The sequence below is a fragment of the Doryrhamphus excisus genome, linkage group LG1 (assembly GCF_037039965.1).
Source record: "Doryrhamphus excisus strain RoL-2023G ecotype Guam linkage group LG1, RoL_Dexc_Guam_v1.1, whole genome shotgun sequence".
NCBI lineage: Eukaryota > Metazoa > Chordata > Actinopteri > Syngnathiformes > Syngnathidae > Doryrhamphus > Doryrhamphus excisus.
Window position 1 is genome coordinate 27,838,529 of NC_136357.1, and position 142,889 is coordinate 27,981,417.

At 35.4% G+C, this 142,889-nt stretch overlaps 14 protein-coding genes and 1 long non-coding RNA gene across 18 annotated transcripts in view; 9 read left to right on the forward strand and 6 right to left on the reverse strand.

Annotated features, from left to right (window-relative positions):
- Nucleotides 1–343: 343 nt before the first annotated feature.
- lin7c (lin-7 homolog C (C. elegans)) lies at nt 344–8,443 on the forward strand. Its single transcript, XM_058077055.2, has 5 exons — nt 344–634; nt 1,675–1,793; nt 1,925–1,996; nt 2,869–3,078; nt 4,359–8,443. Exons 1-5 carry the CDS (start codon nt 598–600, stop codon nt 4,524–4,526), a joined length of 606 nt encoding a protein of 201 aa, XP_057933038.1. The 5' UTR covers nt 344–597; the 3' UTR covers nt 4,527–8,443.
- Nucleotides 8,444–8,926: 483 nt separating this feature from the next.
- rplp2b (ribosomal protein, large P2b) lies at nt 8,927–11,223 on the forward strand. The gene is made up of 5 exons (XM_058077058.2): nt 8,927–9,046; nt 10,525–10,648; nt 10,734–10,782; nt 10,932–11,036; nt 11,116–11,223. Exons 2-5 carry the CDS (start codon nt 10,526–10,528, stop codon nt 11,190–11,192), a joined length of 354 nt encoding a protein of 117 aa, XP_057933041.2. The 5' UTR covers nt 8,927–9,046; nt 10,525; the 3' UTR covers nt 11,193–11,223.
- Nucleotides 11,224–12,118: 895 nt separating this feature from the next.
- Nucleotides 12,119–17,005, forward strand: LOC131131966 (ferritin, heavy subunit). The gene is made up of 5 exons (XM_058077056.2): nt 12,119–12,413; nt 12,722–12,827; nt 14,201–14,347; nt 15,478–15,603; nt 16,598–17,005. The coding sequence occupies exons 2-5, from the start codon at nt 12,726–12,728 to the stop codon at nt 16,754–16,756; spliced, it is 534 nt and encodes a 177-aa protein (XP_057933039.1). The 5' UTR covers nt 12,119–12,413; nt 12,722–12,725; the 3' UTR covers nt 16,757–17,005.
- Nucleotides 17,006–17,637: 632 nt separating this feature from the next.
- mcee (methylmalonyl CoA epimerase) lies at nt 17,638–23,380 on the reverse strand. Its single transcript, XM_058077057.2, has 3 exons — nt 23,329–23,380; nt 22,743–23,083; nt 17,638–18,434 (listed from the first exon to the last, which is right to left on the reverse strand). Exons 1-3 carry the CDS (start codon nt 23,354–23,356, stop codon nt 18,282–18,284), a joined length of 522 nt encoding a protein of 173 aa, XP_057933040.2. The 5' UTR covers nt 23,357–23,380; the 3' UTR covers nt 17,638–18,281.
- Nucleotides 23,381–23,384: 4 nt separating this feature from the next.
- mphosph10 (M-phase phosphoprotein 10 (U3 small nucleolar ribonucleoprotein)) lies at nt 23,385–31,795 on the forward strand. The gene is made up of 11 exons (XM_058077042.2): nt 23,385–23,538; nt 23,862–24,543; nt 24,607–24,752; nt 24,841–25,006; nt 26,158–26,299; nt 27,117–27,184; nt 27,736–27,873; nt 28,102–28,212; nt 30,246–30,353; nt 30,424–30,654; nt 31,535–31,795. Exons 1-11 carry the CDS (start codon nt 23,453–23,455, stop codon nt 31,679–31,681), a joined length of 2,025 nt encoding a protein of 674 aa, XP_057933025.2. The 5' UTR covers nt 23,385–23,452; the 3' UTR covers nt 31,682–31,795.
- A 138-nt stretch (nt 31,796–31,933) lies between these two features.
- On the forward strand, nt 31,934–38,308 carry LOC131131962 (IST1 homolog). 2 transcript variants are annotated; one of them, XM_058077047.2, is made up of 10 exons: nt 31,934–32,044; nt 32,784–32,882; nt 32,993–33,173; nt 33,285–33,372; nt 34,248–34,331; nt 34,454–34,564; nt 34,651–34,800; nt 35,685–35,780; nt 36,090–36,135; nt 37,364–38,308. In XM_058077047.2, the coding sequence occupies exons 2-10, from the start codon at nt 32,795–32,797 to the stop codon at nt 37,519–37,521; spliced, it is 1,002 nt and encodes a 333-aa protein (XP_057933030.2). In that variant the 5' UTR covers nt 31,934–32,044; nt 32,784–32,794; the 3' UTR covers nt 37,522–38,308. The 2 variants fall into 2 exon arrangements, with proteins under 2 accessions (XP_057933030.2, XP_078649216.1); XM_078793090.1 differs by lacking the exon at nt 36,090–36,135.
- Nucleotides 38,309–39,340: 1,032 nt separating this feature from the next.
- Nucleotides 39,341–46,049, forward strand: LOC131132413 (IST1 homolog). 2 transcript variants are annotated; one of them, XM_058078016.2, is made up of 10 exons: nt 39,341–39,426; nt 40,042–40,142; nt 40,215–40,395; nt 40,464–40,551; nt 40,619–40,702; nt 41,708–41,818; nt 41,903–42,088; nt 43,547–43,648; nt 43,918–43,963; nt 45,678–46,049. In XM_058078016.2, exons 2-10 carry the CDS (start codon nt 40,058–40,060, stop codon nt 45,833–45,835), a joined length of 1,041 nt encoding a protein of 346 aa, XP_057933999.2. In that variant the 5' UTR covers nt 39,341–39,426; nt 40,042–40,057; the 3' UTR covers nt 45,836–46,049. The 2 variants fall into 2 exon arrangements, with proteins under 2 accessions (XP_057933999.2, XP_057934000.2); XM_058078017.2 differs by having other exon boundaries at nt 41,903–42,052.
- A 6-nt stretch (nt 46,050–46,055) lies between these two features.
- Nucleotides 46,056–94,930, forward strand: LOC131132320 (uncharacterized). Its single transcript, XR_013628078.1, has 12 exons — nt 46,056–47,296; nt 52,281–52,365; nt 52,592–52,678; nt 52,879–52,925; nt 68,294–68,369; nt 68,447–68,598; nt 68,853–68,907; nt 83,023–83,112; nt 83,214–83,314; nt 85,756–85,893; nt 94,331–94,455; nt 94,661–94,930. It is a non-coding gene; the product is annotated as an uncharacterized LOC131132320 (long non-coding RNA).
- Nucleotides 49,502–57,682, reverse strand: LOC131132412 (polycystin-1-like protein 2). The gene is made up of 9 exons (XM_078793783.1): nt 57,508–57,682; nt 55,866–56,044; nt 55,608–55,754; nt 55,333–55,535; nt 53,927–54,114; nt 52,767–52,899; nt 52,196–52,695; nt 51,008–51,092; nt 49,502–49,806 (listed from the first exon to the last, which is right to left on the reverse strand). Exons 1-9 carry the CDS (start codon nt 57,601–57,603, stop codon nt 49,760–49,762), a joined length of 1,578 nt encoding a protein of 525 aa, XP_078649909.1. The 5' UTR covers nt 57,604–57,682; the 3' UTR covers nt 49,502–49,759.
- Nucleotides 57,811–60,661, reverse strand: LOC144899784 (polycystin-1-like protein 2). Its single transcript, XM_078793127.1, has 3 exons — nt 60,539–60,661; nt 60,219–60,438; nt 57,811–58,192 (listed from the first exon to the last, which is right to left on the reverse strand). Exons 1-3 carry the CDS (start codon nt 60,659–60,661, stop codon nt 57,861–57,863), a joined length of 675 nt encoding a protein of 224 aa, XP_078649253.1. The 3' UTR covers nt 57,811–57,860.
- Nucleotides 70,868–86,006, reverse strand: c1qtnf4 (C1q and TNF related 4). Of its 2 annotated transcripts, none has more exons than XM_058078600.2 (3): nt 85,879–86,006; nt 75,335–75,698; nt 70,868–73,968 (listed from the first exon to the last, which is right to left on the reverse strand). In XM_058078600.2, exons 2-3 carry the CDS (start codon nt 75,689–75,691, stop codon nt 73,192–73,194), a joined length of 1,134 nt encoding a protein of 377 aa, XP_057934583.2. In that variant the 5' UTR covers nt 75,692–75,698; nt 85,879–86,006; the 3' UTR covers nt 70,868–73,191. The 2 variants fall into 2 exon arrangements, with proteins under 2 accessions (XP_057934583.2, XP_057934584.2); XM_058078601.2 differs by having other exon boundaries at nt 85,828–85,985.
- A 12,950-nt stretch (nt 94,931–107,880) lies between the features above and the next one.
- On the reverse strand, nt 107,881–112,840 carry LOC131132676 (hatching enzyme 1.2-like). Its single transcript, XM_058078523.2, has 9 exons — nt 112,732–112,840; nt 112,270–112,306; nt 112,137–112,187; nt 111,648–111,812; nt 109,404–109,524; nt 109,153–109,331; nt 108,395–108,476; nt 108,167–108,291; nt 107,881–108,084 (listed from the first exon to the last, which is right to left on the reverse strand). Coding segments are annotated over exons 1-9 (816 nt in total). The 5' UTR covers nt 112,786–112,840; the 3' UTR covers nt 107,881–108,082.
- A 6,491-nt stretch (nt 112,841–119,331) lies between these two features.
- LOC131132335 (low choriolytic enzyme-like) lies at nt 119,332–126,586 on the reverse strand. The gene is made up of 9 exons (XM_078793784.1): nt 126,530–126,586; nt 126,076–126,103; nt 124,788–124,835; nt 124,572–124,703; nt 122,665–122,785; nt 122,396–122,574; nt 121,161–121,242; nt 119,418–119,542; nt 119,332–119,339 (listed from the first exon to the last, which is right to left on the reverse strand). The coding sequence occupies exons 1-9, from the start codon at nt 126,584–126,586 to the stop codon at nt 119,332–119,334; spliced, it is 780 nt and encodes a 259-aa protein (XP_078649910.1).
- Nucleotides 126,587–131,479: 4,893 nt separating this feature from the next.
- Nucleotides 131,480–137,416, forward strand: atp6v0d1 (ATPase H+ transporting V0 subunit d1). The gene is made up of 8 exons (XM_058078578.2): nt 131,480–131,669; nt 132,051–132,222; nt 133,645–133,823; nt 133,903–133,982; nt 134,056–134,133; nt 135,017–135,193; nt 135,286–135,363; nt 136,808–137,416. The coding sequence occupies exons 1-8, from the start codon at nt 131,543–131,545 to the stop codon at nt 136,967–136,969; spliced, it is 1,053 nt and encodes a 350-aa protein (XP_057934561.1). The 5' UTR covers nt 131,480–131,542; the 3' UTR covers nt 136,970–137,416.
- A 1,448-nt stretch (nt 137,417–138,864) lies between these two features.
- Nucleotides 138,865–142,889, forward strand: part of foxr1 (forkhead box R1) — a 6,061-nt gene continuing 2,036 nt past the window's right edge. The window contains exons 1-3 of the mRNA XM_078793785.1: nt 138,865–139,058; nt 140,804–140,896; nt 141,175–141,365. Of these exons, the coding sequence (XP_078649911.1) occupies nt 138,938–139,058; nt 140,804–140,896; nt 141,175–141,365 (405 nt within the window). The 5' untranslated portion in view covers nt 138,865–138,937. The remainder of the gene's footprint in view (nt 139,059–140,803; nt 140,897–141,174; nt 141,366–142,889) is intronic.

Here is a 142,889-nt window from a genome sequence, read left to right on the forward strand (position 1 = left end):
CGTTCGCTTACTCACCCCTGCTACTGTTACCCATTTTAGTGTGTTAGCATGATACACAAAGTACCCGCTTCACAACTTCATGAGTTGCGCTCTGTGGCGGGGTGACACTTGTGAATCGAATACCCGAATCACTTCAGTGATTCACTCGTAATATATTCTCACCTTTCCGGAATCTTCCAGTTTCTTTTGTGTACCGCCATTCTGGTACTTTTCTGTAACCATACACAACACAAGATATGGATTTATTAGTCCCACAAGGGGACATTTTTTCGGTTCGTCAAACACAAAATTATCCAAACACTGTATTTCATAAATCAACGCCTTTAAATTAAAAATACTAATATTATGGCACAGTTGTATACTTTTTGTTAGGCGAATGAATGATACAGTGAGTGAAGTGGCTATTTTTCGGTCTTACTCTGTGTCAGTGAACGCACCATGTCACTAGCCGATAGCCTAGCCTGCTAATTTGGCTAATCTGATTTATCGTCTCGGCTGAGAGCACGTACCGTCGGCGAGGATTAACACTTTTATTCCCCCCATAGTTATAGATTCAGGCCGCTTTCGCCTGACTCCAAACAGCGTCTCGTTGAGAGAATGGCGTCGCTTGGGGAGCCTGTACGTTTGGAGAGAGGTAAAGTTAATTGGCTAGCTATAGTGCTAGCTTGGTGATGTTTGTGTAGCTTGTGTTTAGCTGAAACTAGCATTAGCCGAGTACGGATGCTAGCACTCAATATAGCTTTTTTTCAAGTTAGCTTTAACGTTAACTGTGCTTTGCGGTCGGCGCATGCTAGCGGTTGTTTCCGTGAACGCTAACGTAAGTATTACGGTAATTACTGTTTACATTGAATCGTAGCTAATTAGCTCACGTCACGTCAAATGTCTTATTCGCTTAAGAGCTGACGCCCGACAATTGTGCGGATATAATGAACTGTACACTACTGCGTTAGTAACATTGAAGAGAGTTCGATTTCAATCCGATTCGAGAACATCTGCTGTATCTTGCTAGGTATGAAAACGCCGACGTTAGCTAACGTTAGGCCTCGTTAATGTTGCACGACAAATATAACATGGCATAATCACGTTAAAACCCTTCGTATAAGATGCTGTGTTCCACAAACCATAATAATAATAATAATAATAATAATAATAACAAGTGTTAATACTGTGGTATTTTAGACCCTCAGTTGTACAGCATGCTAAATACTGACTGAAAAATTGCAAGCATTTATATTCTACCCTGTTGGAGCTTAAGGCTGGTCTAAGTAGAGCTTCAAAATGCAAACAGAAAGAAATAGGAGTGAGATAAGTAAGCAACTTATTACAAATAAGCGCTAAAGTGAAATTAGGGTCTTCGTCAGCTCATCAAAAGTTTAAGACCAAAGTCTTTCAAAGCCAACATCTTAGCAAAAAATGTGTGTGAATGTCATTTTCTGTATTCAGGCTGCCATTTTGGAACAAAAATAGTCAAGCGGTGTACCTAAAACAATGCCACCCGCCCTGAGTGGATGCTTCAGGTTGTGCAGGGGCGTCAGGGGCGTTATGTGGAGAGATGACCGAAGACCCTCATCCCTGTCATAATGTCTGCGTTACATCGAACATTGAATTGTTTGAATTCTGTCATTAAGTTGTCATTTTTATTTTTCACTGTGGGGTTTTTGTGGTTTCCAACAGATATTAATAGGGCCATCGAACTGCTTGACAAGCTCCAGAGGACGGGGGAAGTTCCTCCCCAGAAGCTTCAAGCCCTGCAGAGGGTCTTACAGAGTGAATTCTGTAACGCCGTCAGAGAAGTAAGACAATAAAAGTGTATATATGTTGTGTTTTTTGTGTTATTTAGTCACTTTTTTGTCTTGTTCTTACACTAACATGTAAATCACGATGACAGCATCACATCATGGCATTGTTAAACTTGTTTGTGTAGGTGTACGAGCACGTGTACGAGACCGTGGACATTAACAGCAGTCCTGAAGTCAGAGCCAACGCCACAGCAAAGGTACTAAGACTGGGGTCTCAAACTCAATTTACCTGGGGGCCCACTGGAGCTCGGGTCTGGGTGAGGCTGGGCCGCATCAGGTTTTCCAAAAAAAAAACAAAAACCGCATTTATTAAAAACAAAAAAAAATTTTAAAACTTCGCTTTGGTTCCAATTTTCTACAATAAAAGCTCTGATAAAACATTCCACTGTTCTCAGATATCTTAATTTTTATTTTTCTACACAAAATAAGATGAAAAATAAATAAACAAATCAACAATAAAGAAAATCAATCAGTAATAAATAAATATAATAATAATAATAATAAAACGGCAAATAATAAAAACTTAAGAAACCACATATAGTTGTTGGGTAGACAAATTATTTTTTTTCAGGTTAAAATGAACAAAGCATTATTAGAGCCCTGTAGACATGACAAAACACGACTATAGTCACATTTATACTTTATTTTATTTACAACATATTGCGCAACTGCAGGGTCTTGAGACACATGCTAACTCGCAAACTAGAGAGCTAGCGACCTAAACGGTAGCCTTCAAGTTATTTCCTTTTAAACTTAATAGCCAAAAACTTACCACTTCCACACGGATAGGGAGGATAACTATTAACAGTTATTTAACCTTTAACATGAACATGAATGAAACGTAATAATTTTTTCTGGGTACATGATACCATACAGCATCCATATTAAACTTGCGCGGGCCGCACTGACATTAAACTTTCATATCAAGGTGGGGGCCTCAAACTGGTGTCCTGCGGGCCACATTTGGCCCGCGGGCCGCGTGTTTGAGACCCCTGTACCAAGACGAACCATTAGCATGCAATGCTACGCATATAAATATGTTTTTTAAGATTGACTTCATACATCCCAGGCCACCGTAGCAGCGTTTGCAGCCAGCGAAGGACATTCCCACCCGCGTGTGGTGGAACTACCCAAAACAGAAGAAGGCCTGGGGTTCAACATCATGGGCGGAAAGGAGCAAAACTCTCCCATTTACATCTCACGGATCATCCCGGCTGGCATTGCCGACCGACACGGCGGTCTGAAGAGAGGCGATCAGCTCCTCTCCGTCAACGGCGTGGTGAGTTTCTCTCTTTGGTCACGAAAGAAGCATCCACCTGTTTGTTTAGCTATTCACAGGGGGTGCTGGAGCCTATCCCAGCTGTCTTCGGGCGAGCCAGCCAATCACAGGGCACATATAGACAAACAACCATTCACACTCGCATTCATACCTATGGACAATTTGGAGTCGCCAATTTTTTTGGAATGTGGGAGGAAACCGCAGTACCCGGAGAAAACCCACGAAAAGTCCACACAGAGATGACAGAGGGTGGAATTGAACTCGGGGCTCCAAGCTGTGAGGCCTGCGCAGTAACCACTCGACCACCGTGCCGCCATATTTTTATCATTACAGTATAAAAAACCCGTTTACGACCTTGTATCAGAGCCCTCTAGCCATAAAATAACACCCCTATAGTCACCGTTACTCTCCTACCAGCCAATATAGTAGACATTAGCCAGCCAATCACAGGGCACATATAGACAAACAACCATTCACACTCACATTTTATACCTATGGACAATTTGGAGTCGCTAATTAACCTAGCATGTTTTTGGAATGTGGGAGGAAACCGGAAAACCCATGCATGCACAGGGAGAACATGCAAGAAATGGCCGAGGGTGGGCTTGAACTCGGGTCTCCTAGCTGTGAGGCCTGCGCGCTAACCACTAGACCGCCGTGCCGCCCTATACTGAAAAATGACACATCAAACTGCCTTTTTTTTTTTGGCCCCATTTTTTTCTGTTCCCAACCTACTTACAACCTTGTTTTGTGAGTGGTTAGCGCGTAGGCCTCACAGCTACGAGACCCGAGTTCGATTCCACCCGGTGGAGCTGGAGGAGCTGACCGGGAAGTCTGGGCTTCACTACTGAGACTGCTGCCCCCGCGACCCGGACCCGGATAATCGGAGGAAAATGGACAAATTTATTTGCATTTACTCCCATCACAAAGTTTGGGTCACACTGATGATATTTCTCATTTACAGTATGCATTTATCTCGAACCATTTTCAAGCTATTACCGTTTGAAATATCAAAAATGAATACTTTCTTAAGGCCAAAATTCAACTTGTGAATGTACTACCCTCCATTGGTCACTAGGTGTCAGTAATTGTTCAGTGATATACGTATATACAGTAATAACAGCATTATTGTACGATAACCACAACAGTGGACATAAACTGGGGCAAAAAATTGACTGAAATGAATTCTAATTCCTATGTCTTAAGTTCGTGCCGTGTTCAAAGAACATCAGACATCAGGCCATCTTTCTTACTCTCCTTACGTCTCGTTTTTTTCCCAGAGCGTGGAAGGCGAGCACCACGAGAAAGCCGTGGAACTCCTCAAAGCAGCTCAGGGCACGGTGAAGCTGGTCGTGAGGTACACCCCCAAAGTCCTCGAGGAAATGGAGTCACGTTTCGAGAAAATGAGGTCGGCGAAACGTCGGCAGCAGAACAACTATCCCCAGTAGGGTTGTTTTTTTTTTTTTTTTCATGTCGACGCCAGCGCTCTCTCTTATGACTCTCCTCCTCCTGCAGCCTTCAGGCCATCTGTTCTGGTCTCTTTTTTTCTATATTCTCACTCGGAAAAAACAAAAAAATATTTTAACCTACACGCACACATAGTTTTAGTACAGCCACACATACTGTATGTTGTACTTTTACCGTGTTCTGCAGATTTTTAAAAATATTCACCCATAGTTAAGTCGATCGAAGCACATAACGCCGCCATTCCGCCATTGTCCACCATCTGAGCTGTCTGCTTTTTATAACCGTGATGCGTTCACTTGCTTGTTCGTGGTGCGTTTTTCTACGCTCGTAACAAGGAAAAGGTGTTTGCAAGCTCCTTCCATGATGCTGGGGTTCTTGGTCTCCAACGGCTGGTTGGCACTACTTTTGAAATAGTACAAAAAAAAAAAAAACACATTCACACGCATACGGTGGACTCCTTCAAATTAGGGAAACTTTATTTTTTTGTATTTGTCGGGAAAAGAAGCCATTTTGTTATTCTAATCGCCATAATTAGGCCTCATTTTACCCGGGAATTGGTCAAGCTTAAACCTCCACGCAAAGTAGTCCGATGCAAACAACTGTTCTTTATCTATTAGTAGATATTTACACCCTCGCTCACATGTCACAAACCGACAGGAACTTATCAACCTAAATGCCTACCTCACTCACGGTGCAACAAAAAAAAAGAACCCGCTATAGGTCAATATATGCTAAGCCGTTGTTTCAAACAAAGCTCCAGAAGCTCATCACAACAAATGCCTCACTCACTCACTCACGGTGCAACAAAAAATAACTCGCTATAGGTCAATATAAAAAAACAAACAAACAAACAAGTAACACATGTAGAACACGCGATGTAACTGTCGAAGGAGGCTTGTACACTAATACCCATGCAAAGCAATACTCACGGTGCAACAAAAAAAAACATGTAATTCGTGTAGAACACACAATACAACTTCATTACACGGACAATGCAGACTAATATACTCGCGGTGCGACAAAAATGAAAAAAAAAAAACACATGTAGTGTGCGGGTTTGTACACTCATATCCCTGAAAAGCAATACTAGTGTATAGTCACGGTGCAACAAAAAATAAAATAAAAACATGTAATGCGTGTAGAACACACAATACAACTTCATTACACGGACAATGCAGACTAATATACTCGCGGTGCAACAAAAATGAAAAAAAAAAACACATGTAGTGTGCGGGTTTGTACACTCATATCCCTGAAAAGCAATACTAGTTTATACTCACGGTGCAACAAAAATAAAATAAAAACAAGTAATGCGTGTAGAACACACAATATAACTGCGCGACATGGACTATGCAGGCTTTGAAAGGCTTGCACACTAATATACATGCAAAACAGTGCTATTTTATACTCACGGTGCAACAAAATAAAAAAAAATCCAAGTGACACATGTAGAACACGCAATGTAACTGTACCACACAGATTGTCTGTGTTTTTAAAGAGGCTTGTACACTAATATATACATGCAAAACAGTACTACTTTAAACTCACGGTGCAACAAACTAAAAAAAAATCCAAGTAACACATGTAGAACACACATTGTAACTGTACCACACACATTGTCCGTACTTTTAAAGAGGCCTGTACACTAATATACATGCAAAACAGTACTACTTTATACTCACGGTGCAACAAACCAAAAAAAAAAATCCAAGTAACACATGTAGAACACACAATATAACTGTACCACACGGACTGTCTGGATTTTCAAAGAGGCTTATACACTAATATAGACGCAAAACGGTACTATTTTAAACTCACGGTGCAACAAACCAAAAAAAAAATCCAAGTAACACATGTAGAACACACAATGTAACTGTACCACACGGACTGACGGACTGTCCAGATTTTCAAAGAGGCTTATACACGAATATAGATGCAAAACGGTACTTTTTTATACTCACGGTGCAACAAACCAAAAAAAAAAAAAAATCCAAGTAACACATGTAGAACACACAATGTAACTGTACCTGACGGACTGACGGACTGTCCAGATTTTCAAAGAGGCTTATACATGAATATAGATGCAAAACGGTACTTTTTTATACTCACGGTGCAACAAACCAAAAAAAAAATCCAATTAACACATGTAGAACACACAATGTAACTGTACCACACTGGCTGTCCGGGTTTTCAAAGAGGCTTATACACTAATATAGATGCAAAACGGGACTACTTTATACTCACGGTGCAACAAACAACAAAAAATGTAACTGTACCACACACTGCGCAGGTTTTGAAAAATAGCTTGCATACTAATATTCGTGTCAAACAATACTATTTTATGGACTATATTATAACCCGCAAGGCGCACTTCCTCAACTGGAAGTTGACCCAGCATGCCTTGAGGGATTCATAGACCGTATTAGCATAAAATAGTACGACGTTTGCCCCTTTCTGATACGACACTGATATTGCAGCTTTGTGTATCTGCTGATATCGATAGGTATCCGATATCAATATGGTAAAATAGTACTGTTTTGCTTGCACACGTGTTATGTTGGCATTTATTTTGATACCCGCTCTTATCGTTTTTGGTTGCACCGTGACTGAGGGCGGCTTCCTGTTAGCTCGAGTGTCCGTTTTAGACAAACGGCAGGGATCTTACCGTACCAGTTGCAACGATACGCCCTCCGCCGAGCACAAAAAACATCCAAGAATTCACTTTGTCCTTAACGTCCGCGTAGCAGTAGCATTGTTTGTTTACACTTCCTACGCGGGGGGAAAAAAAAACAAAAGCGTTTCATCATTTCGGTGATTTTAACAGGCGTGCAGCATTTCACGGTGACGCCGTTCACAAAAAGTATGTATCAAAAGCAATAGCTCTACGCTCGGGATCACGGGACGCTTCATTTATGGTTTGGAGGGGTGTCCAATGTTACGGGAATAACGTCATAATATTACAATATGAAATATATCTAACTTAGCATATAGTTACTGAAACATTTGGACACCCCTGATCTAGCTAATATACGCTTCTGTGTACAATAATGCTTAGACCCCTCCCCTAAGTCCCCCCCCTCCCTCTACATGACATGGAATGTCTCATTATAATTATCAAAGACAAAAATGCGACATACTGCAGAGCTTATTGTCACCAGCCGGATAAATGTATACTCGGCGTAAACACGAAATATTAACAACACAAAGAAACTATGCAAAATATTTCAAAACAACCGGCGGAGGGGTTGCGACCCCCCCCCCCCCGCCCCCTTTGCTGCAAAACCGATTGTTTTAACGAAGAATGTCAATTTAGAATGCGCGGAGTTGATTGTACACGCACACACGACAATTAAACTTTCTAACCTAAATAAATGAGCTGCATTCTCGGCAACAACACGGCGTATCGTACTTATTTGTCTTATTTGTACATACATACACTTTTGGAATATACTAATATATTTTTAGTTTAGCAACATGTTAGATTTCTCCCCCCCCCCCCGCTCACATGCTTTGTAACACACGCTGAATGTCATCCGACCAGGTTGCAAAAGTCTTCATGTTGGGATGGTTAATAGAGTATTTTTTATAATAGTTTTTTTTTTTTTTTGAATTTTTCTCAATTTTTGTAAGTGTTTTTTGCTAAGAAAAATAAAAGTCCTTGTGGTTTGGGTGTTAGGACTCGGCGGACAAGCTGGCCGACGTCTCCGCCCCTCCTCCGAGACCAAACCAAGCAGCGTCTTTGAAGCTTTTGATAATATTTTAAAAACTATTTTAGTCCGTGCTCGTTATGTTGCTTTTTTGTGTAGATTGTGCTGTGTTTGTTTTTGTGTTCTTATTTACTGTGTTGTGTTCCTGTGGAATGTAGTAAGTAATAAAAGTGGAAAGTAAATAAACTTCATTTGGAGTCTCGCACTTTTATTCTGCATTGTAATCATTTTTCATTAAATGCTTAGATCACCTCCAATATATGTTTTTTTGAGTGTGTATATAAAATAATGTCATTAAATCCTTTATATTAAGATGCATTTTCCAATTTTGAGGCTTAAAAAACACACGGAAATGACTTAATTCTGAAACCTATATAATTATATAACTATATAAATATATATAATTCACATAAATCAATAATGCCGAATGAAGTCAGATGTGCAGTTACATGTTCTACCACTAGATGGCAGAACGTGCATGATTAAACTATCCACCAGTTGCTAAATATACAACCGAACAAGTCGTGACACTTTTGGGGGTGTGCCGTGACATTTTTCTAATGTATCATGTAAAATATATATTCCATGGCTTTATAAAATATATATAATGAATGTGTCGTGTCTGTGTATTTTTATTTTCTGTCACACCAGTGCAGCAGGTAGCGCTTGCTTTTCTCTCTGTACCTTTAAGGAAACGAAGAAGAAACGAGCGCGCTTCCGGTTTGTTTTTCCGACGTCACTTCCTTTCTGTCCGTGGTAACCATCGAGTGAACACGCGCTCCCATTTTGCTCAAGTGAGTGGCCTTTTAAACTCCCTTAAAGCTATTTATAAGTGGCAAAATGGTGCCCCATATCGATATAAAGCTACAGTTAACGGAAGTGTGGTTGACTACGACTTAAAAGATACGCTTTTTTACCGGTATAGACGCTTTAAAGTGGCGAGCTGGCGGCTAGTAGGTAAAATGCTACCGCTGGAAGCAGCCACATGTTAGCATCACTATCATGCTAGCGCATTATTAATAAAATGACTTGGAAATGTCTGACTACTTTCTTTTGGGTAGCGGGTTTCAAGATTAAGTAAATTATTCACTATCGAAACGTTTTACTTAAAAAGCATTGGCTGCAGATGTGGGCGATACTGCAAATGTTGGTATTGATCCGATATCAAGTCGATACAGCATTATTGCCGATATCGGCAAATGATTTGAATGCTTTTTTTTAATAATTTGTCACTCATAAAGTCGCCGCCGCCGCAACAGGTTAGGTTCACAGATTACACTTAGATTATTAGCATGCTCTTTGTAATATGTGAATAAAGTGATGTCACAAAAAGAACATTTTTAAAAAATGTTAATATTTGAAAATTAAAAAACTGCAAACATTTTAAAATCAGCAATTTTACAAGAATAAAGTTACATGGGAATAAAATTATTACAAAAACAATATGTACAAAAATTTAAAATTTGAATGGCAAAAAAAAGCTATTTTATGAGATAAAATCCAAATATTGGTGAAAAAGTTGTAATCCAATTTTATGACAATGTCAGATTAGTATATGGATCAAATGTCATTTTAGTGGCACAGAGTTGATATAAATATTAAAAGAAAAAGTGCCTTTTTTTAGGTCATAAGAAAAATGTTTGGAAATTTACGTTTCATTAAAATGAGAATAAAGTCCTTAACTTTTAGTATTTTTTATTACAACTTTTACAAAGATTTTTTTAATATTAATTTTTTTTTACATGCTTTAATCCAAGAAAAAGTACATTTATGACGAAAATAATAGTTTAGTTCAGGGGTCTCAAACACGCGGCCCGCGGGCCAAGTGTGGCCCGCAGGACACTAGTTTGAGGCCCCCGCCTTGATATGAAAGTTTAATGTTAGTGCGGCCCGCGCAAGTTTGATATGGATGCTGTATGGTATCATGTGCCCAGAAAAAATTATTACGTTTGATTCATGTTCATGTTAAATAACTGTTAAAAAATATAATAGTTAACCTCCCTATCCGTGTGGAAGTGGTAAGTTTTTGGCTATTTAAGTTTAAAGGAAATAACTTAAAGGCTACCGTTTAGGTTGCTAGCTCACTAGTTTGCGAGTTAGCATGTGTCTCAAGACCCTGCAGTTGCGCAATATGTTGTAAATAAAAAGAGTATAAATGTCTACAATGTATTTTTGAACACTTACAATATAGAAATTAAATATACGATTGTACAGCACACTGATAATTCTGACTTTTTTTTTTTCCTTGTGTATATTTATGTACTTTCTACAGAATGCGTTACGTTGCTGCTTACCTGCTTGCCGCCCTTGCGGGCAACGAGAGTCCAGACGCCAAACACATCAAGAAGATCCTGGACAGCGTTGGCATTGAGTCCGATGACACCCGTCTGGAGAAGGTTCTTGTTCTTGATCTGATGATAGCGCCGTGACTCCATTTTACTTTCACCTTACTTCACTTGTGTTGTTTCTTCCGCCGACTAGGTGCTCTCCGAGCTCAAAGGCAAGAAAGTGAACGACGTAATCGCAGCAGGTGAGTGTGTGACTGTCCGATAGGGTTAAATAGAGGCGTTATTTACGGTGAAGTTTGCAGTATTTGTAGACCATAAACAGATATTTAGTTATAACTTCAATAAGTATCATTATAAGTGCCTCTTTTCTGACCTCAACGTATCTCCTCAGGTTTCAGCAAACTGGCCAGCATGCCAGCAGGTGGCGCTGTCGCCGTCGCCAGCTCTGCAGGTGCGAGCTCAGGAGGAGCCGCAGCCCCCGCCGCCGCCGCAGCAGGTTAGGTTCACAGATTACACTTAAATTATTAGCATGCTCTTTGTATGGCTAAATTCTATCATTTTCTCTTTTTTTCCAGCTGAAGTAAAGAAAGAAGAGAAGAAGGAAGAGTCCGAGGAATCTGATGATGATATGGGATTCGGTCTATTTGACTAAGATCTTCCATGGAATAAAATTTGTGTACAAAGTTGCCTCAGATTACTTACATATTCAATCCAGCAGATACCATTTTGGTGTGCAGTATTTGAGTAAGGCATGTATTATGTCACAAAAGCTCTTGAAAAGTATATTTTGGAAGCTTTTTTATGAACTATAAGCTGGTAAATATAGCAGAATATAAAAATTAACCACATGTTCAACCCAGCAGATGTCATTTTAGCTTAGAATATTTGAGTAAGGCTTGTATGAAGTCATAAAAGCTCTTTAAAAGTATATTTTGGAAGCTTTTTTATGAACTATAAGCTGGTAAATATAGCAGAATATAAAAATTAGCCACATGTTCAACCCAGCAGATGTCATTTTAGCTTAGAATATTTGAGTAAGACTTGTATGAAGTCACAAAAGCTCTTTAAAAGTATGTTTCCGAAGCTTTTTGTGAACTATAAACTGGTAAATATAGCAGAATATAAAATTTAGAATTTTCTCCAATCCTGGGATGGCAAAGATGATCAGTAAGCAGTTTTAATTACAATTATACATATATGTGTGTTATAAAATTTTGCATTAATTAAATAAGTAAATGTACCATTAAATAATTACTTAGATAGCTAATTAAATATGTAAATGTAAATTAAATATGTAAGTAGTTATATATAATAAATTACACAATGAATGACTTCGCAATTTAACTAATGTATAATTAAAATATATACAATATATTTATAATATTTTATAATACACTTATAATAATTGAGTTACAAAAATTAATTGAACTTAATTACAATAACACATAAAATAACTACAACATCCGGGTACTTTTGCCTTGTTTTACCAGCCGTGTGGAGAAGCTTATGTAAAGCGTGTGACGTCACTGCGCTTCAGTTCCCGCCCTAAACAAGTCAGTGACGTCAGGTATTGCACGTCTTATTGACGAGGCTCGCGCAGGGAAAAGAGCTCAGTCACGTCTCGGTAGAGGACGGTGAAGGTTACCTGCTTCAACAGTGCTTGAACGGCAACCTTTCAACTGTCTTTTCATCCTCCGCTCGAACCGAAAGAGAACAATTTGAAGCGACGAAAACCGCCACCCGTGTTGGTTCATTTTGTAAACAGTTCTCAATTGCTTCTCGTTCGCAAGCTAACCGCTTGTTTTGCTAACTGCGCACGTCATTCCAACGACGCTTCGACCGTGTCGCACTCGAGGCCTGCTTCTGAATTCCGGTAAGAATTGTCATGTCCACTTGATTATATTTATTTTTTATTATTTTATTATATTCATATTGGTTTTGTTGAATCTACAAGGAGGCTGTTTATGTCTTTTTTTGTGGCCTTGGCGGGGTGAGCTTCTGCGCACGCGCAGTCGCTTCACTTTGCTGTTTAACACTAGAGCCGACATTTTTTTTACACATAACATCAAATAAATAATGTTTCATATTATTATAACTAGCTTATTTCTGTTTTTGTCATTGATATATTCATGTATATGCTGTCTAATTCCACGTGTTCATAATGGATGACTTGTGTCGTAGAACCATGAGTTCCCAGGTCCGACAGAACTTCCACCAGGACTGCGAGGCCGCCATCAACAGGCAGATCAACCTGGAGCTGTACGCCTCCTACGTCTACCTGTCCATGGTGAGCCAGCCTCTAACACACACTAGTAACAGGTCCGAAAAAAACTACAGGTTCCAGTTCAATGCCACGAGTAATTAAGACGGCACATAAATGGTATACTCTGCTTGTGTAACCAATGCGTTGGCAGCTTCATTCCACAAGCACGCTATCTGCAAGAGCAGCGTTCGAGTGAGGGGAGTCGTTCATCGATTGGATCAATGACGACTTTAAACCGGGAAACTGACAAATGTTTAGTCGCCCCGGTAAAAGTCTGAAGTTCATTTGAGATATAATTACAGGTGGAGGAAGTTTGCAGTTTAAGCACTTTTTAGTTAAATCAGGCGTGTGCAGACCTTTTTTCAACAAATGTCATGAATTTATTACCGTACCTTTTTCCACCATCTAATTTTCCAAAAATGTAATTAATGAAAATATATTTTTATGTAATATTTGAACAGCAACTAAACTATTATTTTCCTCATAAATGTACTTTTTTTTGGATTAAATCATGTAAACTAATTTCAATAAAAAAATATCTTGATAAAAGTTGTAATAAAAAAAATACTAAAAGTTTGTATTTTCCTCATAAATGTACTTTTTCTTGGATTAAATCATGTAAAAAAAAATCTAATTTCAATTAAAAAATATCTTGATAAAAGTTGTAATAAAAAAAATACTAAAAGTTTGTATTTTCCTCATAAATGTACTTTTTCTTGAATTAAATCATTAAAAAAATCAAATTTCTATTAAAAAATATCTTGGTAAAAGTTGTAATAAAAAAAAATACTAAAAGTTTGTAATATGACTTTATTCTCATTTTACTGAAACCTAAATTTCCAAACATTACATTTGTCTTATGAAATAAAAAAAATACTTTTTCTTTAATATTTCAACTTTGTGCCACTTTATCCCATAAAATAGCTTTTTAAAGAATTTTTGCCATTCAAATTTTCTTTAATTTTTTTTTACATTCTGTTTTTGTAATAATTTTATTCCCACATAACTTTATTCTTGTAAAATTGCCGATTTTAAAATGTTTGCGGTTTTTAATTTTTCAAATATTAAATTTTTTTATTCAATAATTTTTCTATGTTTCAATGTTCTTTTTGTGATATCACTTTATTCACATATTATAACATTTTGTACATGTAACATGTACTTTCTCATTAGATTACAGCTTATTCTTTCAATATTTGGACTCTTGTATATTTTTTGCATATTTTGCTTTTTAAAAAAATGTTAATTTTGATTTTGTAATATGACTATTTCCCATATTCTATTCTATACTTTTTACTTGAAACCCGGCAGCTTCATCATGTTTGTGTCAGCAAATATCCCTCTCAGTTAATAAACAACCCAGACCTCAACGACCCCCATCCCGCCCCTTTTTACAGGCGTACTACTTTGACCGGGACGACCAGGCTTTGCGCAACTTTGCCAAGTTCTTCCGCGACCAGTCGCACGAGGAGCGCGAGCACGCCGAGAAGCTGATGAAACTTCAGAACCAGCGTGGAGGCAGGATCTTCCTTCAAGACGTCAGGGTACGCGCTCGCTATTTGGTCGTTGGTGTGTTTTGTGTGCAGCGGTTATCATATCACAAAACCCAAGTTGGGAGGGCAGCATCGGGCAAGTACTGATACCGAGGGTGTGGATGTTTTTTTTTTTTCCGTTTAGTGAAGCTTATCTTTTGTACACTCGCAAAACACAATCTTCACGGGCGAAGACGGTAACCTCCACTGAGACAACAAGCTTCTATTGCAGGTTTGAACGATCTCTCAACAGGCCATAATCGCTCATAAAAACGCGAGCTACCGTTGCAGCCGTAACCTACGCCAAGCTAAAAAAAAAAAACTCACCACTGAAACCCCGGCGTCACTTCCTGTCCACTCCCCGCACAGCTTCTCTAGCATCGAAACGCATTTACAGCAACACATGTCTTAAATGGCCTTTTTTCCTCTATTGTTTATTTTGGGTCAAATTAGTTTAAAGCTGAATATAGGGGTGTTATTTCATGTTGAGAGGGCTCTAATAATAAACTGTTTAAGTCGACTTTGTCGAAATTGCCCGAAGTATTAACCTCAATAAGTATAGAATATGTAGCATGTCATTACATTCATTCATTCTTATCCTCACGAGGGTCGTGGGGGGGTGCAGGAGCCTATCCCAGCTGTCTGGGACTAACCCTAATCGGAGTACCCGGAGTACTGCAATGATATCAGCCTCCCTCCCTCTGGGCTCCTCCCTCTGGTGGATAGAGGCAGCATTCGGCAGTCGCCAAATTCATTGACGTTAATGAATTTCATTCATTCACACCCTGGACTGGTTGCCAGCCAATCACAGATCACATATAGACAAACAACCATTCACACTCGCATTCATACCTATGGACAATTTGGAGTCGCTAATTAACCTAGCATGTTTTTGGAATGTGGGAGGAAAACCGGAGAAAACCCACGCATGCACGGGGAGAACATGCAAACTCCACACAGAGATGGCCGAGGGTGGAATTGAACCCTGGTCTCCTAGCTGTGGGGTCTGTGCACTAACCGCTCGGTCGCCGTGCAGCCATGTCATTACAACGCCTCCCATTTCTGCAAATACATGACAGTATCCTAACTTATTAATGGCGTCATGTACATACATTCAAGTGGGTTTTTTTTTTGTGTTGCAGAAGCCTGAGCGGGATGAGTGGGGCAGCGGCGTCGAGGCTCTGGAATGCGCCCTGCAGCTTGAAAAAAGCGTCAACCAGTCGCTCCTGGACTTGCACAAACTCTGCTCCGATCACAACGACCCACACGTGAGTATTCATCCGACGTCCAGACTCTTGTGTGTTTACCATGTCTGCTGTTGCTCAACACGTACATAAGGCGCAATGCTTCAACATACAGCTGCAGCGCCGAAGAACAGCAGTCTGTCCCTCAGTGGGGAAATTTGCATTGCACAGCAGCAAGATTAGAGTCAGTTAAGCAGTACAAAATACACAATATAGAAAAATAAACAATATAAACAACACAAGTATTAACAAAATCAACAGTTTTTCCCAGAAGTTTTTACGGAAGCCAAACAGTGAGATTAGTTGAACTTTATTCTACTATTTATCAAGACACACACCATTTTTTTTTTTTTTTAGTTAATACATCAAAATGCCCATCTTCTGTGTCTGAATTGAACAGCCGGGCAATTTCTTTACAGATTTTGGAAGTCGGTGTATATACTTTTCAGTGCGACTTATAGTGTGGAAAATACATAATAATGACAAATGTATTAATTGTTTGGTTTCTTATGCCACTAAAATGACATTTTTACACGTTTATTCTAGTAAAATAGTGACTTTTTTTTCCCCCTTCAATCTTTAGTTTTTTTTAAATCTTGTACATTTTACTTTTTTCATATTTTTTATATCTGTATATATATATTTTTTTAAATTTATATATTTTTTCAGAATATTTCAACTTGTAAATATTATGACTTATTTCCATATTTGTCTTTCTTCCTGTCATCTCGAACCCTTCCCCAAATTGCTACTTTATTCTCAGATTTTTGTCATACTACACCTTAAAACCTCTAATATGACAATTATTCCTCAGTGTTGTGAAATTATATTTTGACTTTATTCTTGTAAAATTACTGATTTTTTCATTTAAAAAAAAAAAAAAGTTTTGATTGGATTTTTAGAATGTGCCGTGTACCACAAACGGCCACCTGCGCCCCACTTTGGACACCCCTGATCTAAGGAGGGGGAAAATGAATTGCATAAAATATCAACCAATGTTGATTCAATCTCTTTTCAGTTGTGCGACTTCATTGAGACGCACTTCCTGGACGAGCAAGTCAAGTCCATCAAAGAGCTGGCAGACTGGGTGACCAACCTGCGGCGCATGGGCGCCCCGCAGAACGGCATGGCGGAGTACCTGTTCGACAAACATACCCTGGGCAAGGAAAGCAGCTAAATCCGTCCCGATTTTCTCTTTTTGTTTTGCATTTTGCTTTTCCGTGTACCAAAATAAGGAAGCCACCTGCATGCTAAGGCCAGTGTGTTTTATTATTCATGTAGTAACTTCTTCCGCTTTTGTCAACTCCGTGCTTTCAGAGCTGTGAGCCGTTGGCGTCCTGCATCTCGTCCCTATAACGTGTTTTACACCAGATGTCAGGCAGACAAAATAAACTGATGCTTCAAATGGATCAGGAAGCAAACCTCACCAGGTGTGTTTCACTTCCTTTTATCAGGAAATAAACTCAGGTTTTTTGTTTTTATTTTTTTTTTTATTTTTAGAAAAAACACCTTTAGACCAAGGTACAGTAATGTACAAGAGTTTCAGCCGTATGTCTCCCTCTAGTGGTTAGCAGTGGTTAACGCAGCTAAAATGGATGGCTTTCAGGGAGGCAGTGAGGAACCCCTTCCCTGGAATACATCCAATGTGTATTATGTACTTGGTACTTGTATTTGGGGCACCAATTACTTGTATTTGGGGCACCAATTACTTGTATTTGGTGATCCAAACCAATTTTTTAAAAAATGAAACAAATCTTTGAACAGCAAAAAAAGTGTGCAATACTTACGATACTTATAGGTTATCACATGGTATGTCTGGTATCAGGCCAGGTATCATGCCCCCAAGTGTCGGTCTCGGGCTGATACTGGGCCTGATACCAGACAAACCATGTGATGATCTTATTATCACGTACTATTTAATCAAAAGACCGTTTTGTTTCCAGAAAATGTTCATTTTATTACATGTATTATATCTAAGCAGTGTAAACGCAACAATTGCAAATATATTTCAACAATAATATTTTATCAACAGTCTTATCTTATCAATGTCTCAATGTTGATAAAACGTTCCATTTCTAATATTCTGTTTGCTATTTTCCCTATTTGTCTTTCGCCGGGAGTGTCAACCGCTGACATGTTGACAGAGCACAGACGGCAGCAAAACAAACGCTGTGTGTTCACGCTCGTGAGCTGTTCTCTGATTGGTTGTTTCACGGGCACGATACCAGAGTGGACAGCTACGGGGGGGCTGATACTGGACATGGTTAAACTCTATATTTTATCAGTATCACCGCCCTGGGCTTTGACACAGTATCATTCATGGGCGCTTTCTAGGGTACAGGGCCAATTAATACTGTAGTATCTGATATTAAAAATTAAAAGTAATTTTGTAAATTTTACAAGACTGTACTTGTGAAAATATAGCTAAATTGAAAAGTTTTTAATAAAATGTAATTTAGGGAATAATATCTCATTACAAAATATTATTCCAGAAGAAAGTAGAAATATTGCGAAAGTACCACTACAAAAAGGTATCAAAGTAGCTCGAATTGAGTGGCTTAAATTTGATTGTGTTCATTGCATTCAGGATGTACTCGGCACACAAAAACGACGTCAACACGTAACTTTATGGAAAAAAATCAAACAGGAAATGAAGTGACAACCGCAGAACACGTCAAGAAATAGAAGTGCTCCCGTCTGCTTCATGCCTCTTCCAGCTCTACCAGCACACCATCGCAGTCTTTGGGATGAAGAAACATCACCGGTTTGCCGTGAGCTCCTATACGCGGCTCTGCTGACAGAGTTCTGATGTTCTTTGCTTTCAGGTCTCTGATTGCAGCATGGATGTCATCGACCTGCAAAAGATGCATGAAACGTTCATTGTTCATGAGCCCTTTTCCGTAACGTACAAGGAGGGGTTTTCACAAAGCGACAAACATCGGTAGATGCCTCTGAGGCACAGCGTTCGACTTCGAAAACCCCTGAGCTACTGAACATTATAGCTGTTTGGTGCTGTACTTGTGTCTTAAACCCACTAGATGCGACCAAAAATGGTGGATGCCGCCACCAACCGGCGTTAGACTTCGAAAACCCCTGAGCTACTTGTTGCTATACTTGTGCCTTAAACCCACTAGATGCGACCAGAAATGGTGGATGCCGCCACAAACCGGCGTTAGACTTCGAAAAACCCTGAGCTACTTGTTGCTATACTTGTGCCTTAAACCCACTAGATGCGACCAAAAATGGTGGATGCCGCCACGAACCGGCGTTAGACTTCGAAAACCCCTGAGCTACTGAACATTATAGCTGTTTTGGTGCTGTACTTGTGTCTTAAACCCACAAGATGCGACCAAAAATGGTGGATGCCGCCACGAACCGGCGTTAGACTTCGAAAACCCCTGAGCTACTGAACATTATAGCTGTTTTGGTGCTGTACTTGTGTCTTAAACCCACTAGATGCGACCAAAAATGGTGGATGCCGCCACGAACCGGCGTTAGACTTCGAAAACCCCTGAGCTACTTGTTGCTATACTTGTGCCTTAAACCCACTAGATGCGACCAAAAATGGTGGATGCCGCCACCAACCGGCGTTAGACTTCGAAAACCCCTGAGCTACTGAACATTATAGCTGTTTGGTGCTGTACTTGTGTCTTAAACCCACTAGATGCGACCAAAAATGGTGGATGCCGCCACGAATCGGCGTTAGACTTCGAAAACCCCTGAGCTACTGAACATTATAGCTGTTTGTTGCTGTACTTGTGCCTTAAACCCACGAGATGCGACCAAAAATGGTGGATGCCGCCACAAACCGGCGTCGAAAACCCCTGAGCTACTGAACATTATAGCTGTTTGTTGCTGTACTTGTGCCTTAAACCCACTAGATGCGACCAAAAATGGTGGATGCCGCCCCCAACCGATGTTAGACTTCGAAAACCCCTGAGCTACTGAACATTATAGCTGTTTGTTGCTGTACTTGTGCCTTAAACCCACTAGATGCGACCAAAAATGGTGGATGTTAGACTTCGAAAACCCCTGAGCTACTGAACATTATAGCTGTTTGTTGCTGTACTTGTGCCTTAAACCCACTAGATGAGACCAAAAATGGTGGATGCCGCCACGAACCGACGTTAGACTTCAAAAAAACCCTGAGCTACTGAACATTATAGCTGTTTTGGTGCTGTACTTGTGTCTTAAACCCACTAGATGCGACCAAAAATGGTGGATGCCGCCACGAACCGGCGTTAGACTTCGAAAACCCCTGAGCTACTGAACATTATAGCTGTTTGTTGCTGTACTTGTGCCTTAAACCCACTAGATGCGACCAAAAATGGTGGATGCCGCCCCCAACCGATGTTAGACTTCGAAAACCCCTGAGCTACTGAACATTATAGCTGTTTGGTGCTGCACTTGTGCCTTAAACCCACTAGATGCGACCAAAAATGGTGGATGCCGCCCCCAACCGATGTTAGACTTCGAAAACCCCTGAACTACTGAACATTATAGCTGTTTGTTGCTGTACTTGTGCCTTAAACCCACTAGATGCGACCAAAAATGGTGGATGCCGCCACGAACTGGCGTCGAAAACCCCTGAGCTACTGAACATTATAGCTGTTTGTTGCTGTACTTGTGCCTTAAACCCACTAGATGCGACCAAAAATGGTGGATGCCGCCACGAACCGGCATTAGACTTCGAAAACCCCTGAGCTACTGAACATTATAGCTGTTTTGGTGCTGTACTTATGCCTTAAACCCACTAGATGCGACCAAAAATGATGGATGCCGCCACGAACCGGCGTTAGACTTCGAAAACCCTTGAGCTACTGAACATTATAGCTGTTTGTTGCTGTACTTGTGCCTTAAACCCACTAGATGCGACCAAAAATGGTGGATGCCGCCACGAACCGGCGTCGAAAACCCCTGAGCTACTGAACATTATAGCTGTTTTGGTGCTGTACTTATGCCTTAAACCCACTAGATGCGACCAAAATGGTGGATGCCACCACGAACCGGCGTTAGACTTCGAAAACCCCTGAGCTACTGAACATTATAGCTGTTTGGTGCTGCACTTGTGCCTTAAACCCACTAGATGCGACCAAAATGGTGGATGTTAGACTTCGAAAACCCCTGAGCTACTGAACATTATAGCTGTTTGGTGCTGTACTTGTGTCTTAAACCCACTAGATGCGACCAAAAATGGTGGATGCCGCCACGAACCGACGTTAGACTTCGAAAAACCCCTGAGCTACTCAACATTATAGCTGTTTGGTGCTGTACTTGTGCCTTAAACCCACTAGATGCGACCAAAAATGATGGATGCCGCCACGAATCGGCGTTAGACTTCGAAAACCCCTGAGCTACTGAACATTATAGCTATTCGCTGCCCTGTACCTTTCCTTGGAGAAAGCCTTAAACCCACCAAATGGCAACAAAGACCATTAGATGCCTTCAGAACACAATGTTAGACTTTGAAAAAGTGCTTAAGGGATGTCAAGGCCTGGTTGGCCCACAACTTTTTAATGCTTAACGAAGAGAAGACCGAAGCTATCCTCCTCAACTATAAAGGCCCCCCTATAGACTTCGGTCCCCTCCAAAACAACATTCGTCCCTCAGCCACCAGCCTTGGCGTCATAATAGACAGTGATTTTAAACTCAACAAACAAATTAATGCAGTTATAAAATCCTGTTTTTATCATCTTCGGCTTTTATCTAAAATTAAATCTTTTTTATCTTTGCAACACTTTGAGCAAGTCATGCACGCTTTTATTTCATCACGTCTGGACTACTGTAATGCACTTTACTCTGGAATTAGCCAAAAGTCTCTCTCCCGCTTACAGTTAGTCCAGAACTCTGCGGCACGGCTTTTAACAGGAACCAAAAAAGGGGAGCACATCACCCCAATTCTGGCCTCCCTACATTGGTTGCCCGTTCGTTTTAGGATTGATTTTAAGATTTTATTGTTTGTTTTTAAGGCGTTGAATGGGCTGGCCCCCAAATACATCTCGGACCTCATCCAAGTTTACTCTCCAGCTCGGTCACTGAGGTCCGAGGGCCAGCTCCAACTTGTGGTGCCTAAGACGAGACTTAAGACCAGGGGGGACCGAGCCTTTTCTGTGGTCGGCCCCAAACTATGGAACTCTCTGCCCTCCCAAGTAAAAAAGGCCCCCAATATCGAAAGCTTTAAGTCTCGTCTTAAAACCCACTTTTATTCTCTGGCTTTTAGCTCGGAGTGAGTCGTATGGTCCTGTGTCTTTTAGTTCTTCGTTTTTATTGTAATTAGTTTTATTTTTTATACTTTTATTGCTTTGTTTCTTGTTTTTAATATTTTAATATTTATTTTATTATTTTATTTCTTAAATGCTCTTTTAGTTTTGGATTATTACTTTTTAATTTTACTAGTCTGTGCAGCACTTTGGAAACTCTGTTTATAAAATGTGCTATATAAATAAAGTGGATTGGATTGGATTGGATTGGAAAAATCCGAAACTACTGTATATTTCAGCTGTTCTGTTCCCACCAGTTCCTTATACCTGTTTGGCTCCTTGGAGAAAGAATAGCTGTAGTTTTGCCTTAAACCCACCAGATGGCAACAAAGGCCATTAGATGCCTTCAGAGCATAATGTTAGACTTTGAAAACCCCAAAGCTACTGTACATTTCAGCTGTTCTGTGCCCACCAGTTCCCTGTACCTGTTTGGCTCTTTGGAGAAAGGAAAACTGTAGTTTTGTCTTAAACCCACTAGATGCCGCCACGAATCGGCGTTAGACTTCGAAAACCCCTGAGCTAATGTACATTTCAGCTATTTGCTGCCCTGTACCTGTTTGGCTCCTTGGAGAAAGAAAAACTGTAGTTTTGCCTTAAACCCAACAGATGGTGACAAAGACTGGTATATGCCCCCAAGGCATGTTAGACTTTGAAAACCCCCAAGCTATTTTACAGTACAGCTGTTCGGTGCCCACCGGTGCAGTGTAGCGATTTGGCTCCTTGGTAGGTAAGAAAACTGTAGTTACGCCTTGAGAAAGACGGGTAAGATGCCTCCAGATAGTCTAGTTAGACCAGGTGTCTCAAACACGCGGCCCGCGGGCCAAATGTGGCCCGCAGGACACCAGTTTGAGGCCCCCGCCCTGATATGAAAGTTTAATGTTAGTGTATCGGGCTTTTGCATACCTCAATACAAATATGGTGCATCCCACCGGACTTGTTCTTCTGTAAAAACCCAGCAATTGGGCTCTTCTCGCCGAGAGGATGGAGAAGCTCCAACTTTGTGTTGCCGAGCTCCACAAACACGGTGTAGACACCATGTTCGGGTAACGGCACCTTTTGGCTCACTTTAGCGCCGAGGACATCTCGATATAAAGACGTGGCCTTGTCCATGTCTGGGACAGCAATGGCAATATGGTTGAGTCTGCCTAGATTCCACAGGGACCCTGGGATGTTCTGATGGACGGATGCTGTGGTCGAATGAAATCTCAGGGATGTGAGTCGAGAACATGTGGAAAGACCTGCAACTGAAATATTATATTTTTAATTTAAGCTTAATTCTAGCAGCAAGCATTTCCTTTAAAAACAACAACAACATCTCTCTTAACATCTGGAAAGCGTCAAAGACAAACTACGTTTAAGAGTAAACTACGTTTTCGTGTTCTACAAGTTCTTACTCCAAATTTTACAGGTTACCGCATATAATACCACTTTTAATATCGATTAAAGTCTCAAAGAATAACAATTTTAACTATTTTTTTACAGAACCAACCTGCAACCTTCAAAACAACGGACGCCATCTTTGAAGCGGAACAAAAAAAAACAACAACACAACTGTTTCCGGCACAGCGTATTTATGTGCAACACACGAATCACTCACACGCGTGGCTATAGCGATGGCTAACGTAGACGAGTCGATCTTGTTGGAGGGGTGTTTAAACCAACTTAACGTCAACACACAGCAACCGGAGAACTTTCTGAGGCAAGTGTTACTCCTCCAAGTTGTTGTAATATATTGTAATATATTGTAAATATATTTTAATCTTGCTTTAGCGAGGTAGCGATAAGCTAGCTTAACGGCTAACTTTAAGATACTGTAACGTGTATCTGTTATCTTTATGAATGACATTAAATTAAAAAATGGCGCCGATGCTATAAATACAGAAACTATACAGTTACCAAAACTTTCTAGCTTCATGTTATTGATGTTTCTCATTATTGCAAAAACATATTTGGACAGTATTGTTGGCACTCATGTAATAAAATGTTTGTCTGTCCGTCTAATGGTTGTGTTCACATTTACAGCCTTCAAGATGCGGTGGCATCGGACTTGATATCTCTCACCAAGACCCTCTATGACCTCCTCAAAGCCCAGGAGCCGGCAGAGTATAATGGCAGCCCTTTGGTCGAGCTAGTGGTGAAAAACTTGGACGAAGAGCAAATCTGGCAGGAGCTCGAGCTGCAGAACTCCGCCGTGCTAAAACATTTTAAAAATGCAGTCGACGAGGTTTTATGCGATGAGACGTTGTCCGTACTGGAGGAGGAGATGGAAGAAGAGGATGGCGACGACGACGCCGATGACGACGAAGGAGGGCTTGATGCACATATGGACGAGACGGAGGAGGAAGAAGAAGAGGAGCCAAAGAAGAGTCGTCAAAAACTGCCGAACCGTGCAGCCGAAGATGACACGGATGAGTACTCTGATTTAGATTTTGATGTCGATGCCCTGGAGAAGCGAGAGAAACAAAAACGGGAATCTGCAGATAAACGTTCCAAAAGGCCGGGCCTTCCCTCGGAAGTTGACGATAAGTTCTTTAAACTCTCCGAGATGGAGTCGTTTCTCGATGACATGGACAAGCAGGAAGGGAAGCAACACCAGGATGAAAACGATGTTGACTACTTCCGCGACGTGCCGTCTGATGAGGATGATGATGATGATGACCTTGACCTGGAAATGTTCTCCCAGAAGAAGCACAAGGACACTACGGTACGAACTGTGGTACTTTGTGAAACCTCTTTGTTTGTATTGAACGACTCTTTACTTTAACAGGCGAAGAGCTCCAGGGATCTGAAGTACAAAGACTACTTTGATACTGCGGACGGAGCCATGGCGGATGATGCTGAGGAGGAAGACGAAGAGGAAGAAGCCGATGATGATGATGATGATGATGATGATGGTGATTTTAACATCGACGAGTAAGAGTTATTTTTAAAAAAAGAGTCAAGTGTCAAAGGAGTTGATCACAATAGATTATACCCGTCGTCCATCTTCTTATGTTACCAGGAGCAAAGACACAAGCCAATCTAAAGCCTCCGGTAAAAAAGTGACCTTTAACCTTTCCGGGGATGAGGACAGTGAAGGGGAGGACCTTGAGGACATTTTTGGAGGAAATAAAACAAGTTCTGCGAAATCTGAATCCAAGTCCTCGTATGAAAAGTGTCAAGAAAAGGTAACTGGAGTTATGATTTTGATTAAAAAAAACAAACAAAACAAAATATTGACGATTTAGCATTCACAGACCAACTAATTAGTAGATTTTTTTTTAATTTTTGGAGAAAAATATTAATTTAAAAATTTTTCCACAGCAAACACGTCATTGACCATATTTGTGTTAGATTCTCACATTATTTATTGAAAACCTGAATGAAAAGCAGATTTATCCACCTCTGCTGGGTCCCTCCAGCCGCATCCGCTGCCTCACATTATTGAAAACCTGAATGAATAGCAGGTTAATCCACCTCTGCTGGGTCCCTCCAGTCGCATCCGCTGCCTCACATTATTTATTGAAAAGCAGGTTTATCCACCTCTGCTGGGTCCCTCCAGCCGCATCCGCTGCCTCACATTATTTATTGAAAACCACGTTTATCCACCTCTGCTGGGTCCCTCCAGCTGCATCCGCTGCCTCACATTATTTATTGAAAACCACGTTTATCCACCTCTGCTGGGTCCTTCCAGCCGCATCTACTGCCTCACATTATTTACTGAAAACCTGAATGAAAAGCAGATTTATCCACCTCTGCTGGGTCCTTCCAGCCGCATCCGCTGCCTCGCATTATTTATTGAAAACCTGAATGAAAAGCAGGTTTTATCCACCTCTGCTGGGTCCTTCCAGCCGCATCCGCTGCCTCGCATTATTTATTGAAAACCTGAATGAAAAGCAGGTTTTATCCACCTCTGCTGGGTCCCTCCAGCCGCATCCGCTGCCTCGCATTATTTATTGAAAACCTGAATGAAAAGCAGGTTTTATCCACCTCTGCTGGGTCCCTCCAGCCGCATCCGCTGCCTCGCATTATTTATTGAAAACCTGAATGAAAAGCAGGTTTTATCCACCTCTGCTGGGTCCCTCCAGCCGCATCCGCTGCCTCGCATTATTTACTGAAAACCTGAATGAAAAGCAGATTTATCCACCTCTGCTGGGTCCTTCCAGCCGCATCCGCTGCCTCGCATTATTTACTGAAAACCTGAATGAAAAGCAGATTTATCCACCTCTGCTGGGTCCCTCCAGCCGCATCCGCTGCCTCGCATTATTTATTGAAAACCTGAATGGAAAGCCGGTTACGAAACGACTTTCCCAGTCACTTTTCCATTTGCTGTGCACAGATGTCCCATAAAATCGAGGAGTTGGAGAAAGCCGCCCTTGCTGGGAAGTCATGGCAGCTGTCCGGAGAAGTGACGGCGAATAGCCGCCCGGAGAACAGCATGCTCGAAGAAGATTTGGACTTTGAGCAGGCGTCTAGGACGGGTAGGTTTTGGAGGATCTAAATAGTCCTAAGGGGGTTTATGCCAGGGGTGTCCAAAGTGCGGCGGCAGGGCCATCTTAAGTAGTATATTTATTAGTTTAATAAAAGCAGCTTAGAAGACCAGGGTTCAATTCCACCCTTGGCCATCTCTGTGTGGAGTTTGCATGTTCTTTGGCGTGCATGCGTGGGTTTTCGCCGGGTACTCCGGTTTCCTCCCACATTCCAAAAAAAAACATGCTAGGTTAATTAGCGACTCCAAATTGTCCATAGGTATGAATGTGAGTGTGAATGGTTGTTTGTCTATATGTGCCCTGTGATTGGCTGGCCACCAGTCCAGGGTGTTAACTGAATTAACTGTGGCCAAAATGCGATTAATCATGATCAAATATTTTAATCGATTGATAGCCCTAATTGTAATACATGCTGTTTTGGTAGTACACATTTATTACATCGAAGCATGTACTTCGGGACTGCACGGTAGTCGAGTGGTTAGCGCGCAGACCTCACAGGTAGGAGACAAAAGTTCAATTCCACCCTCGGCCATCTCTGTGTGGAGTTTGCATGTTCTCCGCCGTGCATGCGTGGGTTTTCTCCGGGTACTCCGGTTTCCTCCCACATTCCAAAAAAAAACATGCTAGGCTAATTAGCGACTCCAAATTGTCCATAGGTATGAATGTGAGTGTGAATGGTTGTTTGTCTATATGTGCCCTGTGATTGGCTGGCCACCAGTCCAGGGTGTACCCCGAAGACGAATGGGGGGGGGCGGCTGGTGATGTCATACCGACGTGATGGCGCTGACTGACTCGTCTCTCTTTTTAGCTCCGGCCATCACAGAGGAAACCACGCTGCAGCTGGAAGACATCATTAAACAACGAATCAAAGACCAGGTTTGAGTCCAGGGTTCTTTTTGCCTGCGTTGATTTATTTATACCGTGTATACGTATATCAAATCAACTTTATTTGTATTGCACAAAAAACAATTACCACAATTAAAAGGGAAAACAATTGCTAAGAAAGCCCCTCCCTCCCACCCACCATACTAGACCCACACCCCCCCACACACACCCACAATCACACACAGTAGGGAGACATGTCATGGCACCGAGGATCAAGGAAACGCCACTTTTTGGGCCGCCCACACTGGGAGCAGCCAGAGGTGCCATCGGGGGACCAGCACCCGGACCCCCACATTAAAGAGAGGAACCCCCAGCCGGCCGGGTCGAAGGGACCCAAGGATGGCACCCCCTCAGCAGACCCGACACAGCTCCCAGTGTGGAGGACTCTCCTTGAGGAAATACTGGAGTTAAAAGCATAAAATAGGACTAAAAAATAAAAAGTTTAAAAATATTAGTTAAAAGTCTGATTAAAAAAATGTGTCTTTAATATTTTTTTTTTTTAATATCAACAATATGTAACCTTTGACCTTTTTGTCTCCAAGGCATTTGATGATGTCGTTCGCAAGGAGAAGCCCAAAGAAGAAGTGTTTGAATACAAGAAGAGGCTGACGTTGGACCACGAGAAGAGCAAGCAGAGTCTGGCAGAAATCTACGAACAGGAATATCTCAAGTTGACACAGGTTCAAACTTTGGTCTCATTTTTTTACACTTCAACATACGCGGTGGTGCATCATTTTAATTTTTTTTTTAACAAAGATAAATATTTTTTTTATGAAAAAAAAAAATAATAATGCATGCATTGCCACCAAGGGTACACGGTGTCAGTGTAATAGAATGAGAATAAATCAGCACATCAAAAAATCACACTTTTTTTCTAATTCAAAACAATGTCCTGTCAATAATTTCAGCAAAAGACAAAAGAGGAGGAAAACCCAGCTCATGTGGAAATCGAAAAACTGATGGACTCGCTCTTCTTAAAGCTGGATGCGCTCTCCAACTTCCACTTCACACCCAAACCAGTAAGTTGTGTTTTTGTGTTTACCACTACGAGGGTCGCTGGAGCCGGGTCCACCCTGGACTGGTCTGGTCGCCAGCCAAATACAAGGCACATATAGACAAACAACCATTCACACTCACATTCATACCTATGGACAATCTGGAGTCGCTAATTAACCTAGCATGTTTTTTTTTGGAATGTGGGAGGAAACCGGAGTACCCGGCGAAAACCCACGCATGCACGCCAAAGAACATGCAAACTCCACACAGAGATTGCCGAGGGTGGAATTGAACTCGGGTCTCCTAGCTGTGAGGCCTGCGTGCTAACCACTCGTCTTCTTCCGTGCAACCTTCTAAAAATATCGACTAGAATAAGATGGTATCGACTTTCGGACGACACTTGCTTTAAAACGGAGATCCCCTCCACCAATCAGCTCCACCCCTGCTCTTCAGAAGGCAGCGGATGCGACTGGAGGGACCCAGCAGAGGTGGACAAACCTGCTTTTCATTCAGGTTTTCAATAATGTGAGAATCTGTGCTGTGGAAAAAACGTAAAATTCATATATTTATATTGTGATTCACATCATTGAATCTTATTTGGTGGAAATTCACTTATCACTGACAGGTCTGGAACCGACTAACCAAAATAAACAAAGAATTTTGCTTGGTTATTTGGTTCATGTTTCAGAAAACGTGTATTTCGAAGGTCAAACTACGAAAATATTTCTTTTTGTTACTTAATATTGAATCTTATATGGTGGAAATTCACTTATCACTGACAAGTCTGGAACCGATTAACCAAAATAAACAAAGAATGTCGCTTGGTTATTTGGTTCATGTTTCAGAAAACGTTTATTTTGAAGGTCAAACTACAAAAATATTCCTTTTGCTACTTAATATTGAATCTTATTTGTTGGAAATTCACTTATCACTGACAGGTCTGGAACCGATGAACCAAAATAAACGAAGAATGTCGCTTAGTTATTTGGTTCATGTTTCAGAAAACGTGTATTTCGAAGGTCATAAACTACAAAAATATTCCTTTTGTTACTTAATATTGAATCTTATTTGTTGGAAATTCACTTATCACTGACAGGTCTGGAACCGATTAACCAAAATAAACAAAGAATGTCGCTTGGTTATTTGGTTCATGTTTCAGAAAACGTTTATTTTGAAGGTCAAACTACAAAAATATTCCTTTTGCTACTTAATATTGAATCTTATTTGTTGGAAATTCACTTATCACTGACAGGTCTGGAACCGATGAACCAAAATAAACGAAGAATGTCGCTTCGTTATTTGGTTCATGTTTCAGAAAACGTGTATTTCGAAGGTCATAAACTACAAAAATATTCCTTTTGTTACTTAATATTGAATCTTATTTGTTGGAAATTCACTTATCACTGACAGGTCTGGAACCGATTAACCAAAATAAACAAAGAATGTCGCTTGGTTATTTGGTTCATGTTTCAGAAAACGTTTATTTTGAAGGTCAAACTACAAAAATATTCCTTTTGCTACTTAATATTGAATCTTATTTGTTGGAAATTCACTTATCACTGATAGGTCTGGAACCGATGAACCAAAATAAACGAAGAATGTCGTTTGGTTATTGGTTCATGTTTCAGGAAACGTGTATTTCGAAGGTAATGAACTAAAAAATTATTCCTTTTTGTTACTTAATATTGAATCTTATTTGGTGGAAATTCACTTATCACTGACAGGTCTGGAACCGATGAACCAAAATAAACGAAGAATGTCACTTGGTTATTTGGTTCATGTTTCAGAGAACATGTATTTCGAAGGTCATAAACTACAAAAATATTCCTTTTGTTACTTAATATTGAATCTTATTTGGTGGAAATTCACTTATCACTGACAGGTCTGGAACTGAATAACCAAAATAAACGAAGAATGTCGCTTGGTTATTTGGTTCATGTTTCAGAAAACGTTTATTTCGAAGGTCAAACTACAAAAATATTCCTTTTTGTTACTTAATATTGAATCTTATTTGGTGGAAATTCACTTATCACTGATGTTTTCTTTGTGTCCCCAGGCGACGCCGGAGGTGAAGGTGGTATCTAACCTGCCTTCCATCACGATGGAAGAAGTTGCCCCAGTCAGTGCAAGCGACGGCATGCTGCTCGCTCCAGAGGAAATAAAGGTCTGGAATACGTTTAGTATTTTCTACTAACTGCATGTAAAACTCTAAACCCACTTCTGTCCAATCAAAGGAGAAAAACAAAGCGGGCGATATCGTGGGTGCCACCGAGAAGACGTCCACCGACAAGAAGCGCGAGAGACGCCTGAAGAAGAAGGTGAAACATTTCAAAATCAAGGAGAAAGAGAAGAGGCAGAAGCTGAGAGAAGCCAGTAAAGCTGGAGACAACAAAAGGCTGTCAAAGGCTCAAGTCGCAGAAAACCTGAAGAAAATCACCAAAGGAGGCAAAGCTACCATACTCAAGGTGAGTTGCCTGTTTAGTTCCCTGAGGTCGGGGGTGTCCAAACTTTTTCCAGCGAGGTCCACATCGTGAAAAATGAAGATGTGGTAAGACGTTATTTTATATACAATACCACTCAAACGTTGTGTTTAAGGGGACCTGTTATGCTCATTTTTTGGACTCATTTTTTATATTGAGTTATGGACTCCTCTAGAGCAGCTACACACAATAACCAGCAGAGGAAGCTTTCCAAGGTCATAAAATACCACTCAAATGTTGTGTTTAAGGGGACCTATTATGCTCATTTTTTTGGACTCATTTTTTATATTGAGTTATGGACTCCTCTAGAGCAGCTCCACACAATAACCAGCTGAAGAAGCTTTCTAGGTCATAAAATACCACTCAAACGTTGTGTTTAAGGGGACCTATTATGCTCATTTTTTTGGACTCATTTTTTATATTGAGTTATGGACTCCTCTAGAGCAGCTCCACACAATAACCAGCAGAGGAAGCTTTCCAGGTCATAAAATACCACTCAAATGTTGTGTTTAAGGGGACCTATTATGCTCATTTTTTGGACTCATTTTATGTATGGAGTTATAGACTCCTCTAGAGCAGCTACACACAATAACCAAACATAAACATTTTTTTTTTTACCTTTTCTTATAATATAATTTTTGCCCCAACCTAATTATCCAAAAATGACCACTTTATACTTTGTTTTGTTTCTCAAAATATGTATTTAATATGAAAATGCTTTGGAAAAACATGGCACCGTACTTGTAATATATTTATATTGTACAATTTTGCTTAATGGCGGCCATTGTTTTTCTAACAATCCTGCTCAAATTTAGAAATGTCAAAGGCTGGATGTTTTGAGACTCATTCTGCTTCTTTGTTTTAGGATGAGGGAAAGGACAAGGCACTGCGATCTTCTCAAGCTTTCTTCTCACAGCTGCAGGATCAAGTAAAAAGCCAAATAAAAAGTGCAAAGGGCCAGCCTGCAAAGAAAAAACACAAGGACCTTTCTGCCAGCAAACTCAAGTTATAATGGCAGATGGTTTTATTGTACAGAATCCTCTTTACATCTTTGTAATTTGTTTGAATTAAAATCGTTCAGTATTGTCAATTGTCTTTTTTTTTTTTTTTTTACTAGTGTGTCATATAGTACAGTATTTCTGCACCAGGTGTTTTTTCTGCACATTTTAATATTTTTCTTTCACTTTTACTGCAAGAATAGTAGTGGACTATACGACATCATTACTACAATGCACAATTAAATACGTCATTGTGTTGACTTCCTGTTTTATTTGGTGGAATGGAGGCCCAACCCTACAGACAAACTCTGTGACGTCACAACATCAAATCACGGAAGTGACATTTGAGTTGCTGTGGACTTGACTGCTACCGACAGGTAAGTCGTCGAAATATACTGTTTTGTCTTCAACTAAAGTATTAATTGTGTTTTATGGGGGTTTATTGGTGTTGTTTTACTTCTTAAAACGAGTAGTAGGTAGCAGTTTGTGGACAGCTCGCGCACTGAGCGGGAGCTATGCATGTTACGTAGCTTTGCTAGCTTGTGTCAATAGACTAGCAAAACAATGCTTGTTCTCGGTAAAAAAAAAAAAGAGAGAGAAAAGGACCCGCCCGTAGTTTTTTTTTTTAGTTTATGCGGTTATAAAGCTCGAGGAAATTGTGTAAAATGTGAATAACATATTGGTTTGTAGTCGCTTTGTCATGAAAACACGGTTCGAGGCTAATGTTTAGTAGTAGTAGCACTAAGCTAGGTCAGGCACACTAGCCAGTATTTTTTTACGTCTTAGGTAGTATTTTTGGTGGTTTTATTTGAAGTGTTGTGTTTTTTTTTATCCCTGCGATCTGTTGGTCATCCTCACATTATTTAATGTTTTCATAACGATAGCGATAATATCGATACTAAGGGTAGTAGCAGTATTGAATCGATACCACCGTAATGAGATCGACATTGTCCTCAGTGGGGTTTTTTTTCATCTGTTTATGTTGATTTGATATGTTTAAAAATCAATTCTTGGACACATTTGAAAGTATCAGTATCCGCATTGCTGGCGCTGTATTTACAAGGTATTGAATCGATACCAAACTGCTCATCTCATGTCCACTTATCCACCGATCAGAGCCATCAGTGATGCTCGGAGGAGGCTTCAAATCAGAGAGGTTAAGAGTCAACCTCCGGCTCGTCATCAACCGACTCAAGCACCTCGAGAACAAGAAAAGTGAGTCTCCCGTAATAATTTCAGCAACTCTACAAAATAGAGAAAAAAAACATGGAGTTGTCTTATGTCATGTTATGCTTGCTTCCCCTTCGAATAATTCACCAATGTAGCTGAGCTCGCGCAAAAGGCTCGCAAGGAGATTGCGGACTACCTGGCGTCGGGAAAAGATGAGCGGGCGCGAATCCGCGTGGAGCACATCATCAGGGAGGACTACTTGGTGGAAGCCATGGAGATCCTGGAGCTTTACTGTGACTTGCTACTGGCACGTTTCGGCCTCATTCAGTCTATGAAGTAAGTAAGGCGTCACCTCAATGACGTTTTAAACAATCAATGTTCCAACACGGTCAGAAGCAGACACTAGTCAGTAGCATTGTAATACAATATTTGTGTGTTTTTAATCAGGGAACTGGATCCAGGTCTACAGGAGGCCGTGTCCACCCTCATCTGGGCTGCCCATCGCCTCCAGACGGAGGTGACTGAATTAAAGATTGTAAGTACTCTTTGAAAAGCGCATAGCAAAATGACTGTATTTGTTTGACACCAGATCTGTCCGTCTAGTCCGGACATTTCGACCGTCTAATTTAACGGTGTTCAAACTGCGGCACATTCTTTAAATTAAATTTAACATGACAAAAAAAAACAAGGGAAAATCAGCAGTAATTTTATAGGAATTAAGTCTATGAAGAGGAAAAAAAAGCTGTAGTCTAAATAAAAAGTCATACTTTTCCCAGAATAATGTCATAATATCATGAGGAAAATAATGTCATTTTAGTTGCATCAAGTTGAAATATTAAAGCAATATTATTATTTATGAAAAACAAACAATGAATAAACCTGTCATTTTTGGAATGTTACAAGAATGGAGTCAAAATATTATTATTGGAATAAGTCAAAATTATGAGAAAAACATTTTACAAGAACAGCGTTCTAGTTGGAAATGTAAAAAAAAAAAAAGCTGAAGAAATTAAATAAAAATTGCTTTAATTTTACCAAAATAAAGTCAGAATATCAAAAAAAAAAAAAAACTCCCCCCCAAAAAAAAGTGTTACAATTTCATGGAAAAAATAAAAAAATAATGTCCTTACTTGCATAAATTTGAAATATATTAATATAGTTGTCGTATCAGGAGAAGCAAACAAAATAAAGTGGTAATTTTTTTTATTAGGTTGGGGAAAAAGTTATAATACTATGAGAATAATGTCACAATATTACAAATAAATATCAGGACGATTTAAAAAAAAAAACTAATTATCTGAGATGCTTTAAAAAACATATATAGACAAAATATCAAAGTGTCATCTTTTCATTTTTAACTATGTGGCATTTGATGGAAAAATTGGACAATTTTATTCTTAATTGCTCCAGGTATCAGACCAGTTGTGTGCCAAGTATAGCAAGGAATATGGCAAACTGTGCAGGTCAAACCAGATTGGAACCGTCAATGAAAGGGTAAGCATCTTTTTTTTTTTAATTTTTTTCCCTGGGACCGCCTTGCCTGTATTCAAGAGCGCATGCAGCCTTTAAATTATTAATTTGCTCGGAACCTGAGCCAACATCGGATCTGCTTGCAGCTGATGCACAAACTCAGTGTGGAGGCCCCTCCCAAGATATTGGTGGAGCGCTACCTGATCGAGATTGCCAAGAACTACAACGTACCCTATGAACCTGACGCCATGGTCCGGGTAGGCATTCCAAATGTTGCTGGTCAGGATGATGTCATATGTTGTGTTTACTTACCGTTGCGTCACTTTCCCCCCCCCCCCGACAGCCTGAGGTGAATCATGGAGAAAACACAGACCTCATTGACGTGAACAGCCACAAAAAATCAGGAGGAGGAGGAGGAGGAGGAGGGTTTACTGCTCCTGCCGTGCCCATGCCCATGCCCGCACCTTTCAACTACCCACCTCCCAAAGGAGCGGTAAGATATTTCTTCTGCCTTTTTAAATACTATTGCTATTTACCAATGTATGACCACTAGGGGATGTCCAATTATTATTATTATTGGTCAGCGGCAAAATCAAAAAGTATAATTTCACAAGAAAACTAAAAAAGAAAAAAAAACAATCAGCTGTAAGAAAGATTCAGAAAAAAAGAAGAATTTAAAAAAAGAGGTGTAATTGATCAAGACAAAAAGTCATAATTTCACAGGAATTAAATAATAAGAGCAAAATTTTCAAAAAGTTATATTATAATAATATAAAAAAAATCTAATAATATATACAATAATATAACATGAAATCATAATTAATTAAATAAATAAATAAAGGTAAAATATAAATTATAAAAAATAGAAGTTAAGTTATATTATAATAATATGATATAAAATATATATATATATATAATATATAAAATAATATAACATAAAATAAACTAAGAATAATAATCTCTCTAAAATATATATAATAAAAAATAGACTAATATGAGTTAAGTTATATTATAATAATATAATATAAAAAAATATATAAAATAAGGTCGCACCCCTGCGACCCTTGTGAGGAAAAGCGGTAGAAAATGAATGAATAATGAATAATAATAATAAAAGTAAAATATATATTATAAGAATAGAATAATATGAGTCAAGTTATATTATAATAATATAATATAAAAAATATATATCATAACATAAATAAATAATAAAAGTAAAATATAAAAAAATATATTAAAAAAATAGAATAATATGAGAATAAAGTCAAAATATTGTGGAAATAAAGTCATAAAGAAGAAAAGGTGTGAAAGAAAGTTGGAAGACAAAACAACAGCAATTTTGCTAAAAAAAAAAAAAATCTATTGCTTACCTCCCAGGAACCATTCAATCCGGCCATTGGATTCAACTTCCCGCACGCCATGGAAGGAGGGCAACCCCCTCAGCTGCCCACTTCTCCCCCCACATACGAGTCTGTAAGTCACCTCCCCTCCTCATCCATAAACACCCTTCTTCTTCCCACAGACAGTCCAACAGATGGACAGACGGACGAAGCCTCACTCAGGGAAGAGCAGTTCACTTTGCTTCTGCTTCTGCATTTCGGCCCCCCGATCCAAACTAAACATAAATAAATATAATAACCACTAACAAAGGTGACGGTTTCCCAGGAGCATCTGCCTTTTTATTTATAAGCTTATTACGTTATGCACTAACACAGCATAACCCGTACTGCAATATTACTATGGATGAAGAAGACACCATCACAAACACTTCCTCTCTTTCAGATTGATGACCTCACTGACAATAACTCTCTTCCTTCCCAGAGCACAGGTGAGTCCAACCAGCCAGGTAGTAATACCAGGTAGTAATACTTTATATTATATCGCAACATGCAACTCTAAAACCTTAGTGGTCAATAGTGGTTATGCTCACGAGGGTCATGGGGGGTGCTGGAGCCTATCCCAGCTGTCTTCGGGCAAGAGATTGGGTACACCCTGGACTGGTCGCCAGCCAATCACAGGGCACATATGGTAATGGTAATGGTTTAATTTTGATTTGAACATGCATCAGATTACAATTGAATGCATCACATAATCAGTTCCCAGTTCCACATGTCCAAAAGGAGTAGGAAGAAGCAAAGCTTATTAAATCCTACCCCTCCATCTGGTACTTTTACAATCAGTAACTGTTACATTTGTTCACTTCCTGCTTTCATAATACAGTTTAAGGTTTTTTTAATTTTTTTTTTTCTTTAATAATGTACCGAAGTACATGTAGTCAAACAACCATTCACACTCACATTCATACAATATAAATGTAAATGTGACTATAGGGGTGTTGTTTTTATCAAGAGAGCTCTAACAATGTAAAAAAAAAAAAAAACATTCATTTTCTACTGCTTATCCTCACGAGCGTCACAGGGGTGCTGGAGCCTATCCCAGCTGTCTTCGGGCGAGCCAGCCAATCACAGGGCACGTATAGACAAACAACCATTCACACTCACACTTATACCTATGGTTCTTTGATTATATCAACTAAATGAATACAATATGAATGTAAATGTGACTATAGGGGTGTTATTTTTATCTAAAGAGCTCTAACAATGTAAAAAAAATACATTCATTTTCTACCGTTTATCCTCACGAGGGTCGCGGGGAATGCTGGAGCCTATCCCAGCTGTCTTCAGGCAAGAGGTGGGGTACACCCTGGACTGGTGGCCAGCCAATCACAGGGCACATATAGACAAACAAGGGATGGGACTATAGGGGTGTTATCTTTATCTAGAGAGCTCTCAGAATGTAAAAAAAAAGCATATTTTGATGATTGTCAACAGGTTTTCTATGCCGAAAGAAAACAATTCACTTATCACAGTCGGGTCTGGAACCAATTAACAGCGTTAAACGAGGGTTTACTGCTAAGCAAGCAGTACACTAAAAAAAAAAAAGTTTTCCGTGTCATTTAAACAGGTTTCGGATGCTCAGATTTTTTTTTACAAGTTGGCTAATCGGGTGAAAGTTTTTCCCAGCGATGCTTACAGTCCCTGCACATTTTGCCGCAGGTCCCTCGACCCAAATAGACGACTGCGCTCTCCCGGAACTTCCTTCTGTTCCCGACACGCTCCCGACCACCTCCTTCGGCGGAAACGCCACCACGTCGGATGACATCGACTTTGACGATTTGACACGACGCTTTGAAGAGCTGAAGAAGAAGACTTAAAGACCCAACGCACGGGCCGCCATTCTCGTCTGTAGGAAGTAAAACTCAGCTCCGAGTTTGATCGATACATATACAGTATATACATATATGAACCAATACATTTACTCTTACCTCATATTGAACAATATGGACAAATTTCTGAGGTTATGATTGCTCACACTTGTAATCATATGTTTCTTCCGGTCAAGCAGGCCAGTGTCACCTTGTGCTTTTATATATATATTTCACTTTCTGGAAATATTTTAACATCAACACTTGATGTGACTGGTTGGTATTTATGATTTTTTTTTCCCGTTATTTGCTAATCTATCTAATAACCAAAAAAAAAATCATGCCTTGATTATTTGCACGGGGTGTAACTCTTATCTGGACCATCTTCATAATTCTTCATTTCTCACCAGAGGCCTTGCCAGTCTGTGCTGCATTCGCTGTCCATCAAGACAATTCGGTGACTTGCACTGTACATCGTCAAACAAAAAGGTTTATACACATTTAACTGTCACACGCTACATCACTGGCATAGATAGATAAAGATACATTATTTGTAATAAATTAGTCTAACCGATAAAGTGAAATTAGATCATTTCCCATGGCACGGCACAGTGGCCGGGAATCACGACTCTTACCTTAACCCTAACCACACCCAGCTCTGCTTGCATGGCTACTGGCCTAGCCTTGGAAGTACAGTATGTCACTGGTAGAACTGCTCCCCTTACTACTTTTCTGTGTTGGACTATTAGGTGTTTTGCTTGTATAATAGAATTAATAAAGTCTATTTGGAATTGCACATGTGTTTATATGGAAGACAATTTACATTATTATGAGATACGTACACCTTCTATTGTACATATGGTGTTTTTTTGACTGGGTTTGTTTTACTGTTTAGGTTCCGAGACCATTGATTTTATTATTAGCCACTGTAATTTTGTGGAATTTTAGTCGATTTTAAGCATCAGGTTGTCTTTGAACCTCAGACATTGTTTATTGACTTCCTCAGATGGAGTAAACATAGAAATGGAGGTGGCGAAGACCGAGAAGTGGGTACAAAACAAGCATACTGAGCAAATATATATATATATATTTCATGCCATATTCTGGAAGTCACATGACTAAAAGGTTTCCTATATGGCACTTACTGTATATCAAAGTCAAAACCATTTTAGGATATTTAAAGTGTTGGTGACACGTTTTTTTACCAAGAATGAATCATACATTCTTTTAAATAATTCTAGGCATAATAAAAGGATTTGTGAGATGTAAATATCCTGTGGTGATACGTCATCTGATCTTGTGAAAGCCCCGCCCCAACTGAAACCATGACGTCACGACAGAAGAACACGGAAGTGAGTCTGGACTATATAGTATTAGTAGTAGCAGTAGTAAAATAGAGTTAAAGCCCTTCTACGTGCTCCAGGGGTCTTTTACGAGCATAGGATAAGAGTATGTTCTCTTTATTTCCACTGCAAGGCTCCTAATATTGTCTACTAAACCATATCTGACCATTTTTGGAACAAAAAATATGTTTTCAGAAAACTAGCTAGCTTTCCGCCATTTTGGGGCAGTCATATCCTGGTATCGTCTCCAAAATGTTTCCTATATGTCACTGAGCCACTTTAAAGTCAAACCCAAGTATCTTTTAGGACAATTAAAGTGTTAGTGATACTCATCTACCACGAATGAACGATACATTCTTCTTATAAAGCTAACAATTAAAATTGTCATTTGAAAGGATTTATGTGATGTAAATTTCCCTTTATGCTTACGTCACCCGATCTTGTGAGAGAGCCCCGCCCCAACAGAAACTCCCATGACGTCACAACAGAAGAACACGGAAGTTAAGCCAAGCATCGAAACAACACAGACGCGAAGTTGCTGAGTTGCTGTGTTCTTGCCTACTACAGACAAGTAAGTCATTTTGGTCTACTTTTTTCTACTGAAGTGAACTGTTATTAGCTTTATGTGAGTATTTAATATTGTTTAACTCCTTCAAGTAAGTCTTATATAAAGTTAGTTCGTCAAGTTTTCTCTGTCATCGAGCGAGACGAGACTTCGCCATAATGGGATCCATTCACACGTCTTTTACACGTCTTTTGTGTTCATACACAAACGTAAATAATGTCATGATATCGGTCTGTCGAAGTACCCTCCTTTAGACGTCGCTAACTAAAGTTAAGCTACGTTCCTTTAGATACTTTGAAGTTCTGCTGCTGTGGTTTGGTCAAGCTCACGTGATCGGCTAACTTAGTGTGTCTGGAACTCGTGAAGGAGTCGTTCAAAACCGTGTCGATTCGTTCACTGACTCACCCCTGCTAGCGCCTGCTCAATTAAAACAGCAAACCAGTTAAATGTTTCTTGCTTTAATTATAATTAAATAAAAAAATAAATAAAATAATTTAATTAATGTGGCTGAAATGAGCCATGGTCCCAACAGTACCTCATGTAATTAGTATGATTATTAATGTTGTTATTATTATTATTATTATGCCTGAGGGTGGTCATTTCACGGCATCTTGTCCACAGGTCATCGCAATCCGCGATGCCAATAGGTTTCAAAGCGGAGAGGTTAAGAGTCAACCTCCGTCTTGTCATCCAGAGACTCAAACTCCTTGAGAAAAAGAAAAGTGAGTATCTTGGGTATTATTTTTATTATTATTATTATTATTTTTCTCCATTACAATCATTTTGCAATGTAGCCGAGCTCGCTCAAAAGGCTCGAAAGGAGATCGCAGACTATTTGTCAGCGGGAAAAGATGAGCGGGCGCGGATCCGTGTGGAGCACATCATCAGGGAGGACTATTTGGTGGAAGCCATGGAGGTCTTGGAGCTTTTCTGCGAATTGTTGCTGACACGCTTCGGGCTTATTAAGTCCATGAAGTAGGGCATCACTTTGGTAAATATATATTTTTTAATATGCAGTTGTTTAAATATTTTTTTTTTACCAGGGAGCTGGATCCAGGTTTGCAGGAGGCGGTGTCCACCCTTATCTGGGCAGCCCATCGCCTCGAGGCACAGGTGGCGGAGTTAAAGATCGTAAGTACTTTTTTGGCGAGAAATTGGCCCGAGTTTTGATATTTTGATCATATGAGCCCCCTTCCAGGTATCACAACAGCTTTGTGCAAAATACAGCAAGGAGTACGGCAAGCTATGCATGACCAACCAGATTGGGACGGTCAATGAAAGAGTGAGTATTTTTCGTTGTCTCTGCGTGGCACAAGAATGCAAAAACTCAATAATAAATATAAAAATGAAAACAAAAATCTAAAACAAATGTAATTAAGAATATCAAATATTTAAATATATACAAATTAATAATAATCTAATGATACATATCGAACAAAAATATAAAAATTCTAAATATGTGGTTTTAAAAATGCATAAAATATAAAAAATCAACTCAATAATAAATATAAAAAAGAAAAAGAATGTAAGTTAAAAAAAAACAAAAGCCGCAGAATTCAAAACAAATAGTTAAAATGTGCATAACAAAATATACACATTTTGTCTATATAAATGTTTTTATTTATATTAAAACATAGTTTTTAAAAATCTAAAATGTAATTAAGAATATAAAATATTTAAATATATACAAATTAATAATAATAATCTAATGATACATATCAGAATAAATAAAAATGTGTATAACAAAATATACATATTTTGTCTATATAAATGATTTAATTTCTATTAAAACATAGTTTTTAAAAATCTAAAATGTAAGAATATAAAATATTTAAATATATACAAATTAATAATAATAATCTAATGATACATATCAGAATAAATAAAAATGTGTATAACAAAAGGTACATATTTTGTCTATATAAATTATTTTATTTCTATTAAAACATAGTTTTAAAAAATCTAAAATGTAAGAATATAAAATATTTAAATATATACAAATTAATAATAATAATCTAATGATACATATCAGAATAAATACAAAATAAATATACATATGTTTTTTTAGAAATGTAAATAATTACTAGAATTACTAATACATAAAAATTCTAAATTGGTAGTTTAAAAAAAATACATAAAATATAAAACAAATTCAATAAATAAATACAAAAATATGTGAAGAAGTGAGCGTCCTTCTATTTTTTTTCTCCTAATTTTTTTTTTCCGTTGTCTCAAGAACGCATACGCAAAAATATTCAAGCAAAATATTCTAATCTGATATTTGCAGCTGATGAGCAAAATGAGCGTGGAGTCCCCTCCCAAGATCTTGGTGGAGCGTTACCTGATTGAGATCGCCAAGAACTACAACGTGCCGTATGATGCCGACGCCATGGTGCTGGTACGTTGGCATTAAAAATGTCGCTAGTCAGGATGATGTCATCTTTTGTTTACTTAACTGTTGCGTCACTTTTTTCCGTGACAGCCCGAGGTTAGTCTCGGCAAAGAAGCAACCCTGATTGACGTAGATAATTACAAAAAGCCCGGAGGAGGCAGAGGCGGCGGTGATGGTGGCGGCGGCGGCGGCGGCGGTGGTTTCACTGCTCCGGCCATGCCCATGGCTATGCCCATGCCGGTACACTTCAACTACCCACTACCTCCCAATGGAGCAGTAAGAGCATTCTTAGATTATTATTATGTTCTGCCGCATATGAAATATGTATTTTTATGAAAGCCCCTGAGATAGAAAATATATCCCACTGGTAAGTCAGAAATATGAGACAAAAGTCGAAGTTATGAAAGGAGAAGTCGAAATCATGAGCTAAGAAGTTTTTAAAAAGTTATAATTATGTGATAAAAAATTGAAATATGAGATAAAAAGTAAAAATTATTATATAAAAAAATCTAAATGATGAGACAAATGTCAAAATTATGAGAAAATTAGCTATAATTAATGAGTTATAATTATGAGAAAGTTTAAATATTCGATTAAAAAAATAATAAAATTGAAATATAATGTCCTATTTATGTGATCAAAAATTGAAATATGAGATAAAAAGTAAAAATGTTGATATACAAAATCTAAATGATGAGACAAATGTCAAAATTATGAGAAAATTAGCTATAGTTAATAAGTTATAATTATGACAAAGTTGAAATATTTGATTAAAAAATAATAAAATTGACATATAATGTCCTAATTATGAATAAAAAATTGAAATATGACATAAAAAGTAAGAATTATGATATAAAAAAATCAAAATGATGAGACAAATGTTGAATTTATGAGAAAATTAGCTATAATTAATAAGTTATAACTATGAGATAAAGTTGAAATATTTGATAAAAAATAATAACATTGAGATATAATGTCCTAATTATGTGATAAATAATTGAAATATGACAGAAAAAGTAAAAATTGTGATATAAAAATTCAAAACAATGAGACAAATGTCAAAATTATGAGAAAATTAGCTATAATAATAAGTTATAATTATGAGATAAAGTTGAAATATTTGATAAAAAAATAATAACATTGAGATATAATGTCCTAATTATGCGATAAAAATTGAAATATGACATAAAAAGTAAAAATTCTGATATAAAAAATCAAAATTAGACAAATGTTAAAATTATGAGAAAATTAGCTATAATTAATAAGTTATAATTATGTGATAAAGTTAAAATATTTGCTAAAAAAAATAATAAAATTGAGATATAATGTCCTAATTATGTGATAAAAATATTGAAATATGAAATACCTATGGACAATTTGGAGTCGCTAATTAACCTAGCATGTTTTTGGAATGTGGGAGGAAACCGGAGTACCCGGGGAAAACATTCAAACTCCACACAGAGGGTGGAATTGAACTCGGGTCTCCTAGCTGTGAGTTCTGAGCACTAACCACTAGACCGCCGTGCAGCCTGTAATTATGACATTTTATCTCATAATTTGAAATTTTGACTTACCACTGGGATATATGTATATATTTTATGATTGGCGGAAACTGACTTCCATACCTTAGCATGAATATAATACAATATAGTATAATATAATATCTAATACTATAAATAGTATTTCTAAGCTAGGCTCCAATCAGGATGCATTGACTGTGTCGTTTACCTCCAGGAAGCGTTCAATCCGGCCGTCGGATCCTACAACAGCTTCCCGCACACGGTGGGAGGAGGGCAGCCCCCCCAGCTGCCCACTTCCCCCCCCACGTACGAGTCTGTAAGTCATCCTCTTCCCCACGGACAGACGGACAGGGCGGGGCGTCACTCAGGGAAGAGCGGTTCACTTAGCTTGACACTTTTCCTTTTCTGCATTTCTACACTTTTTTTTTTTGCCTGAGTAGGTTTAGTTCCTGCTTTGTGTGCACAGAAAGTGGCAGTATGGATTTGACTCTACTGTACTATACTCTACTGTACTGTACTATACTGTACTGTACCCTGTACTGCAATACAACACCATGGATGAAGACGACACTTCTTCTCTTTCAGATCGATGACCTAACAGGCAAAAACTCTCTTCCTTCCCAGGCCGTAGGTGAGTCCTACAGAGTGTGTATGGACTGTAGTAGTACTACTAGTGTATATGTACAGTACACAGGACTCCAATTTATCTGTGGTGGTTAAGGTGTGTGGGGGGTTAAATCAAATCAATTTTTATTTGTAGAGCACTTTCCCTGCAAAGACATTAATAAAATAATAATAATAAAAAATAGAAAAAATTCTAAATATATGGTTTTAAAAATACATAAAATATACAAAATAAACTCAATCATAAATATAAAAATGAAAAAGAATGTAAGTAAAAAAAAAAAACAAAAGCCGCAAAATTCAAAACAAATAGTTAAAATGGGCATAACAAAATATACATATTTTGTCTGTATAAATGTTTTTATTTATATTAAAACATAGTTTTTAAAAATCTAAAACAAATGTAATTAAGAATATCAAATATTTAAATATATATAAATTAATAATAATAATCTAATGATACATATCGAACAAAAATATAAAAATTCTAAATATATGGTTTTAAAAATGCATAAAATATAAAAAATAAACTCAATAATAAATATAAAAATGAAAAAGAATGGAAGTTAAAAAAAACAAAAGCCGCAGAATTCAAAACAAATAGTTAAAATGTGCATAACAAAATATACATATTTTGTCTATATAAATGTTTTTATTTATATTAAAACATAGTTTTAAAAATCTAAAATGTAATTAAGAATATCAAATATTTAAATATATACAAAATAATAATAGTCTAATGATACATATCAGAATAAATAAAAATGTACATAACAAAATATACACATTTTGTCTATATAAATGTTTTTATTTCTAATAAAACATAGTTTTTAAAAATCTAAAATGTAATTAAGAATATATTAAAATATAAGAAAATATAAGAAAATATTTAAATGTATACAAATTAATAATAATAATCTAATGATACATATCAGAATAAATAAAAAATAAATATAAATAATTACTAATACATAAAAATTCTAAATCTGTAGTTTAAAAAAATACATAAAATATAAAACAAATTCACTAAATAAATACAAAAATATGTGAAGAAGTGAGTTCCAAGGAGAAAGGGGGCGCTGTCCCGACCCCCGGGTTCAGCGCTAGGTCAGGAGGTTAGCATCAGAGTAGCGGCGTTTACGTAGATTGCTGCAGATTGACGAAAAAGAGACTAAAATTTGTGTCTATCTACTTTTTTCTCCTAAATTTATGATGGTTTTTTTTTTTTTTTTTTTACATTTGCTAATTTTTTCACGTATATTTTTGACTTTTTTTTCTCATAAATTTAGGACCCATTTTCTAATGATGTTACGACTTTATTCTTGTAAATTTACAAGTTTATTCTTGAAATAATTTTTATGGATTTTTTTTCTCAGAAATTTATAACTTTTTTTTATCATAATAAATTTGTAAATTTGTGACATTTTTGTGGCAAATTTATTACTTTTTTTCTGATAATTTTTCATCTTTTTTTTTGTAAATTTCCAACTTTATTCTTGGAATCTCAGATTATTTTCTTCCCAATGTGGCCCTAATACTGCGTCGTGAAGCTAACTGGCATCCGTTCCATATTTTTATATCTTGTATCTTTCTTCTTCTTCAACCGGGTTCAGCGCTAGGTCAGGAGCTTAGCATCAGATTAGCGGTGTTTACGTAGATTCCTGCAGATTGACGAAAACGAAACTTAAAATTTGCGTCCTTCCCTTCCCATTTTTTTGTAGCTCCCTCATCACGGATATACGACAACAAAGTTCTACCAGACCTTCCTTCTGTCCCCGACACGCTCCCGCCATCCTACGGCAACAAGACCGCCGCTTCGGACGACATCGACTTTGACGACCTTTCCCGCCGCTTTGAGGAGCTGAAGAAGAAGACCTAAGAGTTACGTTCCTCTGGCTTTGGAAGACCATCAGTAGGAAGTAACGCAACCATACATTTACCCTTATATACAACAGGTGGTGATTGCTTACTTATGTACTTCAACTTCATGTTATAATGCGATACTTTATATATATTTTACTTTCTGGCGTGACCTCGTCTCGTTTGTTTTGCTTGGTGTGACAATGAAATGCGGTCTTTCAAATTTAACAATGGTTGTAATCTCTTGCCGCTTTTCATCCCCGAACCCGTCCAGCAAGACGCACAGGTCGGTTCAGCTTGCACAATGTTTGTGTTACAAGGTTTCTGTTGCTGTATATCTTCACACGGTGAGCGGCCATGACGCATACGATTGATAAAAACACAGGTTTCCTGTTTCTGTTACTCTTATGGCGCTCTTAAGCTGCATATGTTTTTTTTAATGAAATATCTTTTACATATAAATACTGATAGTCATAGTTCTCCGCGTTTGCCTTAAACGTGTCCATCGAGGATGTTCATAAATTTACAGCAACATAAGAAGATACTATAGCTACTATGGAGGAGGGTTAAAAACACTACCAAAAACTGTTAATTACTATAAGATGATTTTACTATGTACAATAAAAATTACCATTTTATTTGCAAAAAAAATGTCAATTTTCATCTGCATCATTTATGGATATTTGTGAATAGAATTTAAAGCTAATTATGTAAGTAGTTTAAGTAAAAAAATAAACTTTGTGAGAGCCCAATATTGAAAAGTTAAATTGTTAGCCACCACTAGAGGGCGCTCAACGTAATTAAAGTGGCGATTAAAGTGACACCTGTACAATAAAAATTACCATTTTATTTGCAAAAAAATGTCAATTTTCATCTGCATCCATTATGGACATTTGTGATTAGAATTTAAACCTAATTATGTAAGTAGTTTAAGTAAAAAACTAAACTTTATGAGAGCCCAAGATTGAAAAGTTAAATGGTTAGCCACTCTGTTAGCCACCACTAGATGGCGGCTCAACGTAATTAAAGTGGCGATTAAAGTGACTAAAACACCCAGTCACTAGTCCACATGTGACTACTAGCTAGTTTTTTACTAGTCTTTATTTTTTTTTAAAAAAGGCTAGTTTTACTACTGAGGCCACCGCAATAAGTCATTACAAAGCCACCCGGACATTAGCCATATACTAGCTTACATATGAAAACAAATGTTCCAACAAAGTATCGCGAGATTTCTTGTTGGGTAATGGGATTCAAGATGGCTGAAAAGAATCCGTTTCTAATGTACAGCTACGTATGTACGATAACCAAGGCAACCTTTTTAATATCTCTTCAAAGTCGGAGGTGGACATACACAAAAAATGAATATAGTCTTTAAATAATATTATATATATTGTGCTGTCATGGATTTGGACGTTTCTGATTTGTTTGAAAAATCATTTTTGAACTTCACCTCGTTGGTTCTACTCGTCCAAGCCTCAAGGTTAGTATCACGCTCAGACAATTCAAACACTTGCTGATACTATTTTGAATGTGTTTTTATTTGCCACAATTCATTGGTTTTTGTCAAATCTCTCCCAATAAAAACGACATATAAAAAGTACTTGATTTAAGTACTTAATTTGTAAATTCAAAGATCCAAAAATGTATTTATTATAATCACAATAAGATAGACTCCACTCGGTTTCAAGGTCTTGGGTGAGCTTTAGCCTAAGCTGACAAATAATGTCAAAATAATGTCAAAATAATGTCTATCATACAGTTCCACATTAATATATTATAATTATATTGTCCAAACCAACCCAGAAATACTTATAATGTACAGAGGAACCCCAGTTCGATAAACAAAATGGCGACCGGAACCGGAAGTCATCCGTGCATGATGTCAACAACAATTGACACTCAAAAAACGTCAACACCAAACATGTTTTTATAATTTTTACATACATAAATCAATTCTAAATGCATATAAATTATGAATAAACTGAATAAATCAACATTTAATGGTACTTTTACCTTTTTTGTAGACATGACTTACACAGAGATCACCTTTCTTCAAACATGTCTTACAAAAGAGCTAAAACTAACCTTTTATTCATCATTTATATGTATGTTGTTTGTTTTATGTATGTTAAACTGTTACTTGTAAAACATTTTTAATTATTCTAACAAAGGTTAACTGTAATGTGCAATTGGAATTGTTTGGTTGATATGAATATTTTGGTATACTATATGTACATAGTATATATATTTATACATATTTTGGTGATGGTGGTTGGAGTCGAGCTTTTCGACGGAGTATTAGGGTCACATTGAGAAAAAAAAATCGGAGATTTCCAGAATAAAGTAAAATATTAAGCGTTATCATTCTGGTACATTTATGACTTGTTCCCTTAAATTTACAACTTTATTCTTTATTTTTAGCTATGAAAAAGGCGGACTTACGTGACCTTCGGCCTTGAACAAAGGTAATATTATGACTTTTTTCTCTTAATTTACTACTTTATTTTTGTACATTTGCAACTATTTTTCTCACAAATTGTACAATTTATTGTCCCGTGACTTATGTGAACTTTTTTTGTGAATGTGAATTTTTTCTCATAAATTTCAGATTTTTTTATTTTTGTACATTTGCAATTTTTTTTCTTCTTAAATTGGTGACTTTTTTTCTCGTAAATGCACACGTTATTTTCTTGTGTCTTTACAACTTGATTGTTGTAAATTTCAGACTTTATTGTGGAAGTCTGATTATTTTAATACTCCCTCGTAGCGGGCATTGCTTGAGACAGCTATGAAATGGGGGAACTTTTTTTTTGTAATTTGATTTTCTGACTTTTTTCTCCTAAATTTATGATGGTTTTTTTTACATTTGCAAATTTTTCTTGTCAATTTCAGACTTTTTTCCTCCTAAATTTATGATTTTTTTACATTTGAAATTTTTTCTTGTTAATTTCAGACTTTTTTCTCCTAAATTTATGATTTTTTTTTTACATTTGCAAATTTTTCTTGTAAATTTCAGACTTTTTTCTCCTTAATTATGATGGTTTTGTACATTTGCAAATTTTTCTTGTAAATTTCAGACTTTTTTCTCCTAAATTTATGATGTTTTTTTACATTTGCAATTTTTTCTTGTGAATTTCAGACTTTTTTCTCCTAAATTTATGATTTTTTTTTACATTTGCAAATTTTTCTTGTCAATTTCAGACTTTTTTCTCCTAAATTTATGATTTTTTTTACATTTGCAAATTTTTCTTGTAAATTTCAGACTTTTTTCTCCTAAATTTATGATGGTTTTTTTTTTACATTTGCAAATTTTTTCACGTATATTTTTGACTTTTTTTCTCATAAATTTACAACCCATTTTCTAATGATGTTACAACTTTATTTTTGTAAATTTACAGCTTTATTCTTGAAATAATTTTTATGGCTTTTTTTTCTCAGAAATGTATAACTTTTTTATCATAAATGTGCAACTTTATTCCTGTAAATTTGTGACATTTTCCTGGCAAATTTATTACTTTTTTCTGATAAAATTTCGACTTTTTTTCTCATAAATTGAGGACCCATTTTCTAATGATGTTACAACTTTATTCTTAAAATAATTTTTATGGCTTTTTTTTCTCAGAAATGTATAACTTTTTTGTCATAAATGTGTAACTTTATTCCTGTAAATTTGTGACATTTTTCTGGCAAATTTATTACTTTTTTCTGGTAAATTTTCATCTTTTTTTTTCGTAAATTTCTATACTGCGTCGTGAAGCTAACTGGCATCCGTTCCATATTTACAGCCAATTTTTTTATCTTGTATTTTCTTCCTCCAGTTCAGTTGTTGGCTCGACATTCCATGAATCCTTAAGCGGCATGCACTAGGAAGCACACACAATGTGAAATTTATTCCGCTAGACAGAACCAGAAGGAAAAAGGTTGAGGGTGTTTTGCAGTCTCCTCAGAGCGAATCCCTGCCAGAGTAACGCCTGCACTTGTCTTCTTGTTCTGTTCAATGAAAGAGACACAGCAGTCAGTCAGTCGGTATCACAGCACCAAGTGTTGATACCATACAGCACGCTCAGGAGGAAATCCATCTCTTCTGTAACCATGGTTACATGGCATCCCTCGGCCGAGTGGAACGGGTGCCTCTACTTTATGAATTATGAATGAGAAGTCTGGATTGATGTGACCAAAAAAAAAAAAAAAACTTATTTCACTCTCCTAAAGTTGCCCGCTGTTGAACATTTTTCTATATCGGCACGCGCCACTTCCTAAATATATAATTTAAAATTATATGTTTATAATTAGCAGTAATTTTACAAGAATAAAATAAAACAGAAAAAAATAGAGAAAAAAAATAAATTTTATGATTTTTAAAAAAGCATCTTTTGTAAAAAATTAAATTTTTTTCTTACAAAAAATGATTATAGTAGCATAAAGTTGAAATATGCTTTTTTAAAAGTCATAATATTATTACATATAAACAAAATAATAATTTTTGACAGAAAAAAACAGAAAAAATAGAGAATAAAATGTAATTTTTTTCTTACAAAAAATTATTATAGTAGCATAAAGTTGAAATATTAAATACAAAAGATGCTTTTTAAAAAGTCATTATATTATGACATATAAACAAAATAATAATGTTTGGAAAATTAGGTTGTGGAAAAAGGTAGAATCATGCCAGAATTAAAAAATTGTGTCATTTTACAAGAATAAAGTCAAAATATTAAGAGAAAATTGTTATATTATGAGGAAAAATAATGTCATTTTAGTTGCATAATATTGAAATACCAGGACAAAAATAATATATTTAATATATATATAAGTTTTGATATGAGAGACAAATAAAGTGGTGATTCTGGGAGAATTGGGTTGCAAGAATAAAGTCAAAATATTATGAGAATAAAGTTGTAATTATAAGAAGAATTTTTATTTTTTTTTAAATGTGAAATTGTTGGAAAAACAGCTGTAATTTTTACAGGAATAAAGTCAAAATATCGAGAAAAAAAATCTTAACAAGAAAAGGTCGCAATTTTACGAGAATGACGTAATATTATGAGGAAAAATAATATTTTAGTAGCAGAAAAAAGTATCACAGAAAAGATACTTGAAAAAAAATCATAATATTACGAGAAACAAAACAAAGTTGTGGGTTTTTTTTTTGGAAAATTTATATAAAAGACATAAAGACATAATTCCTTACCCGACAAAATCTGTTCAATTTCTTCAGTTTCCTCCACAGCGACAGGTTTAAGCAACAGAGCGAAAAAGACAGCAACTCCAATCACCTTGAAATGCAAATACAAAATAAATGTTACTATATCATATGAACTGTGCTATCCATACACAAATATCACCTTATACAACTGAAGACACAGACAGTACAATCTTAGTACTGTTTTTCTAAAATTATTAACAAAAAATTGTCCATATTCTTGACCTAAATGATGCATTTTTCAAGCATATAAATGGCAAAATCAACCAATTTAAGGCATTCAGAAGACTAGCGACTGAAGTTTATCGGCGACGAGAGTCTGTGGGAGGAAACCGGAGTACCCGGAGAAAACCCACGCATGCACGGGGAGAACATGCAAACTCCACACAGAGATGGCCGAGGGTGGAATTGAACTCGGGTCTCCTAGCTGTGAGGCCTGCGTGCTAACCACTCCAAAAATATCGACTAGAATAAGACGGTATCGACTTCAGATGATACTTGCTTTAAAACAGAGATATCCCATCCGCCCCTGCGCTTCAGAAGGCAGCGGATGCAGCTGGAGGGACCCAGCAGAGGTGGACAAACCTGCTTTTCATTCATTTAGCCAATCACAGGGCGCATATAGAGGAAAAACAACCATCCACACTCATACCTATTCATACCTATGGATAATTTGGAGTCGCTAATTAACCTAGCATGTTTTTTTTGGAATGTGGGAGGAAACCGGAGTACCCGGAGAAAACCCACGCATGTGCGGGGAGAACATGATTTATTATTATTTATTATTTATTATTTATTATTTATTATTTATTATTTATTATTTATTATTTATTATTTATTATTTATTATTTATTATTTATTATTTATTATTTATTATTTATTATTTATTATTTATTATTTATTATTTATTATTTATTAATGAGGTTAATCATTGACTTTTTGTATAAAATTTGTAGTTGTTCCAAAATGTTGTGTTGCTGCTGGATGTTCATAATATCCGAGTGATACTTTAAGGTTGTTTTCTTTTGCAAAACAGGAAGGAAGAATGACTACTACGTCAACGTTGCCACAAAACAGAGTAAGTCATGTTTTGGAAACACTTATTCCGAGAATTATGCACGTCACAAAAACATCTTTTCATATTAGGTTGCTATAATTTGCATAATTTGGACCAACCTTGAGAGGCTGTAATATGAAGATGCTCTGGAAGAGGGACAACCCCAGAGACATGATCCACTTAATGGACTTTCCTCTGCCGTAGTCAAACCCATAGAGCAACGTGAAAAAAGTGGACACGGCGCTGAGGGAAAGCAACAGGAACCACCCAAGGAACACGCACCACCACGGTAACCAGCACCCCATCGTCGTCCGCTTCTTCTTCTTCTTCACGACAGGAAACGGGCTGTACAGCAGAAGAATAATCAGACAAAGATAACAAATAATACGACAACGCATGCTAATACGTTTAGCTAGTGGAGCTAACCAGTATGCCAAGTGACTTCTGAAGACCATATCGGTTTTGCGCACCAGAAGGTTAGTCAAGTCTAATGCTTGTTTGTACTCTGAAATCAGGAACTTCTTCTCGGCGAACATCTCCAGGCACATCAGGAGGTGACAAAGTGCGGCTAGGAGGAATTTACTGCAGTAAACCCAGTGAAGGTCACTCTCAGCTTCACCTTCACACACACAAAAATACAAATATTAGCTCTTTTTTTGTACGTCTCCTCACTCTTTGTATGAGTACTACCTTGCATAACGTGGATTAATTCATGTATTTTATTCAAGGCTGTGCAGAGATCAGTCGCAGATTCCAAAATGTGCGTTGTCTCCATTTTGTTGCGTTGGCTTCTGCTCACCAGAAAAAGGACCTTCTCGGTTTCCTGGGAAGGACAAACAACAAATCAATGTGAGTACATGATCTAAACATTGACTTAAGTCATATCCACTGGAGTCATTCAAACAATAATAAGGGTACACCCTGGACTGGTCGCCAGCCAATCACAGGGCACTTTTAGACAAATTTTTATTTTTATTTTTATTTTTATTTTTATTGTTTTTTATTTTTTATTTTTTATTTTTATTTTTATTTTTATTTTTATTTTTATTTTTATTTTTATTTTTATTTTTATTTTTATTTTTATTTTTATTTTTATTTTTATTTTTATTTTTATTTTTATTTTTATTTTTATTTTTATTTGTATTTGTATTTGTATTTGTATTTGTATTTGTATTTGTATTTGTATTTGTATTTTTATTTTTATTTTTTAATTTTTTTATTGTAATTTTTTTATTTGTATTTGTATTGTATTTTTTTTATTTTAATTTAATTTAATTTAATTTAATTTAATTTAATTTAATTTAATTTAATTTAATTTAATTTAATTTAATTTAATTTAATTTAATTTAATTTAATTTAATTTAATTTAATTTAATTTAGAGCGCTTGTCCAGACAAGTCGAAAAACAAGTTGTACATTTACAAGAATCAAGTTGTGATATTATGAAGAAAAATTATTTTTTTTTATAATTTAATTTAATTTAATTTTCTACTGCTTTTCTTCACGAGGGTCGCGGAGGGTGCTGGAGCCTATCCCAGCTGTCTTTGGGCGAGAGGCGGGGTACACCCTGGACTGGTTTGGTTTACTTTACTTTACTTTACTTTAATTTAATTTAATTTAATTTAATTTAATTTAATTTAATTTAATTTAATTTAATTTAATTTAATTTAATTTAATTTAATTTAATTTAATTTAATTTAATTTAATTTAATTTAATTTAATTTATCGCGCTTGTCCAGACAAACAACAAATCAATGTGAGTACATAATCAAAACATTGACTTAAATCATATCCACTGGAGTCATTCAAACAATAATAATAATTTATGCTATTCAAGTTACAAAACGTACCTTTAGAATGGTTGGCATGGTAACCAACTGCTGTTTCAAGGTTTCCTCTGAGATGTTTCTATGAGACTTGGAAACCACGCGGGGTCTGATGCTTCGGAAGATGGTAATGATGAGAATGTTTATTGGAAACATGAGAAGACCGCTCTCGGCGCCCACCATGATGTCCTGCCAGGTGATCTGCAGTGAACCTGGGCAGGGTCGGCATAGTAGTAGTAGCAGCAACACGGACAGTTAGAAGTGACATGCAAACGTTGTGTAATGCACAGGACCTGGACCTGGACCTGGACTTTGTCTTAAATATCAAGTTTGTATATAATTTCATAATTTATAGCGCTTGTCCAGACAAGTCGAAAAAACAAGTTGTACATTTACAAGAATCAAGTTGTAATATTATGAAGACAAATTATTTTTTAATAATTTAATTTAATTTTCTACTGCTTTTCTTCACGATGGTCGCGAGGGATGCTGGATTGGTGCAGCCAATCACAGGGCACATATAGACAAATTTAATTTAATTTAATTTAATTATTTTAATTATTTTAATTTAATTTAATTTCTACTGCTTTTCTTCACGAAGGTCACGGGGGGTGCTGGAGCCTATCCCAGCTGTCTTTGGGCGAGAGGCGGGGTACACCCTGGACTGGTATTTAATTTAATTTAATTTAATTTAATTTAATTTAATTTAATTTAATTTAATTTAATTTAATTTAATTTAATTTAATTTAATTTAATTTAATTTAATTTAATTTAATTTAATTTAATTTTGAAAAAAGTTGTAAATTTACAAGAATCAAGTTGTAATATTATGAAGAATTTTTTTTTTTAATAATTTAATTTAATTTAATTTTCTGCTGCTTTTCTTCACAAGGGTTGCGGGGGTGCTGGAGCCTATCCCAGCTGTCTTTGGGCGAGAGGCAGGGTGCACCCTGAACTGGTCACCAGCGAATCACAGGTTATTTTATTTTATTTAATTTTATTTAATTTTATTTTATTTAATTTTATTTAATTTTATTTTATTTAATTTTATTTTATTTTATTTTATTTTATTTTATTTTATTTTATTTTATTTTATTTTATTTTATTTTATTTTATTTTATTTTATTTTATTTTATTTTATTTTATTTTATTTTATTTTATTTTATTTTATTTTATTTTATTTTATTTTATAGATTAAATATTAAAGGAGGCCTATTATGTATAGAGTCGTAGACTCCTATAGAGGAGCTACACACAATAACCAGCAGAGGAAGCTTTCGAAATCTTCCAGAATCTACACCTATTCCGACTGTATTTCTTTGGATTTCGTGCTTCTATAATAATAATAATAATAATAATAATAATAATAATAATAATAATAATAATAATAATAATAATAATAATAATAATAATAATAATAAAAGATTCACCAACAGTGAAGACCACCGGCGAGTCCTCATTCTCCGGAATGTTCCAAAATGCGATATTGATGGCCATGGTGCAGAGGAGTAGACTCATGCAACAGGAAACTCTCTGAACCCGAGTGAACGGACTCCGCGAGGGAGGATCCACGATGGACACCCAAATATGTTCATCCCTAAAACCGGTTGATGTTCGGTTCTGAAAAATATTCCTGAGAGAAAAAAAAAAGAAGTCAAGAAGTTGTATCTTCCGAGTCGGAGCTATGAAGATCTCAAGACCTTACCTGAAGCAGGCGACCTCGCAGTTCTTTGCAGCGTTGAAGGTTTTCTTAGTCATTCCGTCTCCACGCTCGCTGCTTACCCAGCAGTCGCAAAGGAAGTACCAAACTTGTCGAGTTTGAAGATCTTGTACGGTCACCTTGTTTATATACCTTAACATTACAAACAGTATGTAAACGGTCCAAAACCCTAATCAGACCTCCAGTCGCAAAATATACACGACTTTTCTCGACTTTGAGATTGCGCTCCGGTCTCTCGCCTACCATGATGGACGACCTCCAGAGTTGTCGTGCTGTAGCTTAAGGTTCTGCACTTCACCCAGTGGGAAGGGCGTGGCCATCAGAAACATATCCAAAGCTCCCCTCTCAAACACGGGCTTGTCGGGATCTGTGAGGTGGTGCGTGTCGCTTTGTCCCTCCGAGCCAATCAACGCCACCGTGACCTAATTGGAAGGCACGATGTATGATGTAGTATATACTGAGTGGACTTCACTCGCCAGAGTTATTTGTATCGAGTGTGTTGCTGTGTTTGACTTATCACGGATTACGTGGCCTGTCAGAGACTGGAGGACTGTATGCGGGTATTGGAATGAGAGTTCCCCAACTTATTAGACATAAAAACTTATTTCCATCTGCGAGTTAACTATGGACAAAAAATGTGATTAATCGCGATCAAATCGATTGACAGCCCTTGTTTATATGTATGTGTGTATGTATGTATGTATGTATATATGTGTGTGAGTATTTATATGTGTGTATATATATATATGTGTGTGTGTGTGTATGTATGTATGTATGTATGTATGTATATATATATGTACGTATATGTATGTATGTATGTGTGTATATGTATGTAAGTATGTATGTGTGTATATATGTATGTATGTATATGTGTATGTATGTATACGTATATGTATATACGTATGTGTGTATATGTATGTACGTATGTGTGTACGTATGTATGTGTGTATGTATGTGTGTATATGTATGTATATATATATGTGTGTGTATATGTATATATGTAAGTATATATGTGTATATGTATGTATGTATGTGTGTATATGTATGTATGTGTGTATATATGTATGTGTGTATATATGTGTATATATGTGTACATACGTATGTGTGTATACGTATGTATGTACGTATGTATGTATGTGTATATACGTATATATGTATGTGTGTATATGTATGTAAGTATGTATGTGTGTATATATGTATGTATATGTGTATGTATGTACTATGTATGTATATATGTGTATATACGTATGTGTGTGTGTATGTATGTATATGTGTGTATATACGTATGTGTGTATATGTATGTACATATGTGTGTATATGTATGTATGTGTGTATATATGTGTATATACGTATGTGTGTATATGTATGTACGTATATGTATGTACGTATATGTATGTACGTATATGTATGTACGTATGTGTGTTTGTATGTATGTGTGTATATGTATATATGTATGTATATATATATGTCTATATGTATATATGTGTGTGTATGTATGTATATATGTGTATATATGTATGTGTGTATATATGTATGTGTGTATGTATATATGTGTATATCCGTATGTGTGTATATGTATGTATGTATATGTATGTAGTATGTATGTGTGTATATCTATCTATATATGTATGTAAGTATGTATGTGTGTATATGTATATATGTAAGTATATATGTGTGTGTATGTATGTATATATGTGTATATATGTGTGTGTATGTATGTATATATGTGTATATACGTGTACATATGTGTATATATATATATATATATGTATATGTGTTTCACATTAAGATTGTAAATTCCAAAAAAGGGCAGTTCCCCTTTAAGATGAGATATTTCCAACAAGTTTAGTCAGTATTGTGTATCTTTAGAACCCTTCAGACTTACATTAGCAGTGGTGCCTGCGTTCTTGCGGTGGCCAGTCTGGACGCTGATCAGATAGTTGTACTGCGAACATGGATGGTTGTCTTCCAGCAGAGTCATTTTCCTCTGACGTGACCATTATTGGAGTCATACAAATATGATAACAAGAAAACAAGATGATAAGAGCATCCATAAGGGACGACAATGACACTTGCATGAACTCACTCGGGACCGTGACCTGCGGTCGGCATAGCAAGCCCACATGAGAGTGACCAGGTAGAGGCTGAAGAAAGCACAGAGCAGGGCCAAAACCACATAGTTTTGCGACACGGTCCCAAACAACTCAGCTGTGCGCGTTATGTCCACGTAGTTCGGCATCACAAAGAACGAACCCCCGAAAAGTGTGAGGTGGTTGCAGCGACAATGTAATTGAATCTGAGTGCTTTGCTCCCCGACCTGGGGGTAAAAAAACCATACCGGTGATTTTGATACTGATATTTGATATTGTTGTTGTTGAGGGGCGTCACCTGGCAGCCGTCTGTACTCCAAGTCTGCCGGTCTACGCTCCAGTACATGCACTTGGTCATAAAAGAGGTGATGCTCAGCGTCAGGCCTGGTTCCCACGTGGAGTTGAAGAGTCGGATGCTGATGTACCACACCCCCGGCGTTTGCTCTAGCAACTCTGGGGTTATCATCCACTGGTAGCCTCCTTAGCAAAACAAAACAAAACAGCATAATTAACGGCTATAACAACTTATTTATACATTCATTTTCTACCGCTTTTTCCTCACGGGTACACCCTGGACTGGTGGCCAGCCAATCACAGGGCACATATAGACAAACAACCATTCACACTCACATTCATACCTATGGACAATTTGGAGTCGCTAATTAACCTAGCATGTTTTTGGAATGTGGGAGGAAACCTGCAACATGCAAACATGCAAACTCCACACAGAGATGGCCGAAGGTGGAATTGAACCCTGGTCTCCTCGCTGTGAGGTCTGCGCGCTAACCACTCGACCGCCGTGCCGCCCTTATTTATACATTTGTTTACTTAAATTCATGCATTCAGTTGGTGTTTAAGAGTAGCTACTGTATAGTGGTGTGTCAGTCATGAACGAACGGGTCAAAAGAACTTTCCGTTCACAAAAAAAGAAGTAGTTCTTTGGACCCGTTCGTTCATGACTGACACACCACTAGTCATCACATGTTGTTGCGCAGTTGAGTCAGAATGAACGTGAACATGAGTAAATGAACTGACTCGACAAATACTCGTTCAGTCCGTTCAGTTGCAAATGCTTTATTTTGATTGGCTGGAGAGTCAGTTCATTCCGTTCACAGAAAAAGAACTAGTTTTTTGGACCCGTTCGTTCATGACCGAGACACCACTAGTCATCACGTGTTGTTGCGCAGTTGAGTCAGAATGAACGTGAACATGAGTAAATGAAGTGACTCGACAAATACTCGTTCAGTCCGTTCAGTTGCAAATGCTTTATTTTGATTGGCTGGAGAGTCAGTTCATTCCGTTCACAGAAAAATAACTAGTTTTTTGGATCCGTTCGTTCATGACCGAGACATCGACACCACTATTCATCACGTGTTGTTGCGCAGTTGAGTCAGAACGAACGTGAACATGAGTGAACGAACTGACCCGACAAATACTCGTTCAGTCCGTTCAGTTGCAAATGCTTTATTTTGATTGGCTGGAGAGTCAGTTCATTCCGTTCACAGAAAAAGAACTATTTTTTTGGATCCGTTCGTTCATGACCGAGACATCGACACCACTATTCATCACGTGTTGTTGCGCAGTTGAGTCAGAATGAACGTGAACATGAGTGAACGAACTGAACCGACAAATACTCGTTCAGTCCGTTCAGTTGCAAATGCTTTATTTTGATTGGCTGGAGAGTCAGTTCATTCCGTTCCCAAAAAAAGAACTAGTTTTTTGGACCCGTTCGTTCATGACCGAGACACCACTAGTCATCACGTGTTGTTGCGCAGTTGAGTCGGAACGTACGTGAACATGAGTGAACGAACTGACTCGACAAATACTCGTTCAGTCCGTTTTAATGAATTATCACATCTTTCAAAAATAGTCATGACAAATTAAAGTTATTTGATACATTTTAGGCCGAGTGGTCAGCACACAGTCCACACAGCTAGGAGACCCGGGTTCGATTCCGCCCTCGGCCATCTCTGTGTGGAGTTTGCATGTTCTCCCCGTGCATGCGTGGGTTTTCTCCGGGTACTCCGGTTTCCTCCCACATTCCAAAAACATGCTAGGTTAATTTGCGACTCCAAATTATTAGTATAAAATGTGAGTGTGAATGGTTGTTTGTCTATATGTGCCCTGTGATTGGCTGCCTAATGTCTACTATATTGTCTGGTAGGAGAGTAACGGTGACTATAGGGGTGTTATTTCATGGCTAGAGGGCTCTGATACAAGGTCGTAAACAGTTTTTTTTTATACTGTAATGATAAAAATGTGGCTACACGGTGGTTGAGTGGTTAGTGCGCAGGCCTCACAGCTAGGAGACCCGAGTTCAAATTCCACCCTCGTTCATCTCTGTGTGGAGTTTGCGTGGGTTTTTCTCCGGGTACTCCGGTTTCCTCCCACATTCCAAAAACATGCCAAGTTAATTAGCGACTCCAAAATTGTCCATAGGTATAAAATGTGAGTGTGAATGGTTGTTTGTCTATATATGTGCCCTGTGATTGGCTGTATGTGTTACCTGTTTGGCTGAGGATGGTGGTGTTGGCAAAGTAGCTGGAATTAGGAGGTGACCCTTGAGACAGCGTAAGAACCAAAGACACGTTTCGATTGGGTTCCACTCTGATAACGACGGTCACGTTGGGGTCCGAGACGTTGAACGTGGTTAGCGCCTTTGAATTTTCGTCCAGTTTGACCGTGTGGTTGGTTGGCGGTGGAGCGTTGGGGCGGGGCATGAATATCTGAGCGGATATTTTTGAACAAAATGTCGGGAAAATCCCATGAATCCCAAATTGTTACCGATAAAGAAATACTATGAAAGTTTTCCTAGCATAGCTGTACCTCTATCATCTGCGTGAGGTTGACCAACTCGACATCTGACACTCCGTCGTTCAATATAAGACTGCAAACTGTTCCGCTGATGTTATCGTCAGACGGATGCGGATTCTCGGAGAATGTCACCATCTAAGAAGAAGAACCGCATCAGACAAAAACCACACAAGGTGACAGATATGGTACACAAACCTGAGCCAAGAGTCTTCGGTACTGGCCAATGTGCTTTTGGAGAACGGAATATGGCGGCATGATGATGTACTCGCCGTCTTCCACTGAGCCCAGAATTACGTTACCGAGGTCTTCGGGTGTGTGACTGAGTGAAGGAAGTGAAAAGTACAACTAGAACTGCAATTTTTAAGTGTTAACGTCTTTGTTTTTGTTTCTATCTTTCATGAGCGGAATCTACGCAGGCTCTCAAATGTTGTTTACCAGGAATGGATGGGGACCAAAATTGGATGAATGGATGGTTTCTGTTATTTTATTCTCTAATTAAGGGCTGTCCAAAGTGGGCCCCTGGCTGTTTATTGGGTTTTGGGTTTTTTTTGGCCCATCGCACATCTTAAAAATTGTACCCAAAAATAGTAAAAAAATTACAATGTGATATTCGGAGAAAAAAAAATTCAACCAAACCCTAAACCCTAAACCCAAAACCCAAAACCCAAAACCCTAAACCCTAAACCCTAAACCCAAAACCCTAAACCCTAAACCCTAAACCCAAAACCCAAAACCCTAAACCCTAAACCCTAAACCCTAAACCCTAAACCCTAAACCCTAAACCCAAAACCCAAAACCCAAAACCCTAGACCCTCGACCCTCGACCCTCGACCCTCGACCCTCGACCCTCGACCCTAAACCCTAAACCCAAAACCCAAAACCCAAAACCCAAAACCCAAAACCCAAAACCCACAACCCACAACCCACAACCCACAACCCACAACCCACAACCCACAACCCACAACCCACAACCCACAACCCACAACCCACAACCCACAACCCACAACCCACAACCCAAAACCCAAAACCCAAAACCCAAAACCCAAAACCCAAAACCCAAAACCCACAACCCACAACCCACAACCCACAACCCACAACCCACAACCCACAACCCACAACCCACAACCCACAACCCACAACCCACAACCCACAACCCACAACCCAAAACCCAAAACCCAAAACCCAAAACCCAAAACCCAAAACCCAAAACCCAAAACCCAAAACCCAAAACCCACAACCCACAACCCACAACCCACAACCCACAACCCACAACCCACAACCCACAACCCACAACCCACAACCCACAACCCACAACCCACAACCCACAACCCACAACCCACAACCCACAACCCAAAACCCAAAACCCAAAACCCAAAACCCAAAACCCAAAACCCAAAACCCAAAACCCAAAACCCAAAACCCAAAACCCAAAACCCAAAACCCTAAACCCTAAACCCTAAACCCTAAACCCTAAACCCTAAACCCTAAACCCTAAACCCTAAACCCTAAACCCTAAACCCTAAACCCAAAACCCAAAACCCAAAACCCAAAACCCAAAACCCAAAACCCAAAACCCAAAACCCAAAACCCTAAACTAAACTAAAGTTTATTTTGTCAGAATATTATGGAAATAAAGTCCAAATATTGTGGATATAAAGTCATAAGCTCGCCCCGTAAAAAAAAAAAAGTTTCGCCACCGTTGACGAAAAAACAACACTGTTTTGGACCGGCCTTTTATTGTGGCCAGTCTGGATGGATGATCTCATGCTCATCAAAGATGGGAACAAACTCGAGGACCAAACCTGCTCTGATAGACGGTGCCCGTCGAGTGCTTCATGACGATTCTCTGCGTTGTTGCCGAACCCAGCAGCAACGAAATGGTGCGAATAATCTCAAATATGTCCTCAAATAAAGACTGGGATAGGGTCAGGAATACAGGAGCATATTGGAACGGGAACGGGAACGGGAACGGGATTGGTGGTGGATTCTTCACAACTTACGCTTGGGTTGGGATTTGTGTGGAGGTCACATTTGTTCACGGAGATGTAAAGAATGGCGGTACTGCAGCTGATGATGCGACTGATTACGTCACTGTTTTCCACGGCAAGAGCGGGAGATACATTTCTAGTGCCTTCCAATAAATAGTGAATGAATTCATCCTGTAAAAAAATAATAAAGAAAAACAATATAATTCATATTTTTACAAATTTACAAATACATATTTCCCCACTGAGGGACGAATAAAGGCATATCTTAATCTTAACATTTTCAGTGAAACTATAGTACAGGGGTCTCAAACACGCGGCCCGCGGGCCAAATGTGGCCCGCAGGACACCAGTTTGAGGCCCCCGCCTTGATATGAAAGTTTAATGTCAGCGCGGCACCGCGCAAGTTTGATACGGATGCTGTATGGTATCATGTACCCAGAAAAAAATATTACGTTTGATTAATGTTCATGTTAAAGGTTAAATAACTGTTAATAGTTATCCTCCCTATCCGTGTGGAAGTGGTAATATTTGGGCTATTTAAGTTCATTCATTCATTTTCTACCGCTTATTTTCACGAGGGTCACTGGGGGTGCTGGAGCCTATCCCAGCTGTCTTCGGGCGAAAAACATGCAAACTCCACACAGAGACGGCCGAGGGTGGAATTGAACTCGGGTCTCCTAGCTGTGAGGCCTGCACGCTAACCACTCGACCGCCGTGCAGCCTGAATAAGAAAATTAATTTTTTGTATTTTTATTTTATTATTTTAAATTTATTATTATTTATATATATATTTATATTATTATTATATTATTATATTTAAATATATATATATTTATATATATAATTGTAAAAATTCATTCATTCATTTTCTACCGCTTATTCTCACGAGGGTCACTGGGGGTGCTGGAGCCTATCCCAGCTGTCTTCGGCCGAAAAACATGCAAACTCCACACAGAGACGGCCGGCCAATCACAGGGCACATATAGACAAACAACCATTCACACTCACATTCATACCTATGGACAATTTGGAGTGGCTAATTAACCTAGCATGTTTTTTTTGGAATGTGGGAGGAAACCGGAGTACCTGGAGAAAACCCACACAAACTCCACACAGAGATGGCCGAGGGTGGAATTGAACTCGGGTCTCTTAGCTGTGAGGCCTGCACGCTAACCACTCTCCACCGTGCAGCCCGAATAAGTCAATTTTTTTTTTATTATTTTTATTTGATTATTTTTAATATATGATCATTTATATATATATTTATATATTTTTTAAATATATATATATTATATATATATATAATTGTAAAAAATATTTTATTTTATTATTTATATTTTTAATATAAGTCGTACAATTTGAATGTTCAGAAAGTCCTTTGACTTGACATCGGCCTGATCCATAAATCTACACGGGTCCAGTTTTTTTTTTCGTAAAAAAAAAAATTCTGGCAATTTAAGGGCACTTCCGGTACTCACCCTACTTTCATCTGTAGGCTCGCCCGCTTCTGTTTCCATTCGTATGAGCTCATTTTCTGCTTCCTTTTGCACATAAACAATACTTGTCAGCCTAATGGACACAATGTATAATATATAATATATAATATATAATATAATTTAAATGTCTAAAAGTAAATCAAACAATCCCACCCAAAGAAGCTGGACAATGTTGTGGACATGGGGGGCCATCGGGTGGTCACTCCTTCTGACCCCTGAAAAAAAGAATAAGAAATAATGTCATAATGTCAAGAACGTCATACTTGATGCATCATATCATACTTGGAAAAATAACTCCTATGCAGCATATAGCATGATTTATTGCATTGTGTGATTGCATGAGACTCATTGCAAGTTAACGCAAACGCTTGATTGCAGTTGTTGCTACTAAGAACAATAACTCCTATGCAGCATTTAGCATGATTTTATTGCATCGCGTGATTGCTCGAGACTCATTGCAAGTTAACGCAAAACGCTTGATTGCAGTTGTTGCTACAAAGGGTGGCGCAATCTTGAAAAATAACTCCTATGCAGCATATAGCATGATTTATTGCATTGTGTGATTGCATGAGACTCATTGCAAGTTAACGCAAACGCTTGATTGCAGTTGTTGCTGCTATTAACAATAACTCCTATGCAGCATCTAGCATGATTTTATTGCATCGTGTGATTGCTCGAGACTCATTGCAAGTTAACACAAACGCTTGATTGCAGTTGTTGCTACTAAGAACAATAACTCCTATGCAGCATTTAGCATGCTTTATTGCATCGTGTGATTGCTCGAGACTCATTGCAAGTTAACGCAAACGCTTGATTGCAGTTGTTGCTACTAAGAACAATAACTCCTATGCAGCATTTAGCATGCTTTATTGCATTGTGTGATTGCTCGAGACTCATTGCAAGTTAACGCAAACGCTTGATTGCAGTTGTTGCTACTAAGAACAATAACTCCTATGCAGCATTTAGCATGCTTTATTGCATCGTGTGATTGCTCGAGACTCATTGCAAGTTAACGCAAACGCTTGATTGCAGTTGTTGCTACTAAGAACAGTAACTCCTATGCAGCATTTAGCATGCTTTATTGCATCGTGTGATTGCTCGAGATTCATTGCAAGTTAACGCAAACGCTTGATTGCAGTTGTTGCTACTAAGAACAATAACTCCTATGCAGCATTTAGCATGCTTTATTGCATTGTGTGATTGCTCGAGATTCATTGCAAGTTAACGCAAACGCTTGATTGCAGTTGTTGCTACTAAGAACAATAACTCCTATGCAGCATTTAGCATGCTTTATTGCATTGTGTGATTGCTCGAGACTCATTGCAAGTTAACGCAAACGCTTAATTGCAGTTGTTGCTACTAAGAACAGTAACTCCTATGCAGCATTTAGCATGCTTTATTGCATCGTGTGATTGCTCGAGATTCATTGCAAGTTAACGCAAACGCTTGATTGCAGTTGTTGCTACTAAGAACAGTAACTCCTATGCAGCATTTAGCATGCTTTATTGCATCGTGTGATTGCTCGAGATTCATTGCAAGTTAACGCAAACGCTTGATTGCAGTTGTTGCTACTAAGAACAGTAACTCCTATGCAGCATTTAGCATGCTTTACTGCATCGTGTGATTGCTCGAGATTCATTGCAAGTTAACGCAAACGCTTGATTGCAGTTGTTGCTACTAAGAACAGTAACTCCTATGCAGCATTTAGCATGCTTTATTGCATCGTGTGATTGCTCGAGATTCATTGCAAGTTAGCGCAAACGCTTGATTGCAGTTGTTGCTACTAAGAACAATAACTCCTATGCAGCATTTAGCATGCTTTATTGCATCGTGTGATTGCTCGAGATTCATTGCAAGTTAACGCAAAACGCTTGATTGCAGTTGTTGCTACAAAGGGTGGCCCAATCTTGAAAAAATAACTTTTATGCAGCATTGAGCATGCTTTTTTGGCATTGTGTGATTGCATGAGACTCATTGCAAGTTATCACAAAACGCTTGATTGCAGTTGTTGCTGCTAAGGGTGGCCCAACTCTGAAAAATAACTTCTTTGCAGCAATTAGCATGCTTTATTGCATCGTGTGATTGCTCGAGATTCATTGCAAGTTAACGCAAAATGCTTGATTGCAGTTGTTGCTACAAAGGGTGGCCCAACTTTGAAAAATAACTCCTATGCAGCATTTACCATGCTTTATTGCATTGTGTGATTGCATGAGACTCATTGCAAGTTATCACAAACGCTTGATTGCAGTTGTTGCTGCTAAGGGTGGCCCAACTCTGAAAAATAACTCCTATGCAGCATTTAGCATGCTTTATTGCATCGTGTGATTGCTCGAGATTCATTGCAAGTTAACGCAAAATGCTTGATTGCAGTTGTTGCTACAAAGGGTGGCCCAACTTTGAAAAATAACTCCTATGCAGCATTTACCATGCTTTATTGCATTGTGTGATTGCATGAGACTCATTGCAAGTTATCACAAACGCTTGATTGCAGTTGTTACTGCTAAGGGTGGCCCGACCTTGAAAAATAACTCTTATGCAGCATTTAGTATGATTTTATTGCATCGTGTGGCTGCATGAGACTCATTGCAAGGTATCACAAACGCTTGATTGCAGTTATCAAACCAGTCAAACCATCAATTCCAGTCTGACTTACGTGATCTGGATACCAATGTGCTCTGCAAACATGAATAACAAGACATGAAATGATGAAATTGCAATGCAGCGTTAAATTCCAGCTTCTCATTGGCTGCTATTCCTCACCTGCGTGTTTAGTGACGAGCGCAAACCTTTAAAAAATAATAAACAGCATGATTTTAATTTTAACTGCTCCGTACGTTAAAAATGGTGGGGGCGGGGGGGGGGGGGGGGGTTGGGGGTGTGTGTGATGTGACACCTACTGCGGGTGCAGATGAAGCCTCGTTTATGGTTGCAGTCCGACGACGTGACGAGCTGAAAAGGATTCTGCTTCACGTATGTGCAGCTGGTAGTGTCCTTGAAAGCACCACCGTCTTCTGTATTGGTTGCACAGTATGCATCCAAAGAGAATGTTACCTTGAATGCATCGCATGTTTGTGATTCAACCTTTTTTTTTTCCTCCCAAAAAATAGGCAATTTTTTTCATTCGAGTCGGTCATAATTACATTTTGTCCTGCCCAATTTTTAATCTGATTAATCACTGTTAAAATTGATTAATCATGATTAATCACATTTACAACTATGTCTGAAATATGCAAGAAAGGTAAATGATTATGTATATTTGTATGTATTAACAAACCAAATGAACATGCTTGCTTTATTGCATTGTGTGATTGCTCGAGACTCATTGCAAGTTAACGCAAACGCTTGATTGCAGTTGTTGCTACTAGGGTGGCCCAACCTTGAAAAATAACTCCTATGCAGCATTGAGCATGAATTATTGCATCGTGTGACTACATGAGACTCATTGCAAGTTAACGCAAACACTTGATTGCAGTTGTTGCTACTACGAACAATAACTCCTATGCAGCATTTAGCATGATTTTATTGCATTTTGTGATTGCTCGAGACTCATTGCAAGTTAACGCAAACGCTTGATTGCAGTTGTTATTGCTAAGGGTGGGCCAGCTTTGAAAAATAACTCCTATGCAGCATTTAGCATGATTTTATTGCATTGTGTGATTGCTCGAGACTCATTGCAAGTTAACGCAAACGCTTGATTGCAGTTGTTGCTACTAAGAACAATAACTCCTATGCAGCATTTAGCATGATTTTATTGCATTGTGTGATTGCATGAGACTCATTGCAAGTTATCGCAAACGCTTGATTGCAGTTGTTGCTACTAAGAACAATAACTCCTATGCAGCATTTAGCATGCTTTATTGCATTGTGTGATTGCATGAGACTCATTGCAAGGTATCACAAACGCTTGGTTGCAGTTGTTACTGCTAAGGGTGGCCCAACTTTGAAAAATAACTCCTATGCAGCATTTAGCATGATTTATTGCATCATGTGATTGCATGAGACTCATTGCAAGTTAACGGAAACGCTTGATTGCAGTTGTTGCTACTAAGAACAATAACTCCTATGCAGCAGTTAGCATGATTTATTGCATTGTGTGATTGCATGAGACTCATTGCAAGGTATCACAAACGCTTGATTGCAGTTGTTACTGCTAAGGGTGGCCCAACCAGTTATTAGCTTTAAGGGGCTATCACTTTTTCACACAGGACCATGTAGCTTTGGATTGGTTTCCTCCCTTCATTGTGTTGTGTTGACTAATATTTACATTTGTTTGATGACCACAGAAGAAGAAAAATGCGAGAAAACTCACCGAAACCAGGTTCCAGGTGGTCCCCTCGGACCCCGTCCCCCAGCCACCAGGTGACGTCCCTCACGCTTCCCGTCCCGGCGACGTCCTTCAGACACATTTTGATGGCCTCGTTTAACTCTTTTAGTAGATCTCCTCCTCGTTGGGCACAGCTGCTCCTCGCTTGGGACCAGAATTTGGATTCCTCCCAGATCTCGTAGAGGACATTTCCCACCGCAAGTTCCCTCGGGGAGGAGGAGGTTCTTCCGCTGCCGTGAGCTGGACAGAGTTCCGTTTCCTCAGGTAAATATCCACTCGCGATCCACAGCAGGACGGCGGCTCTTAGGAACATGGTAGCTGTTTTTTTTATCATGTGAGAACCTCAGTGAGGGAATGGTAGAGACGCAGTGGATGCACCAGGAAATAGGCAACGTTACTTCCTGTTTGGGTGTGTTTTCGATACATTAGGGAAATCACTGCAGACACTCAAAGAAGATGCAAAATGTTCTCATCCAGTACAGATTTTTGTATTTTAATTATCATCTATGAATTTTTAGCTGCTGTTTCTGGAGTGCTTCCCAGCATGCTTTGCGGCACGTCATGGACATTTAGGTGAGTTGACAAAGTTTGTTATACCCCATAGTAGTTTACTTTCTTATTACGTGTTGATTGTAGTTGGTGTTCCGTCCAGTGATGACCCCTCTCCCGCCCCCCTTACCTTTCCATTTGATTAAAAAAACAACACAGACAGATCCCGTTCAAGACGTTGTGAGACAGTCAAATCATTCTGATTAACATCTTCTCTGGTTTTGTTTACTTGCAAATGTCTTTTTTTTTTTACCGACTCCTATGTTAGCTACATCCTGTTGTCTTCATACTGCTGAGAATTAATTCAAAATATTAAGACAAAAGTAGGAATTTCATAATATTGGAATTATGAAATTCATTTCTGGAAAAAACACACAAAAAAACAACAAATATATAAAAAAAAAAAAATTTGCGGTAATTTTCCAGGAATCAATTGAAAATATTAACACAAAAGTTGTAATCTAATGAGAAAAAAATTTGGAATTTGACAACATCATGAGTAATAAATATTATTTTAGTAATCGGAAATGTAAAAGCAATTTTTTTTTAAATGAATATTTTTATAAATAAATAAAAATAAATAAATAAAAACAATACAACGAATTTGTGTCAATTTTTATAAATAATTTTATAAATAAATAACATTTTTCTATTTTATAAATAAATATTTTTATAAATAAATAAAAATAAAAAATAAATAAAAAGAATAAAAATAATTTATTTAAATCAAATAAAATAATTAGCAAAATATTTTCAGGATAAAGTCACTTATGAGAAAAAAACCATCAGAAATGTAAAAAGCAGCTCTAATTTTGTGAAAATGATGTAGAATCATATTTTAGTGGCATAGAGTTGGAATATTGAGTAAAAAAGGTTGTAACATTATGAAAAACAAACAAAAAAAAAACAACAGCAACAAATATGTAAAAAAAAAAAAATTGCGGTAATTTTCCAAACCTTTCCAAGAATAAATTCAAAATATTAAGACAAAAGTTGTCATTTTACAATGAGTAATACTTATTATTTTACCATTTTTATCAAGTCATAATATTACAAAAATAATTTTGAAGTACTAGGAATATTATGAAAAAGTCTGAATGTTACAATAAAAAAGTGGCAATTATTTATAAATATTTTATAAATCATTTTATAAATAAATAAAATTTTTATAATTTAAAAATGAATATTTTTTATAAATAAATAAAAATAAATAAATAAATAAAAACAATACAAAGAATTCAATATTTATAAATAATTTTATAAATAAATAACATTTTTATATTTTATAAATAAATATTTTTTATAAATAAATAAAAATAAAAAAAGAGAATTTATTTAAATCAGATAAAATAATTATCAAAATATTTTCAGAATAAAGTCACTTATGAGAAAAAAAAACATCAGAAATGTAAAAAGCAGCTATAATTTTGTGAGAATGAGGTAAAACAATATTAAATCAGAGTATTTAATATTAAAAAAAATCATATTAATACAATAATACAATTAGAATATTAAAGAAAAAAGGTTGTAATATTATGAAAACCCCCCAAAAAAGTGTAATTGGAAATTAATTTGCTGTCAATAACGGCTTCTGCCTACTCCTTTTCGGACCAATACAAGTGTAAACTCTATGATATAATTTTGACTTCCCAAAAATTTCCCACTCACTACCCGTTGTGTCCAGCAGAGGGCAGTGCATCATCACTTCCCATTTAATGGCTATCAACATTGTGTCAGTGTAACAAATACCATACCAAGTACCAAGACTTGACTTTTTAAAGTATTTTAATCCGTCAAATTGTGACACCACAACACAAGCCACATGACCCGAACAGGACGTGGTAAAACGTATACACGGTACTTTATATGTATACATTTTATTAGGTCCGGTTGTACAACACGGTAGGTCAATACACAATAATAAAGAGCGGCGACATTGAACACATCAGTAACTCCACACATAATTTCACTTTTTATAAAAAAAAAAAACAAAAAAATAAAACACCAGGCATGGACTTGAGCCTGCCATCTTTTCAATTGGTTGCATTTTCAGTTACAGGCATGCATGACATGCTTGATGATGGTTCATATGAGACGGGTGGGAGGAGGATTGGACAAGCACTGGACCACGTTGAGGGTTCCATCGATGGGTCTTTTCATGGGACCGCAGTAGAAAAAGCACCGAGGTTGAGTCAAAACACCGAGAAAAACAGGTTGGAATGTTTGATACCGTGGAAGTTGAGTGTGGCATAATTGCTGAGTGGCAAAACGAAACGAAAAAAATCATGTGTGAAAAGAAATGGCGCAGGAGAAAAAACACTCTATGCCACACTTTTTATTATATTTTTAATATTAGGCTATGAAAGTGTTTTAACCAAATATCATTTCATATGTATTATCTTAGAGGCCGTAAAGACAGGGGACACCCCTAAGTGTTGCCGGGGGGACCTTTTGTGGCAAATTCTTTTTCAAATTATATAAAAAAAATATGATTTAATAAAAATTACCAGTAATTTCACAAAAATAAAATAAATGATATTGTAAAAATATAATTTAACAAAAAATAAAAATTACCAATAATTTCACAAAAATAAAATTTTGAATATAATTTAACAGAAAAAACTAAATATTACCAGTAATTTTACAAAAATAAAATAAATTATATTCTAAAAATATAATTTAACAAAAAATAAATTAAAATTACCAGTAATTTTACAAAAATAAAATAAATATATAAGACGAAAGACTTGGTAAGAACAGCTCCAGTCCAGACTAAATAGGACAGTCTAGTAGAGCTGCAACAATTAACCAATTAATTTTTGATTAATTATGCAATTAATTGACAACTATTTTGGTATTTTGGGGTTTACATTTTTGGGTTTAAAAATGTAAATATATTAGACTAAAGACTAGGTAAGGACAGCTCCCGTCCAGACTAAATAGGACAGTCTAGTAGAGCTGTAACAATTAACCAATTAATTTGTGATTAATTATGTAATTAATTGACAACTATTTGGGTATTTTTGGGTTTAAAATGTAAATATATTAGACTAAAGACTAGGTAAGGTATTTTTGGGTTTAAAAATGTAAATATATTAGACTAAAGACTAGGTAAGGACCGCTCCAGTCCAGACTAAATAGACTAGTCCAGACTAAATGGTATTTGCTAAATCATTTTTGGGTTTAAAAATGTAAATATATTTTGATTTCAGCCTTTTTTTCATTTCCTCATTCATCCATGAACGTTTGTGTTTGGTTTGCATGAATTTGTTTTCATATTGATTTGATTAGTCGATTAATCAAAACAACAAGCTTCAGATTAATCGACTAAGAAAATAACTGGTAAGAAAATAGCGTTCATTTCTGTCTTTTTACAGGGTGCGGGTTCGGTGGTGGTGGTGGTGGTGGGGGGTCTATTTTATCTATAAATATTTATTAATATTATTATATATAAATATTCCATCACAACGCCGCTGGTGGCTTCTCACCCCGGCGGGCTTCATCGGTTCATCCTCAAAGACTAGGTAGGACAGCTCCATACAATAGTCTACACTGGATTGGACAGCTCTAGACTAAAGACCATATAGGATACCTAGTCTAGACTAGTTGGGCAACCTTAGACAGGTTAAATACTAGAAAGAACCGCCCTAGGCTAAATGAAAGACTAGGTAGGACAGCTGTAAAAAATAGTGTAGACTGGTTTGGACAGAGCTGGACTAAAGACCAGATAGGATACCTTGTCTAGACTAGTTGGGCAACCTTAGACAGGTTAAATACTAGAAAGAACCGCCCTAGGCTAAACCAAAGACTAGGTAGGACAGCTCCATACAATAGTCTACACTGGATTGGACAGCTCTAGACTAAAGACCATATAGGATACCTAGTCTAGACTAGTTGGGCAACCTTAGACAGGTTAAATACTAGAAAGAACCGCTCTAGGCTAAACCAAAGACTAGGTAGGACAGCTCCATACAATAGTCTACACTGGATTGGACAGCTCTAGACTAAAGACCAGATAGGATACCTAGTCTAGACTAGTTGGGCACACACGTTTTCAAGCCATCAATTGCAGTTTTGAATGTGTCGGAATGTTGGAATTTGGCGGGAGAGGAAGTTCAGGATCTCTTTTGCTGGAATAGAAGGAACGATTCATTGAGTTGTAGCTCCGCCCTCAGTGCACGGTCTCTGTGACATCACAAAGAGATTCATATGAAAAGGATGTGTGGGGGGTAAAAAAAAAACTTGGAATTGTTCGTTTGCATGAATTCCCGTCGGAATATTTAGTCAGTAGCTCAGCTGCGGCGGCGGCTAGGGCTTCGAATCCGCGTGTGACTGACCGCCGGTGTTCATTTTAGTCGTGGTAGCGACTTCCGGGTACACCAGGAAACCGGTGAAGGTGATGTACTTAGCATGGTTGCTATAAGCTCCAAAACCGTCTCTCTGGTGGGAGTAGAGCCAAACGGTGTCGCCCGGTTTCAGCGACAGCATCAAACTCTGACTCTGCAACGCTTTCTCGCCGTGACTGTCGTCGTAGATCATCGCCTGCACTTCCAGGTGGTTCTTCATCAGCTTCACGGACAGAGTCTTCTGGGGAAGTTTGCCCACGTTGAAGGAGAAGTAGTACGCGCCGGGAACGCGGCACCTGAACATCCCTTCGGTCGCGTTGAAGTCTTCGCCGATGTTTACGAACGCCGTGTCGAAACTGACCGGCCGGTGCTGCGGCATCCCGGCTTGATTGACTCCGATTATACTCTGGGTGCGACCGGCCGAGAAAGCAGATCTCGGATCTTCCTCGTTCTCGTCCTCGCCGTTTTCCGGACTTCTCCCGATCTCAGACATCGTGTTCTTCAGTTCCGACCCAACGTTGACCGTGGCCTGGTTGTTAGTCCACTGTGGCACATCGTAACCAGGTTGGCGTTCCCGTTGGGGCGTCTGGTAGTCGTAGGTGTCGGGGTAAATGAGGTAACCGTTGAAGGTGGTGTAATGTCCCGTGTTGCTGTAGAGGGCGTAACGAGGGTCGCCATGGAGACGCAGCCAAATGGTGTCGCCAAACTCCAGTTGCAGCATGACGCTCTGGCTCTGTACCTGGAAGGTTTGGATTGCAGACTGTTATTGCGGTTCATTTGGACCCGGCCCGACCAGACCCGACCGTGATAAGTGAATTTCTGCAAAGTAGAATTCCTTATTCAGGAAGAACTAAAAAAACTAAAAAATATAACAAAAATAAATAATTAAAATAAAATAAATCGCTTAAATTATATTAGGAAAGCAGGAAGTGAACAAATGTAACAGTTACCACTTGTTGATTTCACTCAAGACCCAGAGACAAAAAATAAAAATTAAAAAATGGCAAAAAATAAAATAAAATAGAAACTTAAGTTTAAGTAAAAATTTGAAAAAAACCCAAAACATTTTGAAAAAAAATTGACAAAAAAAATCCAAACTTAAACTATATTAGGAAAGCAGGAGGTGAACAAATGTAACAGTTACCACTTGTTGATTTCACTCAAGACCCAGAGATAAAAAATAAAAATAAAAAAAATGGCAAAAAAATAAATAAAATAGAAACTTAAACTTAAGTTTAAGTAAAAATTTGAAAAAAAACTAAACATTTTGAAAAAAAATTGACAAAAAAATCCAAACTTAAACTATACTAGGAAAGCAGGAGGTGAACAAATGTAACAGTTACCACTTGTTGATTTCACTCAAGACCCAGAGATAAAAAATAAAAATAAAAAAATGGCAAAAAAATAAATAAAATAGAAACTTAAACTTAAGTTTAAGTAAAAATTTGAAAAAAAAACAAAACATTTTGAAAAAAAAATTGACAAAAAAAATCCAAACTTAAACTATATTAGGAAAGCAGGAAGTGAACAAATGTAACAGTTACTGATTGTAAAAGTAACCAGATGGAGTGGTAGGATTTAATAAGCTTTGCTTCTTCCTACTCCTTTCGGACATGTGGAACGCTGAAATTAGGTATCGTACCGGCGATTGTCACCAAATAATAAAAAAAAATTGACAAAAAAAATAAATAAAATAGAAACTTAAACTTAAATTTAAGTTAAAAATTTGAAAAAAAAATCAAAAAATTTTGTAAAAAAAAATTAACAAAAAAAAAAAAACTAATTCCTACTCCTTTAGTTATCGTACCGGCGATTCAATTGTCACCAAAATCGACCCAAAAAATATAAAAACATGCACCAATTCGAGTTTAAAAATTTAAAAAGTGTTCCCATAATGCATTTTGTTTGACTATACATTTAATTGGAGGACAAATGGATGCAATGTTACTGCAATGTTGACTGTGTCCACCAGACGGAGCCATAGGAGCCCAAAGGAGGCTGACGTCATTGCAGTCTGAGTTTTTTATTTTTCCATTTAAACTCGTATTGGTACATGTTTGTACATATCTTCAGGTACGGCTTTTGAGCGGTGATGGCTGACCTACCTTCTTCTCCTCTCCGGCATTCTCCTCGTAAACAATAGCTTGGACCTCATTCCTGTTCTTCATCAGCATCACGGACAAGTCCTTATGGGGGAACTTCCCCACCGTGAAGGAGAAGTAGTAAGCTCCAGGGATGCGGCAACGAAACAAACCCGTCTTTGGGTCAAAGTCCCCGCCGATGTTGACGTAGACCGTGTCAAAGGTCACGGTCATCTTGGGTCCACCTTCCATACTGTCGGTTCGGGCCACCGAGAAAGCCGAGCGTAATTCGGTATCGTCCAGGAGGCGAGCGAAACCCGCCACGACGCCGGCGTGACTCAGGCACAGCAGGCCAATCAGCATGCTCGCTGGGAGCAGCATCTTATATCTGGAAAGCATAGAAACAGAAATATGGAAGTCATATTTTTTTTACATACAAGTACTAGTACTTGTGTGTACTACGGCGCCGTTGCTCTGCAGGCTAGTTTGGCTGTAAAGTGTCCTGAGTTGCTGTTGCCTTCAAAGGACGACTTGTGAAAGCTGAGAACGATCTGCGATAGACTATCTGTTGCCTGGCAACTAAAAACCTGCTTAAAAAAATCTGAAGGCAACGATTCAAGCAGCCCATTCATATTAATATGGGATGCTGAGCTTTTTCAATTTTTATTTTTTATTTTTAAAGTATAGTGTGGGCAAAAAAAGCAGTTTAACTGCACCCCTTCCGAGGTACTGATAATAATAATATTATGTATATTATTATTATTATTATAATATTTTATATTTATATTTCAATATAACAATAATAATATATTATTATTATTATTATTATTATTATTATTATTATTATTATTATTATCATTATCATTATCATTATCATTATTATTATTATTATTATTATTATTATTATTATTATAATATTAATATTTTAATATAACAATAATAATATATTATATATAATATTATTATTATTATTATTGTATTTTATATACTATATATTATTATTTTTTATTATCGTTTTATTGGCATGACTATTATTACTATTACATAACTAGCAAATGTCTGAAGAAGCGGATCTTGCTTCCTGTATTCTGGGATGAGAACATAGCGGCACACCCTGGGAACTGCTTGACGAATGTGCCCGACCACGGTGCACCTTGCTGGGCCACGCCAGGTGGCTCCACCCCCCTCTATATCCTGGTTCTCGGAGAGTGTATTATTACTATTACTACAAAAAACAACAGAAGAAATGGGAAAAAAATTATAATAAAATTATAATATTATGGGAAAAATAATATCTTTTAAGTAGCATGAAGTTGAAATAGAATAATAAACAAAAAAAAACATAAACAAGACAAAAATGGTTATTTTACATTAAAATAACACATAACACTAAAACTTCACCACTGCTTGACGAGTGTGCCCGATCACGGTGCACCTTGCTGGGCCACGCCAGGTGGCTCCACCCCCCTCTATATCCTGGTTCTCGAAGAGTGTATTACTACTACTACAAAAAACAACATAAGAAATGGGAAAAAAATTATAATAAAATTATAATATTATGGGAAAAATAATATCTTTTAAGTAGCATAAAGTTGAAATAGAAAAATAGAATAATAAAGAAAAAAACATAAACAAGACAAAAATGGTTATTTTACATTAAAATAACACATAACACTAAAACTTCACCAAACATGAGCTCTTTTATTGTGGAGTTGCATCATCACTTATCAGTAATGAAGAAGTGGAACTTCCTATATTCTGGGATGAGAACATAGCGGCACACCCTGGGAACTGCTTGACGAATGTGCCCGACCACGGTGCCCCTTGCTGGGCCACGCCAGGTGGCTCCACCCCCCTCTATATCCTGGTTCTTGGAGAGTGTATTACTACTATTTTACTACTACTACGGCGCATGAAAATGAAAAGAAATGACTTCAAGTCTATTAATGAGCAGCGTGATTCTCGGCAAAGCATTTGTGTTTTCTCTCGCCACGTGTTTTTTTTTTCTCTCCGGGCGTCTCGACTCGTTTGGCCGCTTCGACTGTCATTAAATCAAAGGCACGCAAAACGATTCTTCTATTGTGTGAGCGAGTCAGGGAGGCGGAAACGAAACTGGGCTCTAATTGCACTCGTGTAATACCAAGTGTACGTGATTGACACACTTTTTAAACAGCATGTCACAATACCGTATTAGCACATTATTATGCAAACCATAACTGGAATATTGCAATAGAAAAAACACCCAATAAAGTATTTTAGCGATATTAGAAGAAAAAAAAAACTACAGGATATTACTTAAGAAAGAAAAACACATGTACACTTTATGCATACAAATAGAAATAAATATGTATATTTTTTTCATAATGTTCCAACTTAATTTTTTTTAAATTATTTTATATTATTATTATTATTTTTGTTATTTTTCCTACTAATATCACAAAGTTATTCACATAAAATTGCAAAAAAAAATTCTTGTTAGAATCAAACTTTTTATTGTCATAAATTGTTTTTCTTTTATCCATATATCCATAATTATCCATAATATTTTTGCTTTATTCTTAAAAAAATGGGAACTTTTGTAATGTTTCAACAAAAATACAACTTTTTAAAATATATTTACATATTTTGTAATATTAAGACTTAAAAACAAAGTGTTCTTTAATATTCCAACGTATTTTTCCTCATGATGTTATGATGATATTCCCAGAAAAATAAGACATTCTTGAAAAATTACAGTTGATTTTTTCCATTTATGCATTTTTTTTGTAGTTTTACAATAATAAAATAATATATATATAATATAAATAATATAATATATCAAAGTTATTCATGTAAAATTGCAACCATTTTTTCTTGTTAGAATCAAACTTTTTATTGTCATAAATTTTCAGCCCCCCCGCCCCCGACTATTCCAAATTTCTTCTTGAATTTTTTTTTTCTTTTATCCATATATCCATAATTATCCATAATATTTTGGCTTTATTCTTAAAAAAATGGAACTTTATTTTTTTTTATATATTTATATATTTTGTAATATTAAGACTTAAAAACAAAGTGTTCTTTAATATTCAAACTTATTTTCCCTCATGATGTTATGATGATATTCCCAGAAAAATAGGACATTCTTGAAAAATTACACTTGATTTTTCCATATATTCCAACTTTCTTCTTGATTTTTTTTTCTTTTGTCCATATGTCCATAATTATCCATAATATTTTGGCTTTATTCTTAAAAAAAATGGGAACTTTTGTAATGTTCCAACAAAATTACAACTTCATTTTGATTTATATATATATATATATATTTACATGTAAATATACACTGTAAAAAATTACAATAATAAAACTACAAACAGTTCACAGTCCCCCACTGATGACATCATAGACGGGCGAGATAACTTCCGGTTTGCCATTTTGTTTTTGCTAGCTAATAAGATGCTAACGACGAAGGACGTTTTCTGATTTAAAGTGGGACCTATTATGCAAATTTTTGGCCCCTTTTGTATTGCGTTGTGGACTCCAAAGAGCAGCTACACACAATAACCCGCGCCAGAAAACTTTCTAGAGTTTCCAGAATCTGCACCTATTCCAGTTATATTCGCTTAGATTTACAAAACGGTCTATTTTGGGGGGAATTTGTCAACAAATCTAATTGATTTTTTTTATTGTATGCTTTGGGGGATGGTTGTTTTGGTTTTAGTTAGCTTTGGATCAATTGTATTGATTGATTTACTCGTCAAATTAATTTGGCTTAAATTTCATAGTCGCCAAAGTAACAGGCGGCGGCTTTCATGCTTGTCACGCACTGAATTACCTTGGAGGCGCCCTGGTGTGAGACACTTGAAGGTCAATACATGACTGATGTTGCTCGGCAACCGGGAAAAACCCGGAACTGGAACGTCTGTATGTACTATAAAAAAGGGTGCAGCATCTTACCGAATATGCACTCTTTGTTCAGGAAAATCACATCAGTTTATAGAATAGATTTGTGGGATTTTAGCTGACAAAATATTAGTTATATTTTGAAAATATTGAAGTCTGTTCATCCCTGGGAATCTAAATGGGAATGCAAAACGTTTATCATCATATTGCAGACAAACGCTTTGTAGGACTTGAGGAGGTTCACCACCAGCTGCTTATAATGATCTGCCTTGTAGTTTCCAATAAATTTGCATGCAAAAGTCAATTTCCAGCTATCGTTCATGAATTCAAATAGAAGTGGTTGCTTGTAGACACGCTGTACCGTCAGATGAATTACAATTTTTGCCTTATTTTGTATAAATTTACCATTTTTACCCAATGCCGTATCTTGGAAACTACCAGCAATCTGCACTTAACTAGCGACCTAAACCAGGAAAATGGTACTACTACTTTCCAGAAGCATTTAGCTTGTAGACCAGGGGTCTCAAACACGCGGCCCGCGGGCCAAATGCGGCGCGCAGGACACTAGTTTGAGGCCCCCCGTCTTGATATGAAAGTTTAATGTTTGATATGGATGCTGTATGGTATCATGTACCCAGAAGAAATTATTACGTTTGATTCATGTTCATTATTAAAAGGTTAAATAACTGTTAATAGTTATCCTCCCTATCCGTGTGGAAGTGGTAAGTTTTTGGCTATTTAAGTTGAAAGGAAATAACTCGAAGGCTACCGTTTAGGTCGCTAGCTCTCTAGTTTGCGAGTTAGCATGTGTCTCAAGACCCTGCATTGAAGAATTATTGAAGAATAATGTAATTTATTATCATAGAATGGAAATGTTACTTTTTAAAAGTGGTAATATTATGAGAAATAAACAAAACTAAATAAAGTTGCAATTTAAAAACAAAATATTATGGGAATAAAGTTGTAATATTATGAAAGGAAAATTTGCAAAGATTATAGTAAGCGTCATCGGTATTCGTGAGGAAGGGGGATCCGGAAAAAAAGCCAAAAATCAGGAATAAATAACCAGGAAAAAGCAGAAAGAAACAAACAATTTAAGTAGAAAGTGAAAACCAGTCAAAAAATATTTTTTATATATTTTATATTTTATATTTTATATTTTATATTTTATATTTTATATGTTATATTTTATATTTTATATTTTATATTTTATATTTTATATTTTATATTTTTTATATATTTCATATTTTTTATATATTTTTATATATTTTATATATAGATTTTTTTTTACAATGTGCAAAACGCTAGGACATTTGTTTAGCCCTTTTCATGCTTGAAAATGTTAATTCAGTCAAAGCACATAACACTTGCTTGAGTATGCATGTTATTTGACTAACAATTAGGCCGTATTCAACCAGGAATCGGCATTGATCTGAAGCTGGAAAAGACAATGCTTCCTGAACACCACTTCTCCTAACAGCTACATGGTTACCGTAGTAACCAGCGCTGTGCTTTGATCCTGGCCTCCTTGGCCTTCTAACCTGCTGAAAGAGGTCGGACATCAAAGTATATATATGTGCCTCGGTAGGCTTTTTTCAGGTATCAAAAATCACACAACCCTCAAGGTATGCTGGGTAACCACACATCATTAAGCCGAGCCAGCTGAGAACCACTGCCTTTTTAAATGTAAAGATTACAGGCACATGGAATACATACATACAATACAATAGAATACAATGCAATACAATGCAGGTATGTTTTGAAATATTGATTGATGAATAATAACAATAATAACATAATAATAACATAATAATTTCTTGCTTCCCTTAAATATGTCATGACTATAAAGGCATGTTTTTTTTCCTCACGGGCAATTTATACTGTCTGTTAAATGTGTGCAGCATTTCTGGAAATGCTGACTTTTTTTTGCGTTAAAGAGCAGCATTTCTTTTGCGATGTGGAAAAACTACGCCATTTCCTCTCCGCTCCTTTTGTGTTGACTTTGTCGACCAAACTTGTCATTTAGAGAAGAAATTGTATAAGAAGAAAGTTAAAATGGTTCGAAGAGTTTAAAAAAAAAAAAGCTGTAATTTTACCGGGTGGGGTGCTGGAGCCTACCCCAGCAGTCTTCGGGTAAGAGACAGGGTACAATTAATTAATTGCAGTTAATTGAAACTTAAATAGTCGCCAATTAACCGAAGTTTGGGGCATGTTTTTTTGAGGCAGGAAATTCATACTGTCTCTCAAACGTCTGCAGCATTTCTTAGTTGTGTCAGTATCAATTGACCGTGTTTGTATATTCGTTCATTTTCTACCGCTTATCCTCACGAGGGCGGGGGGGCTGTTGGTAGTGCGGAATACACCCTGCACTGGTCGCCAGCCAATCACAGGACACATGTAGACAAACAACCATTCACACTCACATTCATACCTATGGACATTTTGGAGTCGCTAATTAACCTAGCACTACCACCACCGTATTTTACTGTTGCTATGATGTGCTTATTCTGAAATAACAGCCCCAGACCATCACACTACCACCACCGTATTTTACTGTTGGTATGATGTTCTTTTTCTGAAATAACAGCCCCAGACCATCGCACTACCACCATCGTATTTTACTGTTGGTATGATGTTCTTTTTCTGAAATATCAGCCCCAGACCATCACACTACCACCATCGTATTTTACTGTTGGTATGATGTTCTTTTTCTGAAATAACAGCCCCAGACCATCACACTACCACCACCGTATTTTACTGTTGGTATGTTCTTTTTCTGAAATAACAGCCCCAGACATCACACTACCACCATCGTATTTTACTGTTGGTATGATGTTCTTTTTCTGAAATAACAGCCCCTGACCATCACACTACCACCACCGTATTTTACTGTTGGTATGATGTTCTTTTTCTGAAATAACAGCCCCAGAACATCACACTACCACCATCGTATTTTACTGTTGGTATGATGTTCTTTTTCTGAAATAACAGCCCCAGAACATCACACTACCACCACCGTATTTTACTGTTGGTATGATGTTCTTTTTCTGAAATAACAGCCCCAGACCATCACACTACCACCACTGTATTTTACTGTGGGTATGATGTTCTTTTTCTGAAATAACAGCCCCAGACTATCGCACTACTACCACCATATTTTACTGTTGGTATGATGTTCTTTTTCTGAAATAACAGCCCCAGACCATCGCACTACCACCATCGTATTTTACTGTTGGTATGATGTTCTTTTTCTGAAATAACAGCCCCAGACCGTCACACTACCACCATCGTATTTTACTGTGGGTATGATGTTCTTTTTCTGAAATAACAGCCCCAGACCATCACACTACCACCACCGTATTTTACTGTTGGTATGATGTTCTTTTTCTGAAATAACAGCCCCAGAACATCGCACTACCACCATCGTATTTTACTGTTGGTATGATGTTCTTTTTCTGAAATAACAGCCCCAGACCATCACACTACCACCACCGTATTTTACTGTGGGTATGATGTTCTTTTTCTGAAATAACAGCCCCAGAACATCACACTACCACCACCGTATTTTACTGTTGGTATGATGTTCTTTTTCTGAAATAACAGCCCCAGACCATCACACTACCACCATCGTATTTTACTGTTGGTATGATGTTCTTTTTCTGAAATAACAACCCCAGACCATCACACTACCACCACCGTGTGGGAGGAAACCAGAGTACTCGGAGAAAACCTTAGCAACAAAATAAATATTTCCACGTCATTTTTCCGTACTGCTTTTTGATTCATGCAAGGTTTCACAACAACTGTTCTTCTTCTCCGTTCTTTCACAGGACCAAGAAGACACACGGAAGCCTAATAAAGCTCACACCAGCACAGGATCCAGTGACCCGGACACGTGGGACATATGAAAGAGTCAGGAGGTCTGTTATCTGGAGGTGCGCCGACAGAGCCGTGCTGCTACTATACCCTCTCATTAGTCTGTCTTCCTCTCGCCCTCCTTCTCATCTTCAACACTTGTCAGCGAGCTGTCAGATGCTCTGCTCGGCTGCAGACGGGAGAACCAGACCTGGGGGACTGGATGAATGTCAGGGACGGGATAGGAGGGAAAAGAGGACATGCCAGGTTTGTTGTCATCAGAAGCTGGACAAAGAGAAGAGATCTGTTTCTCCGAGCTCTCGTTCATCCAATAAGCATCTGCTATCTGGCGTTGCGGTCTGACAACAAAGAGAAATATAGCGGCCAGACTTGCTCAGCCGTTACCTGATACAACTACAGATCAGCACACAAGAGTGGGGGGGGGGGGGATTCGGCTACAGCCCCCTCCTCGAGCGCGACCCTCGTGAGGATAAGCGGTAGAAAATGAATGAATGAATGAATAATCATATCAATTTATACTATACTACAGGAAGTATTGCATTATTAATATGATATATGATCAAAAAAAATCATATCAATTGATACTGACACAACTAAGAAATGCTGCAGAAGTTTGAGAGACAGTATCAATTTCCTGCCTCAAAAAAAATGCCCCAAACTCCAATTCCTAAACTTTACAGAGTGAAGGGTGAAATACTACAGGAAGTATTGCATTATTAATATGATATATGATCAAAAAAATTCATATTATATCAATTGATATTGACACAACTAAGAAATGCTGCAGACGTTTGAGAGACAGTATCAATTTCCTGCCTCAAAAATGCCCCAAACTTCAATTCCTAAACTTTACAGAGTGAAGGGTGAAATACTACAGGAAGTATTGCATTATTAATATGATATATGATCAAAAAAATTCATATCAATTGATACTGACACAACTAAGAAATGCTGCAGATGTTTGAGAGACAGTATCAATTTCCTGCCTCAAAAAAAATGCCCCAAACTCCAATTCCTAACCTTTACAGAGTGAAGGGTGAAATACTACAGGAAGTATTGCATTATTAATATGATATATGATCAAAAAAAATAATTCATACTATATCAATTGATACTGACACAACTAAGAAATGCTGCAGACGTTTGAGAGAGAGTATCAATTTCCTGCCTCAAAAAAAACATGCCCCAAACTCCAATTCCTAAACTTTACTGAGTGAAGGGTGAAATACTACAGGAAGTATTGCATTATTAATATGATATATGATCAAAACAATTAATGGTTGATTAGCTCTTGAATGAATGAATGAATAATTATATTATAACAAGAGTATATCAGTTGATACTGACACAACTAAGAAATGCTGCAGACGTTTGAGAGACAGTGGGGGTGATTAGCTCTCGAATGAATGAATGAATAATTATATGATATCAATAGCACATCAATTGATACTGACACAACTAAGAAATGCTGCAGACGTTTGAGAGACGGTATGAATTTCCCGCCTCAAAAAAAACATGCCCCAAACTCCAATTCCTAAACTTTACAGAGTGATGGGTGAAATATTACAGGAAATATTCCATTATTAATATGATATATGATCAAAACAGTGGTTAATCGTTAGCATCGTTAGCATCAACATCTGGGACAATAATTATTTGAAATCACACCTGCGTTGTGAAATATAAGAGTATGTAAGACCAGTCATATTTTATATTTTTATAAGTTTTAATTAACTGTAAAGATGCACGACGGTAAAGTGGTTAGCATGCAGACCTCACAGCTCGGACACCAGGGTTCAATTCCACCCTCTGTGTGGAGTTTGCATGTTCTCTCCGTGCATGCGTGGGTTTTCTCCGGGTACTCCGGTTTCCTCCCACATTCCAAAAACATGCTAGGTTAATTAGCGAAATACTACAGAAAATATTGCATTATTAATATGATATATGATCAAAACAATTAATTCAAAACATTCATTCATTCATTTTTATTTTCTACCGCTTTTTCCTCACGAGGAAAGACAGCTGGGATAGGCTCCAGCACCCCCCCCACCCGCGACCCTCGTGAGAAAAAAGTGGTAAAAAATGAATAAATGAAAAAAAAAACAGACAATACACTACCAACGTATAATGCAGAATATTAACCAAATACTATGGGATAACTAACATGTGCTTTTTCAAATTTTTTTTTTTACACAAATGAATTAAAAAAAACTAAGTATTAACAAATCAACAATTTTAACCAAAGTTATATACAAATATAGTTTGCAAAATAATAAGTATATATATAAGTATATACACTACGACTCTTGCTAGTGAATTAAATACGAGGCATTATAAAAAAAAAATATTGTGCTTATAACTTCATATATTGCACTTAGAGCTTGATATTGCACATATTGAATGAAAATATTATTTCCATACATACTCTCCCTGATGCCCGTGAACGCATCACAGTACATATATATACATTGCATCTCCTGTTGAGGTATCACTGTTTCGCAGTGGATAAATAATGCATGTGACTCAAATGCGGCACGTAAGTGCTTCAATGCAAACAGACAGTAACCCCCACCCCCCCCCCCCCACATTCCCGTCCATCCATCCATACATGCATCCCCTGAATGCATCACTATAAAACACCACAGCGACACCTGAAGAGTACATATGTTGTATTTTCTGTCCTGCAGACTCTCAACTTGGGCTGTGGCTTTTTGGGAAACAACAACAACAACAACAAAAAAAAAAAAAAAAGGACTCACGTGGGTGATGATGATGATGATGATGATGCAGATGATGAAGATCCTGCTCACCTTTTTCCCAGACGCGTGAGTTCCTGTCTTCTATCCCGATGTTGTGTTCGTGTGGGAATGGTGGAGATGAAACTTCCGACTCTCTCGGCTGCCGTTTGGAGAGAGAAGCTTGTCCTCTCTCTCTCTCTCTCTCTCCGCATCGCTAGCCCCCCCCCCCCCATCCGCCACCCCCCCCCCCTCATCTTTTTCAATCTGCTCCCCCCCTCCTCTTTTCCCTCCGCCTCCTTGCTCTTTTGCCCATCACCCATTGTTCCATCTGCTCTTTCTCTATCTTCTATCTTCCGTTAACACACCTCCACTCCGCCCCATCCCCCACTCTCACCCACTCACGATATGCTGCGGTGTTTTGCACTGTGATGAGATTATTTTTTTTTTATAATTTTTTAAATAATTTTTAAATTTTTTTTTTTTAGAGGTGCAATGCGTATATACTGCAGTGATGCTGCTGATTAAATACACACAGAGTCCCATTCTGTGTGTGTATGTGTGTGTGTGTGTTTTTTTTTTTTTTTTGCGATACTTTGCTATTTGACAACAACTTCCTGCTCCCCGTCTCCTTATTTTCTCCCTTTTTTTTAATGCCTTTAAACTGAAATCCATAACCGTATTATTTATTGCATTAGTAATCCCAGTCAAATTCGACAGTCTGTTGCTCAATCGCATAAACGAGCACTGAGCCCCCTTTTTTTTTTTTTTTTTTTTTTTTTTTTAATATTGGTTGGCATTTGGCAGACCGCCGAGCTCTTTTGCATCTGATCTTCCGGGAGGCTTTGCCGCAAACTGCTGTGCTTTGTGTTTTTTTTTTTTTTTTTACAACCAACGCGCGGAAAATAGATTTAAGAGTGGGAAGCGCAGCTCCGCAAAGGAGACTAAAAAAGTCCGTCGGTGCGCCGGCAGCACGCGTGGTGATTGGCTGCTAGTTTGTTCACAAATTCTTTTATTTGTATTGTAATCAGTACAAGTGTACTCAGGTAGGATACGTTTGGGTTGTGTTTATTGCATTTAGAGGTGAAAACAACATAAAAAAATGGAGAATTGTCCTTAGGGGTAAAAAAAAACAACCAATTGTGAATTGGAGAGTGCGATGGAATGTAGAAGAAGAAGAAGAAGAAGAAGAAGAACGACAACAAAATGAGGTGTCACCATCTACTCCTCATTGAAGAAAAAAAAATCAGACAGCTAAAAACAACAAAAAAAAGACATTATTGAATAAAATTATTATTAAATTACAGAAAATATTACAAAAATTAGAATTTTTGGAAAAATAGTTTGCAGCAAAATTTTGAATTTATAAGAAAAAAAAAGATTTTTTTTAAAGAAAAATAACATAATATTATTAGGAAAAATAATGTCATTTTTGTAGCATAAAATTTAAGTATTAAAGAAAAATAATAAAGAAAAAGCGATTCATTTCATATAATAGGGCCCCCCTAAAATGTTCTTAAGCTCCCCTAAATATTTTAATATTTGAATTTTTTTTTTACAAAAAAAAAAATCTGACAAATTTCATATAATAGGGTCCCCCTAAAATGTTCTTAAGCCCCCCTAAAGATTTTTTTTTTTGGTAAAAAAATAAGTAAATAAAATAAAATAAATTAAAAAAATATTTAGGGGGGCTTAAGAACATTTTAGGGGGGACCTATTATGTGAAATTTGTCAGAGATTTTTTTGGGTAAAAAATAAATAAATAAATTAAATAAATAAAAAAATATTTAGGGGGACTTAAGAACATTTTAGGGGGGACCTATTATATGAAATTATGTCAGAGATTTTTTTGGTTAAAAAAATTAATAAATAAAATTTAAAAAAAATATTTAGGGGACATTTTAGGGGGGTCTTTTATATGAAATTTGTCAGAGATAAAAAAATCAACAAAAAATAATTATTTAGAGGGACTTAAGAACATTTTAGGGGGATTCAGGCTTGCTTATTAGCCTGCTTTTGCCCTATTATATGAAATTATTATATGAGATTTTTTTTGTAAAAATAAATAACTAAATAAAATAAATAAAAAATTATTTAGGGGGGGCTTAAGAACATTTTAGGGGGACCCTATTATATGAAATTTGTCAGAGATTTTTTGTAAAAAAAAAAATCAATATTAGATTATTTAGGGGAGCTTAAGAACATTTTAGGGGGGACCTATTATATGAAATTTGTCAGAGATTTTTTTTTTGGTAAAAAAAATAATAAATAAATAAAATAAATTAAAAAAATATTTAGGGGGGCTTAAGAACATTTTAGGGGGGGACCTATTATATGAAATTTGTCAGAGAATTTTTTTTGGTAAAAAATAAATAAATAAATAAAATAAAAAATATATATTTAGGGGGACTTAAGAACATTTTAGGGGGGTCTTTTATATGAAATTTGTCAGAGATAAAAAAAAATAAACAAAAAATAATTATTTAGGGGGACTTAAGAACATTTTAGGGGGGGGTTCAGGCTTGCTTATTAGCCTGCTTTTGCCCTATTATATAAAATTTGTCAGTGATTTTTTTTGTAAAAATAAATAACTAAATAAAATAAATAAAAAATTATTTAGGGGGACTTTAGAAAATTTTAGGGGGGCCTATTATAAGAAATTTGCCTGATTTTTTTTTGGTAAAAAAAAATTAAAATAAATAAAATAAATTTAAAAAATATTTAGGGGGTCTTAAGAACATTTTAGGGGGGCCCCAATATATGAAATTTGTCCGATTTTTTGTAAAAAAAAAAAAAAATTTTCAAATCAATAAAAAATAATTATTTAGGGGGACTTAAGAACATTTTAGGGGGGCCCTAATGACGCCATTGCTGAGTACAATTAACTGGCTTGTTGAAATAATTTGACATGCAATTAGTCAAGATAAATGTACTAAGTCCTTTCTTAAGAGGGTTTTTAATCGGATATAATTGGTTCGTTTATGATGCCAATTAGTAGTACAGCACCACCGAAGGTTAACGGGGGGGGGGGGGGACTGACACAGTCGCACACGTTTGACGGATAAGTGCCAAACGGGAGCGAACACTGACCTAGAAAACACATGTTTTCAAACTGGCTTTGTAAATTGACTTCATACCCCCCCCCCTCCTCGACCCCCCCCCCTCGTTGTGGTTAATTAAAATGTGAGGCACAGCTCAGCATGTGTGCAAAGTTTCCATATTTTCTTCAATGTGACTTTTTCCACAAGAGGCTCTAATCCTGTTAGCGGAGGAGGATGAAGTTATCGCTGCATATTGCGCTCCTCCTGTCATGGCGCCTCCCATGTCCTCCTTTTTTTTTTTTTTTTTTTTAATCAGGTGCCTGTTCATTCACTTCAAGGGGTGGGGGGGAATGTTTAGCACCTTGAGTGGAAATATCCTTGTGAGAGACGTGATCACGGTGAAGGCGGACCATCACTGAATTAAATATATATAAATATATAATATATATATACGCTCTGCCAGTGGTGTCCAAAGTGTGGCGTGCGGCAAAATATAATTTAGCACGAAAACGTAAAAAAAACAGCGACAATAAAAAAAAAAAACAGGAATAATTTTACATAAATAAAGTCAATATATTAAGAAAAAAAAGTCAGGATTTCACAAGAATTGCGTCATATTTTCTCATTGTGGACTCCTGTAGAGCGGCTACACACAATAACCAGCATAGAAAGCTTTCTAGTTCTTCCAGAATCTGCACCTATTTAGCTGTATATTGGGGGGATTTTATGCTTATATAAATTTTAATTATTTTAATTATTATGATAATATAAAATTATTCTTATAATAATTAATATTAATTATCATTATTATTTTAATTATATTTACATTATTATATTAATTATATTATTATTATTATTATAAAATATTATTATAAAATATGATTATATTATTTTCATATTTTCATATTTTCTCTGCTTGCAGGGCCACCATTGCAGAGTTGATTCATTTACTCTCCATCCAAACCATTCCTTTCACTTCCTCGCCACATTTTTGGGAGATTTTGTGCTTATATATATTTTAATTATTATAATATACAATTATTGTTATAATAATTATTATAATTATTATTTAAATTATATTTAAATTATTATAATATTTTTTATATTATTATTATTATTATATACATATAATTTTTTAATTATATTTAATTATATTTAAATTATTATAATATTTTATAATATATTTTTTATTGTTATAATTATAATATACATATACATTTTTGGGAGATTTTGTGCTTATATATATTTTAATTATTATAATATAAAATTATTGTTATTGTAATTATTAATAATAATTATAATTATCATTATTATTATTATAATATACATATACATTTTAATTATATTTAATTATATTTAAATTATTATAATAATTATATTAATTATAATATTTTATAATATATTTTTATTATTATAATTATAATATACATATACATTTTTGGGAGATTTTGTGCTTATATATATTTTAATTATTATAATATAAAATTATTGTTATTGTAATTATTAATAATAATTATAATTATTATTTTAATAATAATTATTATATTAATTATAATAATTATATTAATTATAATAGTTTTACTATTATTATTATTAGAAAATATTATTAGAAAATATTATTAGAAAATATTATATAAAATATTATGATATTATTTTCATATTTTCATACGTCTCTGCTTGCAGGGCCACCATTGCAGAGTTGATTCATTTTCCCTCCATCCAAAACCATCCCTTTCTCTCCCTCGCCACACGCCTCCCCTTTCTCCTTGAACCTCATTTCCATCTCTCCATTTCACACCCCGCCTTTCCCTGCGTCTGTCAGGTTGTCTTTTCGCCCCCCCCCCCCCCCCCCCGCCCCCCCAAACCCCACCTCATCACATCTTTCTCCCCATGCTATGTTTTCATCCATCACATTTTCCCTCTCAGTCTGTCTCCTGATATTTCCCCAAGGAGTCTCTAGTCCGCCTGTCTTGCGTCGTGTCTCTCGTGGATGATGGGATTGTGGCGGCAGAAGCCGAGGGTGGAAATAAAAATATGGATGACATCGGTTCCCTGTTGGCGAGGAAAACCGCAATACGAACACAAAAAACAACAACAACTTTGATGCTATGACTGCTATTGATGAAATCCATATTTGTAAATCAATCTGTACTTCATATGTACTTGTATATGTGGTACATATTTCTTAGAAGTATATGGTATGGTGTCATAAAATACACAAATAATTTTATAATATGGAAATTGAACAGCAAAAATCAAGACAAAATTAAAAAAAAAATTGTAATCTAACAAGAAAAAAGTCTGAATTTTACGAGAATAACATAATATTAGGAAAAAGATTCATTTTTGTAGCATAAAATTTAAGTATTAAAGAAAAAAATAATAAACAAAAAGCGGTTATTGTAGAAAATTATTATTAAATTAAAGAAAATTTGAGAAACAAACAAAACAAAAAGTAAAGTTAGAATTTTGGGGGGAAAATAATTTGCAGCAAAATCATGTCAGTTTAATAGCATTTAAGTTATTTATTATATAATAAAATATATAAATATTTATAAATATAATATTATAATATAAATATAATATTTGTTATATTCTATTTATAATATAAATATATTAGTATTAAAGAAAAAAAATACAATTTTTAAGTCATAATATTATGCGAAACAAAAATTTTTTATAATAAGTCAAAATATTGTGGGATTAAAGTCTTAATATTACAAAATATTATAAATATTTATAAATATAATATTGTAATATAAATATAATATTTATTATATTCTATTTATAATATAAATATATTAGTATTAAAGAAAAAAATACAATTTTTAAGTCATAATATTATGCGAAACAAAAAAATAAAAAATTATAATAAGTCAAAATATTGTGGGATTAAAGTCTTAATATTACAAAATATAAATATTTATAAATATAATATTATAATATAAATATAATATTTATTATATTCTATTTATAATATAAATATATTAGTATTAAAAAAAATACAATTTTTAAGTCATAATATTATGTGAAACAAAAAAATAAAAAATTATAATAAGTCAAAATATGGTGGGATGAAAGTCTTAATATTACAAAAAGTTTAACAAAAATTTACAACGATTACTATGAAAGTAGAAATATTTATAACATTAAAAAATTATATTTTTCCATCTTATTTTGTGTCGAAAAATAAAAATTAACATTAAACATTTATTTAATAATTTACTAATAAATAAAAATTGATTCATCATAATTTATAATAATTTATAATAATTTAATGTTTTATCAGAGAACCAAAATTTTTTTATTATTATTTTTTTAATTTTTTAATTTTTTAATTTTTTAATTTTTTAATTTTTTAATTTTTTAATTTTTTTATTTTTTTATTTTTTTATTTATTCATTTATTCATTTATTCATTTATTCATTTATTCATTTATTCATTTATTCATTTACCTGATGCGGCCCCAGGTAAATTGAGTTTGAGACCCCTGACTTAAGAGTCTCCGAACTGGTCTTGCAGAACCAGGGAGTTTTTGGCTATGGTTCCATGGGTGGCTGACGTATTCGCAGCCGGTCGAATAACACTAGGTGATATGCGACCGACAGAAGGTGGTTGAACGACTCTTTCATAAGAGTTGTTGAACAAAACATTCCCGTTCTGATTGCAAAGCCACCACGAATTCACAAATTGAATTGGGAATTGACTTTTCGTACCCAATTCCGGTAATAAGGCAGACGATTGAGACGTTATTTTCCCACCTTGGGACATAATCAAAGCCTGTTAGTTCACATTCCAAAATGAGTGCAATCAAAGACGGAGATCAGTTTCCCTTCCCGACATTTTTCAGCCTTGGGCGTTTTTGTCAAAAGAACCTGATAGGCTGACAGTTGGACTCGGTGTCTCTCAAGCTGAGACCTGTAATGTCTAACCTGTAACGTACAAGTTTACGCTCGGCGCACCTGAACGCATCGGATGTTATTGTTTTGTGGTCTTCGCTCCTCAGACATGCCTCGTATTGACCGTTGTTCAGCTGTAGCGGAAACATTGCATTTTCGATTGACAGTGGTCTCAAACATGCGGCCCGCGGGCCAAATGTGGCGCGCAGGACACTAGTTTGAGGCCCCCGCCTTCATATTAAAAAGTTTAATGTCAGTGCGGGCCCGCGCAAGTTTGATATGGATGCTGTATGGTATCATGTACCCAGAAAAAAATTATTACGTTTGATTCATGTTCATGTTAAAGGTTAAATAACTGTCAAAAAAGATTAAAACAAATTAAGTTATATTAATATTTAAATATATATTATGTATTATTATATTAAATTTAATTATATTATTTAAACATAAATTAGGGGAAAAAGGTCTTTTACGTCATTTATTTATTTATTTATTTTATCAAATAATTTTGACATTTTTAAGTCATTTTTACTTTTATATTTACTCATGAATTCATTTATTATTTTCTCAAATACATTTTACACTTTTTTAAAAGTAATTTTTATATATATTTTTTTATGACTTCATTTATAAATTTTATTTCATGAATATTAATTTCCACATTTCTTAATCATTTTTTATATTTATTCATTACATAATTTATAAATGTTTTTACACTTTTTAAGTCATTTAGCATGCCAGAGATGGCCGAGGGTGGAATCGAACTCAGGTCTTTTACATCATTTATTTATTTATTTTATCAAATTAATTTTTACACTTTTAAGTCATTTTTACTTTTATATTTAGTCGTGATTTTATTTATTATTTTATCAAATAAATTTTACACTTTTTAAAGTATTTTTTTATATTTATTCATGACTTCATGTATTAATTTTTTATTTTAAATTATTTTTACATTTTTAAAATTTTTTTTTTAATTTCATGAATATTAATGTCTTAATCATTTTATTTTTTATATTTATTTATGACTTCATTTATTAATTTTATTTCATGAATATTAATTTCTTAATCATTTTATTTTTTATATTTATTCATGACATAATTTATAAATGTTTTTTTTTTCACTTCTTAAGTCATTTAGCATGCCAGACATGGCCTAGGGTGGAATCGAACCCGGGTCTCCTAGCTAACCACTCGATCGCCGTGCACTTTCCCAGTTAAAGTCATTTCAACTTATTTCTTATATAATTCATTCAATTCATGATGCATTCAAGTTCACTACAACTTTTTGGGCTTCAGTCGTCAACCCTAATAACGTCCATGTGACATGGGCCATCACTGATGATTGTGAAGGCCCTGTGAAGATTACAGTGGAAGGAATGCGGCTACGAAACTAAGATAATAGACTCCTGGGAATTAATTAATATGATTTCACGGAACAAATACTGGGAATTCCAGTTGCAAATGTAGGTCAGTGAAGGTCACGTCTTGCTGGCTCTGATTGTTTTACTTATTATTTCAGTTCTTATTCTCAGTATATTTCAATTTTGTTGGTTTATTATTATTATTATTTTTTTTTTTTTGTAGATTTGTCTTCTCCAAAAACGGCAAACCAACCATCACTGCCAAAGACAAGTCCATCACTCGTTTTGGCAAAGCAACTGAGATGAGCGCTAACGACTACGCACGTGTCAACAAACTTTATAATTGCTGTGAGTAAACATTTCACACAACAACATAATATTGACTTGTGTGGGAAAATGGAAATAATAATAATAATAATAATAATAATAATAATAATAATAATAATAATAATAATAATAATAATAATAATAATAATAATAATAATAATAATAATAATAATAATAATAATAATCGTCTATAAACAGCAATTTGATTTCTTTCTTCACCAATCAGAAACGCCGTTATGAAGAACACATGCACGGACCAGATCTCGCACCCGAATGGTATATAGACCAGTGGTCTCAAACACGCGGCCCGCGGGCCAAATGTGGCACGCGGGATGCCAGTTTGAGGCCCCCCGCCTTGATATGAAAGTTTAATTTGTTTAATGAATGAATGAATGAATTAATGTTTCATTTTTTTTGATTTGCTTTTTTATTTTTCCATCTTATTTTGTGTGGAAAAATAAAAATTAACATTAAACGTTTATTTAATAATTTAATAATGAAGAAAAATTAATTTGTTTCATTTGTTTTTTTGATTGGCTTATTTATTTTTCCATCTTATTTTGTGTTGAAAAATAAAAATTAACATTAAACGTTTATTTAATAATTTAATAATAAAGAAAAAATAATTTGTTAATTTGTTTAATTTGTTTTTTGATGTATATATATATATATATATATATATATATTTTTTTTTTACCTGATGCGGCCCAGCCTCACCCAGGCAGAATGTTTCCCCCCCCACAATATTTTCACTTTGTTTTTGTAATATTACAACTTTTATTAGTGATTTATTTATTTAAAAAAATACAGCCTATTTTTTTATTTTTTAATAAATAAAATAAAACAAAATAAAATATATTAAAAATATATTAAAAATATATTAAAAATATATTAAAAATATATTAAAAATATATTAAAAATATATTAAAAATATATTACAAATATATTAAAAATATCTTAATATATTAAAATATATTAAATAAAATACATAAAATAATTAATATATTTTTTATATTACATATATTTTATATATTATATTTAAAAAATCTAATATTTATTATTTTTGTGTTTCAACATTATTCTAGTACATTTCCTTCTTGGAATAATGTTTTTTTTCCCCCACAATATTTTCATTTTGTTTCTGTAATATTACAACTTTTATTGGTTATTTAGTTGTTGAAAAAAATGCAACCTATTTTTTTATTTTGTAATAAATATAATTAATAATAATATTATATAATATATAATTGTTAATATATAATGATATATAAACATATATAATTAATATTATTATTATTTTATTAATATTCTTTATATTACATATATTTTATATATTATATTCAATTATTTTTCTAATATTTATTATTTTTTGTTTCAACATTATTCTAGTAAATTTCCTTCTCGGAATAATGTTTTTTTCCCCCCACAATATTTTTACTTTGTTTGTGTAATATTACAACTTTTATTGGTTATTTATTTATTTTAAAAAATACAACCTATTTTTTAATAAATATAATTAATAATATTATTATAAAATATATAATATATAATTGTTAATATATAATGATATATAAACATATATAATTAATACTATTATTATTTATATTAATAATATAAATAATAATTTAAATAATAATAATTTAAATAATAAAATTTTAATAATATTCTAATATTTTTATATTAGATATTTTATATATTATATTAAAACAAATCTAAGATTTATTATTTTTGTGTTTCAACATTATTCTAGTACATTTCCTTTTTGGAATGTTTTTTCCCCCCACAATATTTTTACTTAATTTCTGTAATATTACAACCCCCCCCCCACCTAATTTTCCAAAAGTGTTGTTTTGTGTCTCCTAAAATCGTACTTGCCTGCTAATTGAATGGCGTAGATGTGCCTGAACTAGAGACGTTGCTTTGGCATGCTATATATGCTATATTGCTATATATTGCTATATATCTGCATAATGTAAAGCCTGAGGGAAGATCTTTCCTTTCCTCTGAGTCCAATTATAGCTTGTGTGCTGTGCGAGCAGGCAGGCGGATCAAACCATCCTTTTCTCTTCTCTTCCTTCCTCCAGCAGCAACATTATGCTTCGGCTGCAGATGTAGACTAGATGTAGAGTAGCATACGCTACGGCAGGCTAGTAATTAGCACTTCACAGACGCACTGTGGACTTTGAGAGGTCACTTTTGGCTGCCGTAAATGCCTGGCACTGTCAGCTAGTGGTGTGTCGGTCATGAACGAACGGGTCAAAAGAACTGGTTCTTTTCTGTGAACGGAATGAACGAGGTCACCGCCTCTAAAATACCCGTTTGATTGGCTGGAGAGTCAGTTGGAGTTCAATGTTAGCACTGTGAGTGACTAGCAGTGAGTGACAGCTCCTGTGGGAACATTAGTGGTGTGTCGGTCATGAACGAACGGGTCAAAAGAACTGGTTCTTTTCTGTGAACGGAATGAACGAGGTCACCGCCTCTAAAATACCCGTTTGATTGGCTGGAGAGTCAGTTGGAGTTCAATGTTAGCACTGTGAGTGACTAGCAGTGAGTGACAGCTCCTGTGGGAACATTAGTGGTGTGTCGGTCATGAACGAACCGGTCAAAAGAACGAGTTTGGTGACTCGTTCACAAAAAAATAACTCGTTTTTTTGACTCGTTCGTTCCCATCTCCTGACTCTGTGGCCTACATACTAACCACTCATTAGTGGTGTGTCGGTCATGAACGAACGGGTCAAAAGAACGAGTTTACCCTTTCGGTGACTCGTTCACAAAAAAGAACTAGTTCTTTTGACCCGTTCGTTCCCATCTCCTGACTCTCTGGCCTAAATGCTAACCACTCATTAGTAGTGTGTCGGTCATGAACGAACGGGTCAAAAAAACTGGTTCTTTTCTGTGAACGGAATGAACGAGGTCACTGCCTCTAAAATACCCGTTTGATTGGCTGGAGAGTCAGTTGGAGTTGAGTGTTAGCACTGTGAGTGACTGACACGAGTTGCGGTCGATAGTAGCTCCTGTGGGAACATTAGTGGCGTGTCAGTCATGAACGAACGGGTCAAAAGAACGAGTTGACCCGTTTGGTGACTCATTCACAAAAAAGACCCGTTCGTCCCATCTCCTGACTCTGTGGCCTACATACTAACCACTCATTAGTAGTGTGTCGGTCATGAACGAACGAGTCAAAAGAACTAGTTCTTTTCTGTGAACGGAATGAACAAGGCGACCGCCCCTAAAATACCTGTTTGATTGGCTGGAGAGTCAGTTGGAGTTGAGTGTTAGCACTGTGAGTGACTGGCACGAGTTGTGGTTGACAGCAGCTCCTGTGGGAACATTAGTGGTCTGTCGGTCATGAACGAATGAGTCAAAAGAACGAGTTGACCCGTTCAGTGACTCGTTCACAAAAAAGAACTAGTTAATTAGCCCCAATGAGAATTAACGTAAATCAGAAAAACACAAATCTGAACACAAAACACCTTTTTAAAGTTCTACATGCAGAAAATGAATGCTATGTCATGAGCTAGCTCATAGCATGCTAACAAAGATGCTAACAGGGAGGGATGTTTTCCTTAATAACACAGTTGGAACCACTCAGTGTATTAAACAACACGACAAAATTGTGGCGTTCGACGTTAACAACAAAAAAAAAAGAGCTAAAAGCTAAATGTAGCGGATGCTAACTAAGGTTCCACTGTAATAATCATCATAATAATAACAACTGACGACCATGAATCAAATCTCAACTGCCGATGTTGCTCCCCTACTTGCACCGCAACACATTTACTGTGACACACTGTGACTATAGGGGTGTTAGTTCATTTCTAGAGGGCTCTCATCATGTTAAAAAAAAGCTGTTTGGGAGACAGCTTTTCTATGCTATTTCTTTATTTTCTAATTAAAAAAAAATACAACCAATTTTTTTGCTAATTTTCTTTATTCTTGTAAAATTCTTGTAATTTTTTTTCATTTTTTTGTTTCACATAAAATAAGTTATTTTTTGTCTTTTTTTATTTAATATTAATTTTTACATTTTATTTATTTATTTTATTCAATATTTAATATTATATTTAATATTTGAACTCTGTGATACAACATTCTTTCAGTGTCTGTCGGGGGGGTGAAACAAAAGGATGAAAATGAAGGATGAAGGATCCATCCTATAAGGATGTTGCAGTCATACAAAGATATCCAAAACTGTAAAAGGCAGCAGCTGTACCATTACACCGCCACGTTGAATGAATGTTTTCTATGCTATAACTACAAAATATTGTATTTATAAAAAAGGAATTCTATTTGTAGGAAATTCACTTATCACGGTCAGATCCGGAACCAATTAATCGCGATTAATGAGGGTAACCTTTTAGCACGGCTTAACATGGTAGAGATATTCTGTTATAAAAGAACGCTGATAATAATCAGGAAGTGTTTATTTCTTTGGATTCAAAACAGATGATTTGAATCCATCCGCACGAATGAGGTTTTCGTATGTGCGTTTTTCCCCGCATGAGCGCGTTTATGTGCTGGAATTTCGATCAATATTTGCCCGAGTCTTAATCACACCGGAGTAGCTGATCTCGAGGTGAGGCTGAGCGGCTTTGGTTGCTCCTGTCAAGTCCGATCAGGGTGACGAAGCAGAACGCCGGCAAAATACTTGACACACTTGATGTGCCAAAAAGGGTTATGCTGTGTTGATGGAAAAAATATAAATATATATTTACCAAATTTAATCTGAAGAATGTTGGACTGGTCTTGTGAGATACACTTTGAAATCTCCTGGGATGTTTTTTGGAAGAATATTTGCCGTGCTTTAAGGCTGAGCAAATGAAAGACATATTTTCCTGCCCAAAGCCGTCATTCAGTCATCAAAATTTAAATTAATTTTTGCAGATGCACGGGATGTCAGCGTGATTTTTAAGATGATACACTGGATTGGAAAGAACTATTATAATAAAATATTATTATAAGCGAGTCTAATGAGTGAGTGCTGGGTGACAAATATTCTATATATTATTATTAGTATAAATTTCTGTCTTTGCTTTTTTTTCCCCATTTTTCATTTTTATTTTATTTTTATTTTTACTTTTTTTTCTTTTTTAAAAAAATAAATTTTAGACCTTTTTTTAGTAATTTATTTTTGTAATTTGGATTTTTGCACCAACATAATTTGTAAAAAAAATACAACCTATTTTTTCCAATAGTCTTTATTTTTGTAAAATTCTTGTGATTTTTTTTGGTATTTTAACTTTTTTTGAGTATTTTTTTTTTCTCGGAATAATACCTTTTTATTTTATTTTTTAAATAGTCTTTATTCTTGTAAAATTCTTGTAATTTTATTTTTTTGGTATTTGAACTTTCTTCTAGTAAATTTTCTTCTCGGAATAATAACTTTATTTCCACAATATTTTGACTTTATTTCTGTAATAGTACAACTTTTTCCCCCAACCTAATTAAAAAAAATACAACCTATTTTTTTCTAATAGTCTTTATTCTTTTAAAATTCTTGTGATTTTTTTTTTTTTTTTGGAGGGTATTTGAACTTCCTTCTAGTAAATTTTTCTCTCAGAATAATAACTTCATTTCCATAATATTTTGAATTTATTTCTGTAATATTACAACTTTTCCTCCCAACCTAATTTTCAAAAAATTACAAGCTATTTTTTTCCAATAGTTTTTATTTTTGTAAAATTCTTGTGATTTTTTTTTTTTTTGGTATTTGAACTTTTTTTTAGTAATTTTTTTCTCTGAATAATACCTTTATTTTCACAATATTTTGACTTTATTACTGAAATATTACAACATTTTCCCCCCAACCTAATAAAAAAAAATACAACCTATTTTTTTAAATATTTTTTATTCTTGTAAAATTCTTGTAATTCTTTTATTTGGTATTTGTACTTTCTTTGAGTAAATTTTCTTCTCGGAATAATAACTTTATTTCCACAATATTTTGACTTTATTTCTGAAATATTACAACTTTTTCCCCCAACCTAATAAAAAAAATAATACAACCTATTTTTTTCCAATAGTTTTTATTTTTGTAAAATTCTTGTGTTTTTTGGGGGGGTATTTGAACTTTTTTCCAGAAAATGTTCTTCTCGGAATAATAACTTTGTTTCCACAATATTTTGACTTTATTTCTGTAATATTACAACTTTTTGCCCCAACCTAATTTTCAAAAAATTACAACAAATTTTATTTTCTAATAATCTTTATTTTTGTAAAATTCTTGTACATTTTTTTTTTGGGGGGGGGGGGTACTTGAACTTCCTTCTAGTAAATTTTCTTCTCGGAATAATAACTTTTTTTTTCCCCCAACCTAATTTTCCAAAAATTACAACTTAATTTTTTTTGTTTGTCATAAAATAACAAGTTATTTTTTTGTCTTTTTTATTTAATATTTGGGATGGGGGGGGGGGCAACCCGACAGACAGAGAGAGACGAGACGGGGTGAAACAAAAGGATGAAAATGAAGTTCAAGGATGAAGGATCCATCCTATAAGGATGTTTGATCATACAAAGATACCCAAAAACTGTAAAAGGCAGCAGCTGTACCATTACACCACCATATTGAATGATGTCATTTTATCGTTTTAATCTTCTGCATGCTGTCTTTCACCCTTGAGGTGAAAGACAGCTGATTTGAAAAAAAAAATGGAGGACATTGATGCATGGAGGCCGGGGGGGGCATGGGGGGCGGGGGTTCACAATATGCACCAATAGCTTCATCATCCTCCACTAACAGGATTATAGCCTCTTGTGGAAAAGTCACATTGTCGAAAAGTGGAAAGTTTTGCACACACGCTGAGCTGTGCCTCACATTTTAATTAATCAGAAAAGTGGAGAAAAAATCCGCCCGAGGCGCATGAAGTCAACTTTCCAAAGCCAGTTAGAAAACATAGTGCATGTTTTCTAGGTCAGTTCTGGCTTCCATTTGGTACTCATCACCTCAGCTGCGCCTCCGAGTCTTACGTAACAATCATTTACCCACTTTGGCAAATGGAAGTCATTTTGGATCAAATACTATTTATGCAGGGGAAACTAACTCAGAGGTGTCCAAAGGGTCAATACCGGACCTCGCAGCTAGGAGACCAATGTTCGATTCCACCCTCGGTCATCTCTGTGTGGAGTTTGCATGTTCTCCCCGCACATGCGTGGGTTTTGCGTGGGTCTACATTGGCTAAGACGAACATAGCATGACATGAGATCGAGTGCAAAAGGTTATCCTCTCATTTAGTGTGGAAGTGGTCATTTTTTTTGCTTCTTTGTCCCTTTCTTTTGTCCCTTGAAATATTTTTTTGATCTTAGAATAAGTTATTTGGAGGATAAGTGGTTAGCTTAGTAGGTGGCTATGCTAGCACTGTTGCCTGCACAATGTGATGTAAACAAAGAATAATAGTGTAAAAGTGACTTTTGGAGTGTTATTTCATGTCTTCAGGGCTCTAATAATGTTAGCGCACAGGCCACATTGCTAGGAGACCCGAGTTCGATTCCACCCTCGGCCATCTCTGGGTGGAGTTTGCATGTTCTCCCTGGTTATCCTCTCATTTAATGTGGAAGTGGTAATTTTTTTGCTTCTTTGTCCCTCGACCTCACTTCATTTGAAATATTTTTTTGATCATAAATACGTTATTTGAAGGCTAACTGGTTAGCTTAGTAGGTGGCTATGCTAGCAGTGTTGATCCTGTTGCCTGCGCAATGTGATGTAAACAAATAATAATAGTGTAAAAGTGACTTTTGGAGTGTTATTTCATGTCTTCAGGGCTCTAATAATGTTAGCGCACAGGCCACACAGCTAGGAGACTCCGAGTTCGATTCCACCCTCGGTCATCTCTGTGTGGAGTTTGCATGTTCTCCCCGCACATGCGTGGGTTTTGCGTGGGTCTACATTGGCTAAGACGAACATAGCATGACATGAGATCGAGTGCAAAAGGTTATCCTCTCATTTAGTGTGGAAGTGGTCATTTTTTTTGCTTCTTTGTCCCTTTCTTTTGTCCCTTGAAATATTTTTTTTGATCTTAGAATAAGTTATTTGGAGGCTAAGTGGTTAGCTTAGTAGGTGGCTATGCTAGCACTGTTGCCTGCACAATGTGATGTAAACAAAGAATAATAGTGTAAAAGTGACTTTTGGAGTGTTATTTCATGTCTTCAGGGCTCTAATAATGTTAGCGCACAGGCCACACAGCTAGGAGACCCGAGTTCGATTCCACCCTCGGCCATCTCTGGGTGGAGTTTGCATGTTCTCCCTGGTTATCCTCTCATTTAATGTGGAAGTGGTAATTATTTTGCTTCTTTGTCCCTCGACCTCACTTCATTTGAAATATTTTTTTGATCATAAATACGTTATTTGGAGGCTAACTGGTTAGCTTAGTAGGTGGCTATGCTAGCAGTGTTGATCCTGTTGCCTGCGCAATGTGATGTAAACAAATAATAATAGTGTAAAAGTGACTTTTGGAGTGTTATTTCATGTCTTCAGGGCTCTAATAATGTTAGCGCACAGGCCAAACAGCTAGGAGACCCGAGTTCGATTCCACCCTCGGCCATCTCTGTGTTTGCATGTTCTCCCCGTGCATGCGTGGGTCTACATTGGCTAAGACAAACATTGCATGACATGAGATCAAGTGCAAAAAGGTTATTCTCTCATTTAGTGTGGAAGTGGTATTTTTTTTGCCCTCGACCTCACTTCATTTGAAATATGTTTTTGACCTTAGAATTATTTGTTATTTTATAAGTTTATTATATTATAAGTTATTTGGAGGCTAACTGGTTTAGCTTAGTAGGTGGCTATGCTAGCAGTTCGATTCCACCCTCGGCCATCTCTGTGTGGAGTTTGCATGTTCTCAGCATGCATGCGTGGGTCTACATTGGCTAAGACAAACATTGCATGACATGAGATCGAGTGCATAAGGTTATCCTCTCATTTAGTGTGGAAGTGGTAATTTTTTTGCTTCTTTGTCCCTCGACCTCACTTCATTTGAAATATTTTTTTGATCTTAGAATTATTAGTTATAAGTTTATTATAAGTTCATTATATTATAAGTTATTTGGAGGCTAACTGGTTAGCTTAGTAGGTGGCTATGCTAGCAGTGTTGATCCTGTTGCCTGCGCAATGTGATGTAAACAAATAATAATAGTGTAAAAGTGACTTTTGGAGTGTTATTTCATGTCTTCAGGGCTCTAATAATGTTAGCGCACAGGCCAAACAGCTAGGAGACCCGAGTTCGATTCCACCCTCGGCCATCTCTGGGTGGAGTTTGCATGTTCTCCCCGTGCATGCGTGGGTTTTCTCCGGGTACTCCAGTTTCCTCCCACATTCCAAAAAAAAAAAAACATGCTAGGTTAATTAGCGACTCCAAATTATCCATAGGTATGAATGTGAGTGTGAATGGTTGTTTGTCTATATGTGCCCTGTGATTGGCTGGCTCGACCGAACGAAGACAGCTGGGATAGGCTCCAGCACGCCCTCGTGAGGCAAAGCGGTATTGAAAATGAATGAATGAATGAAGAATCTCTTGTCTGAATTGACGTCAGCTCCTCCTTTAAACTGCTGCACACAACAATTAACACAAGTGCAATTGTGTTAATTGACTGATTAACCCCAGGTCACATTCTGCACACACATATTCCAGATCTCATTATATCCCATTACAAACAAATGATAATAATAATAATAATAATAATGTTTTTTGTTTCCTTTTAGGTCGGCACCTCCATATTGCAATTATGATGATGATAATGTTTCATCGGCGTGTGAATTTATTTCAACGATAAATCAGTTATGGTGGCACATCGTGATTAGAATTTGTTATCACGAGGCAGCTGCAGCGGGAATGTTTTGTTCCATGCGCCGTGTCAACGGAGCCCACCGTGTTGCTATATTTGGTGTGGCGGCCTGTTTCATAAAAACATAACCGATCATAAAAAGTAGGGCAGCCCGCAGTGGCAGGAACCTTCGCAAACCTCCAGCCTTTGTTTTATTAGTCACACTGCATGCATTCCTTTTTCCTGTTTTGGGATATGAGCTGTGGGTGAATGGGATGCGGTCTCCATGCAAGGGAGTTAAACAGCATGTAGAATATTTCACCATCACTATAAAATATTAGTCTGGTTCATTATATTTCATATATAATATATTTATAGCAGAACCAATGAAGGGTACCGGTTACGACTCCATAACATAAATATATGTCCATAATTGACTTTATTCCCATAATATTTTCACCTTGATTTTCATAATATTATAACAATTCCCACAACCAAATTTACCAAAAATTAAAAAAAAAAATTTAAATTATTTTTTCCCTCATATTCTGAGGTATATATATATTTTTGAATAATTATAATATCACAATAAATATTAAATTATTATTTTTTACTATTAAATAAAAAATATTAAATTAAAAAATTAAATTAATATTAAAAATAAATATGGAAAAAAAAATCAAAATTAACGTGAATCAGAAAAACACAAATCTTAACACAAAACAACTTTTATAGTTTTACCGTTAAAGTTCTACATGCAGAAAATGATGCTAAAATAATGCTATTTCATGAGCTAGCTCATAGCATGCATCAATAAATGACGTTATTCCCATAATATTTTCACCTTGATTTTCATAATATTATAACAATTCCCACAACCAAATTTACCAAAAATTAAAAAAAACATTTTAAAATTATTTTTTCCCTCATATTCTGAGTTATATATATTTTTTGAATAATTATAATATCACAATAAATATTAAATTACATTTTTTTACTATTAAATAAAAAATATTAAATTAAAAAATTAAATTAATATTAAAAATAAATATGGAAAAAAAAATCAAAATTAACGTGAATCAGAAAAACACAAATCTTAACACAAAACAACTTTTATAGTTTTACCGTTAAAGTTCTACATGCAGAAAATGATGCTAAAATAATGCTATTTCACGAGCTAGCTCATAGCATGCATCAATAAATGACGTTATTCCCATACTATTTTCACCTTGATTTTCATAATATTATAATATTATAATAACTGTTTGGCCTGTGTGCTAACATTATTAGAGCCCTGAACACATGAAATAACACTCCAAAAGTCACTTCTACACTATTATTCTTTGTCAACATCACATTGCATAGGCAACAGGATCAACACTGCTAGCATAGCCACCTACTAAGCTAACCAGTTAGCCTCCAAATAACTTATTCTAAGATCAAAAAAACATTTCAAATGAAGTGAGGTCGAGGGACAAAGAAGCAAAAAAATTACCACTTCCACACTAAATGAGAGGATAACCTTTTTGCACTCGAACAATTATATTCTTAGTTGATTAATCTGATGTTTGTTTTACGATTAATCGAGTAATCGGTTCGGTCCCAGACAAACCAAATTAATAGTCAAACAGTCAGTGGTTTCGCAACATTCATTCATTTATTTTCTACTGCGTATCTTCACGAGGGTCGCGGGGGGTGCTGGAGCCTATCCCAGCTGTCTTCGGGCGAGCCAGCCAATCACAGGGCGCATATAGACAAACAACCATTCACACTCACATTCATACCTTATGGACAATTTGGAGTCGCTAATTAACCTAGCATGTTTTTTTTTTTTTGGAATGTGGGAGGAAACCGGAGTACCCGGAGAGATTGCTGACGTCGGAATCGAACACGGGTTTCCTAGCGGCGAGGCCGGTGTGCTAACCACTTGACCACCGTGCAGCAATTCGAGAAACAACAGCAGTAAAAAAAATTGACAAATCAGCAGTAATTTTACCAATTTTACCAAAGTTCTGACACCCCCCCCCCAATCCCAATATGACCCACACCATGCACCTCCAGTTCTGCATAGTAAACACTTACTTGCAGTTTTTTCTTCCAAGGGGGCCCCAACCAGTTATTAGGTCACAGGTCACACAAAGCCATGTAGGTTTGGAGTTTTTTTTTTTTTTATGTATAATGTAATTTTACCATTTATATTATCATTTTTGACCCTGCTCAGGAACATTGGAGTGTTTATATTTGACACACGTATGCCCCCTACAGGATGATTTGGCTCAGTGCATCCTGCTGTTTGGACTCCACATCATATTAAGTTGAAATATTAGAGAAAAATATTGTAAAATTATGACAAATACAAAAACAAAATGAGCTTAGTATTTTTTTTTTTAATTATGTTGGCGAAAAGTCCTAACTTTACAGAAATAAAATAAAAATATTGTGGGAATAAAGTCATAATTACAAGAAGAAAACTCGAATAATGATTGGGAAAAAGAAAACAATAGAAAAAGAAAAAAATATGTTGAAATTTTATGTGAATAAACTCATAATATTTTGGAAAAAATAATGTTCTTTTAGTAGCGTAGAGTTGAAATGTAAATTTTAAATGTTTATTTTTAAAAGTCATAATATTATGAGAAATAAACAAAACAGATGTCATTTTGGGAAAAGTCAGAATATTACAGAAATAAAGTCAAAATATTGGGAATAAAATCATGATTCCGAAATGAAAAAAATCCTGGAGAATAGAGTTGAAATATTGTGAGAATAAAGTCATGATTATTTTTGAGAAGAACATTTACAAGAAGATTAAACAAAAAAACAACAAAAGAAATTGAAAAAAAACAACACAATTAAATCAGAATATTATGGCAAAAATAATAACCTTTTAGTAGCATAAAGTTGAAATATTAGAGAATTTAAAAAAATAGGTTGGAGGTAAAAAGTCATAATATTACAGGAATAAAGTCAAAATATTACGGGAATAAAGTCATGATTCCGAAATGAAAATTTTCCCATAAGAATGTTGAAATGTCTTATAATATTATGGTAATAAAAGTATGAAGAATAGAATTGAAATATTGTGGGAATAAAGTCATAATTTTAAAAACATTTACAAGAAGATTAAACAAAAAAAAACAACAAAATAAATGGAAAAAACAGCACAATTAAATCACAATATTATGGCAAAAATAATATCCTTTTAGTAGCATAAAGTTGAAATATTACAGAATTTAAAAAAATGGTTTTGGGGGAAAAAGTCATAGTATTACAGGAATAAAGTCAAAATATTGCGGGAATAAAGTCATGATTCCGAAAAGATTTTTTTTCCCATAAATATTGGGAAAAATTGTTGAAAAGTCTTATGATATTATGATAATAAAAGTATGAAGAATAGAGTTGAAATATTGTGGGAATAAAGTCATAATAATTTTAAGAACATTTACAAGAAGATTAAACAAAAAAAAAACAACAGCAGAAATTGGAAAAAAAAAGGTAAAAAATTAAATCATAATATTATGGCAAAAATAATATCGTTTTAGTAGCATAAAGTTGAAATATTAGAGAATTTTTTTAAATTGGTTTGGGCGGAAAAGTCATAATATTACAGGAATAAAGTCAAAATATTGTGGGAATAAAGCCACAATTATGTGAATAAAATGTACTTGAAAAATTGAAAATTAAAAAAAATGGGAGAAAACACTTTTTATTGAATAGAGTACATAAAATCATGAGGGAAAAAAATACAAAAATCATTCATTTCATTGTAATATGTAATATCTAATATGTAAACCCAGTTTCAAAATAATAAACTGTACAGTAGTTTCTTCATTATGGTTCCCGTAAACAATGCAGGTCGCTGGAGGCCGACGCCCTTTCTCAGTCATGATGTTTCTGATTGGTGAAAAAAGGAGTTATTAGTCCTGGATTTACAAACTTCATACAGTACACGAATATGAATCTTGCTTGTACTCACAGCATTCATAAAGCCTGTTGACACGGGCGTAGTCGTTATCGCTCATCTCGGTCGCAGTGCCAAAAGTTGTGATGGAATCGTCTTTGGCAGTGATGGTTGGTTGGTTGTTTTTGCTGAATGCGAATCTGTAAAAAAAAAAAACAAAAACCGCAAACCCACAAAAATATATCAATGAATAAAATGAATACTAATCTGTCAATCAAGTCATGGCTGGATGGGAGTACTCACCTGCTGTAATGCATCACAGAGTCAAAGTCATAGGGGGTATTCAAGTTGTTCGTTTGAGAAATTTGAAAGTTGTTTTCCAATCCTGCACACAAGGAAAACATTTTTGTAACCTTGTCAATTTAATAATTTCTCGCTTATGTCGGTTAATTAGTTAACTAGTTACCTGTAAAAGTAACAACTGGCAAACGCTGTTTGAACTCGCTTCTAAACACCCGCCCACCTAAGTTCTCTGATTGGCTGAAAACTCAATCTTACTAAACCTTAGCCAATCCTTATTGCTTATGTGCTCTAAACACCCGCCCACTTAAGTTTTCTGATTGGCTGAAGACGCAATCTCACTAAATCTTAGCCAATCCTTATTGCTTATGTGCTCTAAACACCCGCCCACCCAAGTTCTCTGATTGGCTGAAGACGCAATCTCACTAAATCTTAGCCAATCCTTATTGCTTATGTGCTCTAAACACCCGCCCACCCAAGTTCTCTGATTGGCTGAAGACGCAATCTCACTAAATCTTAGCCAATCCTTATTGCTTATGTGCTCTAAACACCCGCCCACTTAAGTTTTCTGATTGGCTGAAGACGCAATCTCACTAAATCTTAGCCAATCCTTATTGCTTATGTGCTCTAAACACCCGCCCACTTAAGTTTTCTGATTGGCTGAAGACGCAATCTCACTAAATCTTAGCCAATCCTTATTGCTTATGTGCTCTAAACACCCGCCCACTCCACTCGCTTTTTGAAAATCAACTGTTACTGACCTGCTTGGATGTTTTCGAAATGAATCTCGACATTGTCGTCTCGGTCAGAGCGAACGTGCTCATGGTGGAACCCGAGTGCGTGGAGAACCTCGTGCTGCACGATGTCCGTGAATAAACAACCGTTTGTCCTCAAGGAGATTTGTTGTTTATTTTGCGTGCGACCGAGGTAAGACCAACACCTGGCACACAAAAACCATTAACATGCGTGGCGGCTGAAATATTAATATGAGATATTTTTTGTGTTTTCTTACCCGTCGGCAGAGATAAAAGATATATAGTCGCTGTGTTTTGCCTTCTTCTTGATAAATCGAATGCAGGTGCTGCTCTTGAAGCCTTTCAGGATGTTTTTAATGAACCTGGCTTCCGAACGAGCTGCACAGAAAAACAAACAATTCCACCAATGACACATTTGATCCAAATTAGACCAGGGGTGTCTAAAGTGCAGCCCAGGGACCTATTGTGGTGCGCAGATGTTCTTTTGCTGGCCCATGGCACATTCGACAAATATAATTTAACAAGAAAACTAAAAAAAACAACAACAATAAATGCAAACATTTAATTAATTTGACAAGAATAAAGTCAAAATAGTAAAAGAAAAAAAATTGTAATATAATGCCAAAAATTTATAATTTTACTAGAAAATATTATCATATTACGAGGAAAAATAATATCATTTTAGCAGCATAGACTTGAAACATTAAAGAAAAAAAAAGTCATAATATTTTGAAAAACAAACAAAATTTATTATTATTAAATTATCTTTTTAAATTAGGTTGCAGAAAAAGTTCTAATGTCACAAGAATTTATTTAGAAAATATTCTGAAAATAAATTCATCATTCTGAGAAGAAAATGTACCCCAAAAAGTTGAAATATTTAAAAAAAATTGTTTAAAAAAAAGAAGGTATAACATTATGAGAATCAAACAAAACAAAATATTTTTGGGGGAAAATTAGGTTAGGCAAAAAATCATGACAATATTAATTTTAAAAAATTAAATTAATAAAAAAAAACACAGTTTAGCAGGGAAATCCCATTTTAGTGCCGCCCTATTTCAGTAAAAACAAGTAAAGGCAAAAATTTAATTAATTTGACAAGAATAAAGTCAAAATAGTAAAAGAAAAAAAATTGTAATATAATGCCAAAAATTTATAATTTTACTAGAAAATATTATCATATTACGAGGAAAAATAATATCATTTTAGCAGCATAGACTTGAAACATTAAAGAAAAAAAAAGTCATAATATTTTGAAAAACAAACAAAATTTATTATTATTAAATTATCTTTTTAAATTAGGTTGCAGAAAAAGTTCTAATGTCACAAGAATTTATTTAGAAAATATTCTGAAAATAAATTCATCATTCTGAGAAGAAAATGTACCCCAAAAAGTTGAAATATTTAAAAAAAATTGTTTAAAAAAAAGAAGGTATAACATTATGAGAATCAAACAAAACAAAATATTTTTGGGGGAAAATTAGGTTAGGCAAAAAATCATGACAATATTAATTTTAAAAAATTAAATTAATAAAAAAAAACACAGTTTAGCAGGGAAATCCCATTTTAGTGCCGCCCTATTTCAGTAAAAACAAGTAAAGGCAAAAATTTAATTAATTTGACAAGAATAAAGTCAAAATAGTAAAAGAAAAAAATTTGTAATATGTCAAATTTATAATTTTACTAGAAAATATTATCATATTACGAGGAAAAAATATGTAATTTTAGCAGCGTAGACTTGAAACATTAAAGAAAAAAAAAGTCATAATATTTTGCAAAACAAACCAAATTTATTATTATTAAATTATCTATTATTTAAATTAGGTTGCGGAAAAAAGTTCTAATGTCACGAGAATTTATTTAGAAAATATTCTGAAAATAAAGTCATCATTCTGAAAAGAAAATGTACCCCAAAAAGTTGAAATAGTGAGGCAATAAAACAAAAAAAAATGAAAAAAAAATCTGCAACAATCTGGAAAAGGTTGTTACCTAAATTTATGTTGTAATATTATGGAAAAATAACCAAATTTTTAGCTTGCATATTCTGAGAAATAATACAATAATATAGTTTCTTCAACTTTTGGATGAGAATAAAGTCACATTAAAGTCATAATCAAATAGTAAAATAATATTTAAAAACAACAGGGAGAAACACAAGAACAAACTGTAATATTATGAGGAAAATATTTTGTTGTAAAAAAGTTGAAATATAAAAAAAAAATGTTTAAAAAAAAGAAGGTACAACATTATGAGAAGCAAACAAAACTAAATACTTTTTGGGGGAAAATTAGGTTAGGCAAAAAAATCATGATAATATTAAAATTAAAAATATTAAAAATATAAAATAAAATATTAAATTTAATATTAAATGTAATAAAATATTTAAAAAAATTAAATTAATAAAAAAAAAACACAGTTTAGCAAGGAAATCACATTTTCAGTAAAAACTCTAAAACCTACATATATCCCAAATAGCATTCATATAGCTAACGATGACTTACAAAAATCGCTGGTGATCTCGTACGGAATTTTGACCAGATTTTTTTTATTCTTCGGCCATTTGCAGTTGGTGGCGGTGCAGGGGACAGCGTTCCTCAAAATCCCTCCGTCATCGATCATGTCCACCATGATGTCCCCATGTGTCAAGTGTGGTCCCGCGGCATTACCTATGGAGACACGATTGGCTTGATGAACCATTTCAGAGACATTCAATCCTGAAAAATGACACATAACAATGATATTTATGGAAAATGGCTGGGATTGAATGCGTTAAAACGGATTTTTTTTTTACCACTTCCACACAAAATGAGAGGAGAACTTGTTTTTACATCACATGTCACACATGCCATAACTGACTACATCCAGGGTGTTGGTCATGTGACGTAACATCATGTCTTGTATTAGAAAGTCATATTTTCATGACATTGAATGCAGCACATTTTCTTAAAATCATATTTTTACATTTAAGGAAGTATTTTTTTTTCACTTACTTGACACAATATTTTGGTTTGCCATTGCGATTTTCTCAGACGTGTATAATTCTTGAGGGAGAAAAAAAATAAAAATTAATAACATATCACTAACTTTCATATTGTCAAACCAGAATAATATTTTTTTTCTCACCTGTTTCATTTCCATCATTTCCAGTATTGATGGAGGCCTGAAATTAAAATAAAAAAATTAAAAAAAAAAATTAAAATTGTCAGATCATAGCTGTGTTGGACATTTCAGGATCATGTGCCCTGTTTTGTGCAAAATAATATAATTATTTATGGAAAAAAAATCTGTATTTATAATGGAAAAAATATATTGAATGCCAAAATAATGGATGCCACTATTATTATAATTAGGGACATGCGATAAATGTGACATATCTCCTATGGTGGAATCATTTTAGCATTTTTAAAATATAATTTTTCATAATCGGGAAGAAATCCAATACCGATATCACATTTTTATACTGATATCATGCAGAAAATATTTTTTTATTACATACAGAGTAATATTCAATATTTTTTTATAGTTGAATTCCAATTATTCCAAGTCATTATAATATTCATTATAATATAATAATCTTAAGCTTACCGGAGAAACGACCGTAAAAGGTAGAAGTAGAACAACGAAGAAAAGTGGCGTCATCCTGACGATCTTTTTGCTGGCGTCTAAAAAAAAAGTCTAAAAAGAAAAAAACGAGTAACGTTAAGAAGGAGCGAAAAAAAAAGCAGTATTTGAAAGCAGAAAGCAATATTTGCAAGTAGAATAATTTCGTCTTACCAGACCAGGGTTGCTATGTCTGTGGAAGCCGGTGTACGGCTTTTTATTGGCTGTACACAAAAGGGCGTGGCCAGGATGTTGTTATTTCTGTTCTACCTGAGCTGTCACTCAAAGTGTTTGACAGCCAATTAACAGCTATTTGGAAAACAATCGTGACCGGAATGAGGAAACACAAACATCATATTCATGTACACCATTTAAAATAAAAAATAAATAATTAAACAATATAATAATAATCTTATAAAAGAATCTGTAGTTATATTATAATAATATTATAATAGTTAACATTTCATTGTATAATCATCATTAGCGTTATTGTGAGCTACCAATGTTCATTTGTTCGTTTTCGACCACGAATTACGCAAGCGGAAGTGGAGAACAAGAACAGAGTCGAGTTTGTTGGCTAGCGGCAAAAAGACCGCTAAAAGTAAAAAAAAAATCAACATCGAAAATGTAAAAATCAGCAAAAATCGTCCAAAAATCATAATCGATTAAAATTTTTGATCACGATTAATCACATTTTGTGCACAGTTAACTCAGAATTAATCGTATTTAATCACAGATAGAAATAAGTTTTTTTAGTATTTTTAGTAGGGGAAAACGATTCAATGTACAAATACAACGATAATTACATCAAATTTTATGTAAAAGTATATAAATTTTGGAACTATGGGCCGTTATTTCAAACAATACAGTCAGCAAGTATGTTTTTGTATTACTTAATATAATAATATATTATATATTATTATAATATATTATTATATGTAATAATAAATTATGAGGAAAAATTATATTAACAAAAAATTTATATAATATGCAACAATAATATAATAATAATAATAAAGTACTATAATATAATAATAATAATATTATAATAATATATAATACATTATTATAATATAATAATATACATAATAATAAATTATGGGGAAAATTATATTAACCAAAAATTTGATATAATATGTAATAATAATATTATAATAATAATATATTATTATAAGATAATAATATGTCATAATAAATTATGAGGAAAATTATAATAACCAAAAATGTATATAATATGTACATAATATAATAATAATAATTATAATATACGTAATAATAAATAATAATTCAGTATCATACAGTTGAAAAATAAATAAATAAAATACAAACTGCTGTAATTTTATGAAACTAAAGTCAAAATATGAATATAAAAAATATAAAAACTTTTCATTGATTTTTCTACTGCTCATCCTCACGTGGGAATTTCTTTATTGTTTTATTATTTATTGTTGTTGTTGGTATTTTCCATGTTATGTAACCATCCCTGTGTGGGAAGCGCTTCCGTTGAAGGGTTGTGATTATTTTGGAATGTGAACTGAATGTATTTGACGAGTTCCTATGCTGGGACCAACATTGTCATCACAGACTGCCTGGGGGGGGGGGGGTGTTGTGGCATCCTGTAAAAATATTATAATAAATATAAATATACGAAGGAAAAAAATATTAAGGTGGAAAAAAGTGGAAAATAAGAGTAAAGAAGGAAATTGATACAAATAATTGGTTTGACAGAGCTGAGATGGAGGCCATTTTTCTTGTAGCTTAAATAAAAGGCAAATAAAGTAAAGTAAAATACATATAACGCCATTTTGCTTTGTTTCTTTATAACGCCGTTGTTTTTCGTTTATCAAAACAAACCAATCTGTAACCGCAACACAACAAGCGTTCTTTTGCAATATACAAAAGTATACAGTACACAGTACAGTATATGAACAAAATACTGTACAGTATAACAAGACTAGTACTTTTTATAAAATAACACCAACACAGTACAGAACTGTATTGTATTTTAATGTTGATTTTTCTCACTTTTGGGGAAAAATACGCTTCAATGTCTTCTACGCCAATAGATAGAGCAATGGAGCTAGCCTTCGATCTAATTAGCGGGAAGTTTTTATGTTTATAATTTTCTCCGAGCAGGTAAATTGCCAAAAATCATACTGAGCAAAAAATCGATTTCTTGTTTTTCGCAATCTCGTATATTTGAGTCTTTCCGACGCTAAGTGAATGTTTATGAAAAAAAAGTGTAACTTTTATTCCGGAAAATACGGTAATAATATATACTAATATATCATAATAATGCAATATTATCTGTAGTATGTCATCTTTCACTCTCTAAAGCTGTTTCTGACATTTATTTTTTCCACGGGTAATTTGTACTGTCTGTCGAACATTTGCAGCATTTTTTTTTTTTAATGCTGGCTTTTCAACTGCATCGAAGAGCAGCATTTCTTTTGCAATGTATTACAAGCACACTATTTTTGCGCTGTTCCGTTTGCATTGACTTTGCCGATCAAATATCTGAGTAAGTATTCAGAAGAAAGTTGAAATATTTTGACATTTTAAAAAGAAAAACTTTTACCGAAAAAAAAAATTACCGAATTTCTGGAATATAGAACAGGCAGGTGTAAGATATGCTAACACAATAGTTAAAAAAATAAACATAAACAGTAAAGGTGTCCAGTTTTTTCCATTTATAAGTCGCTCTGGAGTATAAGTCGCAGGAACAGCCAACCTATGAAAAAAAGTGTAACTTTTAGTCCGGAAAATACGATAATAATATGTACTAATATATCATAATAATGCAATATTACCTGTAGTATGTCATCTTTCTCTCTCTAGAACTGTTTCTGACATTTATTTTCTCACAGGTAATTTGTACTGTCTGTCGAACATTTGCAGCATTTTTTTTTTTTTTTTTTAATGCTGGCTTTTCAACTGCAGGAGTATTTGAACACAATACATGCGTAACAACACAAGCAATAAAATGCAAAAATATATTGTCATAACCTGTTAATAAAACAAAAACTGCAGTACTGTAGATAGATAGAGCTATGGAGCTAGCCTTCGCTCTAATTAGCGGTCCAGTTAGCGGGAAGTTTTTATTTTTATCATTTCCTCCGAGCAGGTAAACTGCCAAAAATCATACTGAGCAAAAAATCGATTTCTTGTTTTTCGCAATCTCGTATATTTTTGAGTCTTTCCGACGCTAAGTGAATGTTTTTTAGTTTGGATCCCGATTTTGCTTAAATGGATTGATTTCCCGCTCTTTTCCGTGGTCAAACAGTACCGAAAATGGACATAAGGACGTTTTTTTTTTTTTTTTTTGCATAAGCGCGTTACATAACAACGACAAAACAACTCTTGCATCATTGACTGTCCATTGTTGTTGTTTAGCGCCGTGCATTTTCCGTTCGCAACCTAAACATCAGCTCGACGGAAAACAAGTTGTGTCAGATTTCAGTCTCATCCGATGTTCCAGACACTAATGAGTCACGTTGTTATGCAACAGCTAACGAGCATGACTCATGAGTCATGTTCTCGACTGTACATCAGGGTCGGCAACCCGCAGCTGTTTTAGCGTTTTTTGTTGCGTTTTTTTTTTTAAATGCGCGGTTTTGGAATGAGTTCAAAAATAGATTACTCTAATGATACACTCGCTAAATATATCGACGAGTGGAACGCAATCCACGGGTTGGTGACCCCTGCTGTAGAGTATTTATTTTTTAAATGACTGATTTATGTTTATGCTATTTTGCCTCTGATTAAAATTACAAAATAACTGCTCTTCTTTTCCATTTTTTCCTGTATTTAAAAAAAAATACAAATACATTTTTATTAAATTTAATGAATTCTCAGAATATTTACAATATTTAAATAATTATAATAATAATATTATTATAATAAATAATTATAATAATTAAAAAAATAACATTAATTCATTTTCTACCGCTTATCCTCACAAAGGGGGGGGAGGGGTGGGGGCTGGGGGTTGGAGCCTATCCCATCCCCTTATATTAAAACTTTTTTTAAAATGACTTATTTATGTTTTATTATTTTGCCTCTGATTAAAATTACAAAATAACTGCTCTTCTTTTCCATTTTTTCTGTATTTTTTTTAACTTTTAATTTTAATTAAATTAATTAAATTAAATTAATTATCAGAATATTTACAATATTTAAATAATTATATTAAAAATATTATAATAAATAATTATAATCATTTAAAAAAATAACATTCATTCATTCATTTGCTACCGCTTATCCTCACGAGGGTCGCGGGGGTGGGATGCTGGAGCCTATCCCAGCTGTCTTCAGGCGAGACGACAGCTTATATTACAACTTTTTTTTTCATTTTTTCTGTTGTTGTTTTTTTTTAAAACCTAGTTTTTAAAAATTACAAATTTATTTTTGTTTGTTTCTCAGAATATTTACAAATTTTAATAATTATAATAATATTATTACACGTAATAAATAATTATAATAATTAAAACATTTTTTTTTTAAATATCATCGCTTTATGCTACTAAAATGACAAGTTTCTTCTCATAAAATTGCAGCTTTTTTTCTCTCGTAATTATGACTTAATTCCCATTGTTTTTTACTTTTGAACAAATTTCTGTCCACATTTTAACTATTGTTTTTTTTTTTTCAAAATATTTCTATTTTTTACTGAAATATCTTTGTAAAGAAAACCTTTTCCTCAACCTAATTATGAGTTTTATTCTCATAATATCCATCCATCCATTTTTTGATGCCACTTATCATCATTAGGGTCGTGGGGCGTATGCTGGAGCCTATCCCAGCTGATATATATATATATATATATATATATATATATATTTATTTGTCGTACCTAGCATATAGCAATTGACTCTTAAAGACGCTTCTATGCTTCACTGTTAAAAACTGTTTAAAAAATTTATAACAGGTTTTTCTACGCTCTAACGATGAAAACATTTTATTCCATTTCGTTATCTGAAACTTTGGCATCGTTTAACACGATAACGCAATCTTAAATCGACCTTTTATCGATCATGTGGGTAAAGTGGATAAAGTATAATAGGTCCACTTTAAGAATACACACAGCGACAAGCTTGGAGTCTTTTGTTGAAATAATGACATGTTGTTTCACAACACTCATGAAATGACATAATAAAATGACACCTTAGCGTCATGGCGCCAGCATAATTGTTGCAGTCTGGCACCTATCCCAATCAAAAGATAGATTCATTATTTTTCCCTTTCCTAAAAAGTACAGGTGTTTGTTGACTAATATAGTTTAAGTTTTGGGGGTTTTTTTTTGTACATTTTTGGATTTTTTTCTCCCCCTAATTTATATTTAAATAATATAATTAAATTTAATATAATAATATATATTTAAATATTAATACATATAATATATTAATATAACTTTTTAAAATTATTTTTACCATTTGGTACTTTTACGATCACATTTTTTACTGTATTTTATGAATGTTTTAAAATGTTACATTTTTTCTGTTTTTTTTCTTTTTTAAATTTTTTAATTTTAATTTTTTTGTCACATACCAAAGTACAAGGTAATATGACCATACAATGACATAATAATTATAATAATATCATTATTATAATTATTACAATTTTGTAATGAGAAACAAACAAAACAAAATAAATTTGTAATTTTGAAAAACTAGGTTTTAAAAAGAAAATATATTTTTTACTATAATTTTTTTATTATAATAACATTATTATAATTACTTAAATTTTGTAAATATTCTGAGAAACAAACAAAACTAAATAAATTTGTAATTTTTAAAAAGTAGGTTTTTAAAAAATATATATTTTTTTATGATTATAATTATTTATTATAATTATATTATTATAATTACTTAAATTTTGTAAATATTCTGAGAAACAAACAAAACAAAACAAATTTGTAATTTTGAAAAACTAGGTTTTTAAAAAATATATCTTTATTATTATAATTATTATAATAATAGTATTATAATTATTTAAATGTAGTAAATATTCTGAGAAACAAACAAAACAAAATAAATTTAATTTGGAAAATTAGTTTAAAAAAAAAAAACAACAGAAAAAAATGGAAAAAGAAGAGCAGTTATTTGTTACACAGTTATTAAAGCAGTAGCAGTTATTAAATACACGGAATATTTCACCAAAATATATTAATATATACAATCAATAAAAATAGATAAAAACTTAATAAATAATTAATTAAATTATATATAATTATTTAAATTTTGTAAATATTCTGAGAAACAAACAAAACAAAATAAATTTAAGTTGGAAAATTAGTTAAAAAAAAAAACAACAGAAAAAATGGAAAAAGAAGAGCGGTTATTTGTTACACAGTTATTAAAGCAGTAGCAGTTATTAAATACACGGAATCTTGCACCAATTTCTCAGAGTAAAGAAAGAATATAAGAAAAAATATAAAAATAAGAAAAAATAGCCGCAATGCCGCTGTCTTTGTCTCATCGTCACATTTATTTATTTCTACTGCTTGTTCATTCGTTTCAGAGTGAAAGCATTGCACCATGACGTGAGAGCCGCGGAATCCAACCGCCAACACGTTCTCTCCGTTGTCTATGAATCTGCAAGAAAAATATTACATTTTCACATAATCACATTCATTTTTGATAAATATAAACATAAACAAACACAGTACTTACTACACTTGTAGAGCTCATTGATACGTGCAGTGTCGTTGCTGCTCATCTTCACAGCACGGCCAAACACTTTGTTCGTATCGTTTATGGCAACAATGGTTGGCTGGCCGTTTTTGGAAAAAGCCGTGCTGGAAATAATAAACAACATTATTATTATTAAATGCATACAGAACTGTAATAACAGGAAAATGTGAAGCCGGTCAATCAATATTTCTGATTTATTATGCGTTGAACTCATCTCGATTCAAATTGGACGATAAAGAAACAAAGAATTATTTTCTGTATTTTTTTTATTGTCTATATAATTATACACTTTATGTCTAATTTGGTATATTTTTATAAATTTTTGTCACTTATTAGTGATTTTAGTTTATTATTTAATTTATTTATTATTTAATCATTAATGCATTCTCACACTATTTTTAATCTATATATTTTTTTTCATATATTAATATATTTCTACACTTTAAGTTTTTAAGCTTTTATTTGGTATAATTTTATTTGTTGTTTCATTCGTTGATTTTTAAAATACTTATATTTAAGCCAAACCAGGCAAATGTATTTTTTTTTATGTTTCTGATTTATTATGCGTTGAACTCATCTCAATTCAAATTGGATGATAGAGAAACAAATAATTATTTTCTGTATTTTTTATTATATTATATATATTATATTATATATATTATATACTATATAATTGTACACTCTATGTTTAATTTGGTATATTTGTATTATTTTTTTCACTTGATTCACTTTTTTTTTTCTCACTTGATTTTAGTTTATTATTTAATTTATTTATTATTGAATTATTAATGCATTCTCACACTATATTTTTAATCTATATATATTTTTTTTCATTAAGTTTTTATTTATTTTTATTGATTGTATATTATTAATATATTTCTACACTTTATTTAAGTCTCTTTTATTTGGTATAATTTTATTTGTTTTTTCATTCGTTGATTTTTAAAATACTTTTATTTAAGCCAAACCAGGCAAATGTATTTTTTTTTTATGTTTCACTCATTAGTAAGTTTAGTTCATTATTTAATTAATTTATTATTTAATTCTTGATTTAATCTATATATATTTTTTTTTCATGTATTAAGTTTGAATTTATTTTTATTGATTGTATATTATTTATATATTTCTACACTTTATTTAAGTCTCTTATTTGGTATTTTTTATGTGATATTTTTTCATTTCTTAATTTTAAAAATACTTTTATTTAAGTCAAACCAAGCAAATATTTTTAATCGCCTATGTCAGGGGTGGGCAAATATTTGGACTCGTGGGCCGCATTGAGTTAACAAAATTGTCCATGGGGGCCGCAACATATAGTAAACATGCACACACACACACACACACACACTATATTATGCTTATAATTTCCCTTGAATTATTTGTGTAATTTGATCTGTAAAAGTGTTATAATATCAGCTGTATGTTAAAAATGTAAATACTTAGAAAGCAACTGGCGGGCCGGATCGAAACACATGGTGGGCCGCATGTGGCCCCCGGGCCGTAGTTTGCCCACCCCTGGCCTATGTCATCCATTGAAACGGTAATACAGATAATACATAAATAATGCATACATTAAAATTAAATATCAAAATTGCACTAATAAGGCCACAAAGAGAGAAAGAAGACTAAAATATTATATATATATATGTATATAGTATAGTATAGTATAGTATAAGTTCTACTCTAATGCAGGGGTTTTCAACTTCTAACGTTCATACTGACTTGCTGTAGTGCATGACGGAGTCGAAGTCGTAGGGAGTACCCAAGTTGTTCGTGTTCACTTTCTGAAAGTTTCTTTCACTTCCTGTACACAAGATCAGACTACTATTCATTTCAATATACAAGATATATATATACATATATGTATATATACTCCATATACAAGTTAAACTCATGCTGTCATTCACCATTCAACTCAAAGGTATAACTAACATATATACAAACATGTACCAATACAAAGACTTCCAACCTTTTAAAGTTTTTCCACAGAAAATACATGTATGATGTGGCAATGCCGCCTCTGTCCACCAGAGGGAGCCACAGGAACTCAAAAGACCATAGGGAGGCTGAAGTGATCGCAGCACCTCGATGAATGCATTACTCAGAGGCAGTGAATTTCCTTCTCAAATTCCTATTGGTACATATCGATATATTTGTCAGATATACCTTTTTTTATAGTGTTAAGTTGCTGTGTGATGAATTTAGTGTTCGTAATAAAGTGTTCTTGGTGAGATGACACCGTGAGTCAGTGATGGTTTTTATACTGGTCAGCGACTCAATTATTCATATTCATACCTATGGACAATTTGGAGTCGCTAATTAACCTAGCATGTTTTTGGAATGTGGGAAAGAAACCGGAGTACCCGGAGAAAACCCACGCATGCACGGTGGAGAACATGCAAACTCCACACAGAGATGGCCGAGGGTGGAATCGAACTCGGGTGTCCTAGCTGTGAGGCCTGCGCGCTAACCACTCGAACGCCGTGCAGCCCGCTAACAGGGTATTTAATGCTGAAAACGCTAACTGGAAAAGTAAAAGGAGAGTAACGGTGATTATAGGGGTGTTATTTTATGGCTAGAGGGCTCTGATACAAGGTCGTAAACAGGTTTTTTTATACTGTAATGATAAAAAATATGGCTGCACGGTGGATGAGTGGTTAGTGCGCAGGCCTCGAGTTCAATTCCACCCTCGGTCATCTCTGTGTGGACTTTGCGTGGGTTTTCTCACCGGGTACTCCGGTTTCCTCCCACATTCCAAAAACATGCTAGGTTAATTAGCGACTCCAAATTGTCCATAGGTATGAATGTGAGTGTGAATGGTTGTTTGTCTATATGTGCCCTGTGATTGGCTGGCCACCAGTCCAGGGTGTACCCCGCCTCTCGCACTATATATCTTATCAAATTTTTTTTAAGCATAAAAAATATGGCCTCCATATGATCTCAGCAGGCAATCTCACCCTCTCTGATGTTGTCGAAGTTGATGATGACGTGATCATCTCGATCCGAGCGAACCTGCTCATGGTGGAATCCAAGCGCATGAAGAATCTCATGCTGCACGGTGCCGAGGTACACGCATCCGTTTTTCTGCAACGAGATTGCCTGACCTCTGGACTGACGGCCCAGGTACGACCAACACCTGACCACACACAAAGAGCAAACCTGGAAATATTTTTTTTTTTTCGGAAAATTTCCCGTGAACTTAAACGCGGTGCGTGTGTATCCCTACCCAGATCCCGGGAAGAAGTACAAGTAGTTCCTGTGCCACCAGCGTCTCTTTGTGAAGCGGATGCAGGTGTCTTTATAGAAACTCAGCAAGCCACGGATGATGGTTATGCGATCCGAGAAGCCTGCGGACACACACACACGTAGTAGTACTAGTAAGTACCCTCTCAACATTATTCCACTTAGGTACCTATTGAAATATTTTGTCCTTTTAAAAAAAAAAAAAAAAAAAAAAAATGGGTGCCCAAAATGTTGCCCGGGGGCCATTTGTGGTCAGTGGCTATATTTTTATTGGCCTGTGGCGCATTCTAAGAATATAATTTAGCAATAAAACTATAAAACCAAAAACATAACAGTATCAACGGGGAAGTTGGCAGTAATTTTAGAAGCATAAAGTCAAAATATTAAGAAAAAAAGTTATCATTTTAGAAGAATAATATTGTAATTTTGTGATGAAAAATCATTTCAGTGGCATGAATTGAAATATTAAAAAAAAAAAACAACAAAAAATCCAACAAATTAAATTGTAAATTATAATATTACAAGGATTAAGTCAAAATATGGGAATAAAAAATTAAATAATATTACAATGAGAACATGTTGAGTAACTGGAAATGACTGGAAATGAGGCTTTAATTTTACGGGAATAAAGTCAAAATATTAGGAGGAAAAAAGTTTTCAAAATACAAAACCTGTAATATTATTTTAAAAAATAAGATGTAATTTTTTTTAAAATTTGGGAAAATTAGGGTGGGAGAAAGTTATAAATTTATGGAAATAAAGTCAAAATATGGGAATAAAAAAATAAATAATATTACAAGGAGAACATGTTGAGTAACTGGAAATGACTGGAAATGAGGCTTTAATTTTATGGGAATAAAGTCAAAATATTAGGAGGAAAAAAGTTTTCAAAATACAAACCCTGTAATATTATTTAAAAAAATAAGATGTAATTTTTTTTTTTAAAGTTTGGGAAAATTAGGGTGGGAGAAAGTTATAATATTATGGAAATAAAGTCAAAATATGGGAATAAAAAATTAAATAATATTACAAGGAGAACATGTTGAGTAACTGGAAATTAGGCTTTAATTTTTATGGGAATAAAGTCAAAATATTAGGAGGAAAAAAAGTTTTCAAAATACAAAACCTGTAATATTATTTAAAAAAATAATATGTAATTTTTTTTTTAAAAAGTTTGGGAAATTAGGGTGGGAAAAAGTTATAATATTATGGAAATAAAGTCAAAATATGGGAATAAAAAATTAAATAATATTACAAGGAGAACATGTTGAGTAACTGGAAATTAGGCTTTAATTTTTATGGGAATAAAGTCAAAATATTAGGAGGAAAAAAAGTTTTCAAAATACAAAACCTGTAATATTATTTAAAAAAATAATATGTAATTTTTTTTTAAAAAAGTTTGGGAAATTAGGGTGGGAAAAAGTTATAATATTATGGAAATAAAGTCAAAATATGGGAATAAAAAATTAAATAATATTACAAGGAGAACATGTTGAGTAACTGGAAATTAGGCTTTAATTTTCACGGGAATAAAGTCAAAATATTAGGAGGGAAAAAAGTTTTCAAAATACAAAACCTGTAATATTATTTAAAAAAATAATATGTAATTTTTTTTAAAAGTTTGGGAAAATTAGGGTGGGAAAAAGTTATAATATTATGGAAATAAAGTCAAAATATTATGGGAATAATGGGATAATATCAGGACAACAACAGGGAAGTTGAAAAATTAACAATGGATTTTTTTTATGAGAATAAAGTAATAATATTGTGGGAATAAAGTTCTAATGTTATGCGAATGAGGTTTTGCTTAATGCCACATTTGATGGCACAACAAGATTTACTGTAAAGACAAAGATGTGATGTGATGAATGGAGATGGATGATTACTTACTGTAAGATGAGGAGATGGACACAGGAACATACACATACTTCCCATATTTGGGCCATGTGCATCCCGTGGCAGTGCAGGGATCGGCGTTCCTTTGCACTTTTAGGGCGATGTCGCCATGCAGCAGATGTGTTGCTGTCAAAGAGCAAACAGAAGAAATATATTCACATCGAGTATACCTGTGTGTGTGTGTGTGTGTGTGTGTGTATACTCTCTTACTTGTGTTTGCATTTGCCCTTTCAATGATTTCACTGACATCTGTGTTTCCTAAAAAACAACAACAATATATAGACATTAAACATAGCATGAAAAATTTTATTAAGTTTATAAATCTAGATCAGGGGTAAATATTTATATATTTTTTATATATATTATATTATATTTTATTATTTTTATAAATCTAGATCAGGGGTGTCCAACTTTTTCCATATTGAAAAAAAAATGTACATTTTTTTAAGCAAAGCATATAGAGATGCAGGGATGATTTTTTTATATTTGAGGAAAAAACAACAACCTGCACCCTTTATTTGTAGAATATTTTGACTTTATTTATTTTAACATTACAACTTTTTCCCACCCAAATTTTCAAAAAATATTTATATATTTTTATATATATTATTATATAATTTTTATATATTTTATAATATTATATTTTATTATATTATACTTTATTATATTTATTTTATTATATTATATTTTATATTTTTATATTGAAAAATATATTTAAAAAAATTTTTAACATTTTTTTAAGCAAAGCATATAGAGATGCAGGGATGTTTTTTATATTTGAGGAAAAAACAACAACCTGCATGTCATGTTTTTATTATCGCTAACAAAGCTTATTACTGTATGAACTTTTTTGCCTTACCTTTCTTATTGCACAATTTTTTTTGTCATATTATCACTTTATTTGTACAAAATTTGACTTTATTTATTTTAACATTACAACTTTTTTCCCACCCAAATTTTCAAAAAATATTTATATATTTTTTTATATATATTATATTTTATTATATCATTTTATATATTGTATTATATTTATTTTAATTTATTATATTATATTTTATTATATTTTATAAATCTAGATCAGCCTTTCTTATTACACAATTTTTTTCGTCATATTAGCACTTTATTTGTAGAATATTTTGACTTTATTTATTTTAACATTACAACTTTTTCCCACCCAAATTAAAAAAAATATTTATATATTTTTTATATATATTATATTTTATTTTTATATATTATATTTTATAATATTTATTTTATTATAATTTATTTATATAGATTTTTTTACTTATATTTTTTTCTTTTCAATTTTCAACTTCATGCTATTTTTTTCTCTTACTTCTCTTACTACCTTTTTGCTGTTGTTTTTCTGTCTTATCATGTTCCAATGTCCAATAATAAAACAGTCAGGGACCATAAATGGCCCCCAGGCCACGCTTTGGACACCCCTGATCTAGCCGAATGAGCGCATCAACACTTTTTTTTGCACGGGTTTACTTACCAATCTCATCCTTACGCTGGGAGACTGTCTGAAAAAACACAAACACATCACTTTTTTGTCTTTATATAAGACAAATAAAAAGAATTATTCTTTATTCTTTTATTCTTTATTTGGTCTAAATGACCAGATAAATGAAAAAAACAAAAACAACACTCACCAGTTTAACTTTTAATGCTGAAGTACAATTTAAATATATTTAAATATGCTGGAAAATCCCAGAAAATACACTAAAAACTGTGCATTCAACTGAAAAAAAAAAACGACATAGTGTCTTTGAACGCAACCCCTCGTGGCTCATAATAACATGTTTGAAATCTTATTCAAATGTTGTGCTACTAGAGGTTGGTGTTTTAGATTTTTCACACACAAATATACACAATTGTGTCAAAAAGAACATATTTCACACATAGTTGTAAATCGTGATTAATTACGATTAATTGGTTTGTAATCTTACCGGAGGGATGCTTATCAGTGACAGCAACAGGATGACAGAAGTCAAGATTGGAGCCATGGTGATGTTAATCTTCAAATCTGGGTGACAAAAAGAATATAATAATAATAATAATAATAATAATAATATAATACAGGAAATGACAGTGATAAGTGAATTATATGCAAGTAAGTAAGTCACAAGTGATGTTTACCTTTCAACGCCAGGACCCCCGATGCTTGGATGCGGATGCTCGAGTCTTCCTGCTTTATATTTGTCTCACAACGGGCGTGTCTGTTCGTCTCTGCTGTCAATCAAAATACTTTCAAATACTTTCAAAATACTTTCTAAATTGAAGATATTGTATTAATGCAGGAAGGATGTCATAATTTGCAAATTGAACAAGTTATCAAGTAAGGATCATTAAGAGAAAATGTAATTCTTAATAATAATAATAATAATAATATCATGAGAACAGTACATGTGACATGAAGGGAGAACGTAAACCGGTTGAAGAAGGTATATTTTCATTTTTTTGGCTTCTTAGGTATGACTGTAATTTCGGTCAAGTTTGAATGCTTCGCTTACTTTGCCTCGGGTTAAATGTCATCATACTTCAAATTTAGTACCAACACTGTCATTCCAGTCGTCTTTCATCAGAAACAAAAAAATGTGTTTCTAGATTTTTTGTAATTAACAGGAGAACATAGGTAAGTTTCAGGAAAATATCAGCTCCCAACAAAAAAAAAAGGAGAAAAATAGCTTTTTGAGAAAATATACATTTAAGTAGAACGTTTTGTAGCATGTGCATGTGTGGGTGTGTTTGCAGTGTCCCTGAATGCAGCGGCAACTTGTGTCCGAGAAATGATGTGCTGTGCATGAATGCATCATTTTAGAAAAAGCTGGAGCAGTTTGCTCATTTTGAATCTGTGATTTGACTGGAATCTTTCCATGGTGTCCCGACACTAAATGAAACCACTTCATGGTGGGAGAAGAACATGCAAACTCCACACAGAGATGGCCGAGGGTGGAATCGAACTCGGGTCTCCGAGATGTGTGGCCTGTGTGCTACCCACTAACCACCGTGCAGCCCAGCACTGACAGCAGTTTGCTCGTTTTGATTCCATGATTTGACTGGGATCTTTCCATGGTGTCCCAACACTAAAAGAACCACTTCCACCCCCTTGTGAGAGAAGAACATGCAAACTCCACACAGAGATGGCCAAGGGTGGAATCGAACTTGGGTCTCCGAGATGTGTGGCCTGTGTGCTAACCACTCGAGCTCCGTGCAGCCCAGCACTGACAGCAATTTGCTCTTTTTGATTCCATGATTTGACTGGAATCTTTCCATGGTGTCCCAACACTAAAAGAACCACTTCCACCCCCTTGTGGGAGAAGAACATGCAAACTCCACACTGAGATGGCAGAGGGTGGAATCGAACTCGGGTCTCTCCGAGATGTGTGGCCTGTGTGCTAACCACTTGTCCACCGTGCAGCCCAGCACTGACAGCACTTTGCTCGTTTTGATTCCATGATTTGACTGGAATCTTTCCATGGTGTCCCAACACTAAAAGAACCACTTCCACCCCCTTGTGGGAGAAGAACATGCAAACTCCACACAGAGATGGCCAAGGGTGGAATCGAACTTGGGTCTCCGAGATGTGTGGCCTGTGTGCTAACCACTCGAGCACCGTGCAGCCCAGCACTGACAGCAATTTGCTCTTTTTGATTCCATGATTTGACTGGAATCTTTCCATGGTGTCCCAACACTAAAAGAACCACTTCCACCCCCTTGTGGGAGAAGAACATGCAAACTCCACACAGAGATGGCCGAGGGTGGAATCGAACTCGGGTCTCCGAGTGGCCTGTGTGCTAACCACTCGAGCACCGTGCAGCCCAGCACTGACAGCAGTTTTGATTCCATGATTTGACTGGAATCTTTCCATGGTGTCCCAACGTTAAAAGAACCACAAGCCCCTTCTTAATAGTATCTGAAATACAAAAATACATACCAGCAACAATAAAGCCCAATTTTTGTGTGATTCTCCCCTCCCAGTGCCAGATTGTCACCGCTTTGTATTGAAACGGCAACACTTTTTTAAGCATAAAGTAATCATTCAAATGTACTCATTTCTGATCAATAACGAGGCGTTATTTTTGTTGACGCTCTGCTGTAGTTCCCTCGTATGTTTCGTAAACGTTATTGAAAATGTCAGAATGTCACACAGTCATGGAACCATCACTAAACCATTTGGATGTTGACAGCTTTAAGGGTTGGAAAACAGACTCCTCGATGACACAGGCTGACTCGTCATGACAGGGTTGGTGAACAATGTGTTCAAACCCTGCGGAGTATTTGTATTGTATTGCGCATTCTTATCATCTTCGAGGAGGTATCATCGACAGCATCGTGACACGCTATAGGTACGGCTCGATTCTGTCCTGTCAATGTGACAATAAATACATTCCACACGGTGTACAGTATTCAACTCAAAGGTATACTTAACATATATACAAACATGTACCAATACAAAGACTTCCAACCTTTTAAAGTTTTACGATAACTCATTACAACGGCGGACAAGCACCACAGAAAATACATGTATGGTGTGGTAATGCTACATTTGTCCACCAGAGGGAGCCAGAGGAGCTCAGAGACCACAGGGAGGCTGAAGCGATCGCAGTGTCCCGATTAATGCATTATTGAATGAGTGCATTTCCTTTTCAAATTCCTATTGGTACATATTGGTATATTTGTCAGGTATACCTTTTTTTAGTGTTAAGTTGCTGTGTGATGAGTTTACTGTTCCTAATTAAAGTGTTGTTTTTATATTGAAAACAGTTGAAAGCTCAGTTTCCCTGACTGTGACCTCGACTTGACTACAAAATATATGTCAGTATTTGGTCTGTAACTTAAAAAAAATGTCCATATGTACGTACTTCAAATACTTCTACAGAGTCCTCAAGTTTACAACATTTTGCAATATTTCCAGTAAAACAGGTCACAGCTGCCGTGACCTACTTTCTTAGAGACGTGTTATGCACTTTTTGGGGAATTTTGGCCATCATTCACAACACATATTTCTTTCCCTTTTCTGTGCCTTAAAGCATGAGAAAATTAGTTAATATGAGCTAGCTATCAATGCACATCATTATTGTTTTTAATATCCATGCTGTGATCACGCATTAAATTAACACGAATACTCATAACAACATATAAATTGCATCTAAAACACTACCAAAACTTTTTAGCATACACATATGTATGCTAGTTCCGTCAACAACAGCGGCATAGATTAGCGGCAGTCTTCCACCAAAAGACGCGTGTGTTCAAGTCATCGGGTAAAAAAAATGCTTATGGCAAAAATGTATCCTTAGATATCATTACTGAATGAATGCATTTCCTTTTCAAATTCCTATTGGTACATATTGGTATATTTGTCAGGTATACCTTTTTTTAGTGTTAAGTTGCTGTGTGATGAGTTTACTGTTCCTAATTAAAGTGTTGTTTTTATACTGTTTATATTGAAAACAGTTGAAAGCTCCGTTTCCCTGACTGTGACCTCGACTTGACTACAAAATATAATAATAATTAATTAATATGAGCTAGCTATCAATGCACATCATTATCGTTTTTAATATCCATGCTGTGATCACGCATTAAATTAACACGAATACTCATAACAATATATAAATTGCATTTAAAACACTACCAAAACTTTTTTGCATACACATATGTATGCTAGTTCCGTCAACAACAGCGGCATAGATTAGCGGCAGTCTTCCACTAAAAGACACGTATTCCAGTCATCGGGTAAAAAAAAATGCTTATGACAAAAATGTATCGTTAGCGGAATTGAGAGCTAGGTATCCACTGTCTGTGAATGACGCTATGACAAGTGGTTAGCGACGCGTCATCAGCTCAAAGAAGGTCGAAAAAAAACGACAAAAAAAACAAAACGTCAGAAAAGTGGATTTTTTTTTTTCCTTTGCCAATGTTTGGTGAATTTTATCCACCAGATAAAACTAGTTTATCACGTTAGCCGCTACAATAATAATATCGCTGTAGCTCGGTTACTATACAAGTCAGTTATGTAAATGGTACACTAGCGTCAAAATCGCTCGTATTAAATTGTTTTCTCACGCTAGATTCTCACACAAAGAGAAAGAAATATGTGTTTGCGAATGATGGGCAAAATTCCAAGAAAAAGGGACGTTCCCGTTTAAAAAAAAAAAAACCAAGGTAGTTTAAGAACATGAGAATGTACATTATGTTACCTTAAATAATTATGTGTTATGTGCGTGATTTGAGGAACACGCAACATAACCAACCTGCCACACGTGTTTTGCCACAATGTCAGTCTCGAACTGTGTCTCATATCTCATATTTTGTGGTGTTTTTTTTTTTTTTAACTTTAGGCGGCGTGTTCAATAAGAGACTTCACTTGATCTGGCAACTCAACACAAGTCGCTGTCAACATGATTTAATACATTTTACACAATGTACATACATTACAGTGTGTGCCGCGTACTGGCACTGGTGAGATAGTATTAAATGCATAGCCTTTTTGTTGCGATATGTACTGTATGTCGCCAGGTAGTGGATCACACTACAGAATCATCCTATTTAGATGAGGGCTTTAGCAAAGTTGAGCAAGGCATTTACTGCTTGAATTAGCACCATTCACATTCATTGCGACTCATTAAAAAAAAGGCACAACACCGCCACCTATTGGCATTGCAATGAACTGATCCACATGTACAGCATTTGCAGATTAATGTAAACCAACCTCAGACATGCGCAATTGCACTGAAGTATAATATAGTCTGAACCTTGTAAAACGAATATATATACTTTATTGTGTTACAAGTGTACCAGCCACTGTACAATACAATAATAATAAGTAAAACATACCCGGAAGAGAAAAAAAAAGCTGTTGACTGGTCAGGTGACCGTCACGTGCTTTCAGTCAGCTGATGCTAAATGCTTTAGCACCCCGGGTTAGGAAGCGTTAAGAGATCCGACGGTCAGACAGGATGCCGTTCTCCGAGCTTTATTTCAACGTCGATAACGGGTACCTTGAGGGGCTGGTCAGAGGATTTAAAGCGGGGATATTGTCTCAGGCTGATTATTTAAACCTGGTGCAATGTGAGACCCTCGAAGGTGAGTTTTATATATATATATATATATATAAGTCATCGCTAGCCTGTAAGCTAACATGGATGCTAGCTGTCATTTTTATGACACGTAGCCCCGTTCTATTACCAATAAAATTCGCTTTTTTCCCCGTCTTTATTTTATTTTATATATAAATAGTTTACTCACTGTAATGCGCAAGGGTCGTTTGGTATATATCAGCTATTAAAATAGGAAGTACAAATTTAAAAGTCGTCGTTGTGGCTAGCTAGCTAGCTAGCTAGCTAACACGAAGCTAGCTTACGTGTACTTGTAGTAGGTTTCGTGGCTTCAATGTAATTATATTATGTCTTGTTAATTTAGTTAGCCAATGAATGAAAATATATGTTTTTTTTTCTTCTTCTCCAGACCTGAAGCTGCACCTGCAGAGCACAGACTATGGCAGCTTCTTGGCTAACGAGGCATCGCCTCTCACCGTGTCCGTCATTGACGACAAACTGAAGGAGAAGATGGTTGTGGAGTTTCGTCACATGAGGAACCAGTCATATGAGCCACTGGCCAGCTTCATGGATTTCATCACGTGAGACAATTTTTTGTCTGTAGCAAGATCTCACACACCGTACATTCCTAATATACACTGTCCAGTTACAGTACTGGCCCATAGAACACTATATAACAATATAATGACAATATAGTGCGGTCTACCAATGTAATATCGCCTATGTTGCACTCTTCTGCACTCTGTGTGTATGCAAGCGGCCCCGTCTCCGTCTCCAACCGAGACAGAGACTTGTATGATCGATGGAACAAACGCGCCAAGGTGCTGCTGAGGCCCATCCAGGAAGAGAGTTCACTCTCCTGGATGTTTGGAGACGAGTAAAAAAAGACACGCACACACGTGGAAATACTATATCAATACATTTTCATGTATTGTGTGATTAATTAATTGATCTTTTAACATTTGAATCTCATGAGATGATGTGACGGGGCTGCACAGTGGTCTAGTGGTTAGCGCGCAGACCTCAGCTGCAGCTGTTTTGTGGTTGAATACTACCTATTATTAGTTTTAGAAATATGCATATTTAAGAATGGGCTGCATGGCGAACGAGTGGTTAGCGCACAGGCCTCACAGCTAGGAGACCCGGGTTCAATTCCACCCTCGGCCATCTCTGTGTGGAGTTTGTATGTTGTCCCCCGTGCATGCGTGGGTTTTCTCCGGGTACTCCGGTTTCCTCCCGCATTATATTTTTAGAATATGGCGGCTGAGTGATTAGCGCACAGGCCTCACAGCTAGGAGACCCGGGTTCAATTCCACCCTCGGCCATCTCTGTGTGGAGTTTGCATGTTCTCCCCCGTCCGTGCATGCGTGGGTTTTCTCCGGGTACTCCGGTTTCCTCCCACATTCCAAAAACATTAATTAATTAGCGACTCCAAATTGTCCATAGGTATGAATGTGAGTGTGAATGGTTGTTTGTCTATATGTGCCCTGTGATTGGCTGGGATAGGCTCCAGCACCCACCGTGATCCTCGTGAGGATAAGCGGTAGAAAAATGAATGAATGAACAAAAAAAATGAAAAATCAGTAGTAATTTTACAAGAATAAACAAAAAAAAATGCATAATTTGAGAATAATGTAATATTACAAGGAAAAATGTTACTTTACTGGTATAAAGTTATAAGCTAAAGTGATATAAAGTTAAACTATTCAAGAAAATATAGATATTTTTTAAGTTTTAATATGTGAAACCGGGTTGGGGAAAACTCATAATATTAAGGAATAAAGTCATAATTAATAGGAAGAAAGTTGACATATATTGGGTAATAAGAGTGTAAAGGTGACTATACGAGTGATGGTTCATGTCTAGAGGGATCTAATAATGTAGAAAACTGAATTTAGAAGGTCGGAAACAGATTTTTTTTTGTAGTTATGGACGATAATAAAAACAATAGTTAATCACACGCCGTGGAATACCCTGATTACTTTGTGTGTTTATGACCACAGGTACAGCTATATGATTGATAACGTCATCCTGCTCATTACGGGAACCCTTCACCAACGCGCCATCTCTGAGCTGGTACCAAAATGTCACCCGCTGGGCAGCTTTGAGCAAATGGAGGCGGTCAACATCGCTCAGACTCCAGCCGAACTGTACAACGCCATTCTGGTGGACACACCGCTAGGTACGGTAATTATCCCGAGGACGGAATATGTGCTGATTATATGAAAAAAAACCTTCCAACTTTTTTATTTTGTTTTCAGCTGCATTTTTCCAGGACTGTATATCTGAGCAGGACTTGGACGAAATGAACATCGAAATCATTCGTAACACACTCTACAAGGTAAAAAGTTGTATAAAATAAAGCGTATATCAATAGTGCTGCTGTACCGTCATGATTTTGTTTGCTTTCTCAGGCTTACCTAGAAGCCTTCTATAAGTTCTGTTCCAACCTGGGAGGAACCACAGCCGATACCATGTGTCCCATATTGGAGGTGAGCGTCGTGCTTGACGTTTTTATTCATTCTGTTTCTCACATTTGCATATTTTGTAACCGTAAGGGCAGGCAGACGTATATGTCGAGGACAGGAAGTGATTTTTTTCGGATCAGAGTGGAGTTTTAGCTTGTTGTGGCGTTATGGCCCCAACAGTATTGTACCAATACAAACAATACCGACATCTAGTGGCCAATGTAGAATACTACATTCACAATTAGAATGCTTCAAAATCTGAAATATTCATTCATTTTCTACTGCTTATCCTCATGAGGGTCACATGGGGGGATAGGGGTGCTGGAGCCTATCCCAGCTGTCTTCGGGCGAGCCAGCCAATCACATGGCACATATAGACAAACAACCATTCACACTCACATTCATACCTATGGACAATTTGGAGTCGCTAATTAACCTAGCTTGTATTTGGAATGTGGGCGGAAACGACTAACAATTATATTCTTAGTCGATTAATCTGACAATCTGACGCTTGTTTTATGATTAATCGAGTAATCATTTCAGCCCCAGACGAACCAAATTAATATGAGTCAGTCAGTCGTTTTGCAACATTCATTTTCTACCGCTTATCCTCACAAGAGTCGCGTGGGGGAGGGGGGGTGCTGGAGCCTATCCCAGCTGCTTTGGGGCGAGCCAGGCAATCACAGGGCACATATAGACAAACAACCATTCACACTCACATTCATACCTATGGACAATTTGGAGTCGCTAATTAGCCTAGCTTGTATTTGGAATGTGGGCGGAAACGACTAACAATTATATTCTTAGTCGATTAATCTGACGCTTGTTTTATGATTAATCGAGTAATTGGTTCGACGTAGTACTTTAAAGGAAACAGACGCCGCTAACCCGTCCATCTTCACTGCAGTTTGAGGCTGACCGGAGAGCCTTCATCATCACCATCAACTCGTTCGGCACAGAGCTGTCTAAGGAGGACCGTGCTAAGCTCTTCCCCCACTGTGGGAAGCTTTACCCAGAAGGCCTTGCTCAGTTGGCCCGGGCTGACGACTACGAGCAGGTCAAGGCCGTGGCGGACTACTATCCTGTAAGTGGCCGTTTCTTTGCACTGTGGCGGGCTTTCTTTCTGTTTGGGTAGCGTCCCAATCGACCCAACACAATCGCTTGTGTCCTCTTCAGGAGTACAAGTTACTTTTCGAAGGCGCTGGCAGCAACCCAGGCGACAAAACGCTGGAGGATCGCTTCTTTGAACATGAGGTATGCTTTGGCTTTTTTCCCTTTGATTTTTGCTGAATGAAAATGTTAGGAACTGTCCATGGTACTTTCCGGGAACCCTATGCACTTTTGAGAGGTTTTTCTACCGCCTTTTCATTCATTTTCTATCGCTTTTTCCTCACGGGGTCGCGAGGGGTGCCTATCCCAGCTGTCTTGGGGCGAGAGGCGGGGTACACCCTGGACTGGTGGCTAGCCAATCACAGGGCACATATAGACAAACAACCATTCACACTCACATTCATACCTATGGACAATTTGGAGTCGCTAATTAACCTAGCATGTTTTTGGAATGTGGGAGGAAACCGGAGTACCCGGAGAAAACCCACTGGGAGAACATGCAAACTCCACACAGAGATGGCCGAGGGTGGAATTGAACCTTGTCTCCTAGCTGTGAGGTCTGCGCGCTATCCACTAGACCGCCGTGCCGCCCAACAACTAACTTAATTAATTCATTCATTTTCTACCGCCTCATGGGGGTTGCGGGGGGTGCTGGAGCCTATCCCAGCTGTCTTGGGGCGAGAGGCGGGGTACACCCTGGACTGGTGGCCAGCCAATCACAGGGCACATATAGACAAACAACCATTCACACTCACATTCATACCTATGGACAATTTGGAGTCGCCAATTAACCTAGCATGTTTTTGGAATGTGGGAGGAAACCGGAGTACCCGGAGAAAACCCACTGGGAGAACATGCAAACTCCACACAGAGATGGCCGAGGGTGGAATTGAACCCTTGTCTCCTAGCTGTGAGGTCTGCGCGCTAACTTATTCCCCAAAAAAAGTATCTGCAAAGGTTTTATTTATTTATTTTTTTTTTTGGTCTCGTCTCTACTTTACTTTCTCTACTGTATTTCTGTGTGACATTTAACATGAATGAAATGCATTCAAACAAATGCTAATTTACATGGACAATCTCATCCATCATTCATAATCCCTCATTTGTCGCTGTTAATTGGTTCTGGACCTGACGGTGATACAGTAAGTAAATTATAGTAAGTGAATATTTTTGCAGTTATGGCATAGGAAACCTGTTTATGATCTTCTGAATACAGTTTTTAACCTTGTTGGACCCCCTTAGCAATAACACCCACATAATCTCCGTTAATCTCCTATTACCGAATTTAGTAAATATCAGTGAACATTTTTGTTATTGTCCTTGTCGTGAGATGATTTAAAACCTGTAAAAAAGCAATTACTGCCACCTTGTGATCAATGCGGAATACTACATTCACATTTTCAATCAATTCATGCTTGGAAAATGCTTAATTTTAGGCCAAAAATATGCAAATGTTTGACTTATAATATAAACAGCTTGACTTATTATGTTTGAAAAAGCGATGAAATGACTTTACGTGCTTGCGATTAGTTTTTTTTATTTTTATTTTCAATGACTATTTTGAAAGTCTTCCTCCTTTGCCTTGCAGGTGAAACTGAACAAACTGGCGTTCCTCAACCAGTTCCACTTCAGCGTTTTCTATGCCTACGTCAAGCTGAAGGAGCAGGAGTGCAGGAACATCGTCTGGATCGCCGAGTGCATTGCCCAGCGGCACCGTGCCAAGATCGACAACTACATTCCTATCTTCTAAGATCCCTCAACCCCCCCTCCACCCCTGTCATTCAGTCCTTTGGCTCCTGTCTGTCCACTCCCACCTTTGGTGTTCAATGAACGACCACGTTCTAATACAATGGTAAATATTCATTACTTATTGATTGGCATTACACTGTTGTATGTTATTTATAAGCCTGTAATTGAAACATTATTCAGTACTGTACATGTAAATCAGAAAGCAGGGGTGTTCAAAGTGTGGCCCAGGGGCCAATGTTTTTTTTTTCCTCCCCTAAATTATAATTTAACCAGAAAAAAAAACATGAAAAGCAAAATTGGGAATATTTTGACTTTACAAGTTACAATATATATATATATATATATATATATATATATATATATAATGGTAACTAAATACAGAAAAAGTCATATTTTTATGAGAATAATGTCAATATTAAGAAAGATAATGTTATTTTAGTAGTATGAATTTTTGTTTTGTAAAAGTCACGATAAACAAAACAACAAATAAAATTGTAATTTGGCGGAAATTAGGTTGTGGATTAAGTTATGTTATGAAATTAAAATCATAATTATGAGAAGAAAACTTTAAATTAGAAGGCTGAAATAGTAGAAATGAAAAAAAACAGCTGTGATTTTGAGAATAAAGTCAAAATATGTAATATTTATATGAAGCATATATTTGAAATATTAAAGAAAAATAGGTTATTTTGTTAAAAATCTTTTTTTTTTAATTGTAATTTTTTTTTTGGAAAACTTAGGTTGGGGAAAGTTGGAATTTGTAAATTAGATCCAAACATTTATGAAAACAGTCAGAATATTACTTGGAGGAAATTTATCAAAATTAAAAGACAATTAAAATATTTGGAAAATGTAAAAAAAAACGGGGAAGAAAGATCAATGTTGATATTAATAATAGGCGTTTTCCCACCTGTATCACAATAAGTTTGGACACCCTTGCAATAAAGGCTGAACAAGTACACACCAAAAACTAATATCATATATTTTTTTTCATATTTCAGTGATCTTTTAAAGCATTTACAGTGAATGCCCTTCAAAGCCAATCAAAAATTGGCAATCTGGATATGCTTGTGTATTGTGATAAATTATTACATCAAATATTAATCGCTACCCTCTGCAAACTGGAGTGTTGTTCCATAATTCCATGCAGGCGCTTCCGTTCTGCGTCATTCCTTGTTGTATTTATATGTTTGAAGTCTAGAGTGACGCATGTTGTGTGTCGATGTCAAAAAGATATTTAAAAATGAGATTATTAAAATTAACGACGCTTCCATTCACGCATTGTACATATTGCTTTTTCTTGATGTTTCATGTCTTTCCTGTCAAATGTGTTGTGAATGTGACATAAATAAATAAGATCACGTCAACAATTGGGCTGTTGCGCCTGATTTTCGCGAAAATCTAAAGAAATACAGATGAATAGGTGCAGATTCTTGAAAAACTAGAAAGCTTCCTATGCTGGTTATTGTGTGTAGCTGCTCTATAGGAGTCCACAACTCAATAATAATAGATCCCCTTTTAAAGGTGTGATTTTATGAGAAACAAAATAATTAATTATTTACAAAATAATAATTATTTAATAATTAATTTATTTTTTTTATTTATTATTATATATTTATTATTTATTAAATTAATTTTTGGGTAAATTATGGTGGAGAAAAAAGTCAGCCAAAATGAAGGGAAAAAAGAGCAAAGTTGTTCACCATATAAAGCTGAGGTGCAGTTTTTCTTAGTAGTAACGTAGAAAAGTAATTTTTTTACTATGTAATTTTTTTTTTTTTTAAACGTTCTTCCAGTTTTTAGTATACGGCCCTCAGTGGAAAAGGTTTGGGCTACTTCCTTACTTCTTAAAAGTACTTTGGCATCCTGTTCATCAGTTCAATTAACTCCAATCAGCTCCAGCTGCAGCATCAAACGCCTCCGGGACTCCAAAAAACCGAAGGAAGTCCCTACAATCGGAGGTCTTGACATGACTTTACAGCTCCAAACCCAAGCTCGACTCTATGACCTGCACTGCTCTGTAGGCTTAACAGACTGGGACATGGATAAAGAGCTGAAACTGGCAACAACCACTGACCAGTTTTACCATGGTAAATATTTCAATTGTAGTCATTTGTGGCATTTTCATTATATAAGGAATGTACTTAAACCAAAATTGTATCTTTTTGTGTAAATGTACACAGTGAATACAGACAGTTCAAATTAACGTCATTTGATAAAAGATATATTTAGGAAACAGCGGCATGGTGGACGAGTGGTTAGCGCGCAGACCTCACGGCTAGGAGACCAGGGTTCAATTCCATAGGCTCCAGCACCCCCGCGACCCTCATGAAGATAAGCGCTAGAAATTGAATGAATGAATGAACCTTCTAAATGTGTTTTTTTTTTTTTACATTATTAGAGCTCTGTAGACATGAAGTAGCACCCCTATAGTCACGTATACACTCCTATAATTCATTATTTTTGACATTACACAACTCTTTTGCTGGAGATCCGAGTTCAATTCCACCTTCGGCCATCTCTGTGTGGAGTTTGCATGTTCTCCCCGTGCATGCGTGGGTTTTCTCCGGGTACTCCGGTTTCCTCCCACATTCCAAAAACATGCTAGGTTAATCGGCGACTCCAAATTGTCCGTAGGTATTAATGTGAGTGTGAATGGTTGTTTGTCTATATGTGCCCTGTGATTGGCTGGCTAATGTCTACTATATTGGCTGGTAGGAGAGTAACGGTGACTATAGGGGTGTTATTTTATGGCTAGAGGGCTCTGATACAAGGTCGTAAACAGGTTTTTTTTATACTGTAATGATAAAAAAAATATGGCTGCACGGTGGATGAGTGGTTAGTGCACAGGCCTCACAGCTAGGAGACCCGAGTTCAATTCCACCCTCGGTCATCTCTGTGTGGACTTTTTTTTTTTATACAGTAATGATGAAAATATGGCTACCTGCTAGGTTAATTAGCGACTCCAAATTGTCCATAGGTATGAATGTGAGTGTGAATGGTTGTTTGTCTATATGTGCCCTGTGATTGGCTGGCTCCAATGTTGCCAGAGTGAGTGCCAGCCCCCCTTGCATTTGAATACTTCCACATATATTTAATACTTTCATAAAAAGTAAAAAAAATATATATATATTCTCCATTTCTACCATCAGCATCACACATCCTGTACTTGGTAAAGTCAGCCTTAAAAAAATAATAAAAAATAATAAAAAAATAATAAAAAATAATAAAAAAAGAAAATAATAAAAAATAATAAAATAAAATCAAAGTAAAAATAATAGTTAAAAATAATAGTAAAAAATAAAAGTAAAAAATAATAGTTAAAAATAATAGTAAAAAATAAAAGTAAAAAATAATAGTAAAAAATAAAAGTAAAAAATAAAAATAAAAATAAAGTCAAAATAAAAGTAAAACAATTTTCATGCAGGTTATAATTATTAAAGCTGGAGGTTACGAGGAAAAACGGGCAAAAAATGAGTTTCGTGGTGCGTTCCGGCCCCAACTCGAGGCAGTAATGTCAGGCTTTCAAAATAAAAAATAACAATTTTTTGCATGAAAATTAATTAAGTATACAGGAGTTTCCTGGGGAAAACGGGAAGGTATGTATATTTTCCTTTCCAGGCTTTCTCATAATACATAAAAAAAATATTTATACAGTATTATATCATTTCATTAGATGGGAAATTATCCCTAAAAGTGAACAAACACAAAGTTGTAAGGCTAATTTCAGTTTGTACTGTATATACAGTATATATATATATATATATATATATATATAAAATACACACATACAGTATATACAGTGTAACAATCTTTCTTTTCCCCTCACCGGCAGATGATAAACTTGGTGATCAATATGTGGTTCAGAGACCTTCAGCGAGAGCCTCCAGGAGAAAAGATGAGTTCATTTGGTATGATAAAACATCAGGTGAGTGATACTGTATGTACTGTATACACCTCTTCCTTAAATTACTTATTTAATATAAAATAATAAAATAAATCAATATAAAATATATAATAATTATATAATAATATAATAAAATGTAAAAAATAAAATAATTTCGGAATTTGAGCATATACCACCTGTTAAATACAATTTTTTTTAAATTATGACTTTAGAAAATGGATGATTTTTGTCTTTGTCTGCCTCTCAGGTGTTCTAACAACAATAACAATGAATGCATATCCGCCATTTTCTTTGCTCAGACACCTTTGTGAAGCCAAACCTGTGGCTCCTGGTCAATCCCAACATCGCTTGTCCTATAGTCTACGGGCAACCTGCGGCAGATCCGGACCAAGTCCAAGACCTTGCAGAGCCGAGTCAGCATCCAAACGTGCACGTGTGCTCTTCCCAAGACCAAATGCTGCATGTTCTCTCCTCCTCAGCTGCCTACATGGTACCATCTATTTACAAATACAGTGTTGTTTAGACGGTAGTGGGGGGGAGCAGGGGTGTGCACTTCAGTCATGTGACTTGGAAATATTATTTTGTTATTTTCTTAATATATATTGTTTTAATATACCGGTGCTTTATGGTGTTTTGTCTTATTTAGCTGTCAGTTTGATGTCATAATGCGTGCAAGTTGTAGTATTTAATTTAATTTAATTTAATTTAATTTAATTTAATTTAATTTAATTTAATTTAATTTAATTTAATTTAATTTAATTTAATTTAATTTAATTTAATTTAATTTAATTTAATTTAATTTAATTTAATTTAATTGCTAGTATTGTTTTTGCATACTACAACTTGCACGCATTATGACATCAAACTGACAGCTAAATAATCCAAGAAACATCATAAAACACTAAAATAAAATTAAATAAAATTAAAATAAATTAAATTAAAAAAAATATTTAGGGATGTGCACTTGCAATAGACTTGCTAGTATTGTTTTTGCATACTACAACTTGCACGCATTATGACATCAAACTGACAGCTAAATATTCCAAGAAATACCATAAAACACCGAACTAAAATAAAATTAAATAAAATTAAAATAAATTAAATTTAAAAAAATATTTAGGGATGTGCACTTGCAATAGACTTGCTAGTATTGTTTTTGCATACTGCAACTTGTACGCATTATGACATCAAACTGACAGCTAACTATTCCAAGAAATACCATAAAACACCGAAATAAAATAAAATAAAATTAAACTAAATTAAATTTAAAAAAATATTTAGGGATGTGCACTTGCAATAGACTTGCTATTTTTTTTGCATACTACAACTTGCACGCATTATGACATCAAACTGACAGCTAAATATTCCAAGAAATACCATAAAACACCGAACTAAAATAAAATTAAATAAAATTAAAATAAATTAAATTTAAAAAAATATTTAGGGATGTGCACTTGCAATAGACTTGCTAGTATTGTTTTTGCATACTACAACTTGTACGCATTATGACATCAAACTGACAGCTAACTATTCCAAGAAATACCATAAAACACCGAACTTAAATAAAATTAAAATAAATTAAATTAAAAAAATATTTAGGGATGTGCACTTGCAATAGACTTGCTAGTATTGTTTTTGCATACTACAACTTGCACGCATTATGACATCAAACTGACAGCTAAATATTCCAAGAAATACCATAAAACACCAAACTAAAATAAAATTAAATAAAATTAAAATAAATTAAATTTAAAAAAATATTTAGGGATGTGCACTTGCAATAGACTTGCTAGTATTGTTTTTGCATACTACAACTTGTACGCATTATGACATCAAACTGACAGCTAACTATTCCAAGAAATACCATAAAACACCGAACTTAAATAAAATTAAAATAAATTAAATTAAAAAAATATTTAGGGATGTGCACTTGCAATAGACTTGCTAGTATTGTTTTTGCATACTGACATCAAATTGACAGCAAATTAAATTAAATTAAATTAAATTAAATTAA

Excerpts from the sequence above, each read along its gene's own strand:
- rplp2b (XM_058077058.2), top strand. The coding sequence starts at position 10,526 with ATGCGTTACGTTGCTGCTTACCTGCTTGCCGCCCTTGCGGGCAACGAG. Across the intron at positions 10,783-10,931 it reads GAACGACGTAATCGCAGCAG|GTTTCAGCAAACTGGCCAGC; the intron begins GTGAGTGTGTGA and ends GTATCTCCTCAG. Across the intron at positions 11,037-11,115 it reads CCCCGCCGCCGCCGCAGCAG|CTGAAGTAAAGAAAGAAGAG; the intron begins GTTAGGTTCACA and ends CTTTTTTTCCAG.
- mphosph10 (XM_058077042.2), top strand. The coding sequence starts at position 23,453 with ATGGCTAACGTAGACGAGTCGATCTTGTTGGAGGGGTGTTTAAACCAA. Across the intron at positions 24,753-24,840 it reads GGTGATTTTAACATCGACGA|GAGCAAAGACACAAGCCAAT; the intron begins GTAAGAGTTATT and ends TTATGTTACCAG. Across the intron at positions 26,300-27,116 it reads TGAGCAGGCGTCTAGGACGG|CTCCGGCCATCACAGAGGAA; the intron begins GTAGGTTTTGGA and ends CTCTCTTTTTAG.
- LOC144899784 (XM_078793127.1), bottom strand. The coding sequence starts at position 60,661 with ATGGTGACATTCTCCGAGAATCCGCATCCGTCTGACGATAACATCAGC. Across the intron at positions 60,439-60,538 it reads ACCTCACGCAGATGATAGAG|ATATTCATGCCCCGCCCCAA; the intron begins GTACAGCTATGC and ends ATATCCGCTCAG. Across the intron at positions 58,193-60,218 it reads CACCATCCTCAGCCAAACAG|GAGGCTACCAGTGGATGATA; the intron begins GTAACACATACA and ends TGTTTTGCTAAG.
- LOC131132335 (XM_078793784.1), bottom strand. The coding sequence starts at position 126,586 with ATGGCTCCAATCTTGACTTCTGTCATCCTGTTGCTGTCACTGATAAGC. Across the intron at positions 121,243-122,395 it reads CTTCGACAACATCAGAGAGG|GAAGTGAAAGAAACTTTCAG; the intron begins GTGAGATTGCCT and ends TCTTGTGTACAG. Across the intron at positions 119,543-121,160 it reads TCCGTCATGCACTACAGCAA|CACGGCTTTTTCCAAAAACG; the intron begins GTCAGTATGAAC and ends TATTATTTCCAG.
- LOC131131966 (XM_058077056.2), top strand. The coding sequence starts at position 12,726 with ATGAGTTCCCAGGTCCGACAGAACTTCCACCAGGACTGCGAGGCCGCC. Across the intron at positions 12,828-14,200 it reads CCTACGTCTACCTGTCCATG|GCGTACTACTTTGACCGGGA; the intron begins GTGAGCCAGCCT and ends CCCTTTTTACAG. Across the intron at positions 15,604-16,597 it reads CCGATCACAACGACCCACAC|TTGTGCGACTTCATTGAGAC; the intron begins GTGAGTATTCAT and ends ATCTCTTTTCAG.
- lin7c (XM_058077055.2), top strand. The coding sequence starts at position 598 with ATGGCGTCGCTTGGGGAGCCTGTACGTTTGGAGAGAG. Across the intron at positions 1,997-2,868 it reads GAGCCAACGCCACAGCAAAG|GCCACCGTAGCAGCGTTTGC; the intron begins GTACTAAGACTG and ends CATACATCCCAG. Across the intron at positions 3,079-4,358 it reads TCCTCTCCGTCAACGGCGTG|AGCGTGGAAGGCGAGCACCA; the intron begins GTGAGTTTCTCT and ends TTTTTTTCCCAG.
- atp6v0d1 (XM_058078578.2), top strand. The coding sequence starts at position 131,543 with ATGCCGTTCTCCGAGCTTTATTTCAACGTCGATAACGGGTACCTTGAG. Across the intron at positions 131,670-132,050 it reads GCAATGTGAGACCCTCGAAG|ACCTGAAGCTGCACCTGCAG; the intron begins GTGAGTTTTATA and ends CTTCTTCTCCAG. Across the intron at positions 134,134-135,016 it reads CCATGTGTCCCATATTGGAG|TTTGAGGCTGACCGGAGAGC; the intron begins GTGAGCGTCGTG and ends TCTTCACTGCAG.
- mcee (XM_058077057.2), bottom strand. The coding sequence starts at position 23,356 with ATGGCGTCCGTTGTTTTGAAGGTTGCAG. Across the intron at positions 23,084-23,328 it reads CGTTGTTTTGAAGGTTGCAG|TTGCAGGTCTTTCCACATGT; the intron begins GTTGGTTCTGTA and ends ATAATATTTCAG. Across the intron at positions 18,435-22,742 it reads TGCACCATATTTGTATTGAG|GTCGATGACATCCATGCTGC; the intron begins GTATGCAAAAGC and ends CATCTTTTGCAG.
- c1qtnf4 (XM_058078600.2), bottom strand. The coding sequence starts at position 75,691 with ATGCTGCTCCCAGCGAGCATGCTGATTGGCCTGCTGTGCCTGAGTCAC. Across the intron at positions 73,969-75,334 it reads ATGCCGGAGAGGAGAAGAAG|GTACAGAGCCAGAGCGTCAT; the intron begins GTAGGTCAGCCA and ends CAAACCTTCCAG.
- LOC131132413 (XM_058078016.2), top strand. The coding sequence starts at position 40,058 with ATGCCAATAGGTTTCAAAGCGGAGAGGTTAAGAGTCAACCTCCGTCTT. Across the intron at positions 41,819-41,902 it reads ATGCCGACGCCATGGTGCTG|CCCGAGGTTAGTCTCGGCAA; the intron begins GTACGTTGGCAT and ends TTTCCGTGACAG. Across the intron at positions 43,649-43,917 it reads CCCCCCCCACGTACGAGTCT|ATCGATGACCTAACAGGCAA; the intron begins GTAAGTCATCCT and ends CTTCTCTTTCAG.
- LOC131132412 (XM_078793783.1), bottom strand. The coding sequence starts at position 57,603 with ATGACTCTGCTGGAAGACAACCATCCATGTTCGCAGTACAACTATCTG. Across the intron at positions 52,900-53,926 it reads CCATGCCAACCATTCTAAAG|GAAACCGAGAAGGTCCTTTT; the intron begins GTACGTTTTGTA and ends TGTCCTTCCCAG. Across the intron at positions 49,807-51,007 it reads AATTGAACAGATTTTGTCGG|AACAAGAAGACAAGTGCAGG; the intron begins GTAAGGAATTAT and ends TTCATTGAACAG.
- LOC131131962 (XM_058077047.2), top strand. The coding sequence starts at position 32,795 with ATGCTCGGAGGAGGCTTCAAATCAGAGAGGTTAAGAGTCAACCTCCGG. Across the intron at positions 33,174-33,284 it reads GGCCTCATTCAGTCTATGAA|GGAACTGGATCCAGGTCTAC; the intron begins GTAAGTAAGGCG and ends GTTTTTAATCAG. Across the intron at positions 34,565-34,650 it reads AACCTGACGCCATGGTCCGG|CCTGAGGTGAATCATGGAGA; the intron begins GTAGGCATTCCA and ends CCCCCCCGACAG.
- LOC131132676 (XM_058078523.2), bottom strand. The coding sequence starts at position 112,785 with ATGACGCCACTTTTCTTCGTTGTTCTACTTCTACCTTTTACGGTCGTT. Across the intron at positions 112,188-112,269 it reads AAATGATGGAAATGAAACAG|AATTATACACGTCTGAGAAA; the intron begins GTGAGAAAAAAA and ends TTCTCCCTCAAG. Across the intron at positions 109,525-111,647 it reads CGAGATCACCAGCGATTTTT|CTCGTTCGGAAGCCAGGTTC; the intron begins GTAAGTCATCGT and ends TTTTCTGTGCAG.